At 43.3% G+C, this 144,179-nt stretch overlaps 1 protein-coding gene across 1 annotated transcript; it reads right to left on the reverse strand.

The window, feature by feature from the left end:
• Window positions 1-26,805: 26,805 nt before the first annotated feature.
• Window positions 26,806-112,626, reverse strand: UBE2O (ubiquitin conjugating enzyme E2 O). The gene is made up of 18 exons (XM_089682657.1): window positions 112,180-112,626; window positions 75,575-75,634; window positions 68,520-68,630; window positions 67,371-67,468; window positions 67,155-67,218; window positions 66,364-66,507; window positions 66,095-66,204; window positions 61,127-61,277; window positions 55,111-55,565; window positions 51,661-51,815; window positions 51,455-51,567; window positions 49,932-50,060; window positions 48,142-48,231; window positions 41,170-41,851; window positions 39,275-39,411; window positions 37,598-37,801; window positions 33,971-34,028; window positions 26,806-32,794 (listed from the first exon to the last, which is right to left on the reverse strand). The coding sequence occupies exons 1-18, from the start codon at window positions 112,561-112,563 to the stop codon at window positions 32,091-32,093; spliced, it is 3,849 nt and encodes a 1,282-aa protein (XP_089538783.1). The 5' UTR covers window positions 112,564-112,626; the 3' UTR covers window positions 26,806-32,090.
• Window positions 112,627-144,179: the final 31,553 nt, after the last annotated feature.

Here is a 144,179-nt window from a genome sequence, read left to right on the forward strand (position 1 = left end):
GCCAGAAAGTCAAGCGTGGCCAGGGGGCCCGTGTTGGGACTACAGTGTTGCGGCAGCATATGCAGCGTCGCCATTTGGTGGCCTGGGAAAACCGTGATAAAGATACGGCGGTTCTCCCTGCCCCTGCCCCCGCTCCATCACCCGCTCCGTTACTTGCTCCGTCACCCGACGTCAATCGCCCTCTATCAGCCAGTCAAGGCTCCAACACCTCTGCTGAGGGGAGTTGTCGCTCGTTGGCATCTTCCGCTCGTTCAGATGCTCCTTCTCCTGCTACTCCTCTTCACGGATTCCGTCAGCAGTCTTTCTTGGAATCCGTTTCCAAGAGACAACAGTTTGCGAGCACGCACCCGACGGTGCAAAAGCTGAACGTCCTCCTGTCCAAGTTGCTGGTGCTGCAGTCCCTCCCTTTCCAAGTGGTGGACTCAGCACCTTTCCGAGAAATGATGGCTTGTGCCGCGCCGCGGTGGAGAGTGCCAAGCCATCATTTCTTCTCCAAAAAGGCAGTGCCAGCCCTGCATTCACATGTAGAAGAGATGGTGGGCCAGTCTTTGAGCATGTCGGTCTCTGCCAAAGTGCACGGCAGCGCCGACATGTGGAGCTGTAACTACGGTCAGGGACAGTACATGTCATTTACGGCCCACTGGGTGAACGTGGTGCTGTCACAGCCGCACCAGCAACTTGGACAGGTCACGCCGCTTTTGCCTCCTCGTTTGCACGTCCTTGGTCCACAAAAGATGTCCGCCTCTACCACCTCTTCTTCCTTCGTGTCCTCAGCCGCCACCCCCGTGCCAAGTCCCATTACCCGACCGGCATATCACATGTGCAGGGCGCAACGGTGTCACGCTGTGCTGCACCTGGTATGCCTTGGCGAACGTAGTCACACAGGGGAGGAACTTCTCAGTGTAATGAACAGAGAAATCGACAGATGGCTGTCTCCGCGCAAACTCAAAATCGGAACCATGTTGACCGACAACGGAAAGAACATGGTGTCTGCTCTGCGTCAAGAAAGGTTGTGCCATGCGCCATGCATGGCTCACGTGTTCAATCTGGTTGTCAAGCGGTTCCTAAAATCCACCATCCCACTGCAAGACATCCTTAAAATGTCACGTAAACTTTGCATGCATTTCAGCCATTCCTACACCGCAAAGCACACCCTCCTTGAGCTGCAGCGGCAGAACGGAATTCCACAGCATCGCCTGATCTGCGACGTTGCAACAAGGTGGAATTCAACCCTACACATGTTAGACCGCCTTTACGAACAGCGAAAGGCCATCACCGATTTCCTGATGTTACAAGCGGATAAAGGTACTCCCCTGTGTAACTTCGATGTCAGCCATTGGCAGCTCATGCGTGACACCTGCCGCTTGCTCAGGCCCTTTGAGGAGGCCACGCTATTCGTGAGTCGGCAGGACTATGGGATGAACGACGTCATTCCTCTGTTGCACGTCCTGGAACAAATGCTGTTAATAATGGCTGGTCAGGGTGCGGTAGACGTGGCGCACAGATCTCAACGCCACATGACCCCTGTGGGGGCAGGACAGGAAGAAGAGGAGGAGGTAGAGGAGGACATTTGTGCTCAGGAATTATTGAGTGAAATGGGTGGTTTTTCCACTCAGCGGACAGGAGTGGAGGAGCAGGAGCATCTGGTAGAGGAGGAGGAGGAGGAGACAGAGGACCCAGACGCACTGTGGCAGTATGCTGTGGAGATGGAGGCAGGGAGTCCCTCGCATTCCTTGGCACAAATGGCCCATAGCATGCTCGGTTGATTGCGTAGCGACAGTCGAATAATAACCATCAGACAGAAAGATGACTTTTGGCTGTCCACCTTGTTGGACCCTCGCTACCGTTCAAAAATGGTGGCCTTTTTCACACCTGCTGAGAGGGAGGCCAAAATAACGTACTATAAAAACCACCTATGTAGTCAGTTGGTCTCTGCCTTTCTGCGCCAACGTCCATCCTCAAACACTGTGGGCCCTGTGCGCTCGCGTTCCGCTGCCATGGCAGCAGGGGAGGGGTGGGGTGGTAGGAGCAGTGGCAGCTCCACCAGCAGCGGCTGCCTCAGTCTGCAGTCGATGATGAGTAGCTTTCTTCACCAGCGCAGTGAGGAAACTACTAACCAGCCGCAGCAGCAGCAGCATCAGGTGGACCTGGAGCAGGACCTCAAACAACAGGCTTGGGCCTACTTGGACAGCACCCTGCCAACCGAGGTAGATAATCCCCTTGACTACTGGGCAACGAAACTTGACCTTTGGCCCCAACTAGCTGAATTTGCCCTTGAAAGGCTGTCATGCCCGGCCAGTAGCGTGGCATCGGAGCGCGTGTTTAGTGCGGCAGGAGGTATTGTAACTCCGCGGAGGACACGACTGTCCACCCAAAGTGTGGAGAGACTCATGTTTGTGAAAATGAATCAAACGTGGATTAGTCTGGATTTCAAACCACCAGTTCCTGACACAACTGACTAAATCCGCCATGAATCATGCCCCAAACATGTGCCACTTTCAGGTCTCCTCACACTGCTGGTGTGTTCCATTTTTTGTCATAGGGTGCTGGCAGATTACGGGCCTCCCATAGCTGCTGCCAGGCCCCTAATCTGCCATGGGCCCCTGTACCGCCTCCTCATGCTGCTGCCAGGTCCACAGTGTCTCATGGGTCCCTGTACGGCCTCCCATTGCTGCTGTCTCCATCGCCACACTCTGCCATGTGCCACTTTCAGGTCTCCTCACACACTGCTGGTGTGTTCCATTTTTTGTCATAGGGTGCTGGCAGATTACGGGCCTCCCATTGCTGCTGCCAGGCCCCTAATCTGCCATGGGCCCCTGTACCACCTCCTCATGCTGCTGCCAGGTCCACAGTGTCTCATGCCATGTGTCACTTTCAGGTCTCCTCACACTGCTGGTGTGTTCCATTTTTTGTCATAGGGTGCTGGCAGATTACGGGCCTCCCATAGCTGCTGCCAGGCCCCTAATCTGCCATGGGCCCCTGTACCGCCTCCTCATGCTGCTGCCAGGTCCACAGTGTCTCATGCCATGTGCCACTTTCAGGTCTCCTCACACTGCTGGTGTGTTCCATTTTTTGTCATAGGTTGCTGGCAGATTACGGTCCTCCCATAGCTGCTGCCAGGCCCCTAATCTGCCATGGGCCCCTGTACCGCCTCCTCATGCTGCTGCCAGGTCCACAGTGTCTCATGCCATGTGCCACTTTCAGGTCTCCTCACACTACTGGTGTGTTCCATTTTTTGTCATAGGGTGCTGGCAGATTACGGGCCTCCCATAGCTGCTGCCAGGCCCCTAATCTGCCATGGGCCCCTGTACCGCCTCCTCATGCTGCTGCCAGGTCCACAGTGTGTCATGCCATGTGCCACTTTCAGGTCTCCTCACACTGCTGGTGTGTTACATTTTTTGTCATAGGGTGCTGGCAAAATTATACGGGCCTCCCATTGCTGCTGCCAGGCCCGTAATCTGCCATGGGCCCTTAGTACCGTAATCTGCCATGGGCCCCAGTACCGCCTCCTCATGCTGCTGCCAGGTCCACAGTGTCTCATGGGTCCCTGTACGGCCTCCCATTGCTGCTGTCTCCATCGCCACACTCTGCCATGTGCCACTTTCAGGTCTCCTCACACACTGCTGGTGTGTTCCATTTTTTGTCATAGGGTGCTGGCAGATTACGGGCCTCCCATTGCTGCTGCCAGGCCCCTAATCTGCCATGGGCCCCTGTACCGCCTCCTCATGCTGCTGCCAGGTCCACAGTGTCTCATGCCATGTGCCACTTTCAGGTCTCCTCACACTGCTGGTGTGTTCCATTTTTTGTCATAGGGTGCTGGCAGATTACGGGCCTCCCATAGCTGCTGCCAGGCCCCTAATCTGCCATGGGCCCCTGTACCGCCTCCTCATGCTGCTGCCAGGTCCACAGTGTCTCATGCCATGTGCCACTTTCAGGTCTCCTCACACTGCTGGTGTGTTCCATTTTTTGTCATAGGGTGCTGGCAGATTACGGGCCTCCCATAGCTGCTGCCAGGCCCCTAATCTGCCATGGGCCCCTGTACCGCCTCCTCATGCTGCTGCCAGGTCCACAGTGTCTCATGGGTCCCTGTACGACCTCCCATTGCTGCTGTCTCCATCGCCATACTCTGCCATGTGCCACTTTCAGGTCTCCTCACACTGCTGGTGTGTTCCATTTTTTGTCATAGGGTGCTGCCAGATTACGGGTCTCCCATAGCTGCTGCCAGGCCCCTAATCTGCCATGGGCCCCTGTACCGCCTCCTCATGCTGCTGCCAGGTCCAGAGTCTCTCATGGGTCCCTGTACGGCCTCCCATTGCTGCTGTCTCCATCGCCACACTCTGCCATGTGCCACTTTCAGGTCTCCTCACACACTGCTGGTGTGTTCCATTTTTTGTCATAGGGTGCTGGCAGATTACGGGCCTCCCATTGCTGCTGCCAGGCCCCTAATCTGCCATGGGCCCCTGTACCGCCTCCTCATGCTGCTGCCAGGTCCACAGTGTCTCATGCCATGTGCCACTTTCAGGTCTCCTCACACTGCTGGTGTGTTCCATTTTTTGTCATAGGGTGCTGGCAGATTACGGGCCTCCCATAGCTGCTGCCAGGCCCCTAATCTGCCATGGGCCCCTGTACCGCCTGCTCATGCTGTTACCAGGTCCACAGTGTCTCATGCCATGTGCCACTTTCAGGTCTCCTCACACTGCTGGTGTGTTCCATTTTTTGTCATAGGGTGCTGGCAGATTACGGGCCTCCCATAGCTGCTGCCAGGCCCCTAATCTGCCATGGGCCCCTGTACCGCCTCCTCATGCTGCTGCCAGGTCCAGAGTCTCTCATGGGTCCCTGTACGGCCTCCCATTGCTGCTGTCTCCATCGCCACACTCTGCCATGTGCCACTTTCAGGTCTCCTCACACACTGCTGGTGTGTTCCATTTTTTGTCATAGGGTGCTGGCAGATTACGGGCCTCCCATAGCTGCTGCCAGGCCCCTAATCTGCCATGGGCCCCTGTACCGCCTCCTCATGCTGCTGCCAGGTCCAGAGTCTCTCATGGGTCCCTGTACGGCCTCCCATTGCTGCTGTCTCCATCGCCACACTCTGCCATGTGCCACTTTCAGGTCTCCTCACACACTGCTGGTGTGTTCCATTTTTTGTCATAGGGTGCTGGCAGATTACGGGCCTCCCATTGCTGCTGCCAGGCCCCTAATCTGCCATGGGCCCCTGTACCGCCTCCTCATGCTGCTGCCAGGTCCACAGTGTCTCATGCCATGTGCCACTTTCAGTTCTCCTCACACTACTGGTGTGTTCCATTTTTTGTCATAGGGTGCTGGCAGATTACGGGCCTCCCATAGCTGCTGCCAGGCCCCTAATCTGCCATGGGCCCCTGTACCGCCTCCTCATGCTGCTGCCAGGTCCACAGTGTGTCATGCCATGTGCCACTTTCAGGTCTCCTCACACTGCTGGTGTGTTACATTTTTTGTCATAGGGTGCTGGCAAAATTATACGGGCCTCCCATTGCTGCTGCCAGGCCCGTAATCTGCCATGGGCCCTTAGTACCGTAATCTGCCATGGGCCCCAGTACCGCCTCCTCATGCTGCTGCCAGGTCCACAGTGTCTCATGGGTCCCTGTACGGCCTCCCATTGCTGCTGTCTCCATCGCCACACTCTGCCATGTGCCACTTTCAGGTCTCCTCACACACTGCTGGTGTGTTCCATTTTTTGTCATAGGGTGCTGGCAGATTACGGGCCTCCCATTGCTGCTGCCAGGCCCCTAATCTGCCATGGGCCCCTGTACCGCCTCCTCATGCTGCTGCCAGGTCCACAGTGTCTCATGCCATGTGCCACTTTCAGGTCTCCTCACACTGCTGGTGTGTTCCATTTTTTGTCATAGGGTGCTGGCAGATTACGGGCCTCCCATAGCTGCTGCCAGGCCCCTAATCTGCCATGGGCCCCTGTACCGCCTCCTCATGCTGCTGCCAGGTCCACAGTGTCTCATGCCATGTGCCACTTTCAGGTCTCCTCACACTGCTGGTGTGTTCCATTTTTTGTCATAGGGTGCTGGCAGATTACGGGCATCCCATAGCTGCTGCCAGGCCCCTAATCTGCCATGGGCCCCTGTACCGCCTCCTCATGCTGCTGCCAGGTCCACAGTGTCTCATGGGTCCCTGTACGACCTCCCATTGCTGCTGTCTCCATCGCCATACTCTGCCATGTGCCACTTTCAGGTCTCCTTACACTGCTGGTGTGTTCCATTTTTTGTCATAGGGTGCTGCCAGATTACGGGCCTCCCATAGCTGCTGCCAGGCCCCTAATCTGCCATGGGCCCCTGTACCGCCTCCTCATGCTGCTGCCAGGTCCAGAGTCTCTCATGGGTCCCTGTACGGCCTCCCATTGCTGCTGTCTCCATCGCCACACTCTGCCATGTGCCACTTTCAGGTCTCCTCACACACTGCTGGTGTGTTCCATTTTTTGTCATAGGGTGCTGGCAGATTACGGGCCTCCCATTGCTGCTGCCAGGCCCCTAATCTGCCATGGGCCCCTGTACCGCCTCCTCATGCTGCTGCCAGGTCCACAGTGTCTCATGCCATGTGCCACTTTCAGGTCTCCTCACACTGCTGGTGTGTTCCATTTTTTGTCATAGGGTGCTGGCAGATTACGGGCCTCCCATAGCTGCTGCCAGGCCCCTAATCTGCCATGGGCCCCTGTACCGCCTGCTCATGCTGCTACCAGGTCCACAGTGTCTCATGCCATGTGCCACTTTCAGATCTCCTCACACTGCTGGTGTGTTCCATTTTTTGTCATAGGGTGCTGGCAAAATTATACGGGCCTCCCATTGCTGCTGCCAGGCCCGTAATCTGCCATGGGCCCTTAGTACCGTAATCTGCCATGGGCCCCAGTACCGCCTCCTCATGCTGCTTCCAGGTCCACAGTGTCTCATGGGTCCCTGTACGGCCTCCCATTGCTGCTGTCTCCATCGCCACACTCTGCCATGTGCCACTTTCAGGTCTCCTCACACACTGCTGGTGTGTTCCATTTTTTGTCATAGGGTGCTGCCAGATTACGGGCCTCCCATAGCTGCTGCCAGGCCCCTAATCTGCCATGGGCCCCTGTACCGCCTCCTCATGCTGCTGCCAGGTCCAGAGTCTCTCATGGGTCCCTGTACGGCCTCCCATTGCTGCTGTCTCCATCGCCACACTCTGCCATGTGCCACTTTCAGGTCTCCTCACACACTGCTGGTGTGTTCCATTTTTTGTCATAGGGTGCTGGCAGATTATGGGCCTCCCATTGCTGCTGCCAGGCCCCTAATCTGCCATGGGCCCCTGTACCGCCTCCTCATGCTGCTGCCAGGTCCACAGTGTCTCATGCCATGTGCCACTTTCAGGTCTCCTCACACTGCTGGTGTGTTCCATTTTTTGTCATAGGGTGCTGGCAGATTACGGGCCTCCCATAGCTGCTGCCAGGCCCCTAATCTGCCATGGGCCCCTGTACCGCCTCCTCATGCTGCTGCCAGGTCCACAGTGTCTCATGCCATGTGCCACTTTCAGGTCTCCTCACACTGCTGGTGTGTTCCATTTTTTGTCATAGGGTGCTGGCAGATTACGGGCCTCCCATAGCTGCTGCCAGGCCCCTAATCTGCCATGGGCCCCTGTACCGCCTCCTCATGCTGCTGCCAGGTCCACAGTGTCTCATGGGTCCCTGTACGGCCTCCCATTGCTGCTGTCTCCATCGCCACACTCTGCCATGTGCCACTTTCAGGTCTCCTCACACTGCTGGTGTGTTCCATTTTTTGTCATAGGGTGCTGCCAGATTACGGGCCTCCCATTGCTGCTGCCAGGCCCCTAATCTGCCATGGGCCCCTGTACCGCCTCCTCATGCTGTTGCCAGGTCCAGAGTCTCTCATGGGTCCCTGTACGGCCTCCCATTGCTGCTGTCTCCATCGCCACACTCTGCCATGTGCCACTTTCAGGTCTCCTCACACACTGCTGGTGTGTTCCATTTTTTGTCATAGGGTGCTGGCAGATTACGGGCCTCCCATTGCTGCTGCCAGGCCCCTAATCTGCCATGGGCCCCTGTACCGCCTCCTCATGCTGCTGCCAGGTCCACAGTGTCTCATGCCATGTGCCACTTTCAGGTCTCCTCACACTGCTGGTGTGTTCCATTTTTTGTCATAGGGTGCTGGCAGATTACGGGCCTCCCATAGCTGCTGCCAGGCCCCTAATCTGCCATGGGCCCCTGTACCGCCTGCTCATGCTGCTACCAGGTCCACAGTGTCTCATGCCATGTGCCACTTTCAGGTCTCCTCACACTGCTGGTGTGTTCCATTTTTTGTCATAGGGTGCTGGCAGATTACGGGCCTCCCATAGCTGCTGCCAGGCCCCTAATCTGCCATGGGCCCCTGTACCGCCTCCTCATGCTGCTGCCAGGTCCAGAGTCTCTCATGGGTCCCTGTACGGCCTCCCATTGCTGCTGTCTCCATCGCCACACTCTGCCATGTGCCACTTTCAGGTCTCCTCACACACTGCTGGTGTGTTCCATTTTTTGTCATAGGGTGCTGGCAGATTACGGGCCTCCCATTGCTGCTGCCAGGCCCCTAATCTGCCATGGGCCCCTGTACCGCCTCCTCATGCTGCTGCCAGGTCCAGGGTCTCTCATGGGTCCCTGTACGGCCTCCCATTGCTGCTGTCTCCATCGTCACACTCTGCCATGTGCCACTTTCAGGTCTCCTCACACACTGCTGGTGTGTTCCATTTTTTGTCATAGGGTGCTGCCAGATTACGGGCCTCCCATAGCTGCTGCCAGGCCCCTAATCTGCCATGGGCCCCTGTACCGCCTCCTCATGCTGCTGCCAGGTCCACAGTGTCTCATGCCATGTGCCACTTTCAGGTCTCCTCACACTGCTGGTGTGTTCCATTTTTTGTCATAGGGTGCTGGCAGATTACGGGCCTCCCATAGCTGCTGCCAGGCCCCTAATCTGCCATGGGCCCCTGTACCGCCTCCTCATGCTGCTGCCAGGTCCAGAGTCTCTCATGGGTCCCTGTACGGCCTCCCATTGCTGCTGTCTCCATCGCCACACTCTGCCATGTGCCACTTTCAGGTCTCCTCACACACTGCTGGTGTGTTCCATTTTTTGTCATAGGGTGCTGGCAGATTACGGGCCTCCCATTGCTGCTGCCAGGCCCCTAATCTGCCATGGGCCCCTGTACCGCCTCCTCATGCTGCTGCCAGGTCCAGAGTCTCTCATGGGTCCCTGTACGGCCTCCCATTGCTGCTGTCTCCATCGCCACACTCTGCCATGTGCCACTTTCAGGTCTCCTCACACACTGCTGGTGTGTTCCATTTTTTGTCATAGGGTGCTGGCAGATTACGGGCCTCCCATTGCTGCTGCCAGGCCCCTAATCTGCCATGGGCCCCTGTACCGCCTCCTCATGCTGCTGCCAGGTCCACAGTGTCTCATGCCATGTGCCACTTTCAGGTCTCCTCACACTGCTGGTGTGTTCCATTTTTTGTCATAGGGTGCTGGCAGATTACGGGCCTCCCGTTGCTGCTGCCAGGCCCGTAATCTGCCATGGGCCCCCGTACCGACTCCTCATGCTGTGACGTTGCAACAAGGTGGAATTCAACCCTACATATGTTAGACCGCCTTTACGAACAGCGAAAGGCCATCACAGATTTCCTGATGTTACAAGCGGATAAAGGTACTCCCTGTGTAACTTAGATGTCAGCCATTGGCAGCTCATGCGCGACACCTGCCGCTTGCTCAGGCCCTTTGAGGAGGCCACGCTATTCGTGAGTCGGCAGGACTATGGGATGAACAACGTCATTCCTCTGTTGCACGTCCTGGAACAAATGCTGTTAACAATGGCTGGTCAGGGTGCGGTAGACGTGGCGCACAAATCTCAACGCCACATGACCCCTGTGGGGGCAGGACAGGAAGAAGAGGAGGAGGTAGAGGAGGACATTGGTGCTCAGGAATTATTGAGTGAAATGGGTGGTTTTTCCACTCAGCGGACAGGAGTGGAGGAGCAGGAGCATCTGGTAGAGGAGGAGGAGACAGAGGACCCAGACGCACCGTGGCAGTATGCTGTGGAGATGGAGGCAGGGAGTCCCTCGCATTCCTTGGCACAAATGGCCCATAGCATGCTCGCTTGCTTGCGTAGCGACAGCCGAATAATAACCATCAGACAGAGGGATGACTTTTGGCTGTCCACCTTGTTGGACCCTCGCTACCGTTCAAAAATGGTGGCCTTTTTCACACCTGCTGAGAGGGAGGCCAAAATAACGTACTATAAAAACCACCTATGTAGTCAGTTGGTCTCTGCCTTTCTGCGCCAACGTCCATCCTCAGACACTGTGGGCCCTGTGCGCTCGCGTTCCGCTGCCATGGCAGCAGGGGAGGGGTGGGGTGGTAGGAGCAGTGGCAGCTCCACCAGCAGCGGCTGCCTCAGTCTGCAGTCGATGATGAGTAGCTTTCTTCACCAGCGCAGTGAGGAAACTACTAACCAGCCGCAGCAGCAGCAGCATCAGGTGGACCTGGAGCAGGACCTCAAACAACAGGTCCTGCTACTTGGACAGCACCCTGCCAACCGAGGTAGACAATCCCCTTGACTACTGGGCAACGAAACTTGACCTTTGGCCCCAACTAGCTGAATTTGCCCTTGAAAGGCTGTCATGCCCGGCCAGTAGCGTGGCATCGGAGCGCGTGTTTAGTGCGGCAGGAGGTATTGTAACTCCGCGGAGGACACGACTGTCCACCCAAAGTGTGGAGAGACTCACGTTTGTGAAAATGAATCAGGCGTGGATTAGTCTGGATTTCAAACCACCAGTTCCTGACACAACTGACTAAATCCGCCATGAATCATGCCCCAAACATGTGCCACTTTCAGGTCTCCTCACACTGCTGGTGTGTTCCATTTTTTGTCATAGGGTGCTGGCAGATTACGGGCCTCCCATAGCTGCTGCCAGGCCCGTAATCTGCCATGGGCCCCTGTACCGCCTCTTCATGCTGCTGCCAGGTCCAGAGTGTCTCATGGGTCCCTGTACGGCCTCCCATTGCTGCTGTCTCCATCGCCACACTCTGCCATGTGCCACTTTCAGGTCTCCTCACACACTGCTGGTGTGTTCCATTTTTTGTCATAGGGTGCTGGCAGATTACGGGCCTCCCATTGCTGCTGCCAGGCCCGTAATCTGCCATGGGCCCCCGTACCGACTCCTCATGCTGCTGCCAGGCCCGTAATCTGTCATGGGCCCCTGTTGTCGCTTGTTGGCATATTCCGCTCGTTCAGATGCTCCTTCTCCTGCTACTCCTCTTCACGGATTCCGTCAGCAGTCTTTCTTGGAATCCGTTTCCAAGAGACAACAGTTTGCGAGCACGCACCCGACGGTGCAGAAGCTGAACGTCCTCCTGTCCAAGTTGCTGCTGCCAGGCTCGTAATCTGTCATGCGCCCCTGTACCGCCTCCTCATGCTGCTGCCAGGTCCAGAGTGTGTCATGGACCCCCGTACCGACTCCTCATGCTGCTGCCAGGCCCGTAATCTGTCATGGGCCCCTGTACCGCCTCCTCATGCTGCTGCAAGGTCCAGAGTGTGTCATGGGTCCCTGTACGGCCTCCCATTGCTGCTGCCAGGCCCGTAATCTGCCATGGGCCCCCGTACCAACTCCTCATGCTGCTTCCAGGCCCGTAATCTGTCATGGGCCCCTGTACCGCCTCCTCATGCTGCTGCCAGGTCCAGAGTCTCTCATGGGTCCCTGTACGGCCTCCCATTGCTGCTGTCTCCATCGCCACACTCTGCCATGTGCCACTTTCAGGTCTCCTCACACTGCTGGTGGGTTCCATTTTTGTCATAGGGTGCTGTATGGCCTCCCATTGCTGCTGCCTCCACCTCCACACTGTGGCTCCACACTCTGGTTTTGGCCCCGTGACTGCCCAAATGAGTGAAGTGTGCGGTGATTCTAAGATCGACGGCACTCATCTGCATGTCATACTGACTGACAGTATTAGTTCTCTTCCCCAGCAGACTCCAAGGGCATTTAAATTAAAGGTACAGTGTTCTGCACTAATATAAAGGCTCTCTGAAGCCTAGAAACACCCTTTTATAAGTTAAATTCGCTGCGAATATATTCGACTCGAATCAAAATTTTTTCACGAATTCGCCGAATCAGTCGAATCGAATTTTTTAATAATTCGCTCATCTCTAATTATAGTGTATATTTGATAACGGGAGTTTCCCAGTCTCCGACAAAAGTGGTGGTGGTAGTAGAGGGTTAGTTGCGTAATTAACCCGACCCAGTAACAAGCGCATTCAGGCTGCAGGCACCGATTGTAGCCCATTAGCTGGACAATCGCTGTGCAGGGTGCAGCTGAGTGTGGCCTTGTTACGCGCATCACTCTGCGGTTTTAGATCGGCCGGTCCTTCGGTCACGAGTTTGGTGAGAAGGTCTGGGGTCTGACGCCACGGGCGTGACGTATTATTGTTGTTCGCGGTCGTGCGATTGTCGCATGTTGGTGGCGGCGATCGTGACAAGAACCACTTTAAATATGATGGAGGATCACCCGCTGGTGCAAGGCAGGGGTATTCAACCTTTTGAAGCACAAGGGCCACTTAAAGTAACCAGTCACAGGCCACAATGAAATGGTTCAGAAGTTATATATTTATTTTTTTTCTACATAATGAACTTTTTCCTCCTGCAGCTGCTGACAGCTGGCAGGAGGGGGAGAGGAGGAAAAGCTGGCTTTCAGCAGTTGCAGGAAGAAAATGGAGAGGGTTGGTTCCTGTATATGCACAATGTGACAGGGAGGCAACATGGGCCCCCTGGACCATGGGGGCAGGGTCACTATTGTAACCCCTAACACTATCCCAGTGGTTGGGGGGGTAAAATACTTTTCAACTATGGGATTTTACACCCCCCCCTCAAAATGTAAGCAAGCTCTTACTGCCTTGAGCCCCCTATAAGGTACACTGATGCGTTGTGGTTTACCTGCACCACAGGTGCAGAGCAGTGCACCTGCGGGTTAACTGTGCTTTGCCATATACTATTATATCTTTGGGGGTTGTGCATGTTCTGAAAGCTCACCAAACCTGCCAGATATAACAGAAGCGCACTTCCATTGTTTGAGGTCAGAGGGCTCCATAGGCCACAGGTTGAGTGGCCCTGGTGTAAGCCATCTCAGATAAGTCATTAAAGTACATCTAAACCTAAAAACAAAGTTTAAAATATTGCAGCTTTTAAGACCTTAGATGTGATGCTGAGTTTGTTTTTTTTCCTTTACTTTACACTTTTACCTATGGAGGAACAGCATTGTTAAGCCTGTCTGCTAACTTGTTTTGGACTGATTTTTCCGGAACTAAAAGCACATCCAGATAGAATTTCGTTTGATTAATATTTTCAATCCAGCCTTTTCAAATTCTTCTAGTACTATGGCTTAAAATAAATGTGGTACCCGGTTTTGCAGCAAGCAATAAGGAGGGACCCATGTCCGGTGCTGATCTAGAATTTACTAAAAAGCCAAAATTCCTATTATCTTCCAGTACAGGACACAGGACAGGAAGTCATAGACCATGAGACATTCCAAAGCAATACACTGTGGGGTGGGCAACAAACACATCCACAAAAAGAAGGGTCAACACACTATAAACACTCAGATGACCACCCAAAGAACATTGCAGCCCAAGCTCACATAAGCAGATTCCCAAAAAAACTTTAAGAAAACAGAACAGAAGGCCCAAAAAACACCAACAGAACTAGTGGAATGGACCTTGATAGGGAATGGAGGAACCCTTTACTTAAGAGCATAAGTCATGGCAATAAGAAGCCTAAGTCCCTTCAATGATGAAAGAGAAGGCAGGATGTCCCTTAGTGGGAGCTTCAGGGAGGAAAGAGTTGTTCTGAATGAAGACATTGCAGCTAGGTAGACCATAAGTGCTCTGACCACATCCAGGCAGTGTAGTTAAATCTCCTTGGTGTGTTTTGGAGCAGGACACAGGGAAGAGAGGACAATATCCTCATTGAAGTAAAAGGATGAAACTACCTTGGGGAGGAAAGAGCCTGGGTCTCAGGACTACCTTGTCAACAATGTAAGACAAGGGCTCCTTACAGGAAAGGGCCGCTAACTCTGAGACCGATTTGACAAGGGTAATGGCCACCACAAAGACGCCCTTACTGGAGAGATCCCTCAATCGGGCATACCAAATTGATTCTAACTGGAGGTGCCAGATCCCAGGGAGATACAGGAAGTTGGAGTGGGGATTAAAATGAGCAACTAATTGTATAAAAGTCTTTATTTCTGGAATAAAATAGATAAGGCAGAAACCAGCCCCAGAGTACAAAGATGCCAGGATGTGGGGAATAGAATATTCCGGGATGTTGAGGTGCCTTATCACATACTTGGTGCTGGAGACCAATGGAGAGAGGGCTTCCCTTGCGGCTAAGTTCCAGACTCCCCTGGAGATGGGACAAAACGAGTCAGGTCCAAAGGAGCATGAATTACCTGCAGGAGTACTTTTACAGATGATCTGACTGAGGATGCTTGTCAGAGGTACACCCAAGAGCACAGCTGATTCACTGGAATTGTGTCTGCAGACAGGTGGTGCCTGTGAGAGATAGCAGGCCATGAGAGTAGCAGAGGACAGCAGAGTAGTCTGTTCGGAGCCAGGGTCAGATGCTACATGGGATTAGAGCAGACGTCATCAGATGGATAGCTGGGGCCATACACAGTAGAGCAAGTGAGAATATCCGTTAGCCAAGCCGGGGTCATACACAGGAGAGCAAGTGAGAATATCCATTAGCCCAGCTGGGCTCATACACAGGAGAGCAAGTGAGAATATCCGTTAGCCAACCTGGGGTCATACACAAGAGAGCAAGTGAGAATATCCGTTAGCCCAGCGAGGGTCATACATAGGAGAGCAAGTGAGAATATCCGTTAGCCAACTTGGGGTCATACACAAGAGAGCAAGTGAGAATATCCATTAGCCAACCTTGGGTCATACACAAGACAGTAAGTGAGAATATCCATTACCCAAGCAGGGGTCATATCAGGAGACAGGCAGGAAAGACAGGTCCTGGACAAAGATACTGGAGAGCCAGAAATCAACCAGCAATTTGAGAGAGTGATGGGCTTCCTTATAAAGGCCATCTAGCGCCAAACTGGGCTAATGTGTGCGTAACTGTACGCATGCATGTTCTGACTTGCATTTGTGCGCCAATGAGCATATATGTTCACCAGTGTGCATTTCTGCTGCCATGGTACTGGCAGAAATGCCAGGTCTCCGCATACCCCTGCTGTGGACAGAGCCCTGACATGCCTGCGCTCAGTAGGTCTTCTAGATGCGATGCTAGATCCTAGGAGAGGTAGATTTTCCTGCCTTGAGCAAGGTGGGAATGACAGAATCAGCTATGCCCCTATCCTTTAAAACCAGGGTTTCAACAGCCATACTGTTAAAGTTAGTGACTGAGAAGCAGGGTGGATATTCAGAAAAATTCTGTTTAGTCTTTGGACAGATTGGACCCAGAGGTCCGAGAGGTCTCTGATCCAGAATCGTGCAAATGCCAATATGCGTCCCCTTTATTGTAAAGAAGGCCTCTGGGTGGGTTTGCAGAGTTTTGCCTCCTCTATGCTTAGGGAAAGACACCTGGCTGAAAGGAAAGTACCGCGTTTGGTGAGAAGAGGTAGTAGCTGTAGTAGTAGTAGGCTATGGCGGTTTTTATGAGGTGTAAAAAGTACCTTTACCCTCAGTAACTTCTTGATAAATTCATCAAGCAGGCTTTCACTATTGAAAGATATGTGTAAAAACCGGAAAATTGAATGACAGATACTTACTGTAATTTTATGTCATCACAGCTGGGTAAGGGTACCTAACTCATAAATGTGAGCCCACCTGCAGTCTCAGCATTCTGTAACTAGTCCTACCAAGCTGGGTGGGAATTGTGCTGATATGGCGCTCATTAGGAAAGGAATATTACGGTAGGTATCTGTCATTCAATTCTCTGTTTTCCGGACAGCTCCATGTCAGCACAGCTGAGAACTAATTAGTCACACGGGAGGGATAATGCTACACACTCCTAAATTCTGACTAAAAGCAGAAGCCAGGATGCCTCTCCCAAACTCAACTGTCATTGAGACTGCTTCTATACAGTAATGAGCCATGGATGTATGTATTGACCCCCACATAGCTACTTTGCAGATAGTGTCTGGGAACACTCAGCCTGCTGCCACTCAGGTGGACAGTGATGTGATCCCCCTGGCACAGCCAACCCTTTCAATGTACCTTTATGTAACATTTTAAAGCTTGGCCCACATCTCATGGGCTAACTTCTTGGGTACTCCCCAAGAGGGACATAGGAAGGACAACTTTTTGTGTGATATGGACTCTGAAGGACATTTAAGTACGGTCTTGAGCATCAGCATGAGTACCACCCTATCTGGGATGAACGTAAGAAAGGATTCTTTAAACCCCAGGGCTGCTAATATGAACACTCTTCTGGTTGATATAATTGCCACCAGGAAAGTAGATTCCAGCGAGAGGTACAAGGGGCCACTTTGCTTGAAGGCATCTGATGCAAACAAGTCCAACACCAATGGGAGATCCCACTTCAGAAACAACAATTCCTTAGGTAGGTTACAACCAAGTTGCAGCTTGAAGAACAGTATAATTGAGTGTTGGATGCTCACTGTATGCTGATGAAGGCAGAGATAGCTGAAATGTGGGCCCATCACATACTTACGCATAAAACTAAATCAAGCCCTGCCTGCAGAAACTTCAAAATGTGACAGACTTGTAAAGATCCCAGTGTAAAACATTGATCAGCAGCAATCCTGTGAATTTATGTCATATTCTACTATAGGCACTGTTAGTGCTGTTCTTCTTTGCTTTCATAAGAGTGTTCACAACCTTTACAGAGCAAGCGAGATCTATTAGCCTCTGCCTCTCAAGACCCAAGCCATGAGCCTGTCAGGTGTTGGATGAATGGGACTTTGGAGAAGATTCGATCTTACCAGCAGAGGGAGTGGATCTTTGACACTCATTAGGAGGGGCAGAGAGTACCAAGGCCCCTTCAACCAATCTAGAATCACCACCAGAACTATCACCTTCCCCTGCCACAGCCTCAGCAGGAAGCTCAGAATCAGAGGGAGAGGCAGAAAGGTATAAGCTGTCCTGGAGATCCATTCTGCGATTAGCACCTCCAGATTGCTTGTGGATGCTGGACCCTGGAATAGAACTTCAGCAACTTGGTTTTGACTGGGGATGTGAACAGGTCTACTACTGGAAGAGATTACAAAACCTGTTTGTTCTCAAAAGACTTATGGCAGTCTGAACCATTCATTTTTGGCCAGGGTTGACCTAGACACATTGTTTGCCTAAAGATTCATCTGACCGGGCCCATAGGCTGCAGATAGCTGCAGAATATTGACTTGTGCCAACTCTAGAATCAGAGAACCCTCCTTCAGGAGGGAAACGTGGAGTGCCCCCTTGTTTGCAGATGTAGGCCAGTCGTGCTAACTTCACGAGGACAGGTGCAACCTGAGGTGACAGGAGGCTAGGAGAACCTGAAATTCCATTCTTAACTCCAGGATGTTGGACATGATCTTGAACCCTTGAAAAGGCCATTGGTCCTGAGCCCATTGCTCCTAAATTAGGGCTCTCCAACTATTTTGCTAGTGTCTTACTGCATCCCCAGCCACTAGGTTGTCAGATGGGAATGACATTGCAGAAGATTCTACTTCTCCAAACACAAGTTTAGGCTTGCTTTCATACAGGGCATAATCCATATCTTCTGACCTAGGCCCTCTGACTTCTACCAGCCAAGAACCCCTACTTGAAAGGGGGTGAGAGTTCACCTGGGGTGAGAGCCTGCATGACCTGCTGGAGCGAGGCCCAATCTGAGATGTGAAGGATGAAAGACCTCCCAAATATTTCCTGAAATGCATGCCTTGAGTGACCATGTGTCCATCACTAAAGCTGTACCTATGTCCAAAGAGGAACCAAGACATGTATGGAAAAGCACAATCCCCCCCCAAAACACCAGCAAGACTGACTTCTTGGATTATGTGCTGGCTTTTTCTTTGACTCCCAGCCAGAAATGCAGAAGCCCTCTCTGGAGTGAGCATGGAAACTGAGTCTTGAACTTCAGTTTCTTTTTACTTAACAGATGTTCATCTTGAGGCAGGAAGCCAAACTTACCACTATTAATTTAAGCTTCACCTTCTAAGATCAAGAAAAAATAATGATTGAGTATGTTCTTGAAGGTTGGTAAAGTCATGTATCTGGCCACTCGCATAAGGGACACACCAACATAAGGGGTGATTCAAACCCCTTGACATCCTGCTGTGACAACATGCTCCAATCTTGTAGAACAAGCACTTTATTCAGTAGCCATAAGGGAATTGTCAAGCCGTCCTCTGGAAGCACTTTAAATACTTCCACAGCTGTGCTTCTATTTAATCATTTCATCAACCTTACAAAAGGAGTCAAAAACCTGGACAAAGATTGCCCTCATCTTGTTCAGAAGGGACTGAAGAGGATTGATTGGCTTGAGAAGGCTCCGAGACCAGTTATAATGCCCCTAAAAGGAAGAATGGACATTGCCAGAATAGATGGCCCTTGCAGTAGGTGAATTCAGTAATTCCTTTAGAGTTGACCACATGCTTAATTAATTGTGACAACTTGGTCACTATCATCCTAATCAATTTTGAATCAATACTTGAACAAAGCAGGAATCATACAGTCATGTTCATCCACATGTTCTTTGAATGAAATTATCAAGGGTTGATTTGCCTAAGAAAGTTCTGAGACTGCTGATTGGCAGAATAGATGACCCCTTCACAAGGTGAGTGGAAGCAACTCCTTTAGAATGTATTGACCACAAGATCAATGAATGTGATAACTTGTTAGGTGTCAACTTTATTCCTGGCTGCTTGAACCAGCAGGGGTCATACAGTCATGCTCATCCGACTCTTTTGGAAGAGTCTGAAGAGGATTGTTTGCCAAGAAGGCCAGGAGACTGCCCCTTGATACTCAGATAACCCTCTCACAGTGTGAGTGGAGACACTCCTTTAGAGTATTAGCCTCATGTGACAACCTGTTCATCATCTTTATCCTTGGTTGCTTGAACAAAGCAGTATTCATGCAGTGATGTCCAACCGCTTCATCCTCTTTGGAAACTCTCAAGAGGGCTGTTTCACCTGGGAAGGCTAGGCTACTTCTCATTGCCAAAAGCAGAAAACCCATTTAAAAGGGCGAATGGAAAACACTCCTTTAGACTGTATTGACAATGTGTTTATTGAATGTGACATCCTGTTAGATGTCATGTCTATCCCTGGTTGCTTAAACCAGGAGGATACATAGTCATTCCTGTCTGCAATCTTCCTGTTCATAGAGTCTGCAGAGGCTGTCTTTCCTGGCACGGCTATGAGACTTCTAATTGCCAGAACAGATAACCCTTTCACAGGAAGAGTGGAAACAACTCCTTTTGTGTATACTGGCTACTTATTTAATGAATGTGACAACTTGTTAGGTGTCATCATCCTCATTTCTGATTGCTTGAACAAAGTAAGATTCATTCCAACATGTTCATCCATCTCTTCCCCTCTGGAGTCTGAAGATGCTTTTTTGCCTGGGAAGACCATAAGACTGCTCATTGCTAGAACATATAACCCCTTTACAGGGTGAGTGAAACACCTACATTCATGTTCATCATACAGTCATATTCATCTGCATCTTCTTTTCGAAAAGTCTGAGGAGGGTTGTTTTGCTTGGGAAAGCTCTGAGACTGCTCATTGCCAGACTAGATAATCCTTTCACAGGGTTTTGTCTGCTACTTAACAAGCAGCTAAAAAATAATGTAATGAAGTAGAAAATGGCTTGTTAAGTAACAATCCCTAAAGGGTTAACAACTGCTAGATGGAGGTTGAAACTACAGCTTCCAACCACAGCCCTGAAGTCACCAGGTGGTTAATGAACCAAACTTTGCCTTACCAGAGAGCAGGAGATAATTAAGATGTTTTGTTAAGAAGAGCAACAGAAAGTTAGGAATCTGCATCAGAACTACCAAAATATTCTGCAATGTACACAAACCATCCAAGGAAGTTCTGGACATTGAGACCACAAATATAAAAGGATTTCCTATACTCCAACAGGAAATGCTGGATACAGTAATCATCCACAGGAGACTCCTCTACCTTCTCTGGAAATGCTGGTCTTTAGAGGGGGTTGGCATAATGGCACAATAGTAAAGCAAGCAAAGCATGAGAAGCCACCAACAGGAAATGCCATGTGTGAACAGACAAAGTATTACTTTGTGAACCTGTTATGCAGAGTACTATCTGTGGAGGAGATCAGGGTATGCACAGCGGCTGCAGGGAGCAAGGCACAATAGTCAGTAATGCAGCATTCATTTATATAGAAAGCTCACCCAACCTCTGCCATCCGACTGTAAACACTGGCACTGTGCGTGCCTAGAGGAGACTCTGCTGACACCGCTGCCCACTTCTCATGGACCCAGCGGACCCCAGACAAGGCTGTTAGCCATGATAAAAGCCGCCCTGTGGATTATGGGTCATTTAGCCGGTACACCAGGGACCGTGCCCAGCTGAAACCCACACAGATGGACGGACAGCCAGCCAGCCAGCCCTTTAGACCAGCCAAGCCAGGTAGAGAAGGACACATAGGTCCTGCACATGGGAGGAAAAAAAGAGGAATGCTGAGGCTGCAGGTGGGCTCAAATTTATGAGTTAGGTCCTGGAAGCATGGGGGGGGGGGCAAGGCCCTTACCCAGCTGTGCCGATATGGAGCGGTCAGGAGAACACCTTTTCAAGTAGGCTCAGCGGACCAAGCCTTTAACCCCACAGAAAGCATATGCACAGAAAGCAGTATCATCCTAGAGAGCTGGTGAAGTACATTCTCCAGGGCAGAAACAAAACGGAAGCAACAAAGGCTTGGCTGCAATTGTTCCAGCAGAACAGGGTTCTCAAAGACAGGACCATGTTCTCCATTTATTATCCTACTCCAGTTAGCAACAATCTGACAAACTGGACATAGCCGCAATGGCTGTTTGTAAGGCAGAAGCAGTGAAAGAAAATGTGCAGAACGAAACATTTTTTTGTTTCGATTCATTTAAATAATTTTGTTTAGTTAAATTCATTTTCAGAATTAGTTTAGTTGGGTTCATTTATTAGTTTTTGAATTCAAATTCAATTCGACTGAATAAAAATAAATCGGCAATTGAATTTTAATTTATTCTGTTCGAAATACGATTATATTGTATTTTACTCTATTGTTTTTTTCTATTCTAATATTTTCTATTCTAATTTGTTCTATTCAAAATTTGAATTTCGGTAGGTGGATATATTCCATTGTATTATTTTTTCTATTCTATTTGAAAATCAAATTTTGGAAAAGACTGTTACATTCTATTCTAATCAAATTTATTCTATTAGAAATTTGAATTTCGGAAGAGGATTATATTCTATTTTATTATATTATTTTCTATTCTATTTCTTTATTTTCTATTCTACTCTTATTTTCTATTCTGTTCTTATCGATCTGCATTTATTCTATTCAAAATAGAATTATATTCTATTTTTTATTTTCTATTCTATTCAAATGTATTCTATTTGAAATTCAAATTTCAGAAGACACTTATATATTGTATTTTAAAACAATAAATACATAGTGCGGCACTGTAAGTCTCAACCTAAATAAAATGCACAAAAATCAATTAAGTGGTTGAATGAATAAATAAATGGCTCACCAACCTATATATCAGAGCAGTGGTCTCCAAACTGTGGTCCGAGGGCCGGGTGCGGCCCTTAGCTTGCCCTTATCCGGCCTTTGAGGCACTGTTCCTCTTCCTGATACAGCACACTCTTCCTCCTACTTAAACCAGCGAAGGTATACTATTCCTCCCACTACCAGCGATGGTATACTATTCCTCCCACTACCAATGATGGTATACTATTCCTCCCAGTACCAATGATGGTATACTATTCCTCCCACTGAAACCAACATCCGGCCCCCCTAAAAGCTGAAGGACAGTAAACTGGCCCCTTTTTTTTTTTTAGAAAGTTTTTAGACCCCTGTATTAGAGCATATACCAATGTAAACCATATCAAAAACAATTCACCAAAGTGAATAATTAATAAACACCTGACAGTGCCTAATTCACAAACCTAAATCTTACAATATCCCACAAAATGAGTAAGTATCAATGTATAAAAGACAAGGTAAAGTGGAACACACAGCTTTTTATTCATAACAGGAGCAGGTGCCAAACTGCAGAGGGAGGATGCTTAGTGGGAAAATGCGGGTAGGTTAAGCACAATGATCATACAAAGGATGGAAGAGCGGACAGAGAACTTTCAGGCTGCTGGGATTTCAAACTACGCAAATCTTTGTACACCCCTAAGCCGGAGACCTGTTGGAGCGCAATCCCACCAGCCCTGACCTACAGAGGAATTTGGATGTTGGTTTGAGTGCTTCTTGACTTGTAACCTATAGGGTCAACTTTGGAGGTGGCGTGCATGCCGAGCAATGGTGGACACAGCAGTGTACCAAGGGGAAGATTCACTTTGAACCTTTTTTGGGACTTATGATTATCAAGTGGGCCGACACTTTATTTTACTGATTATTATCTTTTTAATTATCATTTTGTTCATTCACTTTTGATTTATTTCACCTATATGTGAGTTACACCATATTGTGTTCTTGATATACAGTTATATATATTTTTTCACACGGCATGTACTAGCTGGTTGGCCGAGTGTTTGTCAGTTGAATTTTTCACATCACGTTTCTGCATTTTGTATTGCTGTATGTTTTAGGTTTATATATTGATACTTACTAATTTTGTGGGATATTGTAAAATTTAGGTTTGTGAATTAGGGTCTGTCGGGTGTTTATTAATTATTCACTTTGGTGAATTATTTTTGATATTGTTAACATTGGTATATGCTCTAATACAGTGGGGCAAAAAAGTATTTAGTCAGCCACCAATTGTGCAAGTTCTCCCGCTTAAAAAGATGAGAGAGGCCTGTAATTGGCATCATAGGTAGACCTCAACTATGAGAGACAAAATGAGAAAAAAAATCCAGACAATCACATTGGCTGATTTGGAAAGAATTTATTTGCAAATTATGGTGGAAAATAAGTATTTGGTCACCTCTTCTAAGAGTGAGCTAGCTTTATACAGGAAAGGAGTGGTGACAATATAGGACCTTGCTTCTGTGCAGGGGAACAGCTATAACCCTGGGAGTTGGTTTTCGCCAGGTTTTATCTGTAGATCAAGTGCTATTAGGCTTAGTATTAGTTAGTGGTTTCCACTACTGAGGGGATTGCCTGTTGGGTATTCATGAAATGAATGCAAAATGAGAGGATATTGGAGGCACTGACCGATGTCCTGTAGCTGTGTCTCCGGACAAGCAGGCAGTGTTCTTGCTTTCTCGGCAGAAATGGCAGGAAGAATTGCATCAGTCAGATCATACAGTGCAACTGCGACACCACCCCAGCAGCAACACTGTGTGGTGTTGAAAACAGCCAGATTTAAAACGGTAAATGTTATAATGCTTCCTACAGCGAACATGGTGGAGATATTTAGAGTGAATAAAGTGAACATCCAAAATGTAAATGCAAGACGCAGTCACGAATGCAGGGAAGCCCTGTTGTCACAGACTTGGGGCTGCAGGAGAACTCTGTATTTTATTGTTTTCAAGTTATCCCGAAAGAACTATCATTGTAACATATGGCTATGTATAATGTATTCCTATGTGAGCGTCAGACTGTCTGGAGTGGGCATGGTCTATGATAATGTGGTTAGTTCTTATCTGATGGTTTTCTGTATAAATTCAAGTGTTTTTCTCTAATAAATTGGATCTTCTTATTTACTGCAAAAACTGGTGTTTTCTAGTACTTTGGGACAGTTATGGTCACTTGCCTTGTGTTCCAGAGCTTGGAAAGCAGCTTCTTAGCGGAGATACCCAGTCAGGGTGTCATGAGTCTGTCACATTTGGTGGCACCGGTGGGATTCTTCCTTGTGCCTGGCACATCCAAATCACCACCAGGACCTCATCAGATGAATCTTCGCTACTCCAACCTTAAGCAAAGCACACTCAAGGATCTGCTGGAATCAGAGGGACAGAGTGCCAGCAACAAGTCAAAGGCCACCCTAATTACTGAGTTGGAGAGTTCCCGGGCCAGCGACTAAGTCAGCAAGCCAGCTACAAAAGAGTCCAGGATGTCCAAGGTCCAGTGCAAGATAAAGTGGCGCCTGGCGCTCTACAGCACCACTCCTTCCCCCTTCAGCGGTAATCACCCTGATAATTGCAGACATGACCCACCTGAAAATGCTTGAGGTCCAGAAGGTGATTAGAGGCACCACAGCCACAGACCAGGGTAGCCGCAAGAAACTTCCCTATGTGGCGTTTTGACCCTTCCAGGATGGGGTGGAGTAATTGACTAGCACTTACAAGTCTTCGAGACCCAGTGCAACCTCCTGGGAATCGATGAAGTTGATTAGGTCACCATCCTCAGCAACCTGTCCTGTTGGGCCATAAATGCTTTTGAAGCCATACCTGCAGAAGACGAGAGAGACTACGAGCAAGTCAAGGAGCTGCTGCTGGCAAGATACGCAATTACCCCTGAAACTCGTCGGGTCATGTTTTGCAGCCTATAACAGAAAGATGGCCAGCCCTATATGGAATGGGATGTCCTGATCGATGGATGCATTGTTTTCCAGCTGTCAAGCAACTACCTTAGCGAATGCTGCCCATCTGGTTCTCCTGGACCATAGCAGAGGAACTAGCCAACCAGTATATGGATGCCGGAGACCCAACCAATTTGAGCCTCGTAACTTCTCCAGACCACCACCAGCACTTGCCCATATCTAGCTGTTCACCCAGCAGCCTGTTCTGCCCCCTGCAACGGCCCAACCTGCTATGCCCATTAGGAAGACCGGGCCATGATGCTATGGGTGTGATTAAGTGGGACACCTGTGAGCTAACTGTCCTCAGGATGTCACCACCACTTCATGGAACCGTGCTGCCCCCGGCCCAGCCTGAGTGGCTGCTCACTGCTTGAAGGCCAACTCACCATCTACCAAGACCGGCTGGGGTGAAGTGGAATTTGGGCTACTCCATGAGGTGAACTCGATTCCAAGCTGGCGCTGACAATAACCGCAAGAATCACCAACAGGCCGTATGGGTGAATGGTCGACCCACCCAAGGACACAGAGACAGTGGAGCTACCATCAGCTTGGTGCAGCCAAGGATGGTTACAACAACCGAGAGAACAGGGAGGTCCGTAGTAGCCTTGCAAATGGCTGGAGGCAAAGTTTTGCGCACCCCAACCACTCACGTACATATGGATTGGAGCATGGGATCCAAGCAAGGCGAGTGGAGTAGGTACTCTAAGAAGGGACCCAGGGAAGAACCACCTAACCGCAACCAGACTGTACCACCTCTTACCTGGGCTAACCCAGCTGACTTTACCCATGAACTACTATCTGACCCAACCTTAAGCTAGTTACCGGGAGAGGGCAGGAATGGACCCTGGGGGATTAGAAAGGGAATGGATAGAGTGGGATCAGGGATTACTGTATTGGGTGACTGAAAGGAAGGGACCTCATCTGGTGCCCAAGAGATCGTTGGTTGTGCTGCAGAAATATCGGCACAACCGGCTTTGCATCACACGACAGTCCCCTAGCTGGGCATTTTGGAGTGACCAAAACCCTTCACCAATTGACTCAGCTATTCTTCTATCCAGGGAAAACCAGACAGTAATATCGTACCTATGATACTTGTCAGTAGGTAGAAAAGAAGGGCGACCGATCTAATGCTTCATTGTACCCCCTACCACTCACCCTAACCCCATCCCTCCAGGAAGAGATATATCTCGACAGTGGTAGATTATTCTACTCGTGACCCGGAAGCAATTCCCCTGATAAACATCCATGCAGAGACAGTGGCGGAGGCACTGCTCTGGATCTTTGCCAGGGTGGGTTTCCCTCGGCAAATTATCTTAGAGCAAGGGACTCAGTTTACTGCGGCTCTGACACAGCAGTTGTGGAAGCTCTGTGGAATTAGGCCTCTACAAAGCTCTCCCTGCCACCTCCAGACTAATGGACTATGTGAGTGGTTCAATGAAACACTGAAGTAATTGCACGATTTAATGAAGAAGAAAAGCGCCTCTAAGTGCAGGATGAAGGACATTTATTCTTGAACAACTGAAAAGACACATGATAAAAATGTAAAGAAGCTCATCGGTATAGCAAGGTGTAAGAATAATGTCCCATTCCTCGCTGAAAAATTTGTGGTTCATGCCAGGGGAAACTGAAGATGGTGAAAGCCGGCCAGAGTACTGCACTGACCGCCCCATCAACACCACTGGATGAGTGCTCGCAGGGCGGCCAGCCACACGCCGGAGCCAGTCAAAACTACCTTTACTGTGCTGCCCACCGAAGGACCGGAGTCACTGTGGCCACCAAGTTCCCCACCTGTGTGACAGTGGACAGCCCCACCTCCAGCAGGGCGCCAGTGCCAACTCCCCCCCACATACCAACCTGGCGGACCCAAGGCTCAGCTCCTGGCACCAGATCCTTGCCACCTAACGCTGCCCCCCACCTATCTCACGGACCCCCACCTGCCCCCCCTCCTATCCAGCTGCACCCCCCACCTGTGGGAGGAATTTTACTGGGAAAAGACTGACCAGGGGGTGGATCTGCATAAAACATTTAACAGTGTCATTTCATGAGATAATTTTACACATGTACACACACACTAAAAATAATTTTATTTCTGTACTTGTGACAATAAACCAGACTCCCCAAAATTCTTAAGCAGAGGCATCTTTAATTAAACAATTCTGCAATTTTTTTCCAAACATTAAGTTAGCAAAGAAAAAAAAAAAAAAAAGTAAAAAAAATTGTCTCACGGCACTATACACACACATCAGAAGCACCAGCACTCAATTTTACAGCATTTTGGTTTAGAATTATCTGTTGCCAGCAATTAAATACTGTACATCTGCCAGAAGCAGGGTGTATAGGTTAATTCATTAGAATTTTTATCCCCTTCGGCCCTGAGATCAATTTCACCATGTCCAGGATATGAGGACAGGCAACAATGCCAGTAGGAAAACGTATCCGGTATTGTCTGATAAGTGCACAATAACCCCACACAGCAGGAAGAGAGGAAAGGATTTTGTGCTGAAGACAAGTTGACACAAAGGATCTCTCAAGTCAGGTGAAATTATAGAAGAGCTCCACCTAGAACTGGATTGTATGGAGAGTGATTAGGGAAGTGTAAAGTAGTGTTTCTTAACACTAGTCCTTCTTGGTGGCTAAACAGCAGTTTTTTTTTTTACTTTACAGAATTACAGGTGGTATAACTGGCATTTTTATTTTGAAGTCAACATGTCTATCATTTTGGGAGCAAGTATACGATGTCCTCTGTTATCTTTACTAGGGAAGATAGGCTGGACTTTTACTTTTAAAATTTAAATTGTTGACAGGTTTACTGTGAACTCGCTAAACCCCCTAATGTAATGGTGCAGATCAACAGCTAATAGATTAAGGAGGGGTCAATACTTTCTTTGTCGGTGACATTCTGAGGCTTCTCAGACCTGCTACACATATAGGGACTTGTTAACAGTTGCGATTTGCACAAGAACAGATGAATCACCCCCCAATGTAAATCTGGTCAGACCTGCTGATTGTTTGCTTGGGCAGTGGGCATTGTATGGGGGTAGGCGAGTACGACTTCTCCACTACACAGAGCTATCGGAACTTCAGGAGCACTCTGGGTGGCACTGTGGGCACAGATTTTGCACGTAACAGAGAGTAGCATTAGTGAGCACAAAGGTATATTTTTAGTAGTTACTACTTAGAAAAGCCACCAAAGACCACAATTAAGAAACACTCATATAGCGTTTACTGCACTGGTGTTCCTCCACAGATGTTGCTACTGCCAGTTGACATTAAGGGATTTATTTACTAAAGCTGGAGAGTCCAAAATCAGACTCCCTTCTGCATAGAAACCAATCAGCTTCTAACCTCAGCTTGTTCAATGAAACCTGGAAGCTGATTGGTTTCTATGCAGAAGGGAGTCTGATTTTGGACTCTCCAGCTTTGGTAAATAAACCCCTAAATGTCTAGTCTTAAAAGGACCTTTTTAACACACTGATATGTGCAGCAGTGGGAGCAACAAGAGGACCAAATGGGGAGTGTCAAGGAGACCAATTTTTCAGTGACACTCTGTCGGTAAGTAAAGCACCACAGACACAGGTTCCTTAATCACATTCCACCCAAAACTCAATTATTAGTACTTCTTGACAGAGTTCTCAATTAAAGGGTCAGTCCACTCAAAACAGATATTTCACTTCTGAGCAGAGGCTAGCAAGTTGGATCGCTGAATCCTTTCTTTAATCTCTTGCGGACCCTAGAGGAAAGATTTCTGTACCTAAATTTCCACATCCACACCTATATTTTGGCCATTATAATCCAGTTAAAATGGGTGATGCAGATGAAGGAACTAAAGCAGGCAGCTCTCTCCAACAGAGTACCCCAGAAATGTAAAGGGGCCAATGCGATTTTTCCTTTTTATCCCATCTAACAGTACCTGCATATAGAGGCTATGGTATTCTCTTGTTATTCTACTTGTATTACACTGAAAACTTAGTGTAAAAAATGTAACCTTAAAACAATATTGTGCAACACTGTTAAGTGGAATACAAAACTCTCTTAAATAATTGAATAATAGTGCGTATACCACAAACAAAATGTGCAATACAAACTATATATATTTAACAAAGTTCTTAACAAAGCGAAGTCTTGCGTCTTTATAGTAAGTGCCACCATCTGCGCTTGATCCAGCAATATTCAGTGACCACGCCACCACTCCATGTCATCAACTGTTCGGTCATATAGCACCTTTTGACCCTTTAATGGACACTGTAGATGTCTCTTGTGAATCCCAGATCAATGACCACAGCTCTCCGTTCACCTCTTCTTCAATCACTCCGTCGCATGAAAAAACTTTACATAGTGCTTTATCCTTAAAAGTTTACATTTTGTTATAAAACCGATACAATTGCGCTCACTTGTAATAGGTGCTCAATCACATCAGATGTTTACAGCATGTAGATACGAACCGGCAGTCCTGTGCAATACTACTCTCTGTGTTAAATAATTGACACACTCTCTAATCCTTCCAAGCGTCGTGACGTCATCCAGGGTCCTGCCCTGGAACTTTTAAGGAGCATTATGTAATTTTTATTTTCATGGGACGGAGTGGCGATTGCAGAGGTGGTGATTGGAGAACTGTGGATATTGATCTAGGATTCACAAGAGACATCTACAGTGTCCATTAAAGATACAAAATGTGCTATACGACTGAACAGTTGATGTGAGGCTATATAGAGAAGGTAAGCAGACATTGGGTGGTGGTATGGTCAATTAATATTGCTGGATCAAGCACAGATGGTGACACTTATTATGGAGGCACAAGACTTCGCTTTGTTAAGGACTTAATGTTGAATATATATTATTTGTATTGCACATTTTGTTTGTGGTATAAGCATGGTTATTTGATTATTTAGGAGGTGTTGGTATTCCACCTAAAAGTACTGCACAATATTTTTTAAGGTTTGACTTTACTGCTTAATTGTATGAGATTTGCACTAGGTGCATAGCTGCTGATAGGGGTTGGATTACTTCACCACTGAAAAGTTTTTTAGTTTTAGTTTTCATTTACTGTAAAAGTTGTAATATTCTAATCATTCATAGTTTATGGAAGAGGACTTTTACACAACTGGCATTTTTTCATTTAGCAGCTTGCAAGGCTGGCCAATGTTTAGTGTAAAAAATTAACTTTACGTTCAAAAGTCTGATTTCCTCCTATGCATCACCCAGCCATGATACATTAAAATGTGTTTCTGTGCCAATATCTGTACTGTGTTGAAACTGTTTCAAATATAAAATAATAAAAAAAAAAAAAGTCTGATTTCCATGCTGTTTGTTCCGCCTGGAGGCAACGACATCATGTATTTTTTTTTTCTATTGGCTGAGCTCAAGCAATAGGAAAAAAAAATCCAGCCTATAGGGAAAGGAGACATGAAGGAAGCTAAAGAAAAAGGAGGTAAAGTTGATTTCAACAGGGGGATTTTACAGCTGTTATTCAGGGATTGCTAGAGAGCTGTGATATGAGTGAGGGAACAATAGGGCTCCATTCACACTTGTACGACTCCAAAGTAGAACAACTTTGGAGTGCAACTTTGAATGGACTTGACTTGTCCCTCTGCAAAATCAGAGCCACTGTTGGATGTAAAACATTCAGGTACGATTTTCATGCAACTTTTGAGGGTTAACATTGACATCTATGGCTCTCAAGTTGCATGAAAGTCAGACCAAAGTAGTGCACAAACTACTTTGAAGTTTCTGCAACTTTAAGTCGAACGTATATGAATGGTTATCATTGGAAAACATGGGGTATGTCTTTTCATGCAACATTGATGTCAAAAGTCACACAAGTGTGAATGGGGTCTTAAGAGTATACAACAGCCTCTATTCACAAGCAGTGTTAGATGGAATATCAAGAGGAATAGCACAAGTCTCTTTAGGGAAGTGATATGCATAGCAACCTGTTAGCATCTACCCAAATATGAAACGTAGCTAAATGGTGCCTCAGGGAGAGAGGGGTTAAAAATGTGGCTTAAATAAAAATACAGCGCATTCTATACATGTATTAAATAACATCACACAGCCTATGTCTAAAAGGCTCATATATTACTCATGCTCACCTTTTTGCACCTGTTTTGTGTAACCTAGACCCTTAAGTGTTAGAGACACACGGATAATTCAAGAATCATAAAGAACAAAGGAAAGCGGCAGCAGCACATCCCTCTAGAATAAAGATTCACATTTGAAAGGAAAAACAGGGGGATGTAAACATGCCTAAATGTAAGGCAGACCATGATAAAGGGCAGGCAAGAGTTAAGGACACACTGGCCTGCACTGTCTCCATTGTTCATGGCAGTGTTATATTCATGAATGTAGCTACAGTTTGCTTCCTGTAGCAATAGTTTCTTATTCTTAGCGAAGTCATTGATAGCCATGATGTAGTGCCTAAGTCCAAATATAACATATTAATAGACTTTGTCTTCTAAAATATTAAACAGAGCGGTGCCCATTGATTAAATTGGAAGGCATGAGGATACAGAACAGGCTAATGTGCCAAACCAAGTATTTAAACAGAAGCATTTAACCATTCACTAACACAGGCAACTTGCCCAATCTTGCAGAAGATAAAAAGGTTTGTTTATTTAGCTTTATGGTATATTACTGCTAGTATATCAAACCTTAAATAGCAGTTTAGTTCTTGGAGACATTATATGGGGTTTATAATTATCAGTACAGGAGAACAAAGCTTATTCACTGAAAAATGCCCATGTCTGTACAATGCTTGCCATTGACATAAAGATGGGCCAAGTGATTTTCAGTAAGCTTAGACATTCATTCTTGAAAATCGCTAGTACAGACTCTTCAAGACACACTTGTGATAATGAAATTACATCATCTATTTGGGATGCAAAAAGAAAAATGAGGGATTCTCATTCATTGAAGAGTTGCATGCCCAGATAACACTTCTACAGAAGAGCTATATTCATCCAAATCTGTCCTGACAACCAGCACAGTCATTTTAAATGAAAGGGCCTAACCTCCCAATGTAGATACAAGAGTGGCTACACTGCTAACTTCCTGCAACTATTGAATGATCTGGGTCTAAGACATTATGCAGAGGCAAGGGATAGTTCTTCATGAGCAATAAACGATACAATTCTCTGCCCTGTAGCAGCAAGGCAGCCCCAGACATTATGCCAGGAGCAGATAATATGGACAGAATAAATTAGGGGAACAGCAGAGCATACAGCATAATGTCAACCATTATTTATTCGGTTACAATCTTGTTTGGTCTCACAGCAGACACTGTGGTTAAGAAGTCTTACGTTACTCCAGACTTTTGTTTTATTGGCCTTAACAGGCATTGAAAGATGGGGAAAACAGAATGTGTACGATGTGTGTGGGGGAGCCGACGACAGCCCCACAATGTATCTGGTCTCTACAACGGTAATGTCAGTCTGGCCCCACGGGGCTCCAAGATGCCAGCTTCCAAGAGAGCAGCTTTATATTGCGCTAGAACACCTTGTATGCTTTTCACAAAGCCCTTAGACAAGGGAAACAATGGGAAGCCAATGTCAGGGTATCCTCGTTTGTCAGGCAGAAAACTACGATAGCTCTTCCTGCGTTTCTTTGGTTTCACACTTGGCTGCACTCCTCCAGTTGCCCCTCGTAGTTCCTCAGCAGGGCTACAGGTGTTACTTGAGGCCCCCTTACCCATGCCCTCCAAGTCAGAACACTGAGGAGCCTCTCCAGGTGATAGGGTGGAGGCTCCACAACCAGAATCGTCCAAATCCTTAGAACTTAAGGAAGGCTCTGGTGTGATTTCTTGCTCAGAGGGGCTGTATGGTACAATGCAAGGGTGCTCCTGGCCATTAGACAACTCACCTCCCTTTTCTACCATGGAATTGGTTTCTAGCCAGGTCTCTATCCTGTGAACTAAACGCCAGCCGCTGCTTTGAAAGTGCTCCATGATCTCCTGTTGGAAGACTTCCACAGGTCTCCTCAACATCTGTATCATAGATTGTACAACTCTGATCAGAGCCATCTCGTTGTAGCAACGACTGTTCTCATAACCTTCTTGCAGACCACGGTCACTGTCAAAGCCAGCCTCATTGTAATAAGGCTCGTTTACCAGTATAAGGCCTAGAGAGGAAAGAAAACAAACAAGAAGCCAAGATGAAAGAAAAACTTGAGAAACAGGTGGTGGTTGCCATTGTTGATCTACTCCCACAAACGCAAAATTGCTTGGCTGTCTTCTGTTCATTGCCTTCTAACGGACCAGAGTAAGCATGCAGCTATTAATGTCAGAAAGCCTGACTGGCACACATGCTCTCAGAAAACTTTGAACCCAGTAGATCAGAATGGCAACCAATATCATTAGAATGATAGGTAACTAGCATTTGAATATGAGAATCCTGCAGTGGCAGCATACGCGTTTTCTCAGTATAAGTTAAAAAGTGAATCTCTAGGCAAACAGCTGAATATAAATGAAATACAGATATGAGAGCTTTTTTCTCTGCCAAAGGATTTGATTTCCTGTGTATCAAGTTTTGAGATTCACACTGCTCAGTCCTTTCTGGCAGGAGAGGGGACTTGATATTTTTCTGCAGTTTTTCTATTCACTTTTAGATCTCCTTTCCACCCAAACCCTGTGACTGGCCAGTGAAAAGAGAAGCAGCAGAGAGAGAACCTCACCTCCATACAGCTCTGTTCTCTCCTCCTATCAGCATACTCCTTGCACTGAAACACACCTGAAAGGTGCCTTGTGCTGTCACCACACCATCCCTTGCCCTGGTGTAAAGGGACCACAGGAGGCCAAGTCAAACTCAACTACTTCCACAGCTTGCATTTTGCAGAATATGCTTAAAGCGGAACTATGATCATCTCCGATCCAGCAATGCGTTGTCCTGGAGCTCCCTAACTGGCCGTTAACATCTTCGGATGGCCGGCTTCTGGGTCTCAAATGCCAGCCAGGCAAGGATGAGGTTACTCTCGCGCATGCGAAGAGTTCCATCACTTTCGGCATTGCCGAATTAGTACAGTGAGGTGTGCCTGCGTGGCTCACTGAAAAGGGTTGGCAGGCAGGTAGGAAGCTTTAATGCAGAAGATACAAAGCATGACTCTTTGACAGAAAGAATCATGCCTGTCTGCCCATTTTTAATTTTTACCGAAAGTTCCACTTTAATGATGTATTAATGTTAACAGAGCTGAATTAACGTTTGTGTTTAATACCTGTCTAGAGTTCAGCCTTAAACAGAATGTGGCAAAATGTTTGACTCTTCCTGCAAACAATAAAGAGGACATATCAAGTAGACTCACCTTGTATGGATATTAGTACCTGGAGAAGGCTGGATTTGCTTGTCCATCTCTCAGTTCCCTAAAGATAAAATGGATTATGCAGATCAGTTTTTTAGTTTTACCAAAGGATGTAGATAATTAAAAGGTAAATTGATACAAAGCTGATTACTCACTTCTGGGTGTAAATCTAATGCTTTAAATACTAGCTAGCATGTTGAAAATTTCTGTGGCCCATTCATATTCTGGACTTCATAGTTTCTGTCACCAGGAAAGCTAGCTCACACAGTTGCTTCAGCCAAATCCAAAGTGGATACTATAGGAAAACCTGTGCAACAAACTGCGCCCACCGCCCGGAAAATATCACCTGTCGTTTAAATAGCGGTGATGAGCCCAGTAAGGCTCTCCACTAGCTAAGAGATTATCAGGATGTGAAAGCTTGGGTTCACACGGAGGCGGTGCGGCATATCGCATGTGATTCGTACAGGAACCGCACCGCATTCCTGTGCAAATCACATGCGAATTCTGTGCGGTGCGATTTGAGCCATACATTTTGTATGGCTCAAATCGCACTGCATCTGCACCAAAAAGGTGCAGGAACCTTTTTTTGGTCTGCACTAGAATTGAATTGCATGGGTATTCACACCCATGCGATCGGTTTCTGCACATTGCACCGCATTTTGTGAACCGTTTTGAGTTGTTGTTAGCTTAACATACACACCCGCAGCAGTTCGCATGAATGGGGTGCGATTGTGATGCGGTTTGGAATTCGCACAGAAACCGCTGCAAATTCCGCACCGCATCAGTGTGAACCCAGGCTGAGAGTGATTAAAAAAAAAAAAAAACATGGAATCCTAGAAATGAGGCAGAGAATAAAATCAATCCAAGAGTACTATATACATCTAGTAAATGATAAAAAATATATATATATACAAACAAACAGCAATATAGATATAATAATTAAAAGCATATAGCCCAGATTAAAAATAAGAAAACAGTCCAAAAGCTGCTGCAACTAAGAGGGTGCTACTGCTGAGCTGTGTGGGCTAACGCTGCAAACCTGTGTAAAACAAGAAAGGAGAGAGTCAGTGTACGAGTTATCCCAGATCCCTGCATTGGTCCCTGGCTGAGGAAAGCCCGTGGCCAAGGCGGGATCTGGGATAACTCGTACACGGACTCTGGATCTATCCTCCAAGCCACCTGACAAACCTCTACCCCGCAGTTGTTTGTGAGTGCAACTATTGATTTTATTTTGTCCATTAAATTTCCTTATGCTTGATACACTATGGGATGTACATTCCTCTCTCTCCTTTCTTGCTTCAGATGTTTGCAATGACAGTACATATTTCTGGAATAAACAGTAGGACTAAGTAGAAGGAGGTAGATGGGCTTTGCAGTGCAAGAACCGAAACCAGTGGTTGAAAAGTTATGAGCTAAAGGGGGTCTCATATGCAGCCCCTGACATCACCAAAGGGCTGCATGTAATGTTCAATATACACTATATTGCCAAAAGTATTGGGACACCGCACCAAATTATTGCACTCAGGTGTTCCAATCACCTCCATGGTCACAGGTCTATAAAATCAAGCACCTAGGCATGCAGACTGCTTTTACAAACATTTGTGAAAGAATGGGTCGCTCTCAGGATCTCAGTGAATTCAAGCGTGATACTGTGATAGATTGCAATAATTCCATTTGTAAAATTTCCTTGCTACTAAATATTCCACGGTCAACTGTTAGTGGTATTATAACAAAGTGGATGCAACTGGGAACAGCAGCAACTCAGCCACGAAGTGGTAGGCCATGTAAAATGACAGAGCGGGGTCAGTGCATGCTAAAGCTCACAGAAGTTACAAACTGTCTACAGAGTCAATAGCTAAAAGACCTCCAAACTCCATGTGTCCTTCAGATTAGTACAACAACAGTGTGTAGAGAGCTTCATGGAATGGGTTTCCATTGCCGAGCAGCTGCATCCAAGCCCTACATAACCAAGTGCAATGCAAAGCACTGGATGCAGTGGTGTAAAATGACGTTTAAGCAAAAAGAAATGCAGCGCTCTAAACAGACATGATATATATATATATACATACACACACACACACACACACATATATATATACAAACATATACAAAGTGAATGCGTTTGTATAAACGTTCATGTGCAAACACCAAATAGTAAAACTAGCGTATTAGGCTGCCAGGCTGTTTATAGTCCCACCAAACAATGATATATGAATGCGCTAATTAGCGCCACAGTGCGTGTGTTGATTGTGTCTGGTTATGGCGCAAGTAGTGTGTAGGTGATAATAAAAGTCCAATATACAGAAAAGAGCTGCCATATGAGCTCGTTCACACCTGTAGTGTAGGACTGAAAAACTGAACTGCCTACTCTACCTTGTTGGCAGAAACTCCAAACCCTTTATTTTTCCAAAACAAAGCCCACACATAAGGAGTGCCATGTATAAGATTTTTGGCATTTGAACTAGCAATTTGTGAAACAGTAAGTAGGATCAGAATGACCCAGTAAGGCCTTGTTCATACCATATGTGCATAAAAACTGATAGAAAAACCACACAGATTGCACTTGCAGGGACACAAATTTACATCAGTTTTCATGTGCGCTTCAGTAAAAATCTGCTGTGTGTACATGTGTCAGTGTTGTGGTGTGAACAGGGCACATAGAGAGCATTTGTTTTTTTGCCCTTGCATAATGCATGCAAAAAAACTCAAATCTTTGCACCACGGTGTGAACGAGGCCTAAGGGATGTCGGTTTCTCTCCATGCCTTCTGCAAGTGTACAATGTAATCAATTGTTCTCGATGTGCCCTGTTCACACCACACTATTATCGCATGCAGATTTTTTTCTGTGCAAAAATTTGCAAATTGTATAAAATTAATTGCACCACGCATGAAAACTGATGTGTCTGCAAGCGAAATCTGCATGTCAGTTTCCGTCAGTTTTTCTGTATGGTGTGAACGAGGCCTAAAGCCAAGAATAAAGAATAGGTGACCAATAGGCTTAATGAAAAAACGAAACCAGCACTCAAATCTTCATACAGACTAGGATAACTGAAACTGTCATTTGTAGAGGTGCAGCCCCTAAAGATTGGGAAATCTTGATACTGGTGAGCAAAAGCAAAACAGGACATACTTTTTTTTATAAAGAAACAACTGTTACTGCTCTTTGCAGTGGTTTTGCACAGAGCAGCCCGACCCTCCTTTTCTCAGGTCCTCTGCCAGCACTCCTGGCCCCTCCCTCCTGTCAAGTGCCCCCTAAAGCAAGAAGATTGCTATGGGGGCACCCAAGCAGGCTCGCTTCCAAGATGCTCCTCTGCGTGTCCATTTACACAGGGAGCCGTAACTCGACAGCACTCCCTCTCTTCCCTTATTAGCTCATTGGCTGTGATTGGCTGAGACAGCAGGGGGCCCATTGGCTCCTGCTGCGGTTAATGAGGAGGGAGAGTCCTGGGAAAGCAGTTGCTCTTGTAAACATGGCTAGATCGTGATGGGGTAAGTATTACGGGGCGGACTCACTCAGAAGGTTTTTTATATAGAATGCATGAAGGTAAAAAAACCTTGAGCGTTTACAACCACTGTAAGCACACAGATAGATGGTAGTAAGTGAACACTTGTGAATGTGGATATAATTACCTTTCCAATCCAGGTGCCCAGTAGACTGACACACACTTTCCCGTTATCATATAGGTTTGGGTTGAGTCTCCCACTGCACTGAGAAAGGTAGCGGAAGAGTGGAGGCACAGCTGGGTAGATATTGGGCAGCTGAATATCAAACAGAAATAGACCATCCTCATACGGAGTACGTGTGGGTCCTTTTATAAATGCTGAGAAGAGGTCCTAAAAGGAAAAAAAAAAAAAGGGAACAGGGTGCTTTTCACTGTTAGCTTTAAAACTACACACAAATGTACAAAGAAACCTTGACCAAGAGTATGATATATTCACCAAACCATGCAGACAATATATATGATTAAATAATCTGGTGGTTTAGCTGAAATCTGGGAGTGTCCCTTTATAAATATATATTTGCATTGATGTAGTGAACAGAGCAGTGTTTTGGGTCAGTGTTACTTTCCCTCAGATGTACTTGATGTTAAATTTGCAAAATTTATGAGATACTCTGGGATTCAGGTGAGTTACAAGGCTACTGTATATTCTTTTCATCAGAAACAACTGCCTTATGAATTTGTTCTATTTAAAAGGAAAACTTGCTGCTCAGCTTAGATTCTCTACATTAAACGTAAATCCATACTTCCCTTCTCCAGCGATTTGTTGACCAATGTGAGATGTGAGTTAAACTTATGCCTAGTACACACAATGAGAAAATCAGATGGGGGGGGAAAAAAAAAAAAAAAAAAAAAAAAAAAAAAAAAAAAAAATCGCTTTTGGAAGGATTGTACGATAATCTGATAGTTCGTACAAAGCTTTCGAGAGGTGATCACAACAGTTGAGGCGACAATATCCACAGGGACAAGCAAGAAAAATTCACGTACGGCAGCAGAGTGAATGATTTTCATTTTGTCAATACAATATTTGCCCGGAAACACTTGAGTGACCAAGATCACGCATGCTCAGAAATGAAAGAATACAATACAATACATTACAGCACTTCTGAATTTGCATTTGTCTTAAGAGAATATGGTAACCTCTTCATTTTCGATTTGACACTAGCATGCAACCCCCGACCCCAAAAAAACAAAAACGTACGATCATTCATCTGATATTCTCATCGTGTGTACTAGGCATTAGTATTTCCAGGCATGGAGGCCTGCATGACATTTCCAAAATGCAGTGCTTGAAGTCTGAATTGCCAGGCCAAATGGTGTCACATGGTAGGGGAGGGCTCTGAGTGTTCAGTTGGAATAACGATTTTGCGGGGCCGGCTACAGCAGGCAAACTAGTAGATAGGGGAGCCAATGGAAAGCAAGTACAGTATGTTTTTCTTACCACACCTGCTTTAAAGCAAACCAGTTACTTTTTTTTTTTTTTTAAACTCCAGACTAAATGTTTTTGTTTTAGTTTTTAATACATAGGGGAAGAGTAAATAATTTTCACTTTACGGTCTGTAAGTTCATTTGGGAGATTTCAACTCGTTTCCCTTTGATAGTGTGATAAATAATGACAGCATGGTTGCTTCAGGAACAGGAAGATTAAGACAGTAAAAATACTCCGATAGAGGTTCTAACCCTCACCCATTTTACTTTATTAAGAAAAAAGAAAAAAAAAGAGGAAGTGAGAGGAAAGGTCACCAATGGGTAGCAGGAACAGGTCAAGAAGAAAGAGTACTGGAATACTGGAAACTCAAGGACTTACCATTCTGTCTTCAAACGTTTTCACCATGATACCATCAGGGAGGGATGTGGCGAGCAGAGCCATCTCCTTACGGACAGTGCTAAAGAACTTCTTAGCTTCAGGCGCCTGGAACTCTAGTTTTTTAAAACTATGGCTCTCTGGGGAAAGAAGACAGACATAAGTCGGGCACTAAGACTTCCATACACGATTTAACACTGGTGCTCTTCATTTCACAGATACTAAATTCAATTTCAAAACATTCCAGATAAACATGAACCATAAACAATGTCAGCAAATCGAGTGACTTAGGGTTTCAGTAGGGTGGACATAATACCCTAAGGAACTGCTAGAATGGAGATTCAAGATTATAGATGTATTATGCCAGGATTCTCACTCTGAATAATAGTTCAAGTTCCAGGTCAGGGTATAGCTGCTGAAGAACAAGAATTTGTGCAAATTTATACAACAAAACCTACATTAAAGTACCTTTCACTCCCAAGTAACTGTAGAGTTCAATCTCTGTCTTCACAGGACTCGGGACTGAGATTGAGCTCTGCAGTCAGTTTTGCAGAAGTTTTTTTATTCTGGGTCACAATCCTGTGCTATGTCCTTTTGCCTCTTTCGCTCAGCTGACCAAGTCAACAGCGCTTATGGTTATTAGACGGTATCTTCCCGGAAAATGTATATGCCGTCATCACTTTTGATACTGTACCTCGCGACATGGCAAATAAATTGGCAACTTCAGTCACAGAGGCACCAGAAATTTGCCCTCTGTGAAGCTCAGTAAGCTCTAAAATGACTTTGCATTCCTAGCAGCTCCTGCAGTGAATGATGAAAGTGAGGCTTCCCACCTGTTAGCTAGGTGTCTCATCACACAGCGGAAGTAAAACAGTGTTACATCACTTCTGATTTCAATGCAAAACGTGGTCACTTTCACACCTGCATTTGTCTAACACGTATGCATATACATGTGTGTATACACACACACACACACACACACACACATATATCCTCAGGTAGGATTAACTGGGAGTCAGACATGAAGCTACATGAAAGGGGGAGGGGGTTACACATATTTTATATTAAAGTAGTATTAAGGCTGAGACTTTTTTTTTGCATGGATATAATCAATTTATATCCAAGCACAATACTGGCAAATGTTTCCTTTAAATGTAATTGTAATGCCTTATATTACCTTCAGTCTATCAGCAGCCTCCAGCTTCTCTGGGTTCAGATGCTGATCTTCCCTGCACAGAGCCTTTAAAGTGACTTTAAACATTGGATTTTGTATTTATTTATTTATTTTTTTTAAACGGTTTCCCTACCGGCAATAGTATATATACATCTGGCAGGGAAGAGGTAATACCGGGATCATGGTTGAGGCTACAACCATGACACCGGTATCATTTTTTTCAGCCGTTGGATTACTTTTACTGGAGTCAGAGTACATATCTGCGATGTGTGCATATTTATCCATGTTTATCCCTTTAAAGACCCCATAAATGCAGAAATCATTGCTTTGACAAAAATGCAGAAATCATTGCTTTGTGGGCTGACAGGTGTCAGCGCAGACCAATTGCTTTTTTTTCTAAAACTACAGTAGTCATACCAATGTCCTCATCTCCACAACAGAAAAACTAATCATTCTGTAGTCTAAGATGAGCATTATGAGGTCCAATTACTCTCCTAAACATATTTTAGGAAAGCTTGGAGTTTACTGGACTAATCAACAGGTATTTTTTTTTTTTTTTTAGCAATTACTGAACAGATAAAACACTTTTATTTGCAAGGGGGATGCTAAGAAAGTTCATTGTTAGGGTTTACATGTCCTTTAACAAATAACATAAAATAGGATCACAATGTGGTCATCAGTCCAAGATAGGCATGAAACACCCAGCAACAAAACAGGCCCTTACCTGGTGCAGTCTCCAGCACAGAGAAAACCTCTCCTTTAGCACTAGTGAATATGACACCAGGTTTGCCACCACACTGCTGGCACAGTACAGGGGTGTCACTTGGCCATTCAGAACGGACTGGCGTCTGTGCTTCCTTGTCCTCTTTCTCAGCATCTGGAGCAGATTCCATCTTTTCTTCCTCTGCAATGGCCACATTATCAAGTGTCTTCTTAAGAGTCTCCTGCAGTTTCTTGATATCATCTAGGAATTTCTTTTCTCTAGTGAATTTTTCTGGCTCAGCAATGGGTGATGTTGGAGAACCAGTCAAAAGCTGCTCTACAGTCATGTTTTTCAGGCTCTCAAGAATCTTAATAGCCTCCTTAAATTCTTTAAAGCTCTTGACAATCCCTTCTTTCTCATTCGCTTTGGCCACAAGACCTGGAACCCCCAATGCAGCTGCAGAAGAACCCGGCTCTGGCTCTTCTACTTCGGCTTGTGTTGTGGGCTCTGATGCAACAGTTTGGTTTTGGGGTTGCTCCATGGCCTCTGCCCCAAGGCGTGAGTTTTCATCTTCTGTTAGGCCATTGTCCGTCTCCCAGCTGTCACTGTCATCTTCCCATTCATCGGAGGAGGCACCACTGGAGCTGCTGCCTACAGAGTCATAGAGGGATTCTTCAATCTCTGACTCCACATTGTACAATTGCTGAGGAGGAACATTAATGGTGGTAAGAAGGGAATTTGCAATATATTGTACAAGTTAAAGTATATCTACAGCCAACCTTTTTCAGCTTTAGATTTAAAGGAAAGGAGAGAATCCCTGCCAGGCTTAGATTCAAGGAAAGGATATAATATCTGTCAGGCTTTTAATGCGGTCTGCATCCCTGATAAGATTCGCTATTTGTGCTGGTGGCCATGTCTTCAGGACAGAAAAAAATGGGAAATCACAAATATAGTAGTCACCAGAACAGGAAATAAGGTCAAATGTTCTAATCTGAACATCTGTCCCAATGACAACTAAGAGGCGATTTCCTCTTACTTTAGATAGGATGGCTGCTCATTTTCTGTTGAATCTTTGGGTCTAGCAGGGAAAATTTCTTTTCACTTCCTATCACTGACAGCAAAAAGATAGAGTACAGAAGGGTTACAAAACCTGTCAGGTTTTATTTATTTATGTCTAAGGCTCCATGCACACAGGCTTAAATAAAACACTGCTCCTAGAGAAGCTTGGAGTTTAGTGTTTTGCCTGTAGAAGCAACTGTTATCCTATGTGTCCATGCACATTAGGTAGTCTGGAGACTTTTTTTTTAAGCTCATCTTTTACAGGCAGAAAAAAAAATCCCTTACATTTTGCGTTTTTGAAAGCTTTTTTTCTGGCAGAAAAAAAAATGCTGAATCCTTCTAAACGTCAGTACAAAAACCGCCTAAAATTGGCATTTCTTTCTGCCAAGAGCACTGGCATTTTTTTAAGCCAGTGTGCCTGGAGCCTAACAACTTTAGATACAAAACAAAGATAACAACACTTTTAAAACAAGTTAACCTTTCAATATACCCAGCGACAACAAGCAACTTTGCAAATATGATCTCTTGCCTTTATGTTTTCTTTTCCTTTGCTTTTGTCTTCAGAGGCCCAAGCCATTTTTAATATTACTTTGTTTACATTCAGCCTCCATTAAAGTGGTTGTAAAGGCTGAAGGTTTTTTACCTTCATGCATTCTATGCATGAAGGTAAAAAACCTGTGTACAGTATCTCCCCCAGCCCCCCCTAACACTCACCTAAGTCCCCTCTCGATGTGCACTTGGGTCTCGGCTGTTCCGGTACTCCCTCGTCTCTGGCTGGGAAAGACATTGGCTCCCACTGCTATCAATCACAGCAAGTGAGCCAATGAGAAGAGAGAGGGCTGGCCGAGGCTGTGTGTGTGGATACACGGAGCAGTGGGTGCCCCATAGCAAGCTGCTTCCTGTGGGGGCACCTGACTGGAAGGAGGAGGAGCAAGGCGTGCCTGAGGGAACCTGAGAAGAGGAGGATCTGGGCTGCTCTGTGCAAAACCACTACACAGAGCAGGTAAGTATAAATATTTGGTATTAAAAAAAAAAAAAAAACCATAATAAAATGTGTGTGTGTGTGTATATATATATATATATATATATATATATATATATATATAAAAATAATTCTTACAGTCATGTACAGTAAAGTCACACAGTCATGTAAAAAAAGGTAAGTACACCCATACAATTGTTTACCTATTCAACATATTTGAACAACCAAACAATTGTAGCAATTGTAGTACACCCCTACAATTACCGTAATTTCAAATCCAAGAGAACAAGAAATCAAAGTTCTTCAGATTATAACCTCCTTGAAATATGAAGGCAAAAACCTATTTAGGCCTCTGATATCTAGGGTCTGGTGTTCTTTTTGTTGTTGACATGCATGGCATCTTCATGCCAAAATCAAGTTGCCTCAGAAAGAAAGTTGTGGATGCTTATGAGTCTGGCAAGGGATTTCAAAGGATTGCCAAATTTTTTTAAAATCCACTGTAGAATATCTTCTACTGTAAGGAAAATAATCTATAAGTGGTGTAGAATTGAAATAACTTCTAATATACCAAGGACTGACTGACCCAGCAAATTCAGCCCAAGAGCTGAATATACAGGCAAAGACTGGGCCTTCTGAAACAATGTGCTGTGGACTGGTGAATTAAGGAGTTGGCAAAGTTACACTAGACAAATTTGGTACAAACTACAAACAGTACTTCAGTAAAAGTACCTCATGCCAACTGTGAGGCGTAGTGGTGGAAGTATGGTTTAGGGTTGCTCTGCTGCTTCAGGGACTGGGCAACTTTAAGTCATCAAGTCAACTATGAATTCTGCATAACACAGTTTTAGGTTATTATTATATTATTATTATACAGGATTTATATAGCACCAACAGTTTGCTCAGCGCTTTACAATATATAGGTTTAATCTCAACTTTCAGACAGATGCCTCATATTCCACCAGATACTGGTCTTTTAACACAATAATGATGTAAAGCATACTAGAAAATCCAACAAGGATGGGTTCAAAAGAAAAAATAGAGGGTTATGGACTGCAGGCCAGGTCAAAGCCCTAATTTAAATTGAAATGTGTGGGGGTGGAGGGGTTTGAAATTGGCAATTCATACAAAGAAAGCTGCAAGCATCTTAAAACTGTAGAAATGTTGCAGGAAGGAGTGGTAAAAGAAAAAAAAAAATATATCAAAAACACAGTAAGTCATTTTGGCTAAGGAAGCAATATCAGCTTCTAAGGCCAAGGGTGTACTAACTTTTGTCCCAAAACACCGCTGCATCTATTGATAGTTCCTTCAGATTTTTTTTTCAAGTATATCGCCTTTATCTGTAGGCATAGTTTAAATAAACATCTAATGTTGGCCTTTTCAAATATGCTGTAAAAGTCAACAGTTTCCATGGGTGTACCTACTTTTTTGCATAATAATAGGGGTTCAATATTTGAAGCTATTTTTTGTGCATTTTACTTTCTGCTAATCATTCAAAAACTTAATAGGAAGTGAAAGGGCTCCAACACGATTTAGTCATGTGTAGATGCATATTTATGATTGTTCTACCGATAAAGTTAAGAATTAATGTATGTGTGTTTGAAAGGCATCACTGGACATATTAACACTACAAAAAAAAAGTCAAATTGTCAAGACTTCAAAATAATTACCTTGGCAAATTTGGGTTTTAGATTTCAAAATTACCAAATTTAACTACTCCCCCTTCCTACTGTTTCTATTTTAACTGAATGTTCTTGATGGAAAGATTGTAAGTGGGGAGTCTCTGGGAAAGTACTTTTTCCTATTTATGTCTTGGATTGAACATGTAACGCCAGTGCCTTTTTTCGCAACACGCAATCTAGTTAAAAGAAGTAGAGCTCCCCCCCCCCATTTATACTTACGTAGGTGGATGCAGCATTTTTTCGATTCTGCATCTGTCTTCCGTCTGCTCTAAGGGTGAGAACTCAGCGATCACATGACCGGTGAGCAGAGAGCGGTGGCTGGCAATCACCGTTGTCTGCTCTGCCCTCCCCCACCGTGCACTGGATCGCTGGGCTGTGGAGAGGAAGGGAGCGGCTGGCTCAGGCTCTCAGTGCTTTGCTGAGAGCCAGAGCCAGGTGCCACCCCAGACTCTGGCATGGATCCAGACTTTGAAGTCGGGATCTTTCCCCAGCCTGGACCAGCTAAGTGACTTCAGCCCACAGCTGAAAACGGTTCACAGTGCAAAACGAACTGCACTCCTGTGATCCACAGGAGAAGTACACCCAAAAGAGCTTTGAATGTAATATTCCTTTAATTTAAATTGCGTTTAATGACTTTTTTTTGGGGGGAAATGATTCATACACCTCTGCCACATTGCACAGCCAAGTGACACCATTATTTCCTAGTTCGGTTTTGCAGCTTATAGTATAACCTACTTTACTCCAACCAGTTCACCGGATAAATAAATAAGTATGGATTACCTCCATCCAATCCATCCAGGAAAATTTACAGGAATTTGTATAGATGAGCAAGGGTCATCTTCTTAGCTATATAGTGTGTCAGATGTATGTATCCCAAAACTGACTGCCGTTTCATTAATTCTCAGTAATGGTATTTCCATGAAAGCCCCCTGCCACCTATTAAGGATAGGAACAGCCAGAAGATTATCCCCACCCCGTAGCCTCATTAACACAGATGACTTGACGTAAAAGCTTCTGGAGGGCAGGAAAATGGGTCTGCCTCAAATTAGCAATGGAAATAACACTGGCTGAAATTATAACCCTTGATGGAAAAAAACATGCAGGAATATTAATTTAGAGAAGGACTGCCACAGAGACAATCTTATAATGGAAAGATAATTCTTGGTCAGTGGTGCTTAGTGTAGCTGTGGACATCATTACAGGTAGCCATTTCAGCAGATCTGTTCCACAGTGACGGAGGACTGCTCTGCTCAGGAGATTATGATCCTGTTAGAAAGTTCTAAAAACCTAATGGAGGACTTTTATGTCTATATTCAAAAAAATCCAAGCTGCAGTTAAGATAGTAGATGTTTAATTCCTTATGGGCCCTATATATTGGACTGAAAAAAAATAATCTTTTCTTCAATTTTGTGGGTCACATGTCGTCTGAAATGCTGCAAACTTTCTATCTTATGTTTGGGATTTGGAAAAAAAGATAGGGGAGACATCTTGTTCACTATGAAACGGAGACAGCTTTGTGAAGAAAAAAAAAAAAAAAAAGTAAACATTGCATCCTGAATATTACCATATCTTCCAGAATGAAGATATTTGTAGGGTTTGATTAAACATATATTCTTTCATTCATTCTAGATGTTGGGAATATGGAATTCATCATCATAGTAACACATGCAGTTTCAGAAGACCATAACAACTTGACTCTGGTCTACTGATCATTTCATTTATTAAAGCAGTGCACCAAATAAAAGTGTAATGCCTTCGGTCACAAAACTATTTAAACTACAAGAATTATTTTGAATTGTCAAGTAAACAGACCCACGCTGATGCAGTTATATTTGGTCTTGGCATCGAGGGCTTTAAATGACCTCTAATCACAAAGGAGTTAAGCCATACAGATATTCAGCCGTTCTTTACCAATCATATATGTTTTTTAATCAATTAAGCCAAATAGATTCTGCTGGTGCATCAGATAAGCTTTACCCCACAGCCATTAAAATGCAGGAATTGATTGACTCTAAAAATTTTATTCCCAGGTGGGACTCTTAAGTGATTTTCATCTTCTCTTAGCCGTATAGCTAAAATTCTTGCTCTTTTAAGGTACCCTTCTATTTTTCTTTTTTAATACTATAGAAAAATGAACAGGGGGGGGGGCTAGAAAAAAACCCCCAAAAACCAAAACCTTTTTCTGTTTGAGATTTGGAAAATATATTAAGCATTTTGGAACTATAGTCATGATATAGAACAGTCAGCACAGGCTGCTAGCTTTCTGGTTGTACAAACTCCATCAAGTGTACAGATGAGATCTCAAGCGTCTGATACAGACATACATATGATGGCTGGACTAAAGACATTCAGGAAGAGTAAATTGCCTTTGCCGATCTGCCTCCTCTCCCTAAACATAAGAAGGTTAAAGTGTACCTGTGGTTAGGCTGTAGATATTTAAGTGTTTACATGTTTTTAAGAAGCTACAAATATGTTCTGAAATAAGCCTTCCTGACCTCTATATCTACATGCACTGTACAGCAATTAATCCTCAAAATTCAAAAAAACGTGCTGAGCTCAGCTCATCCTGTTCCCTCTTCTAGCAGCTCCACAGCTTTCTAATCTAATGTAAAACACAGCAGCTGCTGTAGGATGGGGGAAGCACCGCTTCTAGTGTGAAATTTTAGAACAAATTACTAAACAGTGCCTGTAGCTATGGAAGCCAGTGTGGGCTTCCATAGCTGTCCTTGGTAGTTTACCAATGGCAGCTAGGAAGCAAGATATTCTTCGGTGGAGCTTACGGGAAGTGATAAGGACATTGCATTTCTGAATATGTCCTTAGCTTGTAAAAAAGAAAAAAAAATTAAAATGAATGCGGCCACCACATCTAAGGCTAGTAAGCATCAATTTATTTATTTTCTGTTCTTGGGTTTAGTTATCCTTTATGTCTACCAAACACAATCCTGTCGACACCAGCTGCCTCTACAATAATCGACTGAACAAAAGAAAAAAAAAAAAACAAAAATCAGAGAAGCTGGTGGAAAATTGTCAGCCAAACAGCACTCAAATAAGTGCAGTTACTGTTCAAGTATTCAGACAGCTGAGGATGCCAAATGTGCAAATGCGATAGCTGGCAGAGAAGATTCCTCCATCCAAGCCATTTAGCCTGGATTGAGAAACCTATGTGTGTATGGATAGCTTAAATTTAAAACTTCCTTTTTTAGAATACATAAACTGCAACTGGACAGGGAAATCCTTGCATAAAGATTAAGCAGTAACATTCAACATGCTTACCGTTGGAAGAAGAATGGACCTAGAGTTGTTAGCCCAAATAACTTCTATCTTGCTCTCGGTGTTTACACGAGCCACTTGTCCCACTGAGGGCTAGAAGTCAGCGGCAACAGAGAGAATAAACATTACATAGAATATTGGAACGGTGTCATTTATTTTAAACTTTGGTAACATATGCAAGTTTTTAAAAACTGTTTTAGCTTTGGATAGAGTAGGAAAGTTCAGTTTACTTTGTGTGTCCTATTAAGAAAATTTCTCTTCACTTTCTGTCCCAGGAGATGGAGCAAGTAAGGGAAATTCCCACATGAATTATAAAATGTTTTGGCTATACAAACAGTTCAAAAATAAAAACCTGGATAATGCCACTGCATGCATAACCATCTATGAGACAGAGCCAAATCCACTTGCTCAATTTTATCTTATTGCAGTATGTATGAATCAACTACAGAGACAGTAGTCACTCACGTATCCCTGAAACTGCTTTAAGGTCCTGTTCCTCTCTCCCTACAGCTCCCTTTCTGGCAACCTCGGAGTCTCATCACTTCCCTATACTGTTTACATACAAAGTTAGTGAAGCTGCATACTGCTGATCATATTGCATATAAAAAAAAAACAAAAAGAAAACTTTTTTTGGTTTGCAGTGACAGACACACACCACCTATGTTCTCACTTTTCTATGCAAGGGATCAGCGGTGTGCAACTTCACCACTTTTCATTAAAAAATCCACAGAGACAATAGTGTTTTCTGGTGGCAGCAAGCCTTCAAGCTGTGTGCAGAAATGTCAGTAGATATGGATACCCAAATCTGAAAGAAGTATTGTCCTTCTGGTACACCCTACTTCCACCAAAGGGGAAAGATATTCCTTATTTGTAAAGAGGTCTTTAAGATTAGAAAACGTATTTAATCTGCTGCAGTGGTACTTCAGCCATGGTCTTCTCTCAGGCTTTAATTGCCGTCTTTATCTCCATAGGAGGAAGTCCCCTTGTGTTCTTGAAGGACTCCCTACTTTATCATAAAAATCAGAACTTACAGAGAGGGGCAGCTAGACAGCCGAAAACTACACCTGCTCCATCTCTTCAGCCAACCTCTGTGCCCTGGGAATGCTTTGGCATTCACTAAATATTTACACGCAGAACAATGAAGAATGTACATATGAAAAAATTATCTATACATACATGTTAAGGCAGTTTCAAGAGAGCTACTATGTCTCAATAAGACTAGGCTGCCTGAACAGTAAAGTAAGCGACTGTCTTTGAGAAGCAGTCATCTATTTGTATTTCTTCACGAACAGAACCATGTTCATAATACACTAGATGAGGAAGCTGGCTACAAAAGCTTTATTATTTCACAAAGCAAACACCGTTCAACATTAAAAGGTTCTGAAAAAAAGGACTATAAACCACTTCTTAAGTTGTGTCATATCGTTTTTTTGAGCACACTTTATGTCGTTTCTATTCGTTCACAATACACCAACTTGCGTGACAGATTAAAAGGGCTGGCTATGCTCTACGCTTCTCATTCAAAATACTTAACACAGCAGTAAGTAAAACAGGAGTTTCAGAGATTCATTACAGCAAGCAATATATAGCATACATTTTGTACACTTCTAAAACACTGCAACTGCTAAAGTCAGACAATCCAGTTTGTTAAATCTTTATATAATTCTTGCTAGAATCTAAAGCTTGTCAAATATACATATGGACTGAACTGCAGCTAACCACCTCCCTGTATAAAGTCAATGATAACATGTAGCAATAAGCTGCTACCTGCTTCACCCGAATGGACTGGTTACCTGGGTACCATCTGGAAGAACATCAATCTCTGTGCCACCAAGACGTATGACAACATCTGTAGTTCGAAAACGGAAATCTGGATGATCAGCTATGTCATATACGCTGACATCCTCTTCTTCTCCCACAACCTGTAAGGCCAATGGGTCATCGTTATTACTGCTAAGATTCAGGCAAGCCTCAGTCTAAATTAATTTATATACAATTACATAAACGGTTTATATCTGCACTGTGCAAAGAAATAGAGCCCCAATGGGTCCACAGTGCTCTCCAAAGGGTAAAAGCTACTGAATGCAGCTCTCATTTCTCTGCCTGCATTCACAGAACAGCAATTGGCTCCTGCTGCTGTCAATCAAACCCATAACCTGACTCAGGATTGAGCCTGCACAAGAGCTCCCCTAGCAAGCAAAGTGGGGGGGGGGTTGCTGGCAGGGGACTCCAGAAGAGGAGGTTTGGGGCCCCTCTGTGCAATTCCACTGCACAGAGCAGGTATAGCATGATGCACTTGATGGTTTGAGGGATTGTCTCTTTCTCCTTTTCTGTGCTGGTGCCCCCCTTCTGCACCTTCAAGGGCAATGGATACCAGTTTATACTTGGTGATGAATCAACCTTCCATTGCACACTGCACTATATTATATAGTTTGTATTGACATGCTTTTTTGACTACTGTAGAGCAAGCTCATCTCTTGGCTCTTGGTGAAGTGGACTGTTCAGAGTCTAGAAAACATATTGAGCTGTCATTCTCTATCACAACCACTACAGGAACGTACAAAGTTGTTGTAAGGGGGCTGCTTTCCCCTATGTCTCAATACATTTAATGTATTCCAGTGAAACAGGTGATATGAAAAAAAAAAATAATAATAATAATACATACATTATACAATTTTATTATTCAATTTCCTTTAAATTTACCTTCAACTAGTGCAAAGGCCTGCCTGATTGATACAATATGAAAGTGTTTAGGCATGACCTCATATTATATGGTAAATCTAAAAGGAAATTGTACAAGAAAAATTGTATAATGTATGGCCAGCATTACTGCTAGTTTTCTGTACCCAATTAAGTTTTGGTATAGAATACAAGAAAAACTCAGAAGAGCAAGAGAAATCCCATGTGATGACCATAGCTGTTGTACAGATCTGGTAGTTTAAATTAAAGACTACTGCCCATAACCTTCACAGAACTCCCCAGACACTCCTCCTTCCCTGGTAGCCACGATAAAATTGGCTGGTATCAGAATAAAGAGTGGCAACATCATCCTTTATGTCTTATGACAGTACTTGTACATAATGATAGGTTGCTAAGCCCAGCTGTAGTACAGAGTAGGTTGTTGTACCCATAACCAAAAGCACCTAATATTTTGCAATGCCATCCATAAAAATGAGAGCAAAGAAAGAAATATTTAGGTGAGTATAAGGCGTTTGGGGGGTTGGGTTTTAAACAGACCCTACCACTTCACTCACAAAACCAAAAAGAACAGGTGGTGATTATAACCACTCAAACTACACTGACCACGCTCACTCACCTCAACATCATCTCCTTCAGAATTCAGCTTGATCCACTTCACCACACACGTACGCCCTGTATGGTCTCCAGACTGGACTATACCATATACACTGGCATCATGCACAGTGTGGGCTATTTGATAATAAAAAATAAAGCAAAAATGAATAAGTAAAACAGTGTGATAGGAGTATTTCTTGAAAGAATTGTATTTGTGTATTCACTAACCTCTTTTATCCACCACAAAATCGCCTGGACAAAACTCATTATTATCCAAATGCTGGATGGGAAGCAGTTCGTTAGACCTAATGTTCATTTCTAAAGTGCCATCTTGCCACATAACATCTGCAGTAGTCACTGTAGTGATCACTTCAACTGCCACCCTAAAAAAGAATGAGAAATATAAAACATTAGTCATACAGATATTACTGTTTTCCTCTTCTGTACCAAAGACTAATAAGGTAACTAGGCTGATAATATGTTATTGGTAGTGCTGATCTTGAAATGGGGACATAAAATCTCAATAGACCATTCTTCCAGCTTGGAACATGCATCTGTGGCCCATTTACCTACAATGCGTGCCTCTATTGGTCGGGCAAGCATAGATCTTAGGTGTGGTAGAGATCAGGGTCAAAAAAGGAAACTGTCACTGCCTAATGTCTACTGGGGAGCTGAAGAAGATGCGATTAATTACATACAAGCTCATCTAGGTGTCTGTGTTTTAAGGTTCCTGGAGCACTTATTCAGGTGACAAGCTTTCTTTCTAACAAAGCATCTTTATTTTCCCATGCAGGACATGATTTTCACAGATACATACTTACCTTTCTTTCACTACCCTGCCGCTCCATTCAGCCACCAGAAATAAAAGGAAAGCCCTCTGTAATCGAGTCATAACTCGCACAGCACTATATGGACTCTCCCATAGCAGAGTCACATTCCTCCAAACCAAGACATACTGGGCATTTTCTATGGCTCCTAGATCTGAATGTAATGGGTGGAAAGTGAAGGAAAGGTAAGTAAATTGTGCTGGGGTTGGTCCTGATGGGGAAAAAACACAGGTTTTACTTTAAATTTAAAACTCAGATAAAGGACCTCCCTGCGCTCATGGAGTGGATAAGACATATGGGTGTGTGACCCATAGACTTGAGCATTATATATACAGTCATGGTCAAAAATATTGGCACCCCTGAATTTCTGACAGATAATGCACCACTTCACCCACAAAAAATGGTGCAATTACAAATGTTTAGGCATTCTCATGTTTATTTCTTTTGTTTATATATGATACAAAAAAGTGGAGAAACAAAAAGTCAAATCTGACACATTCCACCCAAAACCCCAAAAATGGACTAGACAAAATTATTGACACCTTTTCAAAATTATAAAAAATAATTGCATTCCAAGTTTGTGATGCTCCTGTGATTTGTAATGAAACTCACCAGTATCAATTAACAGGTGCTGACAATATAGAAATCATACCGGCAACCAGTTAAAATGGTGAAAAATTGACTCAAAATTACAGCTTTTTGGTAAAGCCCATCATTCTACTGTTTTCAGAAAAAGAAATAAGGCCTTTAAAAAAAAAAAAAAAAAAAAAAAAAAGAATATAGTCCCTACAGTCAAATATGGTGGAGGTTCACTGATGTTTGTAGGTTGCTTTGTTGTTTCAGGCACTGGATGTCTTGACTGTGTACATGGCATTATGAAATCTGAAGATGAACAAAGAATTCTGGGGTTCAATGTATGGTCCAGTGTCAGAAAGTTGGGTCTCCATCAGAGGTCATGGATCTTACAGCAGGACAGTAAATCAAAGCACACGTCAAAAAGCACCCAGATGTGGTTTCACAGAAAGCACTGGAGAGTACTGAACTGGTCAGCAATGAGTCCAGATCTCAATCCCATAGAGCGCCTGTGGACAGATCTCAAAACTGCAGTTGGGAAAAGAAGCCCTTCCAATCTGAGAGACCTGGAGCAGTTGGCAAAAGAAGAGTGGTCCAAAATTCCAATGGAGAGGTGGAAGAAACTCATTGATGGTTACAAGAAGTGATTGATTCAAGTTATTTTTTTTTTTAGGGGTGTGCTACCAAATATTAAAATTGAGGGTGCCAATAATTTTGTCCAGTCACTTTTTGGGGTTTGCATGGAATGTATCAGATTTGGCTTTTTGTTTCTCCACTTTGTGTCATACCAATACAAGCAAAAGAAATAAAATGAGACACTTTTCTGGACAAAGTGGTGCATTATCTAACAGAAATGCAGGGGTGCCAAAATTTTTGACCGTAACTGTACCAAAATAGGGTCTACCCTGATAAATTCGAGAAAATTGGGCGAATTTGTTGGACACACCAAGTTTGAGTCCGCTGGATCTGGTGATAGGCAGGATTGTAAATTTAAGTGGTAACGGTGGCCATTGTATGTACTGGCCTACTGTTTATACCCTGTCTTAATGACAATGAATATCCTGTAGATATTTTGACTGACACTGTCCAACTACTCTGGAATTCTTTAACCCTTTGAGGACCGTAAGATTTTGGAACGCCAAAAGATTAAATTTTTTTGTTTTTAAAGTTCGTACACTTCAGTTGCTGTAACTAAGCCATTTCATGAAACAATTGGCAAAAAGCTAGATCCATTTGTTGTTTGTTGATAAGAACTAATATTTTGACTCAAAAAAAAAAAAAAAAAAAAAGTTTTAAGTTCTTAATCAGATGATCCACGCAATTAAAAACATGGGACAAATACGTCCCTTGGTCCTCAAAGGGTTAATTGTCTAATAAAGCTTTCTATTATTATAAAAAATACAGATAAAGGAAAACCATAAATACTCAATTTAAATTGGAACTCCAGGAGTTACAGCCCTTTTACAATATTCTGGCTTATAAGGGGTTTAGTCCAACAAGATGTATGCCACCATGCGATCTTATCACTGTTATATACAATTTGCATGCTGGGATTATAGCGATAGCTGTACTCCCAGCCCTTAGTAAAAATGCAGACAGCAGTGATGCTGTTTTCTCAGCAGCATCCGCTTTACCTGCCTCTCCCCTCTGTTGTCCATTCACAGAAGGCTTTGGAAATAATTTACTAAAACTGGAGAGTGCAAAATCTGGTGTAGTTCTGCATAGAAACCAATCAGTTTCCAGGTTTTATTGTCAAAGCTTAACTGAAAAAGCTGACGTTAGAAACAGATTGACTACCATGCAGATTGGCTACCAGGCACAGCTGCACCAGAGGTTTTAGTAAATCAACCCCTTTGTATTTTGTAAATGGGTTGACATTATACATAGCAGTTCATGACTGGGCATAAGGAAATGAGGGGAGGGCAGAGAGGCTGCACATGAGACTGCAGCTGTAGAATCTATAAAGAGATAAGTGGCATACACCTCGCTGGTCTTAAAATGTTTTTAAAGTTAAAATAATAAACATGTTATACTTGCCTGCTCTGTGCAATGGTACTGCACAGAGTGGTCCCTTACCTCCACTTCTGGGGGCCCCTACCGGCGCCCTCTCCACCTCCTTCCCCGAGTGTGCCCCCATAGCAAGCTGTGTGTTATGGGGGTACACATGTGGCTGCGCTCCTGAGCCGTGCTGTGTCCTCTCTTCATAACCCCCACTCCCCCCCCCCCCCATCATACTGGAAGACCAGCCCAAAGCTTTGGGGTTCCCCCACTTACAAACCTGTCCCCTGGCTTAAACTCTCTGTAGACCTTGCTCTTTTTCTTCTTTTTGTGCTTCCTCTTTAAGTTTCGTATGGACAGAGGAATGCTCTTCTTACGGCTGGCCCCACTGCCACTTTTTGAGGAGGTGGTCGAGCTGGCAGAAGACGTCACAGAGCTTGTGTCATCTGTGTCTTCAGCAGCCTCGTCGTCTGCATCCTGTTCACTGGCCTGAAGTGGGAAGTCCTGGAACATCTCCTGGATGTTGCCCAGCAGCTGGTCCTGTGCAGAACACTCTTCAAGGGCTGGAGCTTTTGACAATTCTTTTCCATTGGTAGCCTCGTTCTGTTTACTGCCTTTCTCAGTCACTTCAGATGCTAGAGTAGAGTGTCTCTTGAATAGCTCTGCTGGGTTTAAGGACTCTTGTGTACATGCGATTATTTTTACTATTTGCTTTTCCCGAAACTTGTCTCCTTGCTGAAAAGAAAACCAAAGGCATGACTCTTAAAGCCAAACGATCAGCAATATATAAATCCTCAAAGCCAAAGCTATCTATTTACTTTTGTATAGCGTGGGGAGGAATTACAACCATATCAGGCTTTTACTGAAGCCTGGAGCTCCGTTAAAAACTTGTCCCCTGATCTGGAAGAGAGGGCAAACTCTCTATCAAACAGGAAGTGAGGGAAAACCTGTCACAGAGAACCAGACAATATAAAAAGCTGACAGAGGTTCCAGCATGCCCCTAGTGAATGTAAAAAAAAAGGCTATCCCCAGGAGAGCGTGTAAAAAAATCTCTCCAACGGAGCTCAGCACAGCTGCACAGAAGTTAAACTTGTTCTAATTCTTCTGCACTTTATCGAAAATTAAAAGAAAAAAAAAAACCCAGAAGGCTATAAAGTGCACATAGGATAACAGTGCTTTTACAAACACATTGGTTGTTTAAATATCTTGAGGCAGCAAGTAATGTTACAAATCATTTCTTACCTTAGCATTTTCATTTCCTTTGCTTTGAGAGCTACCATCACAGGCCCAGGCCAATGAATGCATTGCTTTGTTTATAGTCAGCATATACTACAGCTGCACTGTAACTGTCAGTTTAGGTGTGAAGGCGGCATCTGCTTCTTTTACCAATATGAATTAAAATCTAAAAACTATAGTTTTGGGGCAAATTTTATTTTAGTTGGTTTTTAAACCACTGTTTTATATCAGGTACTTTTTCATGTATATAAAATTTTGTTTTACAAATAGACATTTAAAACACGACAAAGGATTCCCAGAGAAATATGAGTTGGCTAAACAAAGCATGCTTTGCAGTTCATTTTAAATAAAGCTCAACTTTAGCTTAAAGCAGAGTTCCACTAACTCTGTAAAAAAATAGAAGTCAGCAGCTACAAAAACTGTAGCTGCTGATGTTTAAAAAACAGCCACTCACCTGTGCCACAATCCCGTGGTGCACCCGCCGCAGCTTGTTTCACCGGCCGTCCTGCATTCCAGGTGCTGGCATCTTCATTGTGGGCACCCGGCTATGACAGCTTGCGGCTTCACAGCCGGGTGCCCACCGCGCATGCGCGAGTAGCGCTGCGCTTCCTGAGTGGCCCGTCGTCTTCTGGGACCTGTCACGTGTCCCACAAGACTATGGGGAGGGTAGGAGGACCACTTCCGCTTCCGATCACTTAGGCGATTGCAGCAGAAGTGGGAGCGGGTACCTGGCAATTTCGGGTACCAGCTCCCCAAAAGTGCCAATCCTTAATGGGGAGCGGGGGACCAATTTTTAATGCGGAACTTCCCCTTTTGGCTGGAACTCCGCTTTAAGGAAAACCTGCCTTGCACTAGACTTCAGACTCACTGCTCTGTGTTCCAGTCCTCTTCTAAGTAGAATAATTGAGGTGCCACATCATTAGATGTTGACATTCTCTATAGCATTTAGAACCCACCCACTACTGGAGGAAAAATACACATTTAGTGACTGAGCTGAAGACCAATGGGGAACAATAAATATATATACAAAATAAAGGCAGCTGGAGCACTCAACCTGGAGTTGGGCCTAAATCCCTCTTATAAAAAGGGATGAGTCACTGTTCTGATGACTTATTAGAGTTCTGCAAACAACCAGCCACATTCAGCAGAGCCAATATAAAGGAATATGTGAAAACAGGACCACAGCTCCATCTGCTTGCTGGATAGAATACTGCATAATAATATAGGTATAGGATATGTATCGGACTGTAAAATAGTCAAAGATCTATTTTGTAATCTCTAGAAAAACAGATCACAAACTGTTGGAAACGTGTATCCCTTGTATATAGTTTATCCAGGCCCTTTTTATATCACCATCTGCTTACAGACGACCAGTAGTGGAAAGCTGCAATACAGAAATGATCATTTATGGCTCCTGGCAGCAAACAGGTATGTTGTTGAGATGCTTACTTGCTCTACTACAAATTGTATATAATAAAAGCAACGTCAACACTGGCCTGGGGCTGTGGCAGGAGCTCTGAATATATGATGAACAGATTATAAAATCTTAAACCCGTGAATGCGTTGTGTTTTTGCATGTATATGTTTTTCAGTCAAGTCGTTTTGTTACTATTATTATGTAATTCACTCAACTAGTGAGCAGCACTCTACTCATTTTAGCATATCCTTTTTTCCCTCCTTACCGCCGGTTTATGCTTAACCACTTCCCGACCGGCCGTTGCATATAAACGGCCGGACGGTGGCACTGCAGGGTCGGGTGGCCGTTTATAAACACCCTCCCCGCACCCTGCTTGTGCGCGCTCCCTGGGAACATGCAGCACCGCGATCCGGTGCCCGCTGTGTCCTCCGGACACAGTGAAACACCGATCGTCGGACGGGACCTCTGTACGAGGTCCCGATCATGTGATCACTGATTGGTCAATCAGTGATCACATGCAAAGTAGTAAGCAAGATGTCACTTGTGACATCATTGCTTACTACGTGTGAAATCTGTGAATGATCACAGAGGTCACATGGTACAAGGCTATTCACAACAGCCTTGTACCATGTGACAAGCTGTGACCAATCACAGCTCACTCAGTAATTCTCAATGAGTGCAAGAATGCAGCCAGAGAGAAAGAGAAATGATTGCTTTTACATCCTATATGGGTGTAAAAGCAATCAGTGTAAAAAAAAAAAAATCTTCATCACCCCCCACAAGTAGAACAGTGTCACCATGATGGCACTGTACTGCTAGGGTGACAGTATGTAAAAAATAAAAAAATAAAAAATAATATAAAAAAATAAAATAAAAATGTAAAAAAAAAGTTTAAAAATTATAATTTTTGGTTATAAACTAATTTGGATATTTTTTTTTTTTACTAAAAAGATAACGGAATAAATTTTGGCCAAGATTTATGATGAAATATTATTTATTTGCAAAATGTTATAAAAAAAACACTTTTTTTCAAAATTTTGGGACTTTTCCATTTACATAGCAAAAAAAATAAAAATCCCAGTGGTGAATAAATACCACCAAAATAAAGCTTTATCTGTCTCAAAAAAATGGTAAAAAATTAATTTGGGTACAGTGTTGCATGACCACGCAATTGTCATTTAAAGTGTGATAGCGCTGAAAGCTGAACATTGCCCTGGTCAGGAAGGGGGTAAAAGTGTCCGGTCTGGAAGTGGTTAAGGGATAACCACTTTTGTTGAAAAAAATACAGAAAAATATAGAAAAAAAAAATAGCACATATAATTGCTAAAGAACCCATATTGTAATTTAATATCCTTAAAAATTAACTTTCCTTTTCAATCTAAAGCTGCTGCAATATTAGCGACATGGCAACCTGGAGGCATTTTGTACACAGTCCAGATACAAGTCGAGTTTTAGGCATCCTCTGCAACAAAAATGTCATTTTTGATGAGATACTCCCTAAAGGGACGCAGACACTGCAACTTTTCTGATCAGAACCGTGAAAGTGCATCAGCTGTGTGCAATAAATTAGTCACTTGTGTTCAGAATCAGTCCTGCACAAGCAAGATCTTGTGCACAAAAAGCTATTCCATCAGATCAGAAACAGGTAGGAATCTGTAACAAAGTTTATCAAAATTTCTGCAATGTACTTCTACCACCTAGAAGTGAATGTTTTTTGTTTTGTTTTTGTTTTTTTAAGAGAGGAATTAGTACTTCTGTCAGGATTTTACTGCCATCCAGAGATCTGTTACAGAAGTTTCCCCATTACTTCCTGTCCTTGTGACAACTGATTCACCAGAAATAAAGCTTCATGCACACTGGGGCTCTTCTAAATGCTTTTCTAGCTGGCAGGAGAAAGGCAGCTTAAAAAAAAATGTGTCTAAGCGGCACTTTTTCAAACGAGTTTAGGCGTGTCAAGAGCTTGAGCATTTATTTTATTGGCCAGAATATTCATTTATTCAGGGCACTAAAATGAAAAAACACTCAAACGCTAAACACTCCTAGCTTTAACATGCAATTCAGACACCTTTACCTGCGTTTAGGCCTGTTAGTCATATTTTTCTGCCAAAATGCTCTTCTCTTGAATGCACAAATGATGTTTTTTTTCTGCCTCTAAACTCCTGTAAATTCTTATGTGTGCATGGACACACAGGTTAACATGGAGGGGCGTTTAGACGCAGAGAGAGAAAAAAAACAAAAAAAAGCTTAAACACCTGTAAAAGCAGTGTTTAGGAGTTCAAGTGTGCATGAGGTTGAGGTTAAAAAACAAGGAGTAGAGTATAGGGCAGCCAGAACCTCTGTCAGCTTTTAAATGTCCGTCTGTTGCAGATTTTCCCTTGCTTTCCGTTTGGTAGCATCATAATTACCAGAGAGGAAAGGAAAATGGGAAGTTCTAATTCTTCTCCACTCTATCTACTACGTCTCTTTAGAGTTATCTGAGAATTATTTGTCAAGCATTAAAAAGGAATGTGTGTGTATATATCTATTCATCGATATATATTTAAAAAGAAGGATTTACAACCATTTAAAACTAGGGATGCTCCGAAACTTCAGCGACTGAAACATGAGCCGAAAATAGCCCTATCGGCATTTTGCCGAAAGGAAAAAGTGAGCCGATACAGGTGCGGACAATGAGAGACCCAGCCCCGATGAGGGGCTGACTATTTGACATGGGGTTTTTAGGGGGCTGTGTGTACTGCGGATGGTGGAGGGGGGCGATGGAAGAGAAAGGCAAGAGAGGAGCAGTGTATACAGTGAGGGAGCAGTGTATACAGACAGGCTCCCTTACTTGCAGCCGCTAAATGTCACTGCCAGTTTTTAAATGCAATTGCCGGCTTTTTATTTCTTCACAATAGCTCCGAGAAGGAGCTGTCATTCGCCCCTCTGCTAAAATAAACAAAGGGGTGGGGTCACTCTGTGACTCTGCTCTTTTAGCGGTGGGACGAATGACAGCTCCTTTTTGGAGCTATAGTGAGGGGGGAAAAAAAATGCCGGTAATTGCATTTAAAAACTGGCAATGATATTTAGCTGAGGCAAATGAGAGCGCATGCATCTAAACACTGCTTCCTCACTGTATACACTGCTACTCTCCTGCCCCCTCCTTGCACACACTTACACCCCCCCAAAGAGGACCTGTCACTTATATGCCATCACTAGGGGACCATTGGTCCCCTATGTGATAGCAATAAAATCAATAAAAATACACATTAAAAGTAAAAAAAAAAAAAAAAAATTAAAAATGTGAGCCTCCCCACATACACAGACATTGTGGTTTCAATTTTCTGCCAAGTGCATTCTGGATTTTCGGTTTTGATTTCAGCACCAGAATTTTCAAACTATTTAAAAACCTTAGAAAAAGAAAAAAATGACCCAAATCCGTTAGTTTGCCTTTAAGACAGCCAATAAATTTAAATGTTCAGTTATCCTTCAAAGAGAAGTTGCACCTTCAGACATGTTTTGGCTGACAATAACTTTGCCCAAATCTGGTAGTTGCTTTATAGTAAACCTATGCTTGGCAAACACAAGAAAACAGGTTCACTTTAATGTCAACCTATACACACACACAAACTGTATGGCCATTGGGAATAGAAAAATAATTGCATACCCTTCTGGTGCTAGCTACTTCCCCAAGTAAGCAATTCTTCTCCAGGCTCTCACACAGGATTCTAGTGGGTTCCACCATGGTTGGAAAGATGTACAAGCACCTCTCTCCCAGCTGCCTCTGGGTGTGATCAAACGGGCCGAGCCTCTGCACCCTAAAACATAACATTGTAGAACTACTTAGGAATTTCAAATTTTACATGATTGCTTTGCCATATATAGGTTATTGTACTTAATACTGATGTTATAGATTAGCCAATCAAGCTTTGACTGGCTCAATACAGTCCCTCTCCATGAACAGTTGTTGAGATAAGATCAGCTGCAGAGTGCACCATGTCCAATGCCCATTCATAGAATTGCTTTGAGAGGAGTAACAGTGCAAGCTTTGTGTAAGACTGACCATAACCATACAGGATTTCTCTGATTTTAGAGAGAAGGTGCTCTAAAGAGGATAAATAAATCAAGGGAACAAGGACACCCTGATGGCTCCTGTTGGTAATGGAGAAAGGATGAGAGAAGTTCAATCAATGACTGATTGCCGCAGTAGGGGAAGAGTGGCTATGTTGGATCCATTTTAGAAAAACTGAACCAAGTCCAATGTGTTGTAATACAGCGAACATAAATTGCCAAATTGCCTTTTTTTGGTGTCTGTTGATAAGAAAAGCCAGGGGTTCCCAATTGGGAGGCTGTGTATATGAGGTTAAGCAATTTGCTGACTAAATGATTTCTCTTATTCAGCCCCATGGGCTGAATGAGAGTGATCATTTAATTCCCACTTCCAGGCTAAACAAATAGAGGAACATTCCCTGCAGGTTATTGTATTCAGAAAACTGCAGTGCCCACAGCTGCCTGAATATCCAAACAGTGACTGCATCTGATAGAAGCTCAGTAGATTTTTAAAGACAAGCCAAGTAGTACTGACAGGCTTAGCTATGGTTCAAATTTTGACCAATTCAGCAGGAATCTGCCAAAATTTGAGCCGTGTATGGCTAGATCAGTGCTTCTCAAATAGTGGGGCGCGCCCCCCCCGTCAAGGGGGGCGCGTACAGGGGTGGGCAGAGGGCTGCTGTCTCTTACCTGGCTCCCACGATGATCCATCCAGGAAGCGCTGCTCCTTCCGTCACTCCGGCCACTCCCTCACTCCTGCCGCTCGGCTCCGCCTCCTCTCCGGTGATTGGCCGCCAGAACTGTAGCTCAGGAAAGGTACACAGGCGGCCAATCACGGGCGAGGAGGCGGAGCCGAGCGGACCCGCGAAAATCGAGTGAGGGAAAAGCCGGTAAGTGTGCAGTGCAGAGGTGCTGCTGCAACCACATATGCTGGCTGCAGCAGCACCATACTGCAACAGGGGTCAGCAAGTGTCATTGGTGTCAGTGGGAGGAATAGTGCCGCATCATTGGTGTCACTGATACTAATGATGGGGCATTATTCCTCCCACTGACACCAATGATGGGGCACTATTCCTCCCACTGATACTAATGATGGGGCATTATTCCTCCCACTGACACCAACGATGGGGCACTATTCCTCCCAGTGATACCAATGATGGGGCACTATTCCTCCCACTGACACCAATGATGGGGCACTATTCCTCCCACTGACACCAATGATGGGGCACTATTCCTCCCACTGACACCAATGATGGGGCACTATTCCTCCCACTGATACCAATGATGGGGCACTATTCCTCCCACTGACACCAATGATGGGGCACTATTCCTCCCACTGATACTAATGATGGGGCACTATTCCTCCCACTGACACCAATGATGGGGCACTATACCTACTTATAACAATTTTATAGACAAATGATACTATTTACAGTCACGCGGGGGACGCGCGAAATGTTTTCTTCTTCCTAGGATGACAGAAAATAATTGAGAAGCACTGGGCTAGACCAATACTGCAAAACAGGAAACCTAGCCAGTGGATGCAATAAGCAAATTCCCCATATACATAAATAAACACAAAATTAAAAAACAAGGTGCTTAAAATATAGACAGATATTTAAAAAGAACAGAACTCCGGAAGTTGGGCCCAAAAAAAAGAGGCAAGGAGAGGACAAAGCTAGTCACCAGTATTACCTGTTGTCTCCCTATAGCTGACCATGACAGACATACCAAGTCTTGTTCTGCACTGTGTTCCTGTGTGGAGGTGGCCACAATGATAAAGGCAGAGCCTTTGCAATAAGGAGAATAGTGAGCACTACAGTAGTGACATCACCAAGTCTCACTTCATATCTCCTAAGGCTAACAGTAGAGAAAGCAGTGCCTTAGATCTCACACTGCAGATATACAACTATAAGGGTGTAGACATAGGAGTGCCTAGATACACTTTCACACTGAGAACAGTTTTACTACTTTTCAGAAGGAATTCAAGACAACAAAGACTGTTTAGGGTATTTCTCAGGTACAATTAAATTTTCAATGACTGAGTTCAGGTCCACTTCAGTAATACGGTTTACAAAAAGCTGATCCCTTTTTAAATATTTATCAAAAACACACTGAAAACAAAATACATTAAACACATACAGTATGCAGGTCCTGCCATTTCTGTGCTTCTTTGAAAATGGTAGCTGCGTGACGGTTATGCAAAAAGTTTAAGTCAAAAGACCTTACCCGCAAACTTTTCTTTTAATACTCCATATGCCAGTCAATAACAGACACTGTCGTCTTGCCTATTTTGAGCAAGTGAAAGTCTGAGTAAAGTCCTTCACAACCAGTTTATAATCCCCCTCTCCAGTACTCGCAGCTGCCACCAAATTACCTGGTATGCAGTCACCAGTTCTGTCATGTGACACCAGTGTGAGCAGAGCGGGAAAAGGCAGAAGCCAGCATATAACTGCAGAGATCCCAAGGGTGCTTAATACAAGTCTGCAAAGGAGCCATCCAGCAGTATGACTGACTGCCGCCACAGGAACCCAGCTGGGATATCTGTGGTTATATGCTGGCTTACACCTTTCTCCCTTCAGCTCACGCTGGGTTGAGCATGTATGGAATGTGATGTTTTTAAAATTTATTGCAGACTTATTTATTCACCAGCAGAAGTTGGCCTCCTATCTGTTTTTGTCGGCTACTAGAACGATTGCCCGGGCCTGGAAGAAAGCGTCAGTCCCCCTTCAGGGGGTGCGGGAATCGCAGGACCGTCTTGATGCTCAATGAACAGATGTCGAGTATCCGCAATGATTCCCAGCGTACATTTCTCAGAGTCTGGGAGCCATGGCTGACGTATGCTCTTTCTATGATCTCCCCGGCTAGTTTGGGCTTATGCTGATGGTTGGTCCGAGCGCTCCCAAATCAGTTTTGGTTTCTGACTCTTTTACGCCCAACAGTGAATGGGCGCTTCCCTACCACCCCCCATCTCTCCTTCCCTTCTCCTTTTTCCAATTTGTTACTGGTTTTAATGAGGTCGGTTCACACTTGGCCTTCGTTCTAACTGTTCTCAACATACGTACCATTGCTAGCCCCTGCGTGGGCTCTCTTTCTGGCAGTGCATATTCTTCTATTCTTAAAATTTATAAAAATTATTGAAATACAAAAAACTTATCGCAGGCCATTTATCTTATATTCTTTGCATCATTTATGCACTACCTTATCCTGTCCATAGGAAGAGCAAGTCTTGAAATACATTGGACATGTGGGCATAAAAAAATCTTCACAAGTTGAACTGGCACTATATCTGTAGTGTTTGGATTTATATGTTGTCCTTTGTGCCATCTTTTTGGATATACAACATGACATATACTACTCAAACATTAGGTGCAACAATCCATGGCCTGTGTTAATATATACCTGTGCGTGGCTAATAGACGTTTTGTTTAAATTTTTACGTCTTGTTTCTGTGATGGTGCCCTGAAATGTCCCTACCACCCAATATTTCCGTGAGTGAAGCAATAAAAGTATAACTGGCAAAGCCACTGCACCATGGGAAACATTCATAAAACTTGTCAAACGACAAGTGTGCTACAGGTATTACAGGGGAGAAAGCTGAAGCTAGCTGCCTACTGGATGTTCAGGCATGATCAGACTTCCCCCGGACATCTGTGATGACCATGGAGTCCCTAAACACAAATGGCTGTCTAGAGTGACCCTTTGGGGTTTGTTTACTAAAGCTGGAGAGTCCAAAATCAGACTCACTTCTGCATAGAAACCAATCAGCTTCCAGGTTTCATTGCCAAAGCTTCATTGAACAAGCTGAGGTTAGAAGCTGATTGGTTTCTATGCAGAAGGGAGTCTGATTTTGGACTCTCCAGCTTTAGTAAATAAACCCCTTTGTGTTAAGTATGGTCAAGATACCTCCATTGCCAGCATATCAAGGGGGAACAACAGAAATTGGAAAGTTTATAAAAAAAAAAAAAAAAAAAACTCTTGTTCAAAGCCATTTCCTACCAATAAATCGTCAAACAACATAGTCTAGAATAAAGGACTGATGCATTGCTTTTAAAATGAGGTATGTCCAGCAGACAGATGCCAGAACAATTAGAGGTGCTCTCATATTTCTCAGCTGCATTTTATAAGATTTGACGTTAACGCAATTAGAAGACCGGAAAAGGAAAACACTAGAGAAAATGCAGGAGATGCAATGAGAATGCAAAAAAGATGCATCCTTTCCTACCTCTGCTTTAGCGGTCTTTCAAAGCAACTGATCAATCTAAATGGCTTTCACGGAGCGACAATCTGGGAAAAATAATCATATGTAGACCTACTACAAAGGAGATACTGTACATACTAGAGCTTGGAAACAGACAGAGCTGGATCATACACAAGGTAACCTAGGCAGGAGTCCAGGAGGCCCACATGAAGCAGAGCTGCTACTTTGCCCAAGGCCCTATTCTGCCTCAATACATCTCTGAGAACATGTGACCACAGATGTGAAGAATAGCCATTTTAAATGTACAGTTACAAATCTGAAGATTGGGAGAAGGATATGATCCTACTATTTCTGATATTTACCGTAAACTAGCATCATACTTACTTGTGCACGTTCTCCTGGGTAATAACATTAGGTGGTGGGTCCATAGACTGTGTACATCCCAGACAAAAGCTTTTGGTTATCCACCTTACTCTCACCTCTGTCACTTGTACCTGAATAGATCAGGGATAGTAGTTAGGAGACAGAACTATGGTAACAGAAAATGCTTCCAATGAACAGATACAAAGCAAGCAAGCAATCTAGTGAACGGTGAATAGCAGCAACAAGTATTTTATATGTAGGCTGAAAGAAAAACTAGTTCGAACACTCACCTCTTCAACAACCACGCGGAATTTGCTCTTGGCACTCAGGACTGGCTTCACACCAGACAGCCACTGGACATTAGAAAAGACTTTGGAAGGGCCAATAAGCACTTGACCAGGATAGAACCCATAAGAGTCATCAAAAAACAGACCCTAAAACAAAAACAATGATTTAGTGAACTCTACCAGTGGAAACAAAAACAATAACCTTGAAATAAGATATAAACCCTATCCAAAAGGCATTTCGCTTACTAAAAGTACTCAGAATCACACAATTGTAAAAAAAACAAACAACATATATCAGGAAAAAAAACAAAAACCACAGTGTTCAATCCCCCCCCCCCATATACTTCTAGCAACTCAATGCTGCTGACCTCCTCCAGTGTTTTTCAGCCACTTACTGTCTACAAGCACCTTCATCAGCATCACATCATTGCTTTGGACTGGTTTCCCGACAGTGACAACCATGAACCATGTCTGCTCAGTTAGTCTCAGAACGACTATTGTAGTCTGCAGCAGGGCTGCTTACGACAGCGTGCCAAAATGCATGAGTAAAAATACGCAACAGTTGCCATCCGATAACAGGAAGTGGCTGAATAAGGGACTGTCATGGCAGGATCACTACTATGTTAATCAAAGCTGCAGAAATAAAAACAGCTTTTGAAATTAAATTAACATTTTTAGTAACTGTGTTTATATTTAGATATACTGTATAAAAAAAAAACCTACATTGTTGCAGTTCTGTATTCAGTAAATACATTATTACATTTTTTAAGACTGCTTATTCATACGGTACCTACCGAATCACTTGCATGGGGACAAACATCATATAATTTAGAAGCATCTTCGGTGGTCATTGAACATCTACAGAAGCGGATGGAAATGAACATGTAATCAAAAGAAATACATATAGGCATTGATATCATGAAACATAACCATTTATTATAGAAAATACACCATTACATGTTATTATTTCATGATTGCAGTGTTTTCAAGCATTGCTAGTAACACAGTACCTGGCTCCATTTGACAGCTTTAAGACAACTTGGTTCTTGAGATCAAAAACTTTTCCCAACCAGCAGTTGTAGGCAATATAATCTCCGTACATGATGGGCTGAAGGAAGGGAAAAAACTGAAAGTTAGGACTTGCATTCACAAAGAGACCTCCCCAAATGCCATCACCTCAGAGTACGAGAAAGCACTTCAAAACACATACAAATAAAGCAGTTGTAAAGGCTATACTTTTTTAAAAAAAAAAATAACAAACATTGTATACATTACCTGCTCTGTGCAATGGTATTGCCCAGAGTAGCCCCAAACTTCCTCTTCTGGGGTCCCCCACTGGTGCTCTTGGCTCTTCTCCTTCTGTATGCCACCATAGGAAGCTGCTTCCTATGGTGGCACACCTGCACTCTGCGTGCATCCATGGACACACACAGCATGGCCCCACCCTTCAGGATTCGGTTAACAGCACCAGAAGCCGATGGCTCCCACTGCTCTCATGGAGTCCTGTGAGGCAATGATGAAAGAGCAGTGCTGCTGCACTTGGCCCAGTGCTGGATCGAGATAGGACTCGGGTAAGTTAGCAGTCTCCCAAATCCATCAAGCTCAATGCTGAACAGATCTGACACTTCCAGATAGTGTCAAAGCTTGCTGCTAAACCCCATCCCCACACATTTTTTCCTGGCCCATCACTGTGACAGAAAGCCTCACTGCTCAAAAGAAATTTGCAGGAGATAGAAAGGAGAATGCAAGCTTCAGAAGTACCAAAGCTTTGCCGGTCAGAAAGGCTGGTTATGACAAGAAAGTTCGGAAGGTTGCTACAGATATGTACTCCTGTAGGCATCTAACCTTTCAATAAAAATTATGTACAAAAAAATAAGTATCACCCATCAAGTGTGTAAATCATTGGCTGTACAAAATTACAAATCCTTTTGGCAGAGAAATCTGCTCATATATGTATTTTAAATGCATAGATATCCACTTGCTTAAGTTTGCTTTTAATAGTGTTTTTATCATACAACAATGCTACTTTTTACATTTGCCCAAATGTGGCTCTTATGGAAACAAATCAGTGTGCATACTAATATGAGAATTGTTGGTCCACTTTTTGCATTTTTCTATTGCATGTTCTACTGCAAATTGATTGCTGATCAGCATCTTACCCAGATGTGCTTTAAATCTTTGCTGTTGACTGAGTGCAGAAAGCAGTTGGTCCCCACCAGTTTCACCATACATTCTATATTTACATCGACAACTGTGCCACATTGACTGTCCTAGGAAAGAACAGCAAACAAAGGTGAACAAACAGAATGGAAAGAAAAAGAATTGCAGAGTCAAGGTAACAAGAGGGTTTTTATGTGCAGCGACCCAACGATCTCTGCCCTAAAGGGGCTCCTGTTATCTGCCAAATATGGTGCCTGTTTTCGTCAAAGCCTACAGGTTCCTTTTATTAGCAAAAATACAGCATGTTCAGCCTCCATTAATAAAGGTGTTATGGCCTGTTACCCATGTGTCTCCATTCAGTCATAAGCTTTGGAGCTGCCTTGCCAGACACTAGAAGTAATCTATTAAGCAGCACTGGAACCGTAAGGAGCTAGATTACCAAAAGGTGCTGGTAGAGGGCTCCCTCTGCTGACTCAAAGAAAAAACAGCACACTGTCTGCAGCTGCACGCTGAACAACGTGTACCCTAATACAGAAGATATTCACAGGACAATACTGGGATGGGGGAAGAGGTTGGTGGATAACTACAAGAATTACAAAACATGTTCAGAGTGAATGTGACTTCAGGATGGAGAGTGGGGGAAGGGTCCAGTAAATATGTCACATTTACCAGACCCTTTATGAATGAACACAAGGAGTGATCGGTAACAATCACTCACTGTGTTCATTCATAACTGAAGCATAGTAAACTGTTTTTTCTTTTTTTGGTGGAGGGGCCCTGTCAGGTTTGCTGTATGGGGCCCCGTGGTTTCTAACAGCAGCCCTGCATTATGTAGAGGCTAGTGATGTGAGCTCAGGTTATGATTTATGAAAATCTTAAAAAATGTATTTGTTGTTTTTTTTTGCAATGTTCCTTTATAAAAAATTTTAATCACTTTTATTCTTATCACAAGAAATGCACACATCCCTTGTGATAGAAATAATTAGTGACAGGTCCTCTTTATGGATAGATATGGGGTCAATAAAGCATTGAGTCAAAAGAAAAAAAAAAAAAAAAAAAAAAAAGCATTGATCTAGTGCTTTAAAAAAAAAAAAAAAAAAGAGAGGTGTGGTGGCCATCTTTCCTTCACTCATCTCTATGCCCAGTGCCAGGATCAATGGTTTCTCAGGTAAGGCTGAACTACCGAGCGGCAGACGTTTTTTCGGCACCTGTTTTGGTACTTTTTTTCATTTCGGCCAACGACCGAAAGGGGTGTTTTTGCCAAAACATTTCAGCCACTAAAATTTCGTTGCATCCCTACTTTTAAGGAGGGTGGCTCCTGCTGCAGGTTTGCACCTGTTCCTGCAGCCGCAACCATCTGCATAGAAAAACAACACTTGATGCGAGCTGGTGCCCTTAATCCTAATGGCACACTGCACACAATGGAAATCACTCCGGCACTTAGAACTGCACTGCCCTTGCGGTTCCTGTGTGGGCTGCAATTTCTAAAATGCTGAAGGGACCTTTTCCCTGTGTTTCAGGAGGCACAGCAGCTCATTCAAAAGAAAGGGCTTCCGTGTCCATGCAAAACGCACCTCGCAAAGCCGCACAAGTGTGAACCTAGCCAGATGTAGTTAAGGGTTTGTAAACATCTTACAAGATGGACCACAATGTACAACCATCTGACAAAGAGCACTGCTAGGTTTTTTCATGACACATATACTATTTGAAAACTTTAATTCACCGCATTTGGTGCGTAGAACGCTTATATTCATATAAATATGGTTCCAGTTGGGGGGAATTGTTCTCATTTTTTCTCTCTCCAAAACAGCGGTCACTTGGACAGAAAGTGGAAGACTGGTATCCAAGCTGCTCCACCAAATCCACTTGGAGTAGAGAAATAACAGAGAAGTACTCTATACAGCAAAGAGAGCTTTGGATAAATGTCCACAAGATGGTGCTAGAGTTAATTCAATGTTCAGATGCACCAATGGCAAGCAAGACAACATATATCCAAATATCCAATGAAGAAGAGAAGGAAATGTATTAAAGCAATCATAAATCCAATCATTAAAATTACCATTAGGCATGTAAATGTCAGCAAGCACAGGTATCCATGAATAGCAATGGTAAAGATTGTCATACCAACCAGGAATATGGTAAACCATAGGGTTTCCCGAGATGTAATCTGAGTGATCCTGTAAAGATCCAATTATTTATTGGATGTATGGATAAACGTTGTCTTGCTTGCCATTGGTGCATTTGAACACTGAATTAACCCTAGCACCATCTTATGGACATTTATTCCCAAGCGTTCTTTCCTGTAGAGTGCCAATCATTGCTCATTTAACCACTTCAAGTCCGGACACTTTCACCCCCTTCCTGTCCAGGCCAATTTTCAGCTTTTAGAACTATCACACTTTGAATGACAATTGCGCGGTCATGCAACACTGTACCCATATGAATTTTTTCGCATTTTTTTGAGACAGATGAAGCTTTATTTTGGTGGTATTTATTCACTACTGGATTTTTTTTTGCTATATAAATGAAAAAGTCCAAAAATTTTGAAAAATAAATTCTTATAAAATTTTGCAAATAATCTTTCTTCATAAATCTTATTCAGTTATCTTTTTAGCAAAAAAAAACAAAAAAAAACAAATTAGTTTATAACCAAAAATTATAATTGAAAAAAAAATTTTTTTTTACATTTTTATATTGTTTTATTTTATTAATTTTTTTTACATACTGCCACCCTAGCAGTACATTGTCACCATAGTTACACCATGGTTATGAAGATTTTATTTTTTTTTACAAGGATTGCTTTTACACCCATAAAGGCTTTAAAAGCAATCATTTCTCCTCCTCTCTGGCTGCATTCTTGCAGCCATTGAGAAATACTGTGTGAGCTGTGATTGGTCACAGCTTGTCACATGGTACCAGGCTGTTGTGAATAGCCTTGTACCATGTGACCTATGTGATCATTCACAGATTTCACACGTAGTAAGCAATGATGTCAGAAGTGACATCTTGTTTACTACTCTGAATGTGATCACTGATTGGCCAATCAGTGATCACATGATCGGGACCTCACACAGAGGTCCCGTACAACGATCAGTGTTCACGGTGTCCGGAGCGTGCACAAGGAGGGGGCGGGGAGGCAGTTTATAAACAACCACCCGCCCCTGCACTGCTCCCGTCTGGCCGTTTATATACATGGGTCAGATGAGAAGTGGTTTAAGTCTACTGGCAGTGTGTTTAACAGTTTCGCTGTCAGAGCCATTTTTGCATTTTTTCTGCACACTTCAAATATTTATTTTAGGCCTGAAAATTAGTTAAAACCCTAAAACAGTGGTTCTCAACCTGTGGGTCGCGACCCCTTTGGGGGTCGAACGACCCTTTCACAGGGGTCCCCTAAGACCATCAGAAAACACATATTTCCGATGTGTAAAGAGCAGCTACTGTGTAGAAAGCAGCTGCTGTGTTGAAAGCAGCTACTCTGTTAAAAGCAGCTACTGTGTTGAAAGCAGCAGTATTGGAGGTAAAACGACACTCATAAATTATAATTACTGGGTAAATAATTTTATGGTTGGGGGTCACCACAACATGAGGAACTGTATTAAAGGGTCACGGCATTAGGAAGGTTGAGAACCACTGCCCTAAAACATTATAATTTGATGGTTTATCAAGTGCAAATTTCAGTAACAAAATATACTAAAGTTAATTTTAGTGCAAAAAAACACAAAATAATACCCAATTATATAGAAAAGATATAGTGGTGTCAAATAAAGAGACATGTCAACCCTAAAATTGTGTGCGCCCGTGAAACAGCAACAAACTTCGGTACCCAAAATTGTCCATAAGTGACATTTTAAAAGCCTCTACAGGTCATCAGTTTAGAATTAGCTGTAAATAATGACCCTAGCATTTTTACTTAATTGATGTTTTTGTATGTAGGCACCAAGCCTAAGTGCAGCCAAAATGTGGCAAGGATTAATAAAACTAATGAACTGCCACAGGTTCTCATCAAGAGAGTTCAACTCTCTCCACCTTTTCTAGCATTCACAGAAACTGTACTACAGCAAATATGAATGAAACAGGATCTATGAATGGAGGAAGGGCTGATGGCTCCACCACCTTCATTCAGAGATGGCTTTTTATTCATGGAAGCTGTAGTTGCTGGATGGAGGAAGATTTTTCCTCACAGAAGGAGGAATCAGCAGAACACATCCTATTGACGAAGTTATTTCCCTTGTATTTGATTTTGGCTGTACTTAGGCTTTGGGGTACTTTTATTTTTGTAACACCTATTTTTATTGCCATCACAAAGGAGAGCAAAAGCCCTGTCACGGATCCAACGCCCACAGCAACTAGCTAACTGAGGCGTGCAAGTCCGGCCGTGACTTGGGGTAAGAGGGAATGAAGGGGACTTAATCTGAATATATATAAGATACACTTTCACAGCCCGCACTGCCTCTGGCCACCACTAGAGGGAGACTCCAATCCAGCTGGCTGACCACACACAGGAGCAGATACGAATCTTACATACAATCTGGTGCATTATAAGGGTTGAGGAGCAGCCTAGCAATTGGCACACCCTTCTAGGATTCCTCCAGCTATCCTACAAGCTAGAACCCCAGTGTTAATCACTCTTCCACTGTCCACACACCCCCACCCCAGACACACCTCAAATGGTAGCTTGCCACCACCCAACAGTTTAGCCGCAGACTGGTCTGCTGGGCCACCACACACACAGATATCCTACTTTACAATCTGCATGCAATCTGCCAACACGCAGTGCAATTGCATACAGATAGGCAATGAACTTGACCGAGCGTATAAAGACACTGCAATACAACAATCTCTCCGGAGATATGAGCTCGAGCTTAAGTACCCAGAAGTCACTTATTAATTTTATGATTTGATATCCCGAAAGTGGCCAGTACATAAAATATGTACAAAGTATAAAGTTACAAGTAATACAGAAAATACAAAAAGACACACAATTGGCTATTCACTATAAAATAAAAGGGAATAAACAGAACTAAAACTTTTACCAAGAGTTATCCTCGACTGGAGCAAGTAAGAGAAAGTCCGCTATCCGCCAGTCAATAGAACCGGCTCCGTACGAATCACACCGTCCATATCCCAGGGTCCTCAATTTATTGAAATATGGACGTAAGCTGGACATTAGCCCTTGGCCAATCAACTCTGGAGGGTGTTCCTGTACCAGCCCACAGGACATTCTGGGTACTGAAATGCCCAAAGTTGATTGGACCAGGAACGGTTTGAATCACCAAGTCAGGGATTGAATTTCCGACACCAGCGCATCAGTTCATTGGCGACAGTACCAATCACTGTTCAGCTGTTGCAATCAGGCGCCATATAACCGTTTTCTACATTTCTCTGGGATTCTACATAGGCTACAAATACAGTTTTACCTGCAGATGTAGCCTACAATGTGTCCAATCAGAAGGAAGTATTTTCATCGCTCTGCAACTAATATTTTAGCTTTTATGAGAGATGAAATATATTCCTTTGATCTGCTGATATACGTCAAAGCTCCTAGACACATCGAAGCCCTCTCTTGGTCTCCCACTGCCTCTGAAGCCAAAATGTCTAGAGTTCCTCTTCTCAGATTTCTAGAAGGCGACAAAGTCGGACTACGTAGGTGACGAGTCTTATTGGCATCTAGGTGTCACCTCCAGCCTAGAGGATGCACTGTCCTTTCAGGTGATAATTGGTGACCATATGTCTCTGACTGAATCTTGAACCCATCTTATTATTAACATGGAATGAAGCTAAATGTACAATGTCATATTTCTACAATCACATCTCAGCTACTTAAATCTTATATTTATGTCACAAGCCCCCTATGTGATAGCATGTTTATAGTCACAGGTTCTCTTTAATAAAAGATCAGGGATATGCCCTGTACTCCAGTGAAGCTAATATAAGTACAGGGAAGGAGGGTAATGTTTCAGGGGTCCATAGAAGCAGGTTAGTAACTGTACAACCACTAGACTGCTTCCGTTTGAAAGAGTCTGCTTGTGAGATGTACAGTATACCAAATTAGTGGCTGCAGTGTGTGTAAAACCCACGACTGCTGCTGCCGATGTATGAATACCCCGGTGGCCGTAAAAATGACAGTCAGCACTCCCCTTTAGATCTAGGTCTATCTTTCCCAAATTGGAAACGAGGAGGTATGAAAGTGGATAAATTAGGCAGTGGGTGAACTTGTTGTCCCTGAACTTGATGTGTTGACTTTGACAAGGGACAAAATTGTAATGGCTTTATGACTGGGCTAGAACAATTGCAAAATGGCAGCTCTTGTGGGATGGTCCCAAGTCTACAGTGGACAAGAGATACTAAAAGTGGTCCAGAGGAAGGAAAACCAGAGAACTGGTTGCCCACGTAGCCTAATCCAAAAGAAAAGTTACTGTAGCTCAAATTACTGAAAAAGATAATGCTGGTTCTGACTGAAAGGAGCCAGAACACACAGTGTATTTGTTAGGGGCTGCGTAGTTGCAGACCAGAGTCAGGGTTGCCATGCTGACCCATATCCACAGCCAAAAGTCCTTGTAATGAGCAGGACCATGAAGGAGTGGAAAAAGATGGCCTGTGCTTATTAATTATGTTGTTTTCTTTACATCATGTGGATGGCCGTCTGCATTGCTTACCTTGGAAAGAGATGGCACAGGATGCAATATAAGGAGAAGGCAAGGCGGCGGAGGCAGCGTAATGCTTTATCTACTAAAGACCATGTCTCAAAGGGTTAGGGCTATTTTGGCGGTAAAAAATTGACCTACTCAATATTAGGTGGGTGGTCATAATGTTATGGCTTAATCAGTGTATGAGCTGAAGCCCTGTGAAGAAGGCCTAATAGTAACAAACATCCTTTTACAAGGATATAGGAAGCTGACATGTACCTGGTTATGTGCAAGGAGGACAGTGAAAATACAGATTTCCAGTTTCATAAAACAACCCCCAGATAATGCATAAAAAGATAGATGCTTATGCTCTGTAAAGAAAGGATTTCCATGGCACACATAATCCACCAAGGAGCACCGTATATTACCTTTATTCCAATTCTGTGTACAACATCTCTGGGCACCAAAGAACGATCCTGCAGCTTCAGCTAGAAAACAAAAAGGAAAAACATTTAAATATATAAAACAATAAAATGTTCACTGCAAATCTCCCATCCTGGAATGGCACAACTCTGGGCAGAAGAACGGACTGTCTCCTTTCACCGCTAGAAGACAGAACGGAAATGCACCTCAAATGGACTGGCTCCTGCTTTCTGAGATACCAATGACAGAAAGTGTGTCCTGCACACAGATCCTAATACTGCCAGCTCTATTTGAATGTATCTCTGTTTATAAAGAACTCTGGTGGTAAAAATGAAAAATGGGAATGAATGCTTACAATCCACATGCAGAAGGCTTATCCAGTCAACTGTTTACTGCTCCAGGCTACATCTGCTTCCACAAGTACCATATGCACTTTCAACTGTACCTTTCCATTCTACAATTTAGGTGATCTTCTAGATTGTAAGCTCTAACAAGCAGGGCCCTCTGTTTCCTCTTGTCCCAAATTGTATTCTAACTGTAATGTCTACTTTCATTTTGTAAAGCGCTGCACAAACTGTTGGCGCTATATAAATCCTGAATAATAATAATAACCTGAGCTTTCCCCTCTGTATGCTCAATCTGACCCCATGGTCAAATTGTCAAACTATGAAACCCTCCCTTAGAAACTTTTTAGTATCCAGTGGCATGCATATTCCTCTCCACAACACCCCATCTGCCACATCTCCCCATCAATCCACCTCTGCTTTGCAACTCCTACAAATTCTTCTGGATCAGCGCACCATTCCCCCCATTTCAACCAACACTGCTCCCAGTCTTTCCTCTATAATTTTCCAAGTCTCCTCTGTTTTACAGAGGCGATTAGGAGGATGCAGCGGATTCCAGCAGCAAGAATCAAAGGATTCTTGCAATTGGGAACTCAGGTATACACAAACAGCTGCGGCTCCTCAACCTGTACAAAGAAATGACAAGCTGAGAGGAGCCGTTGCTGTTCACATGTATCTGAACATCCACCATTTATCTGTGGTTGGGGAAAGATGTCTGATCCTGGATGCATAGATACACACAAACAGTGACAAAGCTTCTCAGCCTATAGATGAATCAGAGTAACTTGCTAGCCACAGGTGTGATAATTACTAGAGGATCTCAAACATGAAACACATAACTACAACTGTGTTGGAAATATCTACAAATATATGTTGCGCTCCTAAATACTTCTCAATAAATAATAATTAAATTATTACCATTAAATTAATTCAAATTATGATACAAATAACTAATAAAAGTGTATGAATACCAAAAAATATTTAAATAGATAGTTTCAACTAATCAATCTCCTCCAAATAAATATCAAAATAATTCCACATGAAATACTCCTCTAAAAAATTTTTTTACCAAGTGCTCATAATGATATTATGAATATAAATGAAATTGAGGGTATTAGTAAGTACATCATGTCACTAATAGATGATTTATGAGCACTTGGTAAAACATTTTTTAGAGGAGTATTTCATGTGGAATTATTTTGATATTTATTTGGAGGAGATTGATTAGTTGATACTATCTATTTAAATATTTTTTGGTATTCATACACTTTTATTAGTTATTTGTATCATAATTTGAATTAATTTAATGGTAATAATTTAATTATTATTTATTGAGAAGTATTTAGGAGCGCAACATATATTTGTAAAAGCTTCTCAGCCTGCCATTGTTTTGTGTAATATTTTCTGCCCTAACTAGTGATCAGTGTTTCTGAGATTACATTACAAAGAATTTTTTACCTTTACTAAGTTTTCAGAAGCCAGGCAGTAAAGGGGCCAAAGAGCTGACAAGTATCATCATATTTCTGCGCTTACTGTGGAAGTATGTGGCCAACTGGCTCCAGACTTCCTCTTTAATTTGTCTACCACTGCATTGCATGTCTATTAAAAATGCTTAGTGTAAAGTCATCACTAATTGTATTACACAATGGATAAATGAGCAGATTTTTGAAGGGCCACTGCAAATGGTTTGCTTATTTTCATTTACTTAGAGCAGGTTATTTAAAGTGGACCTAGAATCAGGCCGCCTTATCGCTCACACTGTATGAGATAAGTCAGTGGAGAATTAGATAGCACTTAAAATAGCTGCTCTTTTGCCCAGGCCCACTTTGTCTTCCAATGCATCCCTGTGGGATTGTATCTCTCTGTTCCTAGACCCCCCCCTCCCTCCCCACCTGATACCACCAATCAATGTAAACTAATGCCGGCCATAGACGGTTCGAAAATCGGCCGATTTTTCGTCCAAAAGATTAATCGGCTGATTTTTGCACTGTTAGTGGGTTAATTCGTCGGCCGGTTTTCACGTTTTTTCCACTTTTGGATTATCGGTCATGTTGGAAAATTTGTGGAAACCGTCCGATTTTCGCGTCAATAGTCAAATCCTACGATCGTTTTTACGAAAGAAAATATGCGCATGAGCCGTGACCTGGAAGGAACAGAAGTTTTGCCTGTTATAAGGGGTGAACTTTATGCCTTGATCGGACGATTTTCGTAATAATAGGTGGTTACGTCGGATAACGAACGACCGATGTTTCGTTTATCGGACGAAAAAACGGCAGGTTTTCGAGCCGTCTATGGCCTGCATAATAATCAGAGACAAGAGAGGGTGAGGTATGCTTACGGAACTCTTGATAGCCACCTGTGAGTGTGCCTAGGCCCTGTCACACATGTGGAAGTTTTCTTTCGCTTCTAATAAGAATTCTAAAACAAAAAGTAAAATGTTTGCTTTGTCATAATATACTGTGCTGATGAATCTGTTTGAAAAACAGGCTAAGTACAGGTCTACTTAAGCAGTCCATAGATAGTTGCAGGAAAGAAAAGTGCATTATGGGTAGAAAGAAAGAAAAATTCCTCGATCCCTCATTAACACAGTCAGTGTTGATGGGGGGATGCCTCCCACAGCACTATTATGTTCTGCTGACAGGGAGCTTCCCATGTCGGCATAACACAATGATCACTGCTGGCAGCTAGTTGTACTGATAGGCTGCTAGTATTGAAGTCGATCAACCAGCCTGCTTATAGATGGATTGTATCTTGGCTGGTTTATGCTGAAGATTCAATAAAAACTGAAAGGTAAAACCTGTTTTGAAATTTTGGGCAACATCTTAGGGCCGGTTCACACCAGGAAACACTCCTGTGAGACTCACCTGTGGTGCATGCAATGCTTTTTGAAAGATGTGAAGGAAACACACATGGAATGCGGGTTTCCTGCACTGCGCTTTTGTGGGAACAGGCCCTCAAAGCCGAAGTCCATATTTTCATTCACTTAAGCTGGGTTGGTTCAAACTGGCCCAAACAAACCATTTCCATAACTAGGCTATTCTGCCTATTTTATGCCTAATTTATGATCATTTCTGATTCTCGAGGTCTACCAACAACTATGGAGTACAAAAGTATGACTTCTTGTTAAAATAACTAAATAAAAAAAAAAATGTATGGAATTTTAAAAAAATTGGTTACTGAAAGTGTCTGAAAGGTTATAAAATGTATATAGACAGCTTAAAATGGTCAGTTGTCTTTATCAAGTGACCATTACATCTGAGCAAGTATCAAAAGGCCTCCAGAAGCATCAAGACCTCTACCTGAATGGACACCAGTGCTTATTCTCGAGCATGCAAGTTTTCATTATATCCTGCAACAAGGTCACATTTTGAATGAACTAGGTTGATGTAGCTTTAGAATACAAAAAAAAAAAAAAAAAAAAAAAAAACCACAACAACTACTAAGCTGTTTAAGCTGTTCCTCCTAGTCTGTGCTATAAACGACGCTCAATGTACTTTACATTTTAATGTACATTTTATTTACATACATTTATATAAAGAACAGGTGTTCTTGGGAACCCTTGGAAAAAGCATTAAGAATTCATCAGGACTTGTTCACAGGGACACTGCATGCATTATGCAGCATTATATTATAGAAAAACATACAGACAAGAAAAAATACATTGGTCCAGATTCAGGACACTGCAGCTCCCCAAAAATAAACCGGTCTAAGAGATATAGGGTCTGACACACAGACCTCCTTCCGAAAATGCTAGCTGATTGGCTACTATGCTGGTGCTATGCTTCACCACGTTCAAAATCAACAATCTCGAACAAGTTTGAAGATCGGGAAAGTCAGAAAATTGGTCTCAAGTCTTTATAAGCATACCCGTTTTGGAGCTCACTTGGTATTTGGTGGGTTGATATGCTTTTTGCGACTAACTGAAATAAGCTCTCATAAGCAGCACTCTGCTAACCGTTAAGCGTTCAATAACGTGTTGTGGTGTTAATGGGGGGGCTTATAGTTTCTTTCAATGTTTCGTGCTGCCTTCTTTCATTTAACAGGCTTCAAATACTGCTATCATTCACACAAGTGACATGCATTAATGAGAATTTCGTTAAGGCAACCCATTTATTTCAATGGGCTAACACACCAAAACAGGAGCACATAGCATTTCTGCCAGTTCACCATAGCTCATGTCCATCAGCATGGTTCATTGGGGTGCAATGTGAAATGAATTGCACCGTATAGTACCAATGCATATAGCATTGCTGTGCATTATCGCAACTAAAGAAGTGTGAACGGGCCGTTACAGATCCTGTTGCTCCTGGAGGTCTTTTGTCTATTCAGCTATCATTCAGGTCCTCATCTATTAACATGTATACAAGACAAATATTTTTTGCTCTAATTTTGTATGACGTGGGGAAGTATTAGAACCTTAGCTAGATTTTATCACAGTCTACTTGGGGAGATTCACCCTCAGTCCTGGCAATGAAAAATCCAAGCTTTCAAGAGTCATGAGAACAGGAACTTAGAAGAAATCTCTCAATGGGTAAACCTGTCATGGTGCCAACTTTCCGAAAAGGTATATCCTCTCGCTTTTGGGGAGATCTCCCACGTTTCTAGTGTGTCTTGGGAAGAGAAAGTGAAGGGAAACCTGGGGACCTAACCATTTTCTACCCTATTCAAAAGAAAAAAAAAGTTGTGCCATTACATGTCAAGTAGTTTTCTTATATGTGAAGAGGAGTGAAATCTTCTCTGTAGAAGACTAGATGGATATCTGCTCTGTGGCTTTTAAAAAGGTATTTAATAGAATACTGGTGCTATATAGCACGTATATGTGTGCGCGCGGGCTTGTGTGTGTATAATATATATATATATATATATATATATAAAAAAATATATATATATATATTTTTTTATTTATATATATATATATATATATATATATATATATATATATATATATATATATATATATATTTATACAAACACGCACGCACAGTATCTCACAGAAGGGAGTACACCCTCACATTTTTGTAAATATTTTATTATATCTTTTCATGTGACAACACTGAAGAAATGACACTTTGCTACAATGTGACGTAGTGAGTGTACAGCTTGTATAACAGTGCAAATTTACTGTCCCCTCAAAATAACTCAACACAGAGCTATTAATGTCTAAACCGCTGGCAACAAAAGTGAATACACCCCTAAGTGACAATGTCCAAATTGGGCCTAAAGTGTCAATATTTTGTGTGGCCACCATTATTTTCCAGCACTGCCTTAACCCTCTTGGGTATGGAGTTCACCAGAGCTTCACAGGTTGCCATTGGAGTCCTCTTCCACTTCTCCATGACGACATCACAGAGCTGGTGGATGTTAGAGACCTTGCGCTCCTCCACCTTCCGTTTGAGTATGCCCCACAGATGCTCAATAGGGTTTAGGTCTGGAGACCTGCTTGACCAATCCATCACCTTTACCCTCAGCTTCTTTAGCAAGGCAGTGGTCATCTGAACCAAATCAGTTTATCTTAGTCTCATCAGACCACAGGACATGGTTCCAGTAATCCATGTCCTTAGTCTGCTTGTCTTCAGCAAACTGTTTGCGGGCTTTCTTGTGCATCATCTTTAGAAGAGGCTTCCTTCTGGGACAACAGCCATGCAGACCAATTTGATGCAGTATATGGTCTGAGCACTGACAAACTGACTCCCCCCAAGTTCAACCTCTGCAGCAATGCTGGCAGCACTCATACATCTATTTCCCAAAGACAACCTCTGGATATGACGCTGAGCACGTGCACTCAGCTTCTTTGATGGACCATGGCGAGGCCTGTTCTGAGTGGAACCTGTTCTGTTAAAACGCTATATGGTCTTGGCCACCGTGCTGCAGCTCAGTTTCAGGGTCTTGGAAATCTTCTTATAGCCTAGCCCGGGTGTCGGCAACCCGCGGCTCCGGAGCCGCATGCGGCTCTTTTTCACCTTCCCTGCGGGTCCGGAGCACACTGCCCACCAGGTGACAGGCAATAGGGTCGGCAAGCCGCGGCTCTTTTAATGCAGATCTTCTGTGTGCCGGGCGCCCGCTGGCAAACATTGGCTGTCAGGATGTAGGCGGGGCAGCCCGGATGTAGGCGGGGCAGCGTGACGAACTCCTCTCCTCTCACAGTCCGCCCTGAAGACCAGAACGGCGCGGGAACCCAGCGAGAGGAACGCGCGGAGCAAAGGTAAGTGAATTCACACAATATGGGGAATGAATTACTATGGGGGATGAATTACTATAGGGGGGATGAATTACTATAGGGGGGATGAATTACTATAGGGGGGATGAATTACTATAGGGGGGATGAATTACTATATGGGGGATGTATTTTCAGTTTTAAAAATGTTTCTCTCAAAATAAATTTCAATCGTGGTTTTGGCGAGATTTGGCTCAGTCGAAAAAAAAGGTTGCCCACCACTGACCTAAGGCTATGATTGTGATTATGACGATACACTGTGGCCCTGATTAACCCTTTGCTTACTGGGCCCTTAAACCCCCTTCATGACCAGAGCGTTTTTTGCAATATATGCAGTGTCGGATTTGTTTTAAATGTTGCAATGGTTTTGCGGCTCCCAGTCTTTTTTTCCCTCTCGGAAACGGGTCCAAGTGGCTCTTTATGTCTTAAAGGTTGCAGACCCCTGGCCTAGCCCATCTTTATGTACAGCAACAATTCTTTTTTTTTCAGATCCTCAGAGTTCTTTGCCATGAGGTGCCATGTTGAACTTCCAGTGACCAGTATGAGAGAGTGAGAGCGATAACACCAAATTTAACACACCTTCCCCCCATTCACACCTGAGACCTTGTAACACTAATGAATCACATGACACCAGGGAGGGAAAATGGCTAGTTGGGCCCAATTTGGACATTTTCACTTAGAGGTGTACTCCCTTTTATTGCCAGCGGATTAGACATTAATGGCTGTGTGTCGAGTTATTTTAAGGAGACAGCAAATTTACAATGTTATACAAGCTGTATTCACTACATTGTAGAAAAGTGTCATTTCTTCAGTGTTATCGCATGAAAGGATATAATAAAATATTTACAAAAATGTGAGGTGTGGACACACATATACAAAATATATATATATATATAAAATTTTAAGATGAACCTTTTATTATTGAAATAATTTATATTATTCTTTAGTTGCAGGACAGTAACTTTTTCTAGGTTGAGACAATGTCATCAGCCTGCTTTAGGGTCCAGAGATCACACTGTAACATTGCATTGTAACAAGTAAACATATTTCTGACACTACAGTAGATCCACTTAAAGAGACAAAAACACCTTGGTGTATAAAAAAAAGAAAAAAAAAAAAAAGAAGAAGAAGGTATTAAGGACAGATGTACTTTTGATATAAAGCTTCAAAAGGATGTATATATATTATTATTATACAGGATTTATATAGCGCCAACAGTTTGCTCAGCGCTTTACAATATAACGGGAGACAATACAGCAACAATGCAGTTCAATACAAGAGGGATAGGAGGGCCCTGCTCCTCGGAGCTTACAATCTAGGATATATATATATATATATATATATATATATATATATATATATATATATATATATATATATCTCCTTTTGACCCGACTACATACAGTTATGGGGAAGAGGACACTCCCTTTTTGAATGAGGATATTTCTTTTTCTTGTCATCTGTCATTTCTATTCATCATTTTTTTTTTTAATTTCTCCTTTTACATGTTTTTTCTCTCAAAACAGCTTCTCCTACTCTATTCTCCCTTCACATCTGCCACAATCATTTAGCATTTCCAAATATAATCTAGCCTTTAAAATGAATTGGGGCAACATTTATCTTTTTTTTTTTTGCTCACACTCATTTTCCTCTAACATGCTAATCAAATCAGTCTGTGATTAATGATGGGCAATTCATGCCAGCTGCTCTAGCTTTGATAACCTATCATGCAGAATGTAATGTGCTGTTACAAGCTTTATATTATACACACTAATTTGCTTTTTATATGACTGGTTTTATTGTTATTCCTTTCAAATCCAATAAAGTCTTCGTAAAAGAAAGAAAGCATCCATTGCATCCTTAAACATTCTCCCTCCATATCCCTGCCAACTGCTACCAACTGCAGCCCGAGGTTTCATTTTTTTGCCCTATGCTTGAATACATCCCTGGGATTTTACACTAGGTCTTAGGACCTGAGCTAAAAAAAAAAAACAAAAAAAAAAAAAAAACACACGGAGGATATGCTATGTTATAGGGAGCGTTTAGAAATATTTTGCCTCAGCAATACCCTCAAAAGGTTTACTTTGTCTTGTATTCCTTCTGAAACAGCATTGTGCTTCCTGGTATGTGAATGTGCCTAGACAGCCCTGTGCCTCCAGCATCATAGCTGTATATATGAAGGGTTCGTTCGAATCTGTCAATTATGAAAAATGAAGCAATGCTCATTAATGCACCTATAGCTTTTATGACGTGTTGAAAAATCAAGAATGCTTGATAAATGCCAATGAAAGTGTTGCTTTTCTAGTGGGAAGCACTTAAAGTGGTAGTAAACTCTTCTTTAATAATTTTATCTACAGGTAAACTTATAATAAATCTTACCTGTAGGCAAAATTAGTATCTCCTAAACATGCCCCATTTAGGAAGTATTAGCCAGTTATGATATTTGGCACATGCGCTCTGAAGGAATGGCATACCCATGCTGTTCTTTTAGAGCACTGTGCCATGGCCTAGGACATCATCGCAACTCAGCCAGTCAGCCGGCCAAAGCTTGTGAACCCGGATGAAGATGGAAGCCCCGGGGAGCTGTGACAGTGCTCTGCTGGAAGGTTTTGGTTCAAAGTAAGTCCTTCATAATGTGCCAATATGCAATGCATACTAGCACATTATGCCTTTACCTTGCAGGATTTTTTTTTTTTTTTTAATGCTGTTTAAAAGGGAAAGTGATGTAGAGGAAGTAATATGCCTTGAGCTCTGGTCAGGTTGTGGTGATAGCAGTAGTGGTGCACCGAAATGAAAATTCTGGTGCCAAAACCGAAAATTCAAAATGCACTTGGCCGAAAACCAAAACGCGCAGTTTTTAAAAATGAATATATATTTTTTGGAAAAAATACACTTTGATTAAAAAAACAAAACAAAAAAAACAATACAATATATACCCCAATTGTATGTAAAATCTGAAAAAGAGGATGTTACGGCGAGTAAATAGATACCCAACATGTCACACTTTAAAATTGCGAACACTCGTAGAATGGCGTAAAACTGCAGTACTTAAAAATCTCCATTGGTGATTCTTTCAAAACTTCTACAGGTCAGCAGTGTAATGTTACGGAGGAGGTCTAGTGTGAGAATTATTGCTCTTGCTCTGACGTTTGTGGCGATACGTCACGTGTGTAGTATGGCCTATGTATGCGTTCACTACAAAGTGTGAGCACGGGGGGGACGGAGGCACTTTAAACTTTTTTATTTATTTATTTAATGTTTGTTTTTTTTTCTTTAAAAAATTTTTTAATCACTTTTATTCTTATTACAAGAAATGCATGCATTCCTTGTGATAGAAATAATTAGTGGCCGGTCCTTTTTATGGAGAGACAGGGTCAATGAGACCCCACATCTCTCCTCTGCAATGTAAAGCATTGGATCAAAAAAAAGCATTGATATAGTGCTTTAAAAAAAAAAAAAAAAAAAGAAAAGGCATAGAGATGAGTGGAGACCATCTTTCCTTCACTCATCTCTATGCCCAGCACCGGGATCGTTCGATTGTTTCTCAGATAAGGCTGAGAACTACTGAGCGGCGGGCGGTGGCGGCAGCGGTGGGGTTTTTTCGGCACCTGTGTCGGTGCTTTTTTTTTTCATTTCAGCAGATGGCCAAAAGGGGTGTTCGTTTCGGCCACCAAAATTTTGGTGCATCCCTAAACACAACGCTACTGCCCCTGTGTGAACAGCACTGTGTGGTACCCATTATAATATTCACGCCAACCATTAAAGGGTAGTTATGAGGCTTTAAAAATGCTGAATAAATGTCACTTAAACAAATAGTATTGACGAACGTGTGAACGAGCCCTAAAGCAACGCCGTATATAACACTTAATTTTAGGAGATTAGGTGATGCAACTACTTTGCAGCTCACTGTTCTCCTTGCTACAGGCTCTGACTTGAGGAATCAATCCTCCCTTTACCAAGATGGCCACCTCCACACAAAGACAGTGCAGGACAAGACATGGTAATGGGAAAAAGATCAGCTGCGGGGAGACCACAGGCAATACTGGCGACTAGTCCTCTTCCCCCTGCCTGCTTTTTTTGGGAACAACTTCCAGAGTACATTTCTCCTTTAAAACTTGCAGAGCTGCTAAGCACTGCAGAGTGATGGAATTTTTCTCATTTTCTGCATTTGTTCACATGGTCTGACAAGAGGACACATGGGGAAAAGGATTCCCACCTCTGTGTTTGTCATGATCTTCTAGCTACAGCACCTCTTTAACTGTCAAACTCATAAAATGGACAGATGAAAAAAATGGACATACAGAACGGGGCCTAACCCTCTGTAACCATGAATTACCCCTGGTTCATATATATGCGGCCATGTGAGCAGCGTTTTGCACGGGCACGATAGCCCGTTCATTTGAATGGACTCCCGTGCCTGTGACACGCAGGGAAGAAGTCCCTGCACTTCTTCTGAAAATGCAGCCCACACAGGAACCACGGTTCCCAGTACGATTGCGTTTTCCAGTGTGGACGGCGTGCCATTCGAACGAATGGCACCCGCCCGTGGCCGCACCACCCGCACAGATGTGAACCTAGGGTCAAGCATACAACTTGCAGTTGCGATGTGGCTCCACTGACTTGAATGGCTGATTTCGACAGGTGCTGCATTCTGTCATCCCATCAAGCTGCGCTGAATTTGCCACGGCACAAAGCATCACGGGCACAGCATGTGTACAGACCTCTCTAGCTCTATTGCATCATCTAGTTGGGTGGTAAAACTGCAGCTCAACTGCTGGTTTTTACTGACCGTTGGTTACCCATGTGAAAGAGATCTAAAGACTGAGGTCTTATCACTTCTTCAAGAGAATAAGGATGCAGATTAAAAAAACAAAACATGCAACTCTGAATGCTTTTAAAATGATCAAGTATTTACTTTCAGACTTAGTACAATCTCTATGCAGCAAATATAACAGCAGGGAGGAGGCAACATTTAAAAAAGGGAGTTATTGCATAGTCCTACTTCAATTTTTTTAGAAAAAAAAAAAAAAGGGGAGGTGTGCGAACCAAGCATTGTCTCTGGAAAAAAATACATACAACACAAAGTCATCTGTGTATAAAGCAGCAATGGAGGAACAATTCTACAATGTGGCATTTCTGGGGTCAGTCAATGGTATAGAATTGGAAAAACAGAGCTAATCGAGTAAAAGGATTTTGATCACACTACCCCTCAGGGAAAGTAGCCCAGAGGACCTGGTTGGTGTAGTAACCTCCCAAGAGATCACAAGGGCTGTATTTACTGCCACCAACTAATGTGACCTATGCTACTGCACAGACAATAGGTTAAATGAAAACGATTTGTGCATTTAACAAAAGGTGAGTTGTCTTTCTCTGGCTGGTTCTCTCTGGAACTGCTGACTGCAACAGCAATGGATTCAATTCCTGTGTAAAAATGTTCATGCTGCTGTAGCTGAACATATGGGCTGCCTGCCAGAACCCTCCTAGGATACAATGCAGACATGCTGCATCAGAATGAAGTCTCCTCCCTATCCCAGTCTGTAGTGAGCCGTCACCTGCCTTTGGCAGGACATTACAGAATCTCGTAGAAAACTCTAATAAAACAGCATACAACTACAGCTAGCAAAGCACATATTGAGAGACAACATTCTATGCCATCTGCATTAAACTAGATGTAAACCCCCAACTGAATGACAATTAAGGGCTCATTCACATGGATGCATCCAAAATGAGGCAACACAATACGGAAGATTTTGCTGGCAAAAAGACCCAGCGTATTTGCTGTACACATGTGCAAGGACATTTTTGGATGACAGAGCTGCAAAGGCTGCCAACAACAACATGTAATTGGTTGTGCCTACTACGCTGATTACAAACTGTTGGTCTGTCAGTCATTGGTAGCCCATGCACAGGATGGTCATGATTGATTATCTGTGGTCATTGCACAAATGCACTGCATCAGTCATGATTGATTATCTGTGGTCATTGCACAAATGCACTGCATCAGTCATGGTTGATTATCTGTGGTCATTGAGCAAATGCACTGCATCAGTCATGGTTGATTATCTGTGATCATTGAGCAAATGCACTGCATCAGTCATGGTTGATTATCTGTGGTCATTGAGCAAATGCACTGCATCTGTCATGGTTGATTATCTGTGATCATTGAGCAAATGCACTGCATCAGTCATAGTTGATTATCTGTGATGATTGAGCAAATGCACTGCATCGATGACTTATTCAGAGCAAGAGTGTGCCAGTACACATTGTTGATATTGACATTTCAGCCAGGAGCCACAGTGGTGGCCAATAAGGTCCATGTACACTGCTTGCACATAAACATTAGCACAAACATTTACATGTGTAAAGTGTAAATTTAATTCAAAATTAAAGCCCTGGATGCAGCGGTGTCCTATTTTTAGACACAAATTGTAATACCCACCTAGGTGGATGATGCATCTGTCCCCTGCTGCCTCTAAGCCAGGGAACTCAGTGAGCAAACACCACTAATCGCTCACTTCGAAGAGTTCAGGGAGCCGAGAGCAGTGACTGTCAGTCACCGGCTTTCTGCTCTGCCCCTCCAGCGCTCACAGGAACACTGGGCTGTGGAGGGGGCAGAAGCAGCTGGCTCAAGCTCTCTGAGCCAACCGGCGCTCCAGGCTTCCGGGAGGATCCCAGCCAGAAGGAAACGGGTTACAAGAGTGCAAAATGAACTGCACCCCTGTGTACCCCAGGAGACTCCTAGCCAAAAGAGCTTTGGCTATATTTCTCCTTTAACCGACTCCCACCTACCTTATAAAGAAATGGACAGGCAGTGGTTCTTTCGCTCTGGGAGGACATCATATGACGTCCTCTCACTCTGTGTGAGCGTGCCCTCAGGGGGCGCGCAGCGATTAGAGGTGCGCTGTGTCACTGGGACACAGCAATCACCAATCAGCGGAAAGAGTCAATAACGTAGGCTCTGTCATGTGATCAGCTGTGTCGAATCACAGCTGATTGCATGTAAATAAGGAAATGCCGGTTATTGGCATTTCTCTCCTCACGAGCGGTCAAGCTGACCGCTCGTGAGGAGAGGAGAGCTGGTAATTGGCATTCCTCAGAGAGGACATCTACACTGATTATCAGTGCCCTGATGATCAGTGTAGCCCCATCAGTGCCACCTGTCAGTACCCATCAATGCCACACCAATGCCACATATCAGTGCCTACCAGTGCACATCAATGCCAATTATCAGTGCAACCTATCAGTGCCAGTCAGTGCCGCCTATGAGTGCTGCCAATCAGTGCCACCTATCAGTGCCATATGTGAGTACTGCCTTTCAATGCCCATCAATGATATCTGTCAAAGCCCACCAGTGATGCCTGTCAATGACCATCAGTGCCACCTACCAGTGCCTCCTCATCAGTGCTCATCACGGCAGCCTCCTTAGCGCATATCAGTGAAGGAGAAAAATTAATAATTTACAAAATTTTATAACAGAAACTAAGTAAAGCCTTTTTTTTTTTTTTTTAATTTTCAGTTGTTTTTGGTTTGTTTAGCAAAAAATAAAAAAACCCCAGTGGTGATTAAAATACCACCAAAAGAAAGCTCTGTCTCAAAAAAATGCTAAAAATTTCATATGGGTACAGTGTTGCATGCCGTGCAATTATCAAAGTGCGACAGCGCTAAAAGCTGAAAATTGGCCTGGGCAGGAAGGGGGTGAAAGTGCCCGGTAGGCAAGTGGTTAACGTTGCTCTATGCAGCAGAACATTTCCATTGCTATACACAGCAGTGCAAATGGGCCTAAAAACTATAATGCAGCTGCATACAAAGCTATAATCTCTATATTACATCCATGTCACTGAGCCCACAAGCTAGCCATATGCAGTCAGCTTTTCATTTGAAAACAATAGTTTTCAAAACATTCTTTGGATTTTATAAAACTTGATGGGGATAAATTGAGGATTTTCGACTGTAGTGAGCAAAAAAACTCCTTTGAAGGAGAAAGATGGAAAATGTTCTTGTTTCTTATCTGAAGGAACAAAATTCTAACAGTGATGGAGTTCTCAGATGGGAAGAGTCAAAAGTTATTGTAATGCCACATGTGCCTGGAAAACTTTCATCTGCATGTAGAACGTTTGTTGTCATTAACATTTGTTCTTTTAACGTCCAACTCTGGGACAGAATCTATCCCTTGCAGTGGGGCTGAGCCCACACTACAAGTGAAAAGTATATGTAAGCCCTCATCTTGTAAAACAACCAATTCAATAGACATGAAAGACAAAACATTTGTGCAAGTCGGCTAAAAGGGGTGGGACGGGTGACCCGAAAGGAGGTGGATTGGGGCTGCTCTGTGCAAAACCACTGCACAGAGCAGGTAAGTATAACATGTTTGTTTTTTGTTTCTTAATTAAAATATCTACCATTTACAACCACTTTAAGGACTTTCAAACAGAATTTGTTGAGTCAATGCAACTCCCACATATGTGGCTCGGAGAAAGCAATTATTACAGAAGAGACATACCTAAAGTGGTTCTAAAGGCTCAAGGCTTTTTTACCTTTAATGCATTCTACAATATGTATGAAGGTAAAAAACCTCCTCTGTGCAGCATCCTCCCCAGCCCCCCCCCCCCCCCCATACTCACCTAAGCCCCCTTTCGATCCAGCGAGTCTTGGCTATCCCGGGTCTCCCTCTTCTATTTGGCTGAAACAGACGTAGGAGCCATTGGCTCCAACTGCTGTCAGTGAGCCAATGAGAAGAGAGAGGGAGCAGGGACAAGCCACAGCTCCGTGTGTGAATGGACACACACAGCAGCAGGTGCCCCCATAGCAACCTGCTTGCTGTGGGGGCACCCGGACAAAAGGGAGAGGCCAGGAGCACTGGCAGGGAACCCGAGAAGAGGATCCGGGCTACTGTGTGCAAAACCACTGCACAAAGAAGGTAAGTATAGACATGTTTGTTATTTTTGCTTTAAAAAAAAAAAAAAAAAAAAACACGTTTAGAAACACTTTAATCTCTTCTGCAATATAGTGCCCATTCAAACTATATGTTTGGCTGCGAATCGGGTGTGAATGGGCCCTTACACTTACTTGCGAACTTGCACACTAAAGAATAGTTTTAAGAAATGCCACTTTCTCCCACTGCAACCAACTGTCACTTTCCAAAACAGCTTTATACCTAGTGGCTCTAAAAACAGATATGGTGACACATGAGGGCCGATATGCAAATCTGAGCTGATTCTTCCTAAATTTGCAGAAATTTGAGCCATGGCTGCCCCTGTTGGCACCACCTGGGATCAACAAAAGTTGATTGTTTAAAGGAGACAGTGGAAATTTACTGGCCAAACATCAACTGCATCCAATTAGCTGCAGTCACTGTTTCAAGTATTCTGACACTTGTGGGTGCTGGCTGTCAGAATACAGCTGGCAAGGGCTATGACCAAAAATATTGGCACCTCTGCATTTCTGTCAGACAATGCACCACTTTGCCCAGAAAACTTGCAATTACAAATGTTTTAGGCATTCCCAGATTTAATTTGTTTGTATTGGTATGACAAAAAAAAAAAAAGTGTAGAAACAAAAAGCCACATCTGACACATTCCACCTAAAACTCCAAAAATTGACTGGACAAAATTATTGGCACCCTCAATTTAATAATTAGTAGCAAACCCCTTGGGAAAAATTATTATTATTATTATTATACAGTATAATAGCGCCAAAAGGTTTGCTCAGCGCTGTACATTATAGTGGGGGACAGTACATGAGACAATACAGTAACAAAACAATACACGAGGGGTTCGAGGGCCCTGCTCTTTCGAGCGAACAATCTAGGAGGGAGGGGATAGTGGTACAGGAGGAAGTGGCTGTGGGGGATGGAGTGGTAGGAGGAGTGGAGGAGGTCGGCTGTTAGGTGAGGGTGGGGTAGGCTTCCCTGAAGAGATGGGTTTTCAGGGTGCGCCTAAAGGTGAGGAGGGTAGATGACAGTCTGATGGATTGGGGTAGTGAGTTCCAGAGGATTGGGGAAGTCCTGGAGACGTCCTGCAGTCGGGCGTGGGAGGAGGAGACCAGGGAGCTAGAGATAGGAGGTCTTGTGAGGAGTGAAGAGTAAGGGTTGGGTGGTATTTGGGTATCAGGTCGGTGAGGTAGTTTGGGGCAGCGTTAAGAATGGCTTTGTATGTCAATGTTAGTAGTTTGAATTTAATGCGTTGGGCAATCGGAAGCCAGTGGAGGGAATGGCAGAGGGGGGGTGGCAGAAGCGGAGCGGTTGGTAAGGTGGATGAGTCTGGCCGCTGAGTTCAGGATAGACTGACATGGGGATAGTCTGTGTTGGGGTAGGCCAATGAGGAGGGAGTTACAGTAGTCCAGACGTCAGATAATAAGGGAGTGAACGAGTTGTTTAGTAGTAGTAATAATTTAAATCAATTGCTTCCTGTAGCCATCAATGAGATTCTTACACCTCTCTACTGGAATTTTGGACCACTCTTATTTTGCCAACTGCTCCAGGTCTCTCAGATTGGAAGGGTTCCTTTTCCCAACTGCTGTTTTGAGATCTCTCCACAGGTGCTCTATGGGATTGAGCACCTTGTCTAAAACCATTTCTGGGTGCTTTTTTGACGTGTGCTTTGGGTCATTGTTCAGTTGTAAGACCCCTGACCTCTGATGGAGACCCAACTTTCTGACACTGGGCATTACATTGCACCCCAGAATCCTTTAGCAGTCGTCAGATTTCATAATGCCATGCACACGGTCAAGACATACAATGTCAGACGCAGCAAAGCAACTGCAAAACATCAGTGAACCTCCACCATGTTTGTCTGTAGGGACTGCATTCCTTTCTTTAAAGTCCTCTTTGATTTTTCTGAAAACAGTAGAATGATGGGCTTTACCAAAAAGCTGTCATTTTGTTTCGTCTGTCCACAGCACATTCTCCCAAAAGGATTTTGGCTTCCTCAGGTAAGGTTTGGAAAATCTGGCTTTTTTTATGTTTCTGTGTCAGAAGTGGGGTCCTTCTGGTTCCCCTGCCATAGCGTTTCATTTCACTCAGATGGCAATGTATAGTGTGAGCGGACACAGTTGTACCCTGTGTGCCTGCCTGAAGGTCAGCTTGAATTTGTTTGAAGATCTTTATCCACCAAACAATCCTTCGTTGCAATCTTTGATCAATTTTTTTTTCTTTCGTTCACGTCCAGTGAGATTACCTACAGTGCCATGAGCTGTAAACGTCTTGACAATGTTGCACACAGTGGACACAGGAACATTAAGATCTCTGGAGATGGACTTGTAACCTTGAGATTGTCCATGCTTTTCCATAATTTTTGTTCTCAATTCCTCAGACAATTCTTTGCTGCTCTCTCTTCTCCATGTGGCACAAAGACACACAACAGAAAGGCTGAGTCCATTTTTCACCATTTTAACTGGTTGCCGGTGTGATTTCTATATTGTCAGCACCTGTTAACTGATACAGGTGAGTTTAATTCCAAATTACAGGAGTATCACAAACTTGGAATGCAATCATTTCTTAAAATCCTGAGAAGGTGCCAATCATTTTGTCCAGCCCATTTTTCAGGTTTTGGGTGGAATATGTCAGATTTGGCTTTTTTTTCTCTACTTTTTTGTGTCATAACAATACAAAAAAAAAGAAAAACATGAGAATGCCTAAACATTTGTAATTGCAACAATTTTCTGGGCGTAGTGGTGCATTATCTGACAGAAATGCAGGAGTACCAAAATATTTTGCCATGTTTAGTGTTGATAGAGGAATCTATTTCTTTCAGCCTGAAGGTGAATGAAACCTAATAAATTCAAATGGTTTCCTACAGGGGCAGTACAAGGGCAATACAACATAGAGAACATGCGTAATGACATTCCCAAGACCCGCTGCTACCACCGGCCTTTGAGGTGCATTAGAAGAGGCAGCTGTACATGGTCTGCGTTTTCAGAGCGTCAGTGTGCATGCATCGCTAAAAGTGGCTGTACAAAGTGGCAGTGGATCCCAGCAATGTCATTATGCAGGCTCTGCACGCTGTATGACCCCCTGTATGGCCATGTGCATGAAGCTTAAAGTGTTACTAAACCCAAAACCGTAAAATCAGTCCGTGTATGCAGTAAAGCATGCTTGGTATACTCACTGTGGAACCTAAGGGGTTAATCCTCCGCATTGTGCAAAAAGGCTGCTTGATTCTGTCTTCTCTGACCCCCCCCCTCTTTCTTCTAGAGCTCTAGGAGCCACTCTGTACATGCTCAGTTTAGTGTGTATGGCTAGACAGTTCTTTTTTCTTTGGGCTGGGTGCATATGATCAGCACAGGGCCAATCAGCACGGCCCAGACAGAAGGTCAGGGGTCATGCAGCCTCATAGGACAGTCAGAGCAGAGTGAAAACGCCTCCTACGAGATTAACCAGTGCTCGGCCAGACACTGACAGAAGTCACAAGACTGCTAATGAGAATAGGTAATTAGCAGTTTATATTCACTAAAATAATTGCATGTTCATGTTCTGTGTACTGTAGGGGTTCCGATATAGTGAATGCGGGGTCATAGGTTTAGTAACACTTTAAGGCAGGCCATAGATGATGCGATTTTCTTTCCTGCAACCACAGAAAGAAAAGTTGCTTGATTCCCCCATCAACAGTCAATGTTGTACCCATGTCAAATGCATTGGGTCCAATCAGCTAATCTCAGCCAGTTCAGGCATCTATGGTGGGCTTTAGTGTATGGCTAGCAATGATGCAGCATACGCAGTCTATAAAAAGAATTACACAATTCAGATTAACATTCCCAAACAGTGTGACAAAGCACTTTATCTACTGTATCTTGTGAAAAATATATTACAGTATTTCTAGCCATTACAACATGCTGCTATTCGTGGATTTATCAATTTTTCATTATCTGCCATCAGAGATTTAAAAGGGGTTGGCCGGCACCGAGTACCACGTGAAAGTGGGGGATGCTAAGGAGAAAGCAAAAGGTTCAAACCAATGCAATCAATGACATGTTGATGTTTGCTCTAAGGAGACAACAAGTACTATTCCTAATACTGAAGCAGGTTTCATATCTTCTGGGGAGATAAAGCTTGCAATCTTCTATTAAACAAGTCATTTAATCAGCATGCAGTTGTCTGACCTTCTTGTAACCTCAGATCATCACAATGTGAGGACACAACTGATAAGACATTTACAACATCTGCAATTGGGTGAAGACAGGAAAGTGATAACAGACACATGCGGATGGGATGATGGCAGACTATTACTCTCATATTGATGGGGTGATTTCCGCACACTCACGTGACTGGTTTACACTGCTAAGTACTGCTATGTCCCCCACCCCCATACTTTTAACCATTTCATTCATGGAACTGATAGCAGGCAAGTGGCTTCAAAGTCTAGGATGCAACTGTAGGTGGATCCATTCCAGAAAATAGATAATCCGTTTATATTAACCACTTGCTTCCCGAGCCAATACTGACACTTTTTTCTGACATGAAAAAAATCATCGTTTTGCTAGAAAACTACTTAAAACCCCAAAACAATTTTTTTTTCTAAAAAAAAAAAAAAAAAAAAAAAAAAAAAGACGGAGACCCTAGAGAGTAAAGTGGTATATGGTGCATATTTTTATGACAAACGATATTTGCAAAGTTAAAAAAAATAATAATAATAATAATAATACAATTTATTGAATTTTAAATGCACAAAAACACAATACCCAATTGCTTGGTAAAACATAAAAGATGATGCTATGCCGAGTAGTTACCGAACATCAAGCTTCAAAATTGTGCATGCCTGTAGAACGGCGCCGTAATAAAAAAGGTACCAAAAAATCTCCACAGACGATGCTTTAAAAGCCTTTACAGGTTACCAGTTTAGGGTTACACAGGAGGTCTGGTGCTAGAATTATTGCTCTTGCTATACCGGTTGCGGCAAAATCTCACGTGTGGTACAAACACTGTTGACATACGCATGCACTCGCCTGTGCATGAGCGCTTTAAAATTTGATTTTATTATTTTATTATTTTTACAAGGTTTGGTTTTTTTTGGAACACTTTTATTGCTGTCGCAAGGAATGTAAACATTCCTTGCGACAGCAATAGGCAGTGACAGGTACTCTTTACGTAGAGATCTAGTGTCTATTAGACCTCAGATGTCTCCTCTTCCCTTACAAGCGTCTGATCACACCAAGATCGGTGTGTTCAGGTATTTTAAGTATTTAAAAATGGCCGTTTACATCCTGGAAATGAGGAAACAAACAGAGAAAGTGACAAAAAGGCTTGTCGCTTCCATGGTTAAGTGCGAAACCGCCGGGTGTGATTCCGGGTTGCCCTTTAGGATAGGCAAGCCCTGGAAGGCAGTGGAGGGAAAAAGTGATTTGGCAAATAATTATCCGCTAGGATCGATTTTACAAAAAAAAAGGAGAAAGAATAGCTGGCTGAAAACAGATACTGGGATGATGCTTGTAGCTGCAGGCATCATTCTGGTACAACCATCTCAAGATGTCCATGGAAGTCCTTGGGCAGCAAGTGGTTAAAAAAAAACAAAACAAAAAGAAAAACAACAAAAACACACCCAAAAAAATCTGCTCATCATCATATTAGGTTTATGACGGCCTGTATCAATAATACATTCCTTGCAGATTCTATCCTATAACAAGATGGAAGAACAAAGAAAGTTTAAAAAAAAAAAAAGCCAAGCAACCAAAATCTGAACTTCAAAAGACAAACAACTAAATACACAGATAAAACACATACAGATATATGACAAATGGTGTTGATCGCCAAATAAATTTGTACTTCAATCCAATCCTGAGATTTACACAGCCATACCACAAAGCACAACCCGGTCTTGCAGGAAAGAGGACTGGATCTTCCTTTGCTGCAGTTTCATTTTCACTTACAGGTCTTCACTTTTGAGTGAATGTCTGCTTTAAAGTGGAACTACAGTAAAGAAAAAAAAATATCATCTGCAGTTACAAATATTGTAGCTGCTGACTTTAAGGCTCAGTTCATACTGCTGGTACCCCAGAGTAGTGTGACTTGCTTCCGGTTTCCTTGCGACTTTTGGGGCAGTCAATGGCACTCAAGTCACAGAAAACTTTTTTTTTTTCACTGCAACTTTTATCAGGACAGCACCTATTGAAATTAATGTGCTTTGATTTGTAACGCAACTTTGAGTTACAAGACGTAAGATAATTTGCAGCAGTGTGAACACTCACCATCCCTGGAGCCCAGCACTGTCTTCACCTGGGCTAGTTTACCAACCTTCATATTTCCACCACCAACATCTTAGCTGTAGGAGCCATCTGTAACTTCCTGCTGTTTCACAGCTGGCTCCCCAGTGTTTTATCAGAATGGTCCCACAGCCTCCCGGGACATTAGATGTGCCCCAGGAGGTTGTGTGTGGGCCAAATTTATGTAATTCTCCCCTAGGCAAGAACTGCCGAAGTGGGAGCGGGTATCTGTTAGAAAAAGGTACCTGCCCATCCCCCCAAAAAAAAACTTCCAAATATATGTGTGGGGGTACAGGGTGTGGGTAGGGGATTAGCAGTACTTTTTAAAGGAGGCTCCTAGAGTAATAATGGTGGATCTCTTTTCATGAGATACTAATCTTGATGTGTCAAGATGTTTTGAGAGACTGTGAATTAACCTAAATAATAACAAGGTACTCTTTTCTTTTATGGTTTTGTGGACAAGGCTCGCAGAGTTGGTCTTTTTCATAAGATGTTATACATAAAATTGTAAACAACCACTGGATATGAACCACTTACCCTCCAGAGTTTTTACCCCCCTTCCTGACCAGGCCATTGTTGGCGATACGGCGCTGCACTATTTTAACTGACGATAGCGCGGTCATGCAACGCTGCACCCAAATTAAATTTATGTCCTTCTTTTCCCACAAATAGAGCTTTCTTTTTGTAGTATTTGAGCACCTCTGCATTTTGTATTTTTTGCGCTATAAACAAAAAAAGACCGACAATTTTGAAAAAAAACAAACAAACTATATTTTTGACTTTTTGCTATAAAACATATCCAGTAAAAAAAAAAAATTTAAAAACCAAATTGTATTCTGCTACACATCTTTGCTAAAAAAAAAATCCCAATACGTGTAAATTAATTGGTTTATGTGAAAGTTATAATGTCTACAAATGATGGTATATATACTGGAATTTTTTTTATACTAGTAATGGTGGCAATCAGCGATTTAAAGTGGGACTGCGGCGGGCATTCTGAGGCTGGGGGGGAGCTAACTGCCACTGACATCCCCAGTGACACTAATATAGTGATCAGTGCTAATAAAAAGCACTGACACTGTATTAATGACACTGAGCAGGAAGGTGTTAACATCTGGGGTGATCAAAAGGTTAACTGTGTGCTATTTTACGACATGTGATGTTTGAGATTTCCTGTGTAAGCAAGCTGCTTTGTATTGTTCTGCTATGCAGAGCAAAACAAAGCAGCATGCTGGAGCTTACAGGAGAGATCTGTATTGTTTACATACAGAGCTCTCCCGTCAGAGTTTTCTGCGATTGCTGGGTGCTCACGGGGAATCTCCGACCAGGACCCAGTGATTAACAGCCGTAACCACCAATGGCGGCGCAGGTAGATTCCCCTACCCGGAAATGCAAAATCACGTGTACACATGATTTGCGCAGCCCTGCAGCAGTATTTGTGCTATACGGCGGCGTGGAAGAGATTAAGGTAAAAATGTGTTAAATACAAAGTGATACAGTTGGTCAGCTTTAAAGTGATTTTAAAGACTTTTTTTTAATAAATTTTTTTTTATATTTACCTGCTCTGTGCAATGGTATTGCACAGAGCAGCTCCAAACCTCCTCTTCTGGAGTCCCTCACTGGCACTGTCCACTGTTCTTCTTGGAGCACCCCCCATAGCAAGCCACTTTAGGAATGTCTTATTAGAGAGATTTCCCTTCACTTTCATGCCTCTAGACTCAACAGGAAGTGAGAGGATATCTTTCCAATGAGAGAGAAGATCTCTTTTAGACAGTTGTAATGGAAACAAGTGTTCCTAATGGAAAATTTCTCCTTTAAAGCGGAACTAAACCCATCCATCAAACCCAGTTTAAAAAACCAGTTACGTTACATTTCTGGCATGCCGAGAATGCTAAATGTCATATTTGCTTGTGCTCTCAAACTGCCATAACTGATCACATGTGCAGCACCAAGGCAGTTGCAGATCAAATAGAGGGTAAGATGGCAGCTTCCTTGCCTGAAAAGAATAGGAGGGTTTAGCCCAACTATTATTTACAGCTGTGCTCAAAAGTTTGCACACAGCATAAATTGCATATGGTATGTATGTGGGGCAGCACAGTGGCTAAATGGTTAGCACTTCCGCCTGGCAGTTGGTTCAAATCCCAACCACGGCACTTCCTGCCTGGAGTTTGCATGTTCTCCCTGTGCCTGCGTGGGTTTCCTCCGGGTACTCCGGTTTCCTCCCACGCTCCAAAGACATGCTGGTAGGTTAATTGGATCCTGTCTAAATTGGCCCTAGTATATGTATGTATGAATGTGAGTTAGGGAGTTTAGAATGTATACCCCTTGAGGGTTAGGGACTGATGTGAATGTACAACGATATCGTTGAGCCAGAGTGGCTCAACGATATTGAGGTCAGGAGACTGATGGCCACTCCAGAAACTTTACCTTGTTCTGCGGTACCACTGGAGGGTCGTTGTCATGCTGGAAAGTCCAATAGCGCCCCATGTGCAGCTTTCATGCAGACGAATGCAAACTGTCTGCCAGCATTTTCTGATAACATACGGCATTCATCTTGCCATAATTTTTTACAAGATTCCCTATGCCTTTAGAGCTCCCCCACCCAAATCATCAGTGAGCCATCACCATGCTTCACAGTGTGTATGGTATTTTTGTCTCTATAGACCTTGTTGACCCCTCTCCAAACAGAGCACTTATGGTTGTGACCATAAAGCTCTATTTTGGACTTGTCACTCCAGCGAACAGTGTGCCAGAAGCTGTGAGGTGTGTCAAGGTGTAGTCGGGCATATTGTAACTGGTTTTTTTGTGGCATTGGCACAGCAAAGGCTTCAGGGGTGTGGAAATTTTTGAAAAAACTACTTGTTCAGGGACTAAATCGGTGCCCCAATATACTTGTTCAAATAAAAAAAAAATAAATTTGAACCAAAACCATATTCAAATCTGAGGTGCTTTTAGGAATGTCTGGGGCTGTTAAAATCAAAAGGGGCTTTATGGCGACTTAAACGTGTAATAATTTTAACATTGCGCGGTTTATCTCATCCCCCCCTCCCTGCCTGTCTCCAGTACCACACCCAAGGACTAGCAGGGAGGAGAGAGACCTTGCAGTGTAATAAGCACTGATTGGGTGTTTGTCAAGGGGCGTGTGCGGCTTATCCTTTATGGGTGTCAAACTCCGTCCCTCCAGCTGCTGAGAAACTACAAGTCCCATCATACCCTGCCTTTAGGAGTCATGCTTTTACTTGTCAACCCTGCAATGCCTCATGGGATTTGTAGTTCCGCAACAGCTGGAGAGCCGACAGTTTGACACCCCCGCTTTATTCCTTTCGCTGCCAGAGCCGTTTTTGCATTTTTTACACTCATTTAAAAAAGAATTTTAGGCCTGAAGATTACACAAAACCCCCAAACATTACATATTTTCAGAAAGCAGACATCCTAGAGAATAAAATAGTGGTAGTTCCAATTTTTTATTTTGCATGATATTACTACAAAATTTCAGTAAAAAAATACAAGTTAACTTTAGGGCACAAAAAAAAAAAAACAACAAATGACCCTACTTTTTTGTAAAATATAAAGGACGAAGTTGCACTGAGTAAACAGATACCAAACACATCAAACCTTAACCCCCTCCCGCCGGCACCTACCGGCCCTTTAAGAGTTTCAGAAGCCGGGAGGCGGGATGGGCGGGGTTTAGGAATCATGTGACCGCCGTGACGCGTCATCACATGATCGGGAAAGGTCCTGATCGAAAAAGCAGACCGGGATCGTTCCGTGAGTACCGGACATGTGTGCTGGGAGCGCGCAGGGTGCGCGCTCTCAGCACATATGTTTTTTGTTAATTGCACGCAAATGTGCGGCCGCTCGGCGTCTAGGCCCAGACGCCGGGAGGCCGCACATTTGTGTGCGGCTGGCGTGAAAAAGTTAAATTTGTGTGCGCGCGTGAAATGGCGACGAACTTCAGTACCCCATATTTTCTATAGGCAACACTTTTAAAGCCCCTTATTGGTCATCAATATAGTGTTACAGAGAGGAGGTCTGGTGCTAGAATTATTGCTCTAATCCTAGCATGCACGGCGATATGTAACATGTGTATCGCACTCAACAGTTTCATGTGTAGGCGCCCCAGCGTGTGCTTTTAAGTCTGTATATGTGGGGGCCTCAATTTTTTTTTTTGGGGGGGGGGATGTTATGTGCTTGGGTGTAACTTTGATGTTTTACAATAAAAACAAACTTTTTTTTTTCATCACATAGGGGACAAACTCCTCTATGTCATGATTTTTTGGTGACAGGTTCTCTTTATTGAGACAGCCAAGGTCTAAAACACATTGCACTGCATTACATTCTTTCCCAGCTTTGATACCTGGGAAATCTTTGAACGGGGACCCGGAAGTGCCATCATAACGTCACTTTCGGGTCAGGACAAGAAGGGGAAGGGAGCAGATGTGTTCATCTTCTTCCTCTCCTCTAGCCAACAATGGTGAGCCGGTCCCGGGCCAGCAGATGGGTAAGCGGAGCCCAGGAGACAGTGGGTGGTTCCCGCTGAGAGGAGCGGAGGCTGGCACTGTGTGGAAGCAATAGGCGACAGCGCTGCCGCCTGAATGCTTCCAACTGACAGGTGAGCCCTGTCAGCAGGGCTGAAGGATTAAAAAAAAAAAAAAAAAAAAAGAGAAAAAAAAAAAAAACCTATCTGCCCAGCACCCGGAACTACATGTCCCGGGTGTCGGGCGATATAAATTCAACATCTCTGGGCTTCTTTCTGGCAACTAGACTAAGCAGCTAATTTTTATCATTGTATTGTACTCCTTGAACCAACTACACTGTCTTTTTCCAGAGCAGCCAGTATTTTGGTCTACCAGACCTTGGCATGGTATCAAGAGATACCTGAATTTTCCACTTCTTAATAAGTGATTGAACAGTACTGACTAGCACATTCAAGGCTTTGGATATCTTTTTATATCCTTTTCCATCTTTGTAAAGTTCCATTACCTTGTTACGTACAGTCATGGCCGAAATTGTTGGCACCCTTGATATTTTTCCTGAAAATCAAGTATTTCACACAAAAAAGGTATTGCATTAACACATGTTTTGCTATACACATGTTTATTCCCTTTGTATGTATTGGAACAAATATAAAACAGAGGCAGAAAAGCAAATATGACATAATGTCACACAAAACCCCAAAAATGGGCTGGACAAAAGTATTGGCACCCTTAACTTAATATTTGGTTGCACACCCTTTGGAAAACATAACTGAAATCAGTCGCTTCCTATAACCATCAATAAGCTTCTGACACCTCTCACCCGGAATTTTGGACCACTCTTCCTTTGCAAACAGCTCCAGGTCTCTCTTATTGGAAGGACACCTTTTCCCAACAGCAATTTTAAGATCTCTCCACAGGTGTTCAATGGGATTTAGATCTGGGCTCATTGCTGGCCACTTCAGAACTCTCCAGCGCTTCTTTGCCATCCATTTCTGAGTGCTTTTTGACGTATGTTTGGGGTCATTGTCCTGCTGGAAGACCCAGGATCTTGGACGCAAACCCAGCTTTCTGACACTGGGCCCTACAGTGCGACCCAAAATCCTTTGGTAATCCTCAGATTTCATGATGCCTTGCACACAGTCAAGGCACCCAGTGCCAGAGGCAGCAAAACAACCCCAAAACATCATTGAACCTCCACCATATTTTACCGTAGGTACTGTGTTTTGTTCTTTGTAGGCCTCATTCCGTTTTCGGTAAACAGTAGAATGATGTGCTTTACCGAAAAGCTCTATCTTGGTCTCATCTGTCCACAAGACGTTTTCCCAGAAGGCTTTTGGCTTACTCAAGTACATTTTGGCAAACTGTAGTCTTGCTTTTTTATGTCTCTGTGTCAGCAGTGGGGTCCTCCTGGGTCTCCTGCCATAGCGTTTCATTTCATTTAAATGTCGACGGATAGTTCGCGCTGACACTGATGCTCCCTGAGCCTGCAGGACAGCTTGAATGTCTTTGGAACATGTTTGGGGCTGCTTATCCACCATCCGGACTATTCTGCGTTGCAATCTTTCATCAATTTTCCTCATCCGTCCACGACCAGGGAGATTAGCTACAGTGCCATGGGTTGCAAACTTCTTGATAATGTTGCGCACTGTGGACAAAGGCAAATCTAGTTCTCTGGAGATGGACTTGTAACCTTGAGATTGTTGATATTTTGCCACAATTTTGGTTCTCAGGTCCTCAGACAGTTCTCGTCTCCTCTTTCTGTTGTCCATGCTTAGTGTGGCACAGACAGACACACAATGCAAAGGTTAAGTGAACGTCTCTCCTTTTTATCTGCTTTCAGGTGTGATTTCTATATTGCCCACACCTGTTACTTGCCCCAGGTGAGTTTACAGGAGCATCACATGCTTGTAACATTCTTATTTATCCGCAGTTGTGAAAGGGTGCCAATACTTTTGTCCAGCCCATTTTTGGAGGTTTGTGTGACATTATGTCGAATTTGCTTTCTTTCCTCCCTTTTTTTGTTTTGTCCCAATACACACAAAGGGAATAAACATGTGTATAGCAAAACATGTGTTAATGCAATACGTTTCGTGAGAAATACATGATTTCCTGGAGAAATATCAAGGGTGCCAACAATTTCGGCCATGACTGTAGGTCTTTTGACTGTTCTTTTCTGCTCCCCATGGCTCAGTACCTAGCCTGCTCAGTGCATCCACAGGAGAGCTAACAAACTCATTGACTAATGCAGGCCATAGATGGGGAGAAAACTGGCCAAACAATCGGTCGTACAAGCGGCCGACATTACCAGGAATGGTTAAAAAAAAAAAAAAAAAAAAGGCCGATTTTCATCCCGTCCCGCAAAAAGTTTCCTTGCAGAGAGCTCCGCTATTTCTTTGACAGTGCTTTGACATTTATAGCGGCTGCAACAATGTATCTATTTGTATCCATTTCGGATACAGATGTTTTTATTTGGAAACAAATAGATACATTGTTGCAACCGCTATAAATGTCAAGGAACTGTCAAAGAAATAGCAGAGCTCTCTGCAGAGACACTTTTTGCAGGACTGGAATTCTTCTTCCTCATCCTCTTCCTCTTCTTCCTCCTCCTCCTCCTCTTCTTCTTCCTCATCCTCCTCCTCTTCTTCCTCATCCTCATCCTCCTCTTCTCCTTCCTCATCCTCCTCCTCCTCTTCTCCTTCCTCATCCTCCTCCTCCTCTTCTCCTTCCTCATCCTCCTCCTCCTCTTCTCCTTCCTCATCCTCCTCCTCCTCTTCTCCTTCCTCATCCTCCTCCTCCTCTTCTCCTTCCTCATCCTCCTCCTTCCTCATCCTCCTCCTCCTCCTCCTCTTCTCCTTCCTCATCCTCCTCCTCCTCTTCTCCTTCCTCATCCTCCTCCTCCTCTTCTCCTTCCTCATCCTCCTCCTCCTCTTCTCCTTCCTCATCCTCCTCTTCTCCTTCCTCATCCTCCTCTTCTCCTTCCTCATCCTCCTCTTCTCCTTCCTCATCCTCCTCTTCTCCTTCCTCATCCTCCTCTTCTCCTTCCTCATCCTCCTCTTCTCCTTCCTCATCCTCCTCTTCTCCTTCCTCATCCTCCTCCTCCTCTTCTTCTTTTTGTCTTCCTCTTGCAGGTCACTGCTCATGCGCAGATTTTTTATCGGTAAAAAGATCGGTCGATTTGTCCATAATTGCCGTGAAAATCGGCCGATCGGCAAAATCGGCCAATCTTTTTCCAACTTTACCGATTAAAAAAAAATCTGCCAAAATACCGAAAAACCGCCGAACACTTAACCCACTAACAATCCGAAAATCGGCCGATTTTATTTTCGGCCGAAAAATTGGCCGATTTTCGACCCATCTATGGCCTGCATAATTATACAAAGACACTAATTGCAATTTAAAAAGACACAGATGTGGGAAATTAACCTTTAATTGCCATTTTAACCTGTGTGTGTGTCACCAAAACCAAACATTCCAGGGTATGTAAACTTTTGATCAGGGCCATTTGGGTGATTTCTGTTATTATGATTTAAAAAGGAGCCAGATAACCATGTGATAATAAATGGCTTCATAAAATAATAGGCAGTTTTTTTTTTACAAAAGTCAAGTTTTAAAATTTTCTGCAAGGGTATGCAAACTTTCGAGCACAACTATTTAATGCAAGCCTCGCTAAAAGAGTTTAGCTGGCCATACCCTAGTAGATTTCTGATAGAATGTTCATATGAAAATGTGTACAAAAATCCTCAGTTCATTTGATGAGTTGATGAATGTAATTCAAAAGTGTTTCAAAATTTAATCCAATTTGCTTTTACTATTCGATTTTGGAACAAATGGATTTTCTCAGACGTAAACCACATACAGTGTTAGAGATTCATTTGACAAAAATTTTCCATCCTGATACTTTATTTTTTTTCTGTTGAATTGTTGAAAATGTTGATTTGACCTCACTAATGATTAGAAAATCTAACGAACATTCTTAAAATGAAATATTTTGAACAACACTCGACTAGTCTATGGCCAGCTTTAAATAATTGCTGAAGGTTTACTTCTCTAGAGCCGGTTCACACCATAGAAACTCTGTCCAGATGTGTTTCTGTATGTGAGTTCTGATGCATTCCAGTTCATTTTTTCCTTCACCTTAAGGAAAAAGGTGTGTTTTACCATGTTCAGTACAGTTCCAGCATGTTCTTTTTTTTCTGGAACTGGAATGCACTGGAACTGACTGCACTGGTGTAAACTATGCCATTAGAAACAATATAACCTACTATCCATGCGTTTTTGATGCAGAAAAACACACTGGACTGCATGTGGTGTGAACTGGCCCTCAAAGGACACCTACAGTAAGTTTACAAAAAAGCAAACTAACACTAATGATGTAAGGCAGGGGTGTCAAACTGGCAGCCCTCCAACTGTTGCAAAACTACAAGTCCCATCATGCCTCTGCTTTTGGGAGTCATGCTTGTAACTGTCAGTCTTGCAATGCCTCATGGGACTTGTAGTTTGGCAACAGCTGGAGGGCAGCCAGTGTGACACCCGTGATGTAAGGTGTCTATTTCTACATTAACAATACTATCTGGCTGTAAGATCCACCACTCCAGCACCCCAAATATGCTGTACTTCTGGGTGAGGCACACTACCCTGGTTTACCAAAATTAGGGATCCACCTAGTCCTATGCAAATACTGACTTTCAGAAAGTCAGTAGCGCCACAAGATTTTTGGATTTATTATTATTATTATTATTATTATTATACAGGATTTATATAGCGCCAACAGTTTGCTCAGCACTTTGCAATATAGACAATACAGCAACGATACAGCGCAATACAAGAGGATTAGGAGGGCCCTGCTCCTTGGAGCTTACAATCTAAGAGGGAGGGACTGGTGGTACAAAAGGTAATAACTGTGGGGGATGAACTGATAGGAGGAATAGAAGATTCCGTTATTAGCTGAAGGCGGGATAGCCTTCCCTGAAGAAATAGCCTAAAAGTGGACAGAGTGGGCAATGGTCGGATAAATTGGGGTAGAGCGTTCCAGAGGATGGGGGAGGCTCTGGAGAAGTCCTGGAGATGAGCATGGGAGGAGGAGACAAGGGAGCTAGAGAGCAGGAGGTCATGCGAGGAGCAGAGAGTACGGTTTGGGTGATATTTAGAGACAAGATTGGTGATGTCATTTGGGGCAGAGTTATAAATGGCTTTATATGTTATTGTTAATGTTTTGAATTTTATCCGTTGGGAAATGGGAAGCCAGTGGAGGGATTGGCAGAGAGCGACGGAAGATATGGAACGGTTAGTAAGGTGGATGAGTCTGGCAGCAGCATTCACGATAGACTGAAGAGGGGATAGCCTGCAATGAGGTCAATGAGGAGGGAGTTACAATAGTCAAGGCGAGAGATAACCAGGGAGTGAATAAGTTGCTTAGTGGTTTCCGAGGTTAAGAACGGGCTTATCTTGGAGATGTTGTGGAGGTGAAGTCTACAAGATTTGGCCAGCGATTGGATTTTTATTTATTTCTATTTTTGTGAAAAAGAAACTCCTATTTCTTATCTCTACTGTGCAATCCATCATTGTTACCAATAAAACACAAAATGTACCAAAAAACCATCAGCATTTCAGCACTTCACAGTTCAGTGTGAGCATATCTCAGAAAGATACCAAGATAATGCCATGATATGGGAGAAGTCTGTTGATTACACATCCAGAAGTCAAAAGGTGACACTTTAGGAAGATAGAGCCCACCCAAGGGAATTGCTCATTCCTTGCTAATAGCATCCTAAAATCTCTGCAAATGTCACAAGCAGAAGGGATCCCTGCTGTCCAGATGTGCATCAAATCTATTGGTTAACCCTTGTTTCCCCAGAGAAAACATATCAGAAATGTAATATAAAGATTATAAATGCCTCTGCATAAAACGCAACAAACCTGCATAATATTTAGCTATAGAAAATGAAGGACAAGTTAAAAGGGAAAAAAAGGAAAAAAAAGAAAAAAAAAAAAAAGTATGGCGCGGGCAAGGAATGACTACATGGCATCTTGGAGAAGTGGAAAAAGATGACACCATAGTTATGCCTATTGAAGGAAGTACCGTACATAGTAACCCACAAAGCCCTGGTGAATGCATAATTGAACAGAAAGCTAGAAGAAAGGTAATAAAAGTCAAACATAGAATAAGATCTCTTATGCAGAAAACAATTTTGTGCTTCAACATCGTATACTGAGGGCTTCCAAGAGAAAAATCAGTGATGCTGTCATTTCTACGACAATCATACTGCAGTTCATAATAAAATACGGTGACACTGCAAAAAATATACTTTCTACAGAGTGGATAATCACTTTGTATTAAAGCCTTGAGACATCCAGAGACAATAGATGGCGGGCTTCTGATCGAACACCCAAAGATCGTTCTATCTCAATCATATATACAAGAGCATACCCAACCTAGCAGTCCTGATTCTGTGCATTGACAAAGAACAACAAAAGGTTTTCAATCAATTCTGATTCTTTTAAAGCCATCATTACCCCAGACACATCTGTAAATCAAGTAAAATTTTTAGTAATATCTGACACTGGCTAAAGAAATCTAAAATATCTTACTACCGTCACACGGCTTCTTTATCACATTATATTAAATATATACCTGCCCTCACTATTGGTTACATTGTGGCATACATCACAAGGACTGGAAAAATTATAGGAGGGATGTAGATGAACCTGCACTAAAATTACAACCAGACGGCTAGCTCTGAGCCTTTCTAATGTTGTCAATGGAAACATCATACCAGTCTTCCTAAACAGTGCACACTGGCTCATAAATGGTTTCTGAATTCTACACATGTACATCAGTATCAAGTTAGTATACCCAGCATCAAAACTGTCACCATTCATCCTCTATAGCCAGCATGAAAAAGTCAGACCAGGTCACCATTCATGCACTATAGTCGGGATCAGACCAGGTCACCATTCATCAGCTATAGCCGGGATCAGACCAGGTCACCATTCATCAGCTATAGCCGGGATCAGACCAGGTCACCATTCAACTGCTAAAGTTGGGATCAGACCAGGTCACCATTCATCTGCTATAACGGGAGTCAGACCAGGTCACCATTCATCTGCTATAACGGGAGTCAGACCAGGCCACCATTCATCTGCTATAACAGGAGTCAGACCAGGTCACCATTCATCCCCTATAACCAGTCTCAGAATCAGACCAGGTCACCATTTATTCGCTATAACGGGAATCAGACCAAGTCCCCATCCACCCTCTATAATTGGGATCAGACCCTGTCACCATACATCCACTAGTCAGGATTATTATTATTATACAGGATTTCTATAGTGCCAACATCAGACCGATTGCCTATTCATTCTCAATATCAGGATCAGACTGGTCCCCCACTCGACAATCGAGGTCCCCCCCATAGTGAAGATCAGACTGGTCCCCCATGCATTCTCTATGTTCAGAACCAGATCACTCCCTCTTCTATATTCAGAACCACACCGGTTCCCCCCCCATCAAGATAAGACCAGTCTCACCGCGCTTCATATTCATGTTCAGACCAATCCCCCCTCCCGTCTATAGTGAGGATCAGACCAGTCTCTCTCCTCCCCCCCCAGGATCAATTTATACTTTGCAACCAGAATCATACCAGTGGCCCCTCCCTCTATAATGGGTTTCAGCACAGTCCCCCATTCATCCTCTATAGTCTGGATCAGTCCAGTCTCCCCATCTATAGTCTGGATGAGTACAGATCCCCCATTCTGGTCCCCTTCTATAGTCAGGATCAGTCTGGTCCCCTTCTATAATGAGGATCAGTCTGGTCCCCCTTTCAACTTCCATAGTCAGGAATCAGTCTGGTCTCCTTCTATAGTAAGGATTCAGTCTGGTCCCTCCACTCATTCTCCACAGTCAGGAATCAGTCTGGTCCCCCTACTCATCCTCCATAGTCAGGATCAGTCTTGGTCCCCTGCTATAGTCAGGATCAGTCTTGGTCCCCCGACTCATCCTTCATAGTCAGGATCAGTCTTGGTCCCCCCACTCATCCTTCATAGTCAGGATCAGTCTTGGTCCCCCCACTCATCCTTCATGGTCAGCATCAGTCTTGGTCCCCTGCTATGGTCAGCATCAGTCTTGGTCCCCTGCTATGGTCAGCATCAGTCTTGGTCCCCTGCTATGGTCAGCATCAGTCTTGGTCCCCTGCTATGGTCAGCATCAGTCTTGGTCCCCTGCTATGGTCAGCATCAGTCTTGGTCCCCTGCTATGGTCAGCATCAGTCTTGATCCCCTGCTATGGTCAGCATCAGTCTTGATCCCCTGCTATGGTCAGCATCAGTCTTGATCCCCTGCTATGGTCAGCATCAGTCTTGATCCCCTGCTATGGTCAGCATCAGTCTTGGTCCCCTGCTATGGTCAGCATCAGTCTTGGTCCCCTGCTATGGTCAGCATCAGTCTTGGTCCCCTGCTATGGTCAGCATCAGTCTTGGTCCCCTGCTATGGTCAGCATCAGTCTTGGTCCCCTGCTATGGTCAGCATCAGTCTTGGTCCCCTGCTATGGTCAGCATCAGTCTTGGTCCCCTGCTATGGTCAGCATCAGTCTTGGTCCCCTGCTATGGTCAGCATCAGTCTTGGTCCCCTGCTATGGTCAGCATCAGTCTTGGTCCCCTGCTATGGTCAGCATCAGTCTTGGTCCCCTGCTATGGTCAGCATCAGTCTTGGTCCCCTGCTATGGTCAGCATCAGTCTTGGTCCCCTGCTATGGTCAGCATCAGTCTTGGTCCCCTGCTATGGTCAGCATCAGTCTTGGTCCCCTGCTATGGTCAGCATCAGTCTTGGTCCCCTGCTATGGTCAGCATCAGTCTTGGTCCCCTGCTATGGTCAGCATCAGTCTTGGTCCCCTGCTATGGTCAGCATCAGTCTTGGTCCCCTGCTATGGTCAGCATCAGTCTTGGTCCCTCCACTCATCCTCCATAGTAAGGATCAGTCTGGACCCTCCACTCAACCTCCATAGTCAGGAACCAGTCTGGTCCTCTTCTATAGTCAGGATCAGACTGGTCTACTATAGTCAGGATCAGGCTAGTCCCTCCACTGTCAGGAATCCATCTGGTACTTCCACTCATCCTCCACAGTCAGGAATCATTCTGGTCCCTCCACTCATTCTCCACAGTTAGGAATCAGTCTGGTCCCTCCACTCATCCTTCATAGACAGGATCACTCCTGGTCCCCCCACTCATCCTTCATAGTCAGGATCAGTCCTGGTCCCATTCTATAGTCATGATCAACCCTGGTCCCCTTCTATAGTCAGGATCAGTCTGGTTCCTCCACTCATCCTCCAGTCAGGAATCAGTCTGGTCCCCCCACTAATCCTTCATAGTCAGGATCAGCCCTGGTTCCCTTCTATAGTGACAAATCAGTCCTGGTCCCCTTCGATAGTCACGAAGCAGTCCTGGCCCCCTTCTATAGTCACGAATCAGTCTGGTCCCTCCACTCATCCTCCACAGTCAGGAATCAGTCTGGTCCCTCCACAGTCAGGAATCAGTCTGGTCCCTCCACAGTCAGGAATCAGTCTGGTCCCTCCACTCATCCTCCACAGTCAGGATCAGTCTGGTCCCCTTCTATAGTCAGGATCAGTCTGGTCCCACCACTCAAACTCCATACTCAGGAACCAGTCAGGTACCCTTCAATAGCCAGGACCAGGCTAGTCCTTCCACTGATCCTCCACAGTCAGGACTATTCGGTCCCCTTCTATAGTCAGGATCAGTCTGGCCCCTCCACTCATCCTCTAGTCAGGAATCAGTCTGGTCCCTCCACTCATTCTCCACAGTCAGGAATCAGTCTCGGTCCCATTCTATGGTAAGGATCGGTATTGGTCCTCCAGTCATCCTCCATAGTCTGGTCCACTTCTATAGTCAAGATCCCTGATTCCTTCTCTATAGTCTGGTCCCTCCACTCATCCCCCATAGTCAGGAGCAGTCTGGTCCCCTTCTATAGTCAGGATCCCCCATTCCTCCTCTGTAGTCTGGTCCCTCCACTCATCCCCCATAGTCCGGAGCAGTCTGGTCCCCTTCTATAGTCAGGATCCCCCATTCCTCCACTATAGTCTGGTCCCTGCACTCATCCCCCATTGTCAGGATCGGGGGACCCTTCTACAGTCAGGATCGGTCCCTTTCTATATAGTCAGGATCCCCCATTTCTCCTCTATAGTCTGGTGCCTCCACTCATCCCCCATAGTCAGGGTCAGTCTGGTCCCCTTCTATAGTTAGGCCCAGTTTTGGTCCTCCTCTCATCCTCCATAGTCTGGTCCCCTTCTATAGTCTGGAGTACAGATTCCCATTCATCATCTATCTCCATTCTTCCATGTCACACAATGGGTGTCCCATCTGCTGCAATCACTACCTTGGTCTCCTTCACATCCTGCCGGATGCCCTCGGGGTACCACTGGACCCGTACATAGCCTCTCTTCAGGGGCCCGAACCTGCTGGCCTCACCGGCGGTGTCCGACCCGGGACTCCCCTCGACTCCCGCAGGTATATCTCCTCCTCCGCCGCCCCTTTTCCTCCGGGCCCCCGCGGCCTCCTCTTCTTCCACCACCGCCACCACATCCTCCTCTTCTTCACTCTCCGAGTCCTCCCCGTGCATGAGCCTGACCAGGCCGAAGCGGCTCTGCCCCCGGTAAGTACCGAACACCAGGTCGTGCGAGAAGAGAAGCCGCTGGGAGCCATCACTGCCGGCCAGGGGAGGCGAATCTCCGGTACCGGGAGAAGACAGACTGTCCGCCATTGTTGTTGTCCGGAAGAGAACACGGGCTCTGCCGCTGGCCTGGGCGGTAACCAAGGAAAAGTCGGCGTACGGGCGAGCTGACATCATCACGCTGCACGTCGTTGTTAAGGTGCAGGGATGCTGTTGCTAGGGAAACCTTGAGAGCTCTGTTGTCAGGGGACCTGCAGAAGGGACAGCCCACTGCATGTGGACTGAGGCTGGGCTCTACATTCCTGCACTGAGTATAGGGAGAGCATTGGATCTTACAGTCCAACATCAGGACTGCACACCGGGCAAAACCTTCATCTCCACTGTTATTACATGAATAGTATATGTACACATATACAGTATATAGGATCATGCAAGCATTGCAAGTGTGTTATGTACTTTAATGTCATTACCAATGACCATTCCACAAATCTCTGCAAGCACCGCCATTGTCCCCTCTTCTTGCTTCATAGGAATTCAGAATGACATTTCCTCTAAATATAAAGTGGAACTAAAACCATCAATTTAAGAGTTTTCCAAAACTGCTACATTCAAGGCATTTCATGAATGATAACTGTCACAGTTGCCTGTGCTCTCAACTGAACTGTCAAGCCTTCGAATATCTGGAGTCATAACTGATCACGTGCAGCACCATGGCAACTGCAGATCAAACAGAGGCTAAGATGGCAGCTTCGTTGGCTGTAAAGGATAGGAGGGTTGAGTTCAACTTTAACTGCTTCCCCACTGCCCTATAGCACAAATACTGCTACAGGGCGGCAAGGCTGCGCAAAATCACGTGTATATATACATGATTTTGTATTTCCGGGTAGGGGGCATGCGCCCTACCCACGCTGCCATTGGTGGCTACAGCTGTCAGTCACCAGGTCCCAGCTGGAGATTCCCCGCCGGCATCCAACAATCGCCAAGTAGCAATGACGGGAGAGGTCTGTATGTAAACAACTCAGATCTCTCCCCTGTCAGCTCCTGCATGCTGCTTTGTATGGCTCTGCATAACAGAGCCATACAAAGCAGCGTGCTTACACAGTAAAGCACACACACATAGTAAAACACACAGCACACTGTTAACCCTTTGATCGTCCCAGATGTTAACCCCTTCCTGCTCAGTGCCATTAGTACAATGTCAGTGCTTTTTATTAGCACTGATCATTGTATTGGTGTCACTAGAGATGTCAGTGGCAGTTAGTCTGTCCCCCCCTCCCCAGTGTCAGAATGCCGCCGCAGTCCCGCTGTAAGTCACTGATCGCCGCCATTACTAGTATAAAAAAAACAAATTCCAGTACAAATACCGCCATTTGTAGATGATATAACTTTCACGTAAACCAATTAATCTACACGTAGTGGGATTTTTTTAGCAAAGACGTAGCAGAATACATTTTGGCCTAAATTTATGATGAATTTTGATTTTTTACACTTTTTTACTGGCAAAAAGTAAAATATATTCATTTTTTTTTCAAAATTGTAGGTAATTTTTTGTTTATAGTGCAAAGAATAAGAAACCCACAGGTAATCAAATACCAGAAAGAAAGCTCTATTTGTGGGAAAAAAAGGACATACATTTCATTTGGGTGCAGCATTGCATGACCGCGCAATTGTCAGGTAAAGTAACGCAGCTCCGTATTGCAAAATATGGCCTGGTCAGGAAGGGGGGTCAATCCTCAGGAGGGAAACCTTATTTATTTTGATGCGTAAACAAAATAAAAAATGTACAAAGAAAAGTAATGTACATAGAATCAATGACAAAAAAAGCAGCGCTGCTTTTGTCATTGTTTCATGAGGTGATTATTGGATTGTTCACTATTAGGCAGCTGCATGCTTACACGTTTTATGTACTCATTGATTTATTTAGGTGAGTGATTTATTGTGCACTTTCTCAGGTGTTAGGTTTGATATATATTCACATCACATTTGCGTGGTGAATATACGGTTTTTATATTGATTTTGAATGTACATAGAATGGTGTCATACATCTGGGTTTATAATTGTACATGTAATAAAGGCGGCTAAATCCCAGTTCCAGGCAACTACAAAATGATCCCTTGCAGTGGGACTGTGCCTGGGTTAATTGCTCACTTTGGTCTAGGTCAGGGTTGTCAAACTGCGCCCCTCCAGCTGTTGCAGAACTACAAATCCCATGAGGTATTGCAAGGCTGAAAGTTACAAGCATGGTTCCCAAAGGCAGAGGCATTATGGGACTTGTAGTTCCTCAACAATCGGAGGGCCACAGTTTGACACCTGTGGTCTAGGTGAACAACTACAAAAAAAGATCAACTTATCTGATCCTCTACTCCTTCCTTCAGCTAGATCGGTCCCTACAACCTCTTCTCTGCCACATTCTAGGACCCTGACGTCATCAAGACCAAAGCAGGGTCCATAGCCCTGCATTGGACATGTTGATGACAAGAGACAGTCCACCAGAGCAACATGGGGGAGCACTGCCTGCCAGGGGAATGGAGGATCAGGTAAGAAAAACAATTTCCTCTCTCCTCCAAACAAAATAAGCTATTAACCCTTGAAGTGTGGGTACAGCCCCCTGAGAGAGATATTTTTTAGCGGCCTGGATTTGAGTTTTAAAGTGGTTGTAAAGGCTGAAGGTTTTTTACCTGCATGCATTCTATGCATGCAGGTAAAAAACCTTTAGTGTGCGGCTCTCCTGAGTCTCTCTCTCCTCGTTGGCTGAGACAAAGCAGCAGGAAGCCATTGGCTCCCACTTCCATTAGTTACAGGCAGTAAGGAGGAAGCAGGGGGTGTCGTAGAGCCACACTAGGTGCGTCCCATAGACACACTGAGGCAGCTCGAAAGTGAGCACACACGAGTGCCCCCATAGCAAGCAGCTTGCTCTGGGGGCGCTCAGCAGGAGGGAGGGGCCTGTATTACAGGTGGGGGACCTGAGAAAAGAGCAATCGGGGGCTGCTCTGTGCACAACCATTGCACAGAGCAGGTAAGTATGAAGTGTTTATTATTTTAAAGAAAAAAATATGAACATTTAGAACCTTTTTTTTCATTTTGGACAGAGTAAGGGTTTTTTTTTTGCCATTGTGTCCCAATGGGTGGATTTTCCTTCATTTCCTGTCCCACAGCCAAAACAAGAAGTGAGAAAATCCTTGGTAGTCACCAGAAATAGTGTCCCCACTGGAAAATTTCCTCTCTATTCCCATTCTGGTGACAACCCAAAAGTTGGGATTTTTTTTTTACTTTTGGCGATAACAGGAAATATGAGGGTGAATCTCCCTAATGGGGGCACAGACAGCAATGCCTCTTGACAGATCAAAGTGAAAAGTATACCTTATGGCCCTGCTCCAAGCTGTGGATTGAAGGAAAAGGATCACTCCACCGGCCAGTGAGAAGAGGGGAGTATGAGTCCAAGCAATTCAAGTGTCAGCCAATACAAGTGAAGGAATGGAAGGGACTGCTCAACCAACCCCAGTAGTCCAATGTTGAGGAATGTTAATCATTTGAATACCGGGCAATTTTACACCTCCCTGCCCAGGCCATTTTCCAGGTTTCAGCGCTCTCACACTTTGAATGACAATTGCGCGGTCATACAACATTGTACCCAAACTAAAGTTTTATCATTTTCTTCACACAACTAGAGCTTTCTTTTGGTGGTATTTAACCATTAGCCGCCCGTCCAATGGCCGTTTGGCGGCTTCAAAATTGTCTCTGCACTCCGGGTGCACACCATTTGGCATGCTCCCGCACATGCGCAGTTTGCGCTAATGCAGAGCGGCGCAGCAGTGCGATCTGTCACCGGCCATGCACCTTGGACACGGCCGATGACAGATCCAAGTACCGGCTCCCGTTGCTGGTACCATGTGAACTGCTGTGACCAATCACAGCAGGTCACATGACAGTTGTATACAATGGATGGCTTCATTCATGATGCCATCCATTATATACTAGTGCCTAGCTGTGAATGGTCACAGCTAATCACATGCACATGTCATGTGATTAGCTATGACCAAATCACAGCTAAGCACAAAAAAAAAAAAAAAAAAAAAAGGCTGAATGAACCGATTTCATTCAGGTAAATGCTTGCTTATAGCAAAGTAATTCTTTGCTATAAGCAAATTGTGTAAAAAAAAAAAAAATACTGATCACTTCCCCAAAGTAGTACAATTTTACTATGGTAACATTGTACTACTTTGGTCATAGTAAAATATGAAAAAAAAATCTTAAAAGAAATAAAAAAAATGTAATAAAAAATTAAATATAATAAAAAAATTAAAAAAATTAAAAAAATATATATATATATTTTTTTTTCATACTGTCACCAGTCAGTGTCCCTGTTCACCGCCATGCCAGTTATATGATGACGCTGTACTGCACTGGTGACAGTATGTAAAAAAAAAAATAGTGAAAATAATTTTTTTAATTTTTTCATTTTCCGAAAAATTATGACAAAAAAATACAACTTCAAAAAACTCGCCATGCCTCTTATGAAGTACGTCGGACTGTCTACTCTTCAAAAAGGGGTCATTTGGGGATATCTGTACTATTCTGACATTCTTGGACCTCAAGAAATTAGATTGGCTGTCAGTACTTCAGGATTGATCAATATTCAGATCTATACCATAGTTTGTGAACTCTATAACTTTCCTACAAACTAAAAAATACATCCTAATTTGGGTTATTTTCACCAAAGACATGTAGCAGAATACATCTCGGCCTAAATTTATGAAGAACAATTATTTATTTGTAAACTTTTATAATAGAAACAAAGAAAAATGTTTTTTTTTTTCAAAATGTTTGGTCTTTTTTTGTTAATTTAGCAAAAAATAAAAACACCAGCGGTGATTAAATACCACCAAAAGAAAGCTCTAGTTGTGTGAAGAAAATGATAAAATTTTAGTTTGGGTACAGTGTTGTATGACCGCGCAATTGTCATTCAAAGTGTGAGAGCTCTGAAACTTGAAAAATGGCCTGGGCAGGAAGGTGTAAAATTGCACGGTATTGAAACAGTTAATCACCACCGGGGATTTTATTTTTTGCTAAATTATCAAAAAAGACTGAAAATTTTGAAAAAAAACACGTTTTTCTTTGTTTCTGTTTAGTCTGTAGGAAAGTTATAGAGTTCACAAACTATGGTATAGATCTGAATATTGATCAATCCTGAAGTACTGACAGCCAATCTAATTTCTTGAGGTCCAAGAATGTCAGAACAGTACAGATATCCCCCTTTTTGCAGAGTAGACAGTCGGACGTACTTCATAAGGGGCATGGCGAGTTTTTTGAAGTTGTTTTTTTTTGTCATAATTTTTCGGAAAATGAAAAAATGCAAAAAATTATTTTCACTATTTTTTTTTTACATACTGTCACCAGTGCAGTACAGCGTCTTCATATAACTGGCATGGCGGTGATCAGGGACACTGACTGGTGACAGTATGAAAAAAAAAAAAAAAAGAAATATATATATATATATATATATTTTTATTATTTTTAATTTTTTATTACTATTTTTTTCTTTTTTTAAGATTTTTTTTTCATATTTCACCATAGTAACATTGTACTACTTTGGGGAAGTGATCAGTATTTTTTTTTTTTTTTTTTTACACAATTTGCTTATAGCAAAGAATTACTTTGCTATAAGCAAGCATTTACCTGAATGACATCGATTCATTCAGGGTTTTTTTTTTGTGCTTAGCTGTGATTTGGCCACAGCTAATCACATGACATGTGCATGTGATTAGCTGTGACCATTCACAGCTAGGCAGTAGTATACAATGGATGGCATGAATGAAGCCATAGATTGTATACAACTGTCATGTGACCTGCTGTGATTGGTACCGGCAACGGGGCCGATACTCAGATCTGTCATCGGCCGTGTCTGAGGTACACGGCCGGTGACAGATCGCGCCGCTGCGCGGCTCTGCAAGCACGAAAAGTGCGCATGTGCGGGAGGACGCCATTTGGCGTCCACCCGGAAATCCAATACATTTTTCCGGCCGCCTTTTGGCTATTGGCCAGGTGTGTATTGGTTAAGGAATGGCCTCAGCCACCATTCTGGCAAACGGCCCTAACGTGTTTCGCCCCCGGTGGGCAGGGCAAAATGCATCAGAGGGTCACACTGTATTTGCCGCTATGGAACCATTCAAATCAGTGTGACTCAAGTCCCAGTGACTTTTAAAAAGGTTTCTGCACTATTTTTGTGCGATTTCATGTGTGGCTTGCATTGACATCTGAGTAAATGAAGTCGCACAGATGTCGGCAAGCCGTACATGAAGACGCACTGATCAGTGGCTTTGAAATCACTCCAAAGGAGTGTGACTTCAAAGCTGCACCGGTGTGAATCGGGTGTTAGTGTGTGGACAACTATCCATTCCGGCTGCTGCGAGTCAGCACTAGGGGGCGGTGTGACATGTGTTTCAGCGCATCACAAAGTTCCCTTTTTGTATCAACTTTATCTGAAGTGCACAAAGTGACACTTCATTCATGTCACTGCACAGCAGCGTGGAGCATTGTGCTGCTCTACAGTGACATGCATTGTTTTCCTGTACGCAGCGATAAGCCGCAGCATGTCTGCATGTTATCACAGCTTGCTGGCTGTGTTGCAGTGTGAAGCGGACACAGAAAACAATTGTTTTCTGTGTGTCCTAGCAGTGACCCGTGGACACAGCTGGTGACAGATCACGCCGCTGCACAGCCCTGTGGCCTTGTGAGTGGGACCTTCAGACATATGACATCCACTCAGAAGGAGAAGCATCCCTCCTGGCCGTCAATCTGCTCTAGACAGGGTGGGAAGGTGTTAAAAAAAAAAGAAACTGAATGCAGCCACCACATTTGAAGCAGAGTGCCAGTTGAATAAAAAAAAATTAAAAGTCAGCAGCTACAGAAACTGTAGCTGCTGACCTTTAAAATACAGCCACTTACCTGTCCCTCGGTCCAGTGGTGTCCTCATTACCACTGATTTTACTGGCCATCTTCTCTCCCTGGCCCCGGCATCTTTAGTGTGGGCAGCTGGCTGTGACAGCTTGCGGCTTCACAGCCAGGTGCCCACTGCGCATGCCTGAGTAGCACTGCATTTTGTGAATGGTCCTATAGTTTTCTGGGACCTGTCATGTGTCCCAGAAGACTACGGGGGGCAGAACAACTTCCACTTCCTATCGCGATCACAGCGGAAGTGGGAGCGGGTACCTGTCAAATTTGGGTATCCACTTCCCAAAGGTGCCAATCCTTAATGGGGAGCGGGGGACAAGGGCTTAAAGCGGAACTTCCCTTTTTGGGTGGAGCTCCGCTTTAAGTTTTGGTGAGCTACAACATAATATATTTTTGTTTCTACTGCTTTAATAACAAATTACAAAAAGTGAATGCCAAAATAAGTAAAAAAAACAATAGTACAAATGCATGGCTCAAATTGTGTCTGATTCCTGTGAATCAGTTAAAATTTAAGCTTTGGATGGCCCTGCTAACACCATCTGGCCGAACAAAAGGTGAAAAAAAAAGTTGGCTGAACAGTGACTGTAATCAATCAGCTGTGGTCACTGTTGGGGTACTCTGACAGCTGCGGGTGCTGGCTATCAGGATACAATAGCCAGCAGCAGGAGATTTCCCCATCCATTCTCTATACCATGGATTCTGGGAATCTATGGATTTCTCTTGTTCAGTCCAATGGGTTGAACAGGAGAGATCTTACATATATGGCCACTTTAAAGTGGACCTTCACCCCCTTTAGGCACTTTTCCTCCTCTTGCCTTTCCTGTTACAATCAGACTTTGAAAAAAAAAGCTAATTTTTCATTACATACTTGTTTTTCTGGACCTGATTCTGCACTTTTAGCTTTTATCACCTGGGTGAAAATGATGTTCCTCCCATACCTTCCCTGCCTTAGTCCTCCTGGGATACTTACATCTCTCATCCCAAAGTCATAGTGTGAAGGGACACTTAGGTCTCTGTAATGCTTGTGGTTTTCAGGGAGGGGCTACAGCTGGTTGAGCTGCATTTTTACCACCCCATGCCCTCCCCCTTAAGCTGCAAAGGAAATCAGAAAGGGGGTGTACACATGCTGCAAAGCTTTTCTCCATGGTCATTGCAAAAATTATTTCCCCCTTCATGTTTGGTGGGCAGTGCCACCTCCTCAAAAAATGCTTTCAAGTGAATAGGGTCGCATCACAGCCACCCTGAAGCTTGGTGGTGCAGCATTTGCAGAACTAAAACAGAAGGTGAGAAGTCAACATACTGTCTACTCACTGCCTGTCAAACTACTCTGAAAAGCAATCCACTGCAGATAATTTTTCTGAGGGGTGCCAAGTACTACTGCATATTTAAACTTAGCCTTGCTGAATTTCTTAGAAGTTTGAGATTCAAGGCAAACTTTAGGCATCCCATGCAGTTTCATCTTTTGTAAAATGCTCCCTAAGGCAGGCAGGTGCAAATGTATTTCCTGCAACCACAGAAAGTGTTGACAGGGGAATCCCTCCTTCCAAGCCATTGTGTTCTCCCAGTGGGGAGGTGGGGGGAGCTGTCCCCACAGGGAGAAGACAGTAATTATTGTTAGTGGCTAAAACAGCAGCTAGTGATAATTGCATGTACAATCCAGCAGGTTGGTTGCCCATACATCCCGTCCTAGAACCTGCTGGTCGGAAAGTGTTTCGGGAGTTGAGCCCCCTTATTCAGAGCTGAACTAGCCTGGTGTCCTGTTCAACCTGGACAAACTGCTGGTTCTAGGATAGGATTCACCGCCCAAGACTGAAGTGCTTACTCTACAAGCCTGTTGTTTTTAGCCACTTGTGAGTATCCATTTGTATTTGAAGATCCTATAAATTATATGGTGGTAATGAACGAGGAATTTGCGCCTTCTTTTGTGTGTTTTTGCAACAATGAGAACCTACCCGGAGGCTTGTTTCACATGTATGCGTGTCAGGAACACATGTAAAATTGAAAGCATTCCCGACATGTATAGAAATGTGTTACTCTTTAGCAAACGCACGGGGGTTGCCAGGAATTCCTAATGGCACCACCAGGCATCGGCAACCACAAGCATTTTCATGGCCACCAATCAGCATGGTACCACCTAGGGCAAATCTAAAAAAAGGTCGGAGACTGCTTTCCCCGCATTTCTCATGGGTAGGGCAGCCCATTGACATGCGTACATGCGCTGCACGGGACTCACGCATCTGCAGTATTGTGAACCAAGCCTTAAGGTTAAGTTGGGACAATAACAGTTATTCTGTTGTTTAGGAGATTAAATACAATGTAACCTTCAAAGCATTTTGTAACAAAAATATTAGCAACAATGTATTTTCATCAGACTCAAAGAGTGAGTCTCAATTCAAAGGATATCACATGCAATATTTGGGTCATGTGACACATTTTCCCAAGTATGGCATACAATACTGAAAATATCAATTGATTATCCCTTTGGGTGCTATTACCCTCAACAAGCAAAAACACTGGGTAAAAACCACATAAAACAGCATTAAAGTCAATTCACTAAAGGAACTAAATAAATGCATTCAATAAGTAGTGGTCCAGGCATGTGAAATCTAAGGGATGTATGAACTTTCAGCTGGTTGTTAAGGAGCTGGTACTCACAGGAGCCCTTAAGAGCCATTTAATAGTTGGTTGTTAAGGAGCTGGCTCCACACGGCCTTAACAAACTTGACTCATCTGCTGTCAGCAGGAATTCCCCCCAGAGCACCTCCCCATGTTGAGTGCAGATGGCCTTGTATGGTTCAGGAGAAAGGGGGGTGCTCGCTTGTCCCCTGTCCTTTCCTGGCCTGCATGCTCAGATAAGGGTCTGGTATGGATTTTTTTTTTTGGGGGGGAGGAGGACATGCTGTTTTTTTTTCCTTTTTATTTAAAGGCTGCTCTTTTTTGTTAACATTTTGCTGTTAGCAGAGTCATGGTTGTTAACCACTTACCGCCCTATAGCAGTTATACTGCTAAAGGCGGCTGCTCTGTGCAAAATCACATATATCAATAGGGGATCATGGGGCCCCTGTGTCCTTGCCCAAACTCAAAAAAGCCTATGAAAAAGGTACCAGGGGCATCTCATGGGGCCCCGTACTGACTCCAGGCCCTGGGCAGTGCCCAAGTTTCCAAATGGTCAGTCCGCCCCTGTACACACATGATTTTGCAGTTCCGGGCAGGGTGCGTGCGTGCCACTCTTCCAGCGCTGCCGTTGGTTGCAGCGAATGTCATTCACCAGGTCCCGGCCAGCAATTCTCGGACGGCACTTGGTGATCACCGCTGAAGCTGAGAGGGGAGAGATCTGTGTGTAAACAACACGGATCTCTCTCCTGTCAGTATGGACATGCTGCTTTGTATCTCTGCACAACAGAGAGATACAAAGCAGCATGTCTCCCTAGTAAAACAGCGCACAGCACAATGTAAGCACAACATAACACACAGTTAACCCTTTGATCGCCCTACATGTTAACCCCTTCCTGCCCTGTGTCATTAGTACAGTGTCAGTGCTTGTTATTAGCACTGATCACTGTATTAGTGTCACTGGGGAATGTCAGTGGCTGTTAGTCAGTTCCCCCCCAGTGTCAGAATGTCAGCCGCAGTCCTGCTATAAGTCTCTGATCACTGCCATTACTAGCATAATAAAAAAAAAAATTCCAGTATCTATACCGTCATTTGTAAATGCTATAACTTTCATGTAAACCAATTAATTTACACGTATTGGGATTTTTTTTTTTTTAGCAAAGACATGTAGCAGAATGGATTTTGGCCTAAATTTATGACAAAATTAGATTTTTTAAATTTTTTTATTGGATATGTTTTATAGCAAAAAGTCAAAAATATTGTTTTTTTTTTCAAAAGTTATAGTCTTTTTTGTTTATAGCAACAAAAATAAAAAATGCAGAGATGATCAAATACCACCGAAAGAAAGCTCTGTTTGTGGGGAAAAAAAAGGACATACAGTTGCAAGAAAAAGTATGTGAACCCCTTGGGATTACGTGGAGTTTTGCATGAATTGGGCATAAAATGTGCTCTGAAAGTCATCTAAGTCACAACAATAGAAGAACACAGTCTGCTGAACATAATACTACACAAACATTAGATGTTGCCATGATTTAATTGCACATAACATGTAAACATTCACAGTGCAGGGAGGAAAAAGTATGTGAGGCCCTAGCTTAATGACTTCTCCCAGAGCTAATTGGAGCCAGGAGTGAGCCAACCTTGACTCCAATCAGTGTGATGATATTGGATGTGTTGCTGACAGCTGTCCTGCCCTTAAAAAACACACACCTGTTTTGGGTTTACTGGTTTCAAGAAGCACTGTCTGATGTGAACCATGCCTCACAGAAAAGAGCTCTCAGAAGACCTACGATCAAGAATTGTTGACTTGCATGAAGCTGGAAAGGGTTACAAAAGTATCTCCAAAAGCCTTGATGTTCATGTGTCCATGGTAAGACAGACTGTCTACAAATGGAGAAAGTTTAGCACTGTTGCTACTCTCCCTAGGCGTGGTCGTCTTGTAAAAATTACTGCAAGAGCACAGCGCAGAATGCTGCATGAGGTAAAGAAGAATCCCAGAGTGTCAGCTAAAGACCTACAGAAATCTCTGGCACATGCTAACATTTTTGTTGACACATCTACAATAAGGAAAACATGAAACAAGAATGGAGTACATGGGAGGACACCATGGAGGAAGCCATTGCTGTCCAAAAAGAATATTGCAGCACGTTTGAAGTTTGCAAAAGAGCACCTGGATGTTCCACAGCACTACTGGCAAAATATACTGTGGACAGATGAAACCAAGATTGAGTTGTTTGGGAAGAACACACAACACTATGTGTGGAGAAAAAAAAGGCACAGCACACCAACATCAAAACCTCATCCCCACTGTAAAACATGGCGGAGGGAGCATCATGGTTTGGGGCTGCTTTGCTGCCTCAGGGCCTGGGCGGATTGCTGTCATTGATGGGAAAATGAATTCCAGAGTTTATCAAGACATTTTGCAGGAAAACGTACGACCATCTGTCCGCCAACTGAAGCTCCGCAGAGGATGGGTGATGCAACAGCACAATGACCCAAAGCATACAAGTAATTCAACAAAACAATGGCTGCAACAGCACAGAATACACCTTCTGGAGTGGTCCAGTCAGAGTCCTGACCTTAACCCGATTGAAATGCTGTGGCATGACCTTAAGAGAGCGATTCACACCAGACATCCCAAGAATATTGCTACACTGAAACAGTTTTGTGAAGAGGAGTGGTCCAAAATTACTGCAGATCATTGTGCAGGTCTTATCTGCAACTACAGGAAACGTTTGGTTGAGGTTATTGCTGCCAAAGGAGGGTCAACCAGTTATTAAGTCCAAAGGTTCACATACTTTTTCCTCCCTGCACTGTGAATGTTTACATGTTATGTGCAATTAAACCATGGCAACATCTAATGTTTGTGTAGTATTATGTTCAGCAGACTGTGTTCTTCTATTGTTGTGACTTAGATGACGTTCAGAGCACATTTTATGCCCAATTCATGCAAAACTCCACGTAATCCCACAGGGTTCACATACTTTTTCTTGCAACTGTACATTTCTTTATTGGATATGTTTTATAGCAAAAAGTAAAAAATACTGTATTTGCGGATCCATGCAAAGATTGAAATCTCCCGCCACAATCAATCCACCTTTTTTAAAATCCATTAATTTTTTCAAAACATTTTTTAAGAATATCTCCGGTTTCTTATTTGGACAATAAATATTTGCTACTGTACAATCTATTTCCTGTAATCTACCCTTTAAAAACAGAAATCTCCCTTCAGGATCTACCAATCTGTCCTCCAGCTCAAACCTTATATTTTTTGCGAATCCTATTGCCACTCCCTTAGCTCTTCTAATTGGGGAATCTGCATAGAACCACACTGGATAGTATCTAGAATTTAATTTCACGTTTGTTTCTCTCCCCAAATGTGTTTCCTGTAAGAAAACCACTGAAGACAATCTGTGCTGAATCTCCTTAAATATCCTGAATCTCTTCCCGGGGCTGTTTAATACATTAACATTGTAAGTTACAAACTGTACCTTTTCCATTCTTTCCTTACTCTCCTCTCCTCTGTCCCCTCTCTCCTCCTCTCTTTTCCATATCTTCGCCAGTCTAATGTATCTCCTACTATGTCGCAGAGTCTAAGGCTGGCCATACATTATACAATTATCTGGAGATTTTTGGTTTAGATTTACCAAAAACCATATAATAGAAGGACAAACCTAAACAACACTTTCAGTTGTATCCAATTAGGCAGGCCCTTGCACTACACAGTTGAAGGTAAATCTAAAGGAAATTGGGCAGAAAATTGGAAGATAATTGTATAATGTATGGCCAGCCTTAACCTACCTACCTACCCTCTCCCTGTACCCTCCACCCCCCCTTCACCCCCACTCTTACCTCCCCCCCTCCCGCCCTTCCCCACACTGACTGCTGTTAACCATTCCCAGGGATAGTCTAGGGCTGTTTTCCATGCTGATTTCCATCTCACTCCTTTCACTTATTCCTTGTGGTGTTTCTGGGGTCACATTCCCCTGGGAGGTATATTTTTTAATCGTACCTGTTTGGGAACCCTTGGGCCCGCTTCCTTTGGCAATTTTATTTTTCATGCCATCAATAAGGCTTAATTCCCTTATCCAAGCGCTGGGGAGGATTTAATTATTTTATTGTCCCATTAGTCCCTTTAAATTCCCCTTTGCCTAAATTCTATTTCTTCTGGGACCTGCACCACCACACTTTGTCTTCCCCTTCTTTCAGACCCCCTGGGAGGGGATCTCCCCCTTTAATTTCACATTATGAATTGATCACTCCATACAGTACATCAAGCCCAGCTCACCTTCCCCTCGTCTCCTCTCTTCTGTGAGGCGGCTTCAGGCTTTTCCTTCTGGGGCTGTGCTTCCTGATGATGTTTCCACACTTAGGGGGAGATTCCTCTCACTGGGTCTCGTTCCGTGTCACACAAGCCCCGTGCTCACGGGGAAATGACTAGCGTCTCTCTCTGCCTGTGAAACGCCGGTCGGCTTCTCCTCCTCCCAGCGCTCCTTTGCGGCTGGTCACGTGGCCATCTCCATGTCCCTCAGACTCCAGGCAACCCACGCTCCGTCCAGGGACCACAGCCGTCCCACTGCGGCAGGCCTATAGGAAGCCTCGTCACCCCTTCACTTTACTCGGGCCACTACTCCGCCGCCGAGACCCCCCTCTAACGGTAGGTCTTTTGCGGACATCCATAACAGCTTTGTGAGGGCACTGTTAGAAGGATAGGAGGCTGGCTGTTGGAGAGTGCTCACTTCACACTCTCACTCGCCGCCATGGTCAGGCTCCTCCCTCCTCCGGACTGAATTGTCAGCTTTTACTTTCTGCCTGCCTATCACATATCTTGAGGTGCTAAAATGTCAGGGCAGCACAAACACCCCCAAAATGACCCTAATCTATCTGCTGAGAGGTATGTTGAGTCCATGGAAGATTTATTTTTTTCCACAATTTTTTTAGACATTTGACACATACAACTTGATACATTGCACACAAAACCACAGTGCTCACAGAATCAGGTCTGATCTCTATTAGCACTTGCCGCTAAATATTTTTATAACAGTTAAAGCAGTGCCTGACAACCAGGTGCTCTATTTCCCGTGAGTCGCACTAGGTACCTATAAATTTAGTGGCCAAATTATCAATGGAAAGGTACTCTAGTGAAGTGGCCTACAGGATTCTGAGCATGTCAGATGAGAGTGAAGGGGAAGACTCACTGACACAATCAGCCTCAGAATATAAACCTGTAGACAGCAGCAGCACCCTGACAGATAGCTCAGACAATGGAGAAGAGGTCCCTGTTAAGGTCAGGTGTACCCGACCCTGTTCCCAGGTTGCTGAGATGTTACAATCGCATGATGACTCTCATATGCAGCTCCAGCCTATTCAATCAGTGTTTTGTGAAATCTCATTCAATTTTTATGAATGCATTTGACCCTGACCCTTTCTATAAAAGATCTTACCTGTTTGGCCACCCAGGCCTCCAATATTTTCTCTCTTGCAGAGCTACAAAGGCCAAAGTGAAGATCAAAAGAAGTCTTATTGCTCTACTTTTACAGGATGACTATTTTCTTTGTTTCTTTTTGCATCATTTTAGGATTTCAGTTCAAAATCCGAACGGCTCGGAATCTAACCTTGATAGAATGTACAATCTGAATCAAAGTAAAAAAGTGAATGTATTGCAACTTACTCTTAGTTGTAGTTTTTTTTTTTTTTTTTTTTTAAGGATTTTTCCTTTATTTTCACCTAGTAAATGAATCAGTAAGTCTGGTATTTTTTAACTTCCTTTAATAGATCAAGTTGTCCAGAAAAAGTGTCAGCTAGTAGGTTGAGACAAACCATTTACTACTGATGGGATGCTTTAAATGGTCAGTTTGAATTCATTACAGTATGTAAAACTTGATCCCAACAGAAAAAAAATGCTGTTGCTGTAACTGCTTAGAAAGTGTTAGCTGGAGTTCGGTTTGAATTTGTTAGGCTCCATGTACATGGGACGTTTGGAAAACACTTCTGAATGATGGAAACTGACTGCTGTAAAACATAGGTTAAAAAACGTCTGTTTAGCCGCGTTTGCATACCGCATTTATGTGCGTTTATGCATGTTTGCGTTTAGAAACATTTTTTAAAGATAACCTCAGGAGACTTTCCAAAATGGCCAGAATGCATTGAAAAACAGTAAAAAATTAATTATTTCAGACATTTTGAGAGAAATAGAGAGAGCAGAGGCAGAGAGATCAGTAATTGTTGAGATGACCTGTCTTTTCTGGTTGTATTCACTATGGATCCCATCATGAGCATAATGCAGCATGTTCTACCATTTTTTCCTTCACGTGAAACCTGGAACTGACTGCGCTGGTGTACTAGGTCCATTTGAATACATGAAAAACACTTTGCATGGATTTCTGATGATGAAAAAAGGCTGTGGACAGCATCTGGACATGGAACAGTTAAAAAACGTTTCGAAAACGCAAATGCTTATAAACACGTTTATTGCATAGGATGAGACTGAGATATTTCCTTGTACGTTGCACTGCTGAGCCAGTGATAGGAAAGACATTTCCACAAACACCCTGCTTGCAGACTGTGTTAGGGATAACAGTGGTATATGCATGGATACTGCTGAGGGACACTAAACCTATATGGTGGAAGTGATTGGTATTATGAGTGGGACTGCTGAGCTGGAGATAGGAGGAAAAGATATTTCTATTAACATTGCACGTTTGAGTGCAACTTACAGACATTCTGGTGCTGAGCTAGAGACAGGGGTCAGTGTTCTAGGAATACTTGTCCCATAAACACTTGAGTCCAGAATGGAGACATTTATTTCAGGTACTTATATAGTGCCATCAATTTACATAGCGCTTTACATATACAGTATATATATATATATTGTACATTCATATCAGTCCATAACCCTCAAAGGGTGTACAATCCAAAGTCCCTAACTTACATTCAAATACTAGGGCCAATTTAGACAGGATCCAATTAACCTCCCAGCATGTCTTTGGAGTGTGGGAAGAAAGGGAGTACCCAGAGGAAACCCACGCAGGCACAAGGAGAACATGCAAACTCCAGGCATGGGGTGCTATGGTTGGGATTTTGAACCAATGACCCTAGTACTGCCAGGTGGAAGTGCTAACCATTTAGCCACTGTGCTGCCCACCATTTAGCTACTGTGGGACATGCTGTACCTAGTATTTTCTGCTCTTAAAATGTCTAGAAAACAGTTGCCATGTGCTGCAGGTTGCAGATTCAGACAATACAGTACAATCAGCAATGCTATAAAAGCAGGTTGTCAGTAAAACAGATCAAACTTATTTATTTCAGGTACTTATATAGCACTGTCAATTTACGCAGTGCTTTACACATATATATATTGTTTATTCACATCAGTCCCTAACCCTCAAGGGGTGAAAAATCTAAGGTCCCTGACTTACATTCATACATACACATACTAAGGCCAATTTGGACAGGATCCAATTAACCTCCCAGCATGTCTTTGGAGTCTGGGAGGAAACTGGAGTACCAGGAGGAAACCCATGTAGGTACAGGGAGCACATGCAAACTCCAGGCAGGGGGTGCCATGGCTGGGATTTGAACCAATGACCCAAATACTGTCAGGTGGAATTGCTAACCATTTAGCCACTGTGCTGCCCGCAACCTTGTTAACAAATGCCTAAATTGTCTACAAAATTGCAGCTTCTGTTACTGACCATCTAAAACTCTTGTCAGGCTCCATGCACACCAGCGGGTTTTTTAAGCTAAAAAAAGCTGGATATAAAACGCTGGTGATAACACTTAGAAGTGCATAGGTGTGCCAGAGTTATATTAGCATTTTTACAGAACCTTTTAAAAAAAAAAGTTAGAAAAAAAGCTGTTTCGAGCATTTTAGTAGTACTTGGAGCATTTAGAGGTTTTTCTGCTGGAAAAACACTCCAAAAAAACTCTACAAAACCAATTTATTTTCTGCTCCTAGACACTGAAGCTCAAAAAACGCTAATAGCCTAAAGTAGTGTGCAGAACACTATTTAGCTTCTAGGAGCAGAAATAAAATACTAATAACAGCTTCTAGGAGCATGTGTGGAGCTTCTAGTGTGAATGGAGCCCCAATGGACTTTGAACTTTGGAATAATCCTCTTTTTGGGTCTAGCAATGCTTTTGTAGAAAAAACGCAGCTTTTTGTACACTAGAAAATAAATTGTACATATGAATACTTAATTTTACTCCAAAAAGTGCAGGATGACAGCAGTTTTTTTTTGGGGTGGGGGGGGGAGGTGTTCAATGTGGATTACAGAACACAGATGGTGAGAGAATAAAACAGATGACAGCACTGTCCCAAGGGGAGAAGGTACAACAGTGAAGTAGTGGGTTTGTAAAAATGAGAACCATGGCCTGCAGCACAAAGCCAGGGGGGAAGGTAAAACTCTGAAGTAGCGTAGTTGTGACAATGAGAACTAGGGCTTGCAGCATAGAGTCAGGTGAGGGTGGTACAACACTGAGCTTTGAGAACGATAACCATGGCCTACAGTACAGAGCCGGGTAGAAGGTAAAACATTAAAGTAACAGAGTTGTGAGAATGATAACCACTGTCTGCAGCACAGAGCCAGGGAAAGAAAGTATAACTCTGATGTAGCCAGGGACATATTTACCACAAGGCAAACAACGCATTTGCCTAGGGCAGCATTTGTTAGGGGGGCAGCAGTGCCCCCCTGAAGACGGGACAAATGCAGCATGGGGACTAGGTGAGATCTGAGAGAGGCTGTGGGCTGCTTGATGGTGTATGCAGTCCCGACTGTCGTTCCTGGGGATGGCCAAAGTCACGTGGCGGAGGGGGGGATTGTCAGTGGAAGGCTCTCTCGGGAGGGGATGGGGCAGGGGTGTTTTTGGTCACTGGCAGGCTCTCTCCACCAGAGAGAGGTGGGGGCGTCCAATTTTTGTGTTGCCTAGGGCAGCACAATACCTAAATACACCGCTGGATGTAGCGGAGTTGTGACAATGAGAACCATGGCCTGCAGCACAGAGCCTGGGGAGGATGGTACAGTGGGGAAGTACTAAATCCTATGAATACTAAATCATAGAAGCAGACCTGTGCAAAAAAATATACAATTTTTGTATACGTTTTGTCATCATGGACTTACTCAAAGTCTCCCTTTGAGAGTGTCAGTGATGATGAGCATCCCCTTTGAGAAAGTCTGTGATGACAAAATGTGTCATGGGCAGAGATAGAAGTGTCTGTGCTTGTCTATCAAAGAAGTGCTCCATCTGCTGGATGTGAGCGTTACCTGTCCAAGACAGTATTTCAGGATCTGCGCCCAGCAGCAATTATATGTACATTGCTGGTTTTATGTTCACCTCTGTGAGTGCATCTCTTTGTTATTAAAATATTTGTTTTAAAAGTTAATGCACTATCCATCTTCTCTCTTCATTTTATTATTTGTTGATGCTGTGGAGATTGGGAGCCTTCTTACTGATCTGGTGGCAAAGTGGAATTGAGGAGACTGACAACCTTGGGATTAAAAGCGCCACTTGCCTATCTTTAATCAAAGAACCAATTTTTGGTGGAGCCACTTCAAGTACTATTGGTAAATATTAGTGTGGAGACCGTTTTGGAAATCTGAAGACTTTTATGTGGACTTCTAATGTATGAGAACTTTACACTGCACCGAGTGTTATTCTTTTTTGTGGACTGACATCTTATATTGTTACTTTGATAGTATATTTGCAACTTTGTATTCACTGATACTTATGTAGTTTGTATATTTTTTTGCACGGCCCTGCTTCTATGATTAATGTTCACTACATTGAGTCAGTATTTGTGTGTGGGATTTAGGGAAGCAGCAGTGCCATAGAAATTTTAGAAATTTTAGGGGTTTTATCATTTTATTTTTAAAAAAGCATTTGTGCGATAGAGCACTGATTTTTATCGCAGAGTGGGATATACAGTGAGGAACAGAAGTATTTGAACACCCTGCGATTTTACAAGTTCTCCCACTTAGAAATCATGGAGGGGTATAAAATTCACATTGTAGGTGCATTCCCACTCTGAGAGACAGAATTAAAAAAAAATTCAGGAAATCACATTGTATCATTTTTAAAGAATTTATTTGTCTTGCACTGCTGAACATAAGTATTTGAACACCTAAGAAACTGCAAGATTTCTGGCTCTCAAAGACCTGTTACTGTGCCTTTTTAAAATGTCCACCTCTACTCCACTCATTAATCTAACTTAGTAGCATCTATTTGAGCTCTTTAAAGGCACCTGTCCACCCCACAGTCAGTCAGACGCCAACTACTACCATGGGCAAGACCAAAGAGCTGTCAAAAGACACCAGAGACAAAATTGTGGACCTATACAAGGTTGGAAGGGGCTACGGGGCAATTGCCAAGCAGCTTGGTGAAAATAGATCAACTGTTGGAGCAATTGTTAGAAAATGGAAGAGGCTAAAGACGACTGTCAGTCTCCCTCGGACTGGGGCTCCATGCAAGATCTCACCTCATGGGGTATCATTGATGATAAGAAAGGTGAGGAATCAGCCCAGAACTACAAGGGAGGAGCTGGTCAATGACATGAAGAGAGCTGGGACCACAGTTTCAAAGGTCACTATCGGTAGAACACTTACGCCATCATGGTTTCAAATCATGCATTGCATGGAAGGTTCCTCTGCTCAAGTCATCACATGTCCAGGCCCATCTGAAGTTTGCCAATGACCATCTGGATGATCCAGAGGAGGCAAGGGAGAAAGTCATGTGGTCAGATGAGACCAAAGTAGAACATTTTGGTCTAAACTTCACTCGTCGTGTTTGGAGGAAAAAGAAGGATGAGTTGCATCCCAAGAACACCATCCCTACTGTGAAGCATGGGGGTGGTAACATCATGCTTTGGGGGTACGTTTCTGTGAAGAGGACAGGACAACTGCATTGTATTAAGGAGAGGATGAATGGGGCCATTTATTGTGAGATTTTGAGTAACCTCCTTCCCTCAGTCAGAGCATTGAAGATGGGTCATGGCTGGGTCTTCCAACATGACAACGACCTGAAGCACACAGCCAGGATAACCAATGAGTGGCTCCATAAGAAGCATATCAAGGTTCTGAAGTGGCCTAGCCAGTCTCCAGACCTAAATCCAATAGAACATCTTTGGAGGGAGCTGAAACTCTGTGTTGCTCAGCGACAGCCCCGAAACCTGACAGATCTAGAGGAGATCTGTGCGGAGGAGTGGGCCAAAATCCCTGTTGCAGTGTGTGCAAACCTGGTCAAGAACTACAGGAAACGTTTGACCTCTGTGATTGCAAACAAAGGCTTCTGTGCCAAATATTTTTTTTTTTTTTTTTTAATTTAAATATTTATTAAATTTTTCATATTAATACAAAAACCCAAAAAGGGAAATAATTCTCATACAAGTAAACAATTATAACATTTCTACCTTTCCCTTACTAAAAACTCTTTTCCTTCCCGTCCCACTACCCCCCCTTCCCGCCCCTCCTCCCCCCTCCTCCCCCTCTGCAGACTCTAGCCCTTTCTAATCTCTTGAGGCTTATTAATTTTTTTGCTAACATCCTAGTTCATCTTTTCCTATATTTCTCTTTCAATCCTGCTCTTTCCCACTTTTCCCATCTCCTGGAATAAACTCTCATCCTATCTTCTTGCATATGGTATGATCTTTCCATTCTACCTATCTGGTTTACTCTTATAATCCAGTCTACCTCCTTCGGTACCTCAGCTTTCCGCCAAAACTTGGGTATCAACCCTTTCGCCGCGTTCAAGAGGTACCAAATACCTGAATCTTTATATTTATTTACAGATGTCTCCACATTGTGTAGGAGGCACGTCGTTGGGTCTAACCCTATGTCAATTTCAGTTATTTCTTCAATTAATTTAACTATTATCTTCCAAAAAGCCTGGATTTTCGGACATTCCCACCATATGTGAAACACCGTGCCTATCTCTCCACATCCTCTCCAACACATATTTGAGTTTTCCCCATTCATCTTGTGCTCTACACTCGGTGTAATGTGCCATCGTGTCACACACTTATAGTTAACCTCAACCTCTCTCATACTAACATTATCGTGTATCAATCTAAACATCTTTCTCTGTCTATCTTCATCAAACCCAACTCCCATATCCCTTTCCCATTTTGTCATAAAAATTAACTTTGTGTTTGTGTCTAATTCTGTGAGTATTCTATACACTTTTGAGATACCGTGCTTCCCATCCCTTCGTGTCTCTAACAACCTTTCAAACATATTCCACTCCTGTTTTATTCTCAGGGGTTTCGGTAGATTTCCAATAAAACATTTCAATTGATGATATTTCCACTCATCTATTCTAATAAAAATATCTCCCTTCTTCTCTATTAACTCTTTAAGTGATCTCAATTCTCCCTCCACCAAAACATCTCTCAATTGGGTATCCTCCTTTCTAAACCATCTCCCTGATATCTTATTCTTTCCCGGAGGGAAGTACTCAGTATTTGTGAGAGGCATTAATATAGAATTAAATTCCCATTTCATGTTTTTGTGTAAATTGTCCCATACCCTAAAGACATTTAAAGTGTAGATACTTGTGCTTTCTTTAATTCCCCTGAACTGTGGTGGAACCCATATCATCTGACTCAATCTATTGCCACTAAGATCATTTTCAATTGTTACCCAACTTTTCCACTTATGGTTAAATGTCCAGTCGTATATTCTTGCTAAAACCACTGCTTTATAGTATCTCTTGACATCTGGTAGGCCCAATCCCCCTTTCTCTTTAGTCCTACTCAATGTTTCATATGCTATTCTAGGTTTTTTATTCTTCCATATATATCTTGTTAACATTTTTTTCATTATCTTAAAGAAGGCTTCTGGAATTTTAATTATAAAATATAGTTTAATCTATACAAACGCTTAGATGAGGCAGTGAGTTTTATTCCTAGGTATTTTATCTCTTTTTCTCTCCATATAAAGGGGAATTCTTTTTGTAGTTTTTCTTTTTCATTCTTTGGTATATTAATATTCAGGATCTCTGTTTTCGTTGGATTAATTTTTAAATTTGATAGTTCACCATACTCCTTCAGAATCTTCATTATATTTGGGAGAGTTATTCGGGGATTCCCCACATAGAACAATAAGTCGTCCGCAAAGGCCGCTACTCTATGTTCTATGGATTCTATCTGAATTCCCTTTACCGATCCACTATTTCTTATTATTGACAACAGAGGTTCGAGTGACAATACATATAGCAGAGGGGACAGTGGACAGCCCTGTCTTGTACCATTAGACATTCCGATGGGTTCTGATCTCTCCCCATTTACCGTGATGATTGCAGTAGGCTCCCTATATAGTTTACTTATCCACTCTCGCATTCTATCACCTATCCAAAGCACTTTTAAGTTGTCCATCATAAAGCCCCAGTTCAATCTATCAAATGCCTTCTCTGCATCAATTGACAAGAGCACCACCGGGGCTTTCCCTTTTCTACTTTTCTGAATAAGCATCAGGGTTCTCAAGCCGTTATCTCTACCTTCTCTCCCCGGTACAAAGCCCACCTGGTCTCCATGGATCCATTCAGGCATCAGATCCCTCAACCTGTTTGCTAACACCTTTGCATACAGTTTAGTGTCTGTGTTCAATAATGAGATAAGGAACACTGAGATGGATCTTTTCCCTCCTTGTGAATAAGTACTACATGGGCCTGTAGGGATTCTCTCCTCACTTCCATCCCACCTCCCAGAGCATTCATATATTTCTCCAACTTGGGTAGCAGTACTTCACTAAATTTCTTATAGTACTTAACTGTATATCCATCTGGGCCTGGGCTTTTTCCCCCTCCTGTGCTTCTTAATGCTATTTTAATTTCTTCCTGGGAGATTTCTGCGTCTAGGGAGTTCAACTGTGCTTCACTTAGTTTTGGTAATCCCGCATTTTTTAAGTATGTCATCTTTTTTTCATTAATTCCCTCTTGGGCTTCTTTTAGAGGGCCTTGGGGACTAATATTATATAACTTTTTGTAATACTCCGTAAACACTTTACTAATCTCTTTATTTGAGTGGACCAACTCCCCCTTTGAACTTTTTATCTTTTCTATATAGTTCCTATTTTTCTTTTTATTCAAAGCTCTCATTAGATATCTTCCTGGTCTGTCTCCCCATCTATATCTCTCGTTCAAAACCCTGTTGTATACTCTTCTCTTCTCCTCATCCATCAACCTCTCTAGCTCATCTTTTTTATCCAATAACCTCTGTCTCGTATCTTTTGTTATTTTCTTCTTATGGATCTGCTCCAAGTCCAATATTTCTTTTAAGAGCCCACTGACCCTCTCTCTTCTTTCCTTTTTCTTCCTTGCTCCTGCCGCAATCAAGATTCCTCTTATGAATACCTTATGGCTTTCCCAGACTGTAGCTATCGATACTTCCTCTGTTTCGTTCTCCTTAAAGTATACCTTAATCTCTTTCTCGATTTTCTGAACTACATCCTCATCCAGAAGAAGACCCTCATTTAACCTCCACCCTAATCCTCCCGTCCACCTTCTTCCCCATCCCATTTTCATTACAACCGGAGCATGATCCGAGAACGTCCTTGTCTCTATGTCAATTTTAACCAGATGATCTATAAGTTGATGGTCTATTAAGATGTAATCTAATCTCGAGTATATCTCATGTGCATTAGAGAAGAAGGTATAGTCTCTGTCTTTCATATGCTTTATTCTCCAAGTGTCCACTAGTTGATATTCATGCATCACTTTTTTCAGAGCTCTCAGAGACCTACTCCCCTCTCTTTGCACGGAAGAGGTATTATCCTTTTGTGGGTCCATACAGAAATTTAGGTCTCCAGCTACTATCAGGCGCCCTTTTTTAAATTCCATTAATTTTTTCAGCAGACCCTTCATATACATCTCCGGGTTTTTATTAGGGCAGTATATATTGGCTAAAGTACACTCAATCCCCTGGAGTCTACCTTTTAAGAATAAAAACCTCCCCTCCGGGTCGGTTCTTCTATCCTCCAGCTCAAATCTCATATTCTTTGCCAAACCTATTGCAACCCCTTTTGCTCTTTTAATTGGAGAATCTGCATAGTACCATGTTGGGTAGTGTTTGGATTTCAATTTCACGTTTGCCTCTTTCTCAAAATGCGTCTCCTGTAAAAATACCACTGACGTAGCCCTATGATGTAACTCATTAAACAACCTAAATCTCTTCCCTGGACAACTCAACCCGTTCACATTATAGGTTATAAACTGTATTTCTTCCATCATTCCCAATTAACTCCATCTCTCTTCCAGATTGCCTCTTCCTCTTTATCCCTTCTGTCATGCAGAGTATTAACCCAATACCTCCTCCCCTCCCTCCCTCCCACCCAACTCTCGTCCCCTCCCTCCCCCCTTTCCCCCTACCCCTTTTTAGGCTTGTAAGGTGCCTACTAATCATTTGTGGGATCATTCCCACCCTTGATTTAAGACTTTGGGGTTGACCTCCGCCCATGGGCGGCTCTCCTCTCCTCCATCCTCCCCAGTTTACCTCTCTCTAAAAATTTGACTCAGAAAAAAAGAAGAAATCAGTCCAGAAGAAATACCCTATTTTCAGAAGGGGGTGGGTGGGAAATGAGGAGAATGGAAGGGAGAGAAAAAAAAAAAAAAAAAATTTGAGTCTCTATTTCTCCCCTCCCTCTCTCCCCCGCCCCAAACCGCCCCCTCTTCCTCCCCTAACCCGCAGCCAGTCCTCTTTTCTTATATCTTCTAATTCTCCTTTTTCTTCTTCCCATCCTTCTATTTCCATTCTTTGCAAGTCCAATCTCTCACAAAAGACTCTCAGTTCCTCTGGAAATCTCAGATAGGCTGTGACTCCGTTTCTCCATCCAATTAGGCATTCTGGGGTTCCCCATCTATACTGTACCTTCTGCTTTCTCATTTGTTCCAATAAAGGTCTCAAGGATCTTCTTCTCCATAGGGTCTCTGATGTTAAGTCCGCATAGATTTGGATATCTAAATCTCTATATTTAATTATTGATCTTCCTTTAATCTTCCTCCAGATCTTATCTTTGTCCCCAGATTTTTGAAATTGAACAACTGTATCCCTCGGTCTCTCCTTCCCCATGATCTGTTTGAACTTTCCTGTTCTGAACCCTCCATCCAGATTAATCACTTCTGATTCCGCTCTATCCATTATGGAGTTTAGAATTTTACTAACTAGTTCATACAGTGATTCCCCTTTTACAGACTCTGGGATTCCTCGTACCCTAAGATTACTCCTTCTTTCTTTATTCTCTTGAACCTCCATCCTATAAAGAAGTTTTTTCTGAATAAAGTCCATATTTATTATCTTCCTTTCTAGTTTAACAATGGTTTGGGCCTGATTTTTAACTTTCTCCTCTGTTTCCTCCACTCTCAGCAACAGGTGCCCCAAATCATTCCGAATAGATGTCATTTCTTGCTTTATCATTTTCTCCAGACTTTGAAACATTTCTATCATCTCTTTTTTATTTGGTACATGTAGTTCACCCTCAGGTTCGTTTTTCTCCAGCCTTTCCACCGTTTGTTGACTACAGCTGCTATTCATGTCCAGTGATAATCTAGGGTTACTTCCCAAACTGATTTCCATTTCACCTTTTTCACTAGCATCTTGGGGCCTTTCTGGAGTACTATTTCCTTGAGTAGTATATTTCTTGATCGTTCCCGTTTGGGACCCTTTGAGCCCTGCTCCTTTAATTCCTTTATTCTTCATGTCCTCTATGGGTCTTGTTTTCTTCTATGACCCCTTATACAAATGTATGTCATATGTCTATGGCTTGTTAACCCAGCCTTGCCTTGCTATTTTTCCTTTTATTTTACTTTTCTGTGTCTCCTTATTCCTCTTCTCTTCTCCACCTCTTCTTGACCCTTGGGAATCCCCCCTCCTCTCTTTCACCTTTTTCCTCCCCTCTGCCACAGGAGATTATAGTACACACACAATATTCCAGTATGTAAAAAGCCCCAGCCGCTCTCACTCACCCGTCTCTTTACTTGTAAGAGGCTCTGGTCATCGGGTAGAGGGCTTTCTCAGTCCTAGGGGGATTCCTCCGGGTCTCCTTTGGCTTTTCGGTCACTTGGGGGTCATCACAAGGCTACAGGCTGCTTCTCCTAATTTTCCAGGGTCCAGGGCCAGTCTGCGCGCCGGGGAGCGAGGCCAGGAGTCAGCCGGCACTTCCCTCTCTGCTCGGGATGCCGGCCGGTCTCGCCTCCTCCCAGAGATCCTCCGAGGCTAGTCACATGGTCCCGCCGCGTCTCCTCGTCTCCCGGCTGTCCCGGCTCCTGCCTCTCTTCACGGGCCACTCACCTCCCCTGCTCTCCGGCCTCTCCTCCTCGGCCCACCTAACTCCGGTGAGTCTGCCCCTTCATTTTTTTGTTTCAGAGGGTCCCTGGGAAGGATGGAAAGCGGAGCCTAGCAGAATGCTAGTGCCTCACGCTCTCCTCGGCCGCCATGTTCGGGCTCCTCCCCCCTTCTGTGCCAAATATTAACACTGATTTTCTCAGGTGTTTAAATACTTATGTTCAGCAGTGCAAGACAAATAAATTCTTTAAAAATCATACAATGTGATTTACTGAATCTTTTTTTAAATTCTGTCTCTCAGAGTGGGAATGCACCTACAATGTGAATTTCAGACGCCTATGTGATTTCTAAGTGGGAGAACTTGCAAAATCGCAGGGTGTTCAAATACTTCTGTTCCTCACTGTATATAATACTAAAGTAATGAAGTTGTGAGAATTATAACCACGACCTGCAGCATCGAGCCAGGGGGAAGAAGGAGCCACAGTGGAGAGTGTGAACATCAGAATAAAAGTAAAGAACAGGTAATGGAATATCAAGGAAACGATCAGAGTGGTAGGTGGATTATGCTCTTAGGGTAAATAAAGGTGAGTGCATGCAAAATCCCTCCAATACTACTGCTTTTCCATACTTTTAGCCCTTATTCACATGGGTCAATATAAAACTCAACACAAAGATACATTCTTATTACTAGGCTTGAGGTTTATTCAGAGGTGTTTTGAGGTTTCTTCAAGGGTGCCTTGGCACAATATCTACAAATTGCCTAAAACTTGTGTACAAGTCAGTGGGTGGAACAAGCCTGCCTTTTAGTTACACAAAGCCACAGATTTTCATTGTGCACCATTACGACCTTCTAGCCGCCGGCGTCCTGACAACCAATGACATCATCAGTTGATAAGGAGGATGTCAGCTGCCTGCACAACATCCTAGTTTGAACCTCCCCTGCCCCTTCCCATCAGTGCTGGGGTCACATCAGCTCAATAATGGACAAAAACTGAAGGAGAAGAGAAGCATTTGAATACTAGTCAGTACCAGTGTGCAAAGGTGTATGTGCTTTGGAAGAATAAATAACCTCCAAGGTTGGGTGTCCTACATGTGTGGATGTTGTTGTGTTATATAAACTATTAGAATAGTTTTTCACATTTTAGAATGGGGTGCCCTTTTAAAATTATAGACAGTCTAAAGTCCTAAAAATATATATTTTTTTAATATATTCTTCAGATTTTTTTTAACATATAAAAAAGTAATTTTAACATCATATCTTTACATGTATTTGTAAATGCATTCCAAAAATGTAGATTTGTATTTTTAAAGAATACAGTATATTTGAAATGTATTTTTAAAAATATTTTTCATATATTTTGTAACAAAAATGCATATATATATATATATTTTTTATATTTTTTTTTATTTATATATGTATATATATATATTGAATATGGCCAAAATTGTAGCATTTCAAATATATGTCAATATATTTGGGAAGAATATTTATAAAATATATTTCAAATATATTTATGTTCCATATGGGAAGACTGCCCATAATTTTAAAGAGTGCCTCAGGATTGTCCATAATTTTAAAGGGTGCCTTGACTGAAAAAAGGTTGAGCAACACTGATATATACTGCACAACAGCAGGTTTTAAATAGCTTTGTCCTCAAGGTGTCTCCCTTGTGCTATAGATGTGCTTAGTTTGTATAACAGCCAGCATATCCACTTGGGTATAGAAAAACAAATACATATTCGTACAGTTTGTGAAAATTTTATTAATGGCATTTACCAGTTTATTTCAGCACGTCGAAATTAACAATGCTTGCCAACAATCCAATATCAAAACATGGGATTAAGGAAGCTGAAAGCTCATATGGTTCGGGGGAGTGGGAAAACAAAAATGCTCCCTTGAGTGGGGCTGCCCTGGCACTGCAATGGTTCACTGCTTATTTACATCTAGGGCAGTGTTTCTCAACCTTTTTTCAGTCAAGGCACCCTATAAAATTATGGACAGTCTTGAGGCCCCCCATTCTAAAATGTGAATAGTTTTATAGAACACAGCAACATCCACACATGTAGGACACCCAACATTAGAGGTGATTTATTCTTCCAAAGCAAATATACTTTTACACACTGGTACTGACTAGTATTCCAGTATTTCTCTTCTCCCCCAGTTTTTCTCCATTACTGAGCTGTTGTGACCCCAGCACTGATGGAGAGGGGCAGGAGAGGGTCTAACTAGGATGCAGTGCAGGCAGTTTGCATCCTCCTGTCAGGACGCCGGTGGCTAGAAGGTCGTAATGGTGCACAATGAAAATCTGTGGCTTTGTGTAACTAAAAGATAGGCTTGTTCCACCTGCTGGCTAGTATACAAGTTTTGGGCAATTTATAGACATTTTGCCAAGGCACCCCTGAAGAAGCCTCTAGGCACCCCAGGGCCTGGGCACCCTGGTTGGGAAAGGCTTATTTAGGGCAAGGGTCTCCAAACTGTTCAGTACAAGGGCCATATTGTTTAGAAATATTTTTGGGCTGAAAATAATCAGTTTGTGGATTGAATGAGTCCCACCTTACATCAGTGTCTCCATCAGAGTCCCCATTACATCAGATTCCCCCCTTATATCAGGGACCCCATTAAACTCCCTCCTTAAATCAGAGTCCCACCTTACATTAGGGTCCCCATCAGAGTCCCACTTAGTACTTAGTGGGAGTTGAGAGACAGAGCAGGTCTGAATGGAGGAAGCCCTGACAAGCATTTCATTGGTTGCTAGGATGCTGGTGGGAAGCTGTGCTGGTGACTGTGCAGGGAAGGAAGCAGAGACAATATGCAGCCTCTGCGGACCAAATCCCTAATCTTTGCACATGGAGGATATACCATTGACCCTAGCAGTGGGCCAGATAAAATCCTGTAGCGGGCTGCATGTGGCCCGATGACCAGTTTGTTTACCCCTGCCCTAAACCATGGATCTCCAATGGGCCATTTTACTGTCCTTCAGACTTTAGGGGAGCTGGACTGTGGCCATTGGGAGTAGAAAAGGCGCCCCATCTTTGGGAGGAATGGTGTCCCATTGTTGGTGCTATTGGGAGGAATTGTGCCTCTTTATTGGTGTCAGTGGAGGGAATTATGCCCCATTGTAGGTATCAGTGGATGAAATAGTGCCCCAAGGATGGGATAAAAGCAAGCAAAGGACTGCATCCTGCTCACAGTTTGGAGACCACTGGTTTAGGGAAACAAGAAAAGCAAGTTTACTTACTTGATTCTCTGTTCCCGCAGGCTCTCTCTGCGCTGCAAGACTGGTCCTTGCAGATTCTTCTCCTCTATGCTCTTGCAGTTAAATGCCTCTGCATTCATCAAGACTGATTCAGGGACCAAACCCCTTCATTCAATGTAAGGACATCGAGGAACAGTCTACCACTGGAGCGTAGGGGAGTGCAGTCTACCAGGGGAGCAAAGGATCAGGTGAGTAAAACTAGTTTTCTGTCCCTTAGACAAGCAGTTTAGCTTTGTTGTACAGGGGCAGCCCCACTGCAAGGGAGGATTTTCCTTTTCTTGGATTTAAATAAACTAATTAAAGAAATATTAAAAATACCTCAAAATAACATGACACATAAATGTCACCAGAATAGGAAGTACAGAAGTTTGTTTTTAACTTGAAGCTTTTTAAACATCATTTGACAAAGCAAAGAAAATATTGTGTCTGCTTGAATTAGATTTTCCACTGGGATGAACATCCATATTTGAGAAATCAGTTTTTTGATTTTGGGCACATGTGTGAGTCAGGTCCTGCAGAAACCCAACTCTGCCTCCTGCTGATTGCTGTACAAGGATCTTCTATGAAGAAGAATGACCTCTACATTTAGTTCAATAGCACTGTCCAGGCTTTAACTTCAAGAAACATCAGGAGACCACCCGCCATAAAAGAAGCCATTAGTGTCTACCGAGGACATAGAGAAAAAAGAATAATGACAATGGTTGTTTTTCATCATAACATGTAGGCTTTCTAGTGCAGTATGTATGGGGAAAAAAACATAATTGCAAGAAATTCTTAGTTTGACTGCAGACTATCTGCTGCATAAAATAGAAAACTTTAGCATATACCTACTTGTGATATCACTAGGTGGCACATATAAATTCAGTTCAGAGACTACGTAAAAGGTTCCTGTTGGTCTTTTGCCGGTGCGGTTTTCTGAATCACGTGGACTCTTCTGGTTTATTTCCTTTTGTTTGTGTGCCTTCTTGATCTTCTACATCTGGTTTACAACCATGTGTAATTATCTTGTCTTGCCTGCCTTGACCTTCTGCCCATGCAATTACTTTTCTTGAATACTGCCTGCTCGGACTTGTGCCTGTATTCAGGCTTTGCTCTTACATGAGAAGTCAATACTTTGCTTTCGTTGCTTGTCAGCTGTTGATAGAAAACCCAAGGACCTTGGCATGGGAATCTCAAACAGATAAACCCAAACCTGGAGCTGGGCCTTAAAACCCAACCCTGGGTTCCCTTCGCTTTGAACACCCATCCTCCTTAGGGCACCCCTATATATAATATACATTTTCACATATATTTGAAAAAAAAAACCCTGATTATAGCTTTTTTCCAGGTGTCACAGGTCCTCTTCACATTCTTCTTCCTCTGCTGGTGGCTCAGCTATGGCTCAGGTCTGAAAGTTTAAATTATTTGCCCAAGCTGGAGTTAGGTTTTAAGCCCCTTTTTTGTTCAGTATAGTCAATTTTTGGCCCCTAGGTACAGTCATGTGGCGGCTTACAAAATCCCATACAATACTGATCTTCAGCAAATCTTGAACATGACTTAGAACCCTGGTGCCCAACCAGCATGTGGCCCTTTGGTATATGACGTGCGGCCCTTGAACCTCAGCAGTCTGTAGTGGG

The sequence above is a fragment of the Staurois parvus genome, unplaced genomic scaffold, assembly GCF_062004578.1.
Source record: "Staurois parvus isolate SC_StPar_1 unplaced genomic scaffold, SC_StPar_1.0 ptg000293l, whole genome shotgun sequence".
Classification (NCBI taxonomy): Eukaryota; Metazoa; Chordata; class Amphibia; order Anura; family Ranidae; genus Staurois; species Staurois parvus.

Excerpts from the sequence above, each read along its gene's own strand:
- UBE2O (XM_089682657.1), bottom strand. The coding sequence starts at position 112,563 with ATGGCGGACAGTCTGTCTTCTCCCGGTACCGGAGATTCGCCTCCCCTG. Across the intron at positions 66,508-67,154 it reads GTCCCCATGCAAGTGATTCG|GGTCTGTTTTTTGATGACTC; the intron begins GTAGGTACCGTA and ends TTTTTGTTTTAG. Across the intron at positions 51,568-51,660 it reads TTTTGTGGTGGATAAAAGAG|CCCACACTGTGCATGATGCC; the intron begins GTTAGTGAATAC and ends ATTATCAAATAG.